The sequence below is a fragment of the Pleurodeles waltl genome, chromosome 1_2, assembly GCF_031143425.1.
Source record: "Pleurodeles waltl isolate 20211129_DDA chromosome 1_2, aPleWal1.hap1.20221129, whole genome shotgun sequence".
Classification (NCBI taxonomy): Eukaryota; Metazoa; Chordata; class Amphibia; order Caudata; family Salamandridae; genus Pleurodeles; species Pleurodeles waltl.
This window is the reverse complement of record NC_090437.1, coordinates 157,015,889-157,160,067: the sequence shown is the minus strand read 5'-3', so window position 1 is coordinate 157,160,067 and position 144,179 is coordinate 157,015,889. Positions and strand designations below refer to the sequence as shown.

At 44.4% G+C, this 144,179-nt stretch overlaps 1 protein-coding gene across 2 annotated transcripts; it reads left to right on the top strand.

Annotated features, from left to right (window-relative positions):
- The first annotated feature begins 33,144 nt into the window (after positions 1-33,144).
- On the top strand, positions 33,145-98,337 carry LOC138298125 (C-X-C motif chemokine 11-1-like). Of its 2 annotated transcripts, none has more exons than XR_011204658.1 (4): positions 33,145-33,288; positions 52,314-52,443; positions 88,417-88,503; positions 94,498-98,337. XR_011204658.1 is itself a non-coding variant. In XM_069236850.1 (4 exons), exons 1-4 carry the CDS (start codon positions 45,934-45,936, stop codon positions 94,514-94,516), a joined length of 300 nt encoding a protein of 99 aa, XP_069092951.1. In that variant the 5' UTR covers positions 45,796-45,933; the 3' UTR covers positions 94,517-98,337. The 2 variants fall into 2 exon arrangements, 1 of the variants encoding a protein (XP_069092951.1); XM_069236850.1 differs by lacking the exon at positions 33,145-33,288 and adding an exon at positions 45,796-45,997.
- Positions 98,338-144,179: the final 45,842 nt, after the last annotated feature.

Below are 144,179 nucleotides of genomic sequence, written 5' to 3'. Positions count from 1 at the left end.
ATAAAGGGGGGAGAGACAAAAGATACACTTGGTCAATGGCTGCACCAATAACACCGTTGGTGCACACATCACGCACACACACAGGGAACAGGCCTACGCAATATGGATTGCACTACCAGTGATACTGCTAGCCACCAAGGCATGGGGGGGGCACACCACCAAATGCAGCACACCTGGGACCTACGCAGCCCTGACCAGTAGTGGATACCTACGAGTTAGGTAGCAGGATTATCCCTTCAGGACCCTTGTCACTAGGGGACCTACTCTGCAATGTCAGGCCTGGCCTAGGGGCGCCTACTGACACACATCCCCCACCCAGACACCACCCTACCATGCGTACGTTGTGATGATGGGCACTGTACTCACCCCCTTGTGGCTGCTGTGATGCCCTCAAGCGCCCATCCAGCTCAGGATATGCCACCGCCAGTATGCAGGCCATCAGGGGGGGCCAGGGTTCGAAGGGCACTCCTTCCTCGTTGGGAGGCCATCCCCAGCTGAGCCTCTGCCGTCTTCCTTGCCCAGTGTGTCAGGTCCTCCCACCATTTCCGACAGTGGGTGCTCCGCCCACCGTAGACCCACAGGGTCTGCACCTCCTTGGCAATGGGATGACATATACCAGTCTTTTGATGGGCGCTGACCTGCAGAGGGAATACGCACAGGAAAATAGTAAGAGTTAGAAAGTCCTGCCTGTTACACTTATGTCCCACCATAACCCTTCACATCACCATTTACACACACATGGCCCAGCACACAACCTGTATGCTGCCCAGGGGACATCCACCCACCCCCTTACACAAGGCCTTCACACACCACTCCATGCATTCATGCCACATGCATTGTGCCCACAGTGGACTTACCTGTTGGTCTGGAGGTCCATACAGCTGTCTGTACTGGGGTAGGACACCATCCACCAGTCTCTCCAACTCTGCCGAGGGGAAGGCAGGGGCCCTTTCCCCAGTAGCACGGGCCATGGTAGGTTCCAGACACAGGTCACAGCAGCACATACAGTGTAGATCCTCTCCTGTGGAAGGTCAGCTAACAAGTGAGAAATCAGATAGAAAATGGTGGTCACGTCCGCGGCGGCGCCTACCATCACCCCGGCGTACATCACCATTGGCCACTGTACCCCATAGGGCCCAATGTTAACCAATGAGGAGTTGCACAGCGGTTCCCGACCGCCTTCCACAATGGCACACAATGTAAGTGGAATTACCTCACTTCCATCTGTCCCTCTACACAGGACAGGCAGATGCCATTTCGGGGGGGGATAAATACTGCGTCACTGTCTAAATTTAGACATATAGGACAATTCTCACTTACCCATTATAATTTGACAGCATGCATTGTACTGCTGTAGCCCCATTGTTCAGTTTGTGACCGGCTCCTCACTCTTTTGTCCCATAGATTGCTACCGCTGCGGACGAATAGAAGATGGAGACATACCCCAGTGTACAGACCCCTGGTGGACTTTACTCACAGAAAGACTTGACAGGGTCACAATCACAGAGCTGTGTGCCCAATTAGAGCCTGACCTGATATCTGCTATCCGTCACCCCACTGAGATCCCCACTCTTGTGCAAGTTCTATCAGTGCTCCATTTCCTGGCAACTGGTTCTTTCCAAGTGACAGTGGGCTTGGCAGCAGGAATGTCACAGCCAATGTTCTCAATAGTGCTGACCAGAGTGTTGTCTGCCCTGATTAAACACATGTGCAGCTACATTGCATTTCCTCAGGTGGAGGATTTGGCCACAGTGAAGGCTAACTTCTATGTAATGGGACATATTCCCAACATAATTGGGGCGACTGATGGAACACATATTGCATTTGACCCCCATCAAAGTAAACAGGTGTCCAGAATTTGTAAGATTTTCCACTCAGTGAATGTACAGATGGTGTGCTTGGCGGACCAGTACATCTCGCATGTCAATGCTAAGTATCCTGGGTCGGTGCCTGATGCCTTTATCCTGAGGAATAGCAGCATCCCAAATGTGATGGCCCAACTACAGAGGCACAGGGTGTGGCTAATACGTGAGCCCTTGCCCCCACCCAGTATATGTTGGTGTATGAGTATGGTGTGGGCCATATGGAATAGTGTGTGGCTAAATGTTGTCCGTCAATATTTGCAGGTGACTCTGGTTACCCAAGCCTATCATGGCTTTTGACTCCTGTGAGGAATGCCAGGAAAAGGGCAGAAGAATGTTTTTATGAGGCACATGGGCAACCCAGAAGAATCATAGAAAGAACCTTTGGCCTCCTGAAGGCCAGGTTTCGGTGCCTCCATCTAACAGGTGGATCCCTGTGCTACTCCCCCAAAGAAGGTCTGCCAGATTATAGTGGCATGCTGCATGTTGCACAACCTTGCCTTGAGACGCCATGTGCCTTTTCTGCTGTACGTGGAGGCTGGAGATGCCTGTGTGGTAGCAGTGGACCCTGGGGACAGTGAGGATGAGGAGGCAGAAGATGAGGATGAGGACAACAGAACAGCAGTGATCAGACAATATTTCCAATGACACACAGGTAAGACAGTGTTACTTCACATTTCATTGTCATTATTTTGAAATTCTTTGGCACTGGCATGTTGTTATTTCCCACTTCTATGCCCACTTACTGTACCTCTTGCCAATTCATTTTACAGATGTTGAAGCTTCACTATAGCTCCTGGTGTGATCACTGCAGCCAACTACAGGTCTTTCTTATGTGCGCCTCTACTGTACAGTTGAATTGCAATGTTTATACCTGTTTATATGAATACATACTTGAAAAATGTGACATACCCCATACTTGTATTTTTTCAAAGGATGTTTATTGACCTGCTAAGAAAAAGAGGGGCAAGTGCAATGGGATGAGGTGATGATGGAGGGAATTCCAGGGTATAGTTCTAGTCTGTAGCACAGGTGCATTGTCCATGGGGACATAGGAAGGGGAGCAGTGGGATTCCAAGGTGGACAGGGTGACTGAGTGGGACACAAGGGTGACAATCTGGAGAGTCTCATTTCCTGGCAGGGGTCTTGGCAATATTCTCTGGCTTCTGCCTGGATCGCAGGCAACATTTGCAGGGTGGTTCTCCTTCTGCAGGGGGAGGGGTGATGGTGGCCTGTGAGTCCTGTGGAGGGGCCTCCTGGCCACTAGGTGGAAAGCAGTTCAGATGACTGGCAAGTGGCTGTTGTATGAATACCTCCCTCATAATGTAGGCCATGTCTGCCAGCACCCTTGCTATGGAGACTAGGGTGTTGTTGATGGCCTGCAAGTCCTCCTTGATCCCCTGGTACTGTCGCTCCTGCAGCCGCCTGTTCTCCTGCACATTGTCCAGGATCTGGCCCATCATGTCCTGGGAATGTTGATATGCTCCCAGGATCTCGGAGAGCACCTCCTGGAGAGTTGGTTCCTTGGGCCTGTCCTCCTCTTGGCGCACAGCATTCCTCCCAGTTTCCCTGTTGTCCTGTGCCTCTGTCCCCTGAACTGTGTGCCTACTGCCACTGACCCCAGGTCCCTGACTGTCTTTTGTATGAGGTGTGCCCTGGGGTCCCTGAGGAGCTGGACACACTGCTGATTAACGTGTCCTGGGGACAGAGGTATGGGTACACTGGGTGGGTGTTGTGGTGGTATTTCTAGATGGGGGAGGCTCTGTGGTGTGTGTGACTGGGCTTGGGTAAACGACTGGGCCAGGTTGGTCATCCAGATCCAGGCGACCAGAGTTGCTGTCATCACTGTGGGCCTCTTCAGTTGGGAGACTGACATTGGCTGGGATACCTGTGGGGATGTAAATGATGTGTTATTGTTTCTGTTTGTGACATATTGTGCATCAGTGCATTGCCCTCTTTGATTGTATTTGCCCTGGCAGCTTTAACTTGTGTAAGTTGGTATGTGGTGGGCTAGCTGATTCTCTCTAGTCTGCATGCTTTGGTGATAGGTGTCCATGCAGGGCTGTGAGTGATGCCCATGCATTGGTAGAGCATGCAGGGCTTGGCATTGGAATGAGTGAGATGTGATAGTGGGGTGTGTGGGAGGTGGTGGAGTGATGGGAGTGAGGGTGAGGGTGAGGTTGGGGAAATGTGATGTCATGCAGGTAGGGGGTGAGAGTAGTAAAGAGTTGACTTACCAGAGTCTAGTCCTCCTCCTACTCCAGCTAGGCCCTCAGGGTGCATGATTTCCAAGACTTGCTCCTCCCATGTTGTTAGTTATGGGGGAGGAGGTAGGGGTCCACCGGCAGTCCTCTGTAGAGCGAGTTGGTGTCTTGCTGCAACGGAACGTACCTTCCCCCGTAGGTCGTTCCACCTCTTCCTGATGTTGTCCCTAGTTCTTGGGTGCTGTACCAGGGCGTTGACCCTGTCCACGATCCTCCACCATAGCTCCATCTTCCTAGTCATCAATATCTGCTGCACCTGTGCTCCAAATAGCTGAGGCTCTACCCTGGTGATTTCCTCCACCATGACCCTTAGCTCCTCCTCTGAGAATCGGGGGTGTCTTTGTGGTGCCATGGGTGTTGTGTGGGGTGTGTAGGTGAGGGTGTGTTGGGTAATGTGTTGGAGTGTGTGATGTTGGGTACGTGAGTGGTGTATAGGTGTGAGTAGTGTGTGGCTCTGGTTTTGTCTGTGGTGTCTCTCTCTGCTTTGTAGTCATAAAGGGTTGTGGGTACTGTGGGTGGGTGTTTTATAGTGGTGTGAGTGTGTGGGTTTGGTGTGTGTATGCATGTCAGGTGTGTGTTGTTTGAATTGTCCAATGTGGTGTTCTTTTGTTTGTGTGTGTGTATTTTGAGTGCTGCTGTATGTACCGCCAATGGTTTACCACCATTGAATGTCTGTCGTGGCGTTTAGTGGGTCATAATGTGATGAGTGCTGTTCTGTTGGCGTAACGGTGTGGGTTTTGATACTGCCAGTTTATCACTGACCTTTGGTGTGGCGGATTTGTGTCTGTGGCTGAATACTGACGGATTGGTGTGTGTCATAATATAGTGAATGGATATCCGTTGCGGTATGTTGGCGTAGTCATCATGGTGGTAAGTGGGATTTACCACCAATGTCATAATGAGGGCCGTAGTCTTGTACTCCTTGCCCGGTGAGCAGTATTATTGCAGGGTCTAATGTTGCAGGGACACAAGGGAAACAGGCCAGAGAGCGCTGCCTGTTGGGGAAATGCACAGTCTTGGGCACAGGGCGGTATGCGTTGGGTGGCCGCAGCCCTCAGGCAAGCATGCAGCGACCAGGCCACGGTTCTCACTGCTGCCTCTACGGGCCACATGAGAAGAATCTTCAGGGGGTGTGCTCCTGACGCCAATTGACAGGTGAATCGTGGCACTCGCTGCTCAGAGGGTGCTGATATTTGTGTCTCTTCTTCCCGGGATCGAGCAGCTGAGCTCCCTGCATCCACATGCGATGCTTCCGGCAGCAGGCAATCATGCCCCACTACCAATGATGGCTGTGGACCCAGAGCCCCTGAGCTCTTCAAACTCTTGCCACCTCCGTGAGAAACCAGAGGGGAGTCCACCTGTTGAGTTGGGGCTCTGGATGGCACAGGATAAAGTACATTGGGCCCAAAGTTTCGCAGAGTCTCAGCACAGGCATCCGATTGTGGCATCACCTTGGCCACGCCCGTGGACGAGAGTGTCATACAACAGAGTGACGTAAAGTGGTATAACATGTAGTGGCGTAGAGTTGATTATTGTAAAGTGGAGTAGCATACAGTGGAATAGAGTACAGTGGAATACTGTACAGTGGAGTGTAAAAGAGTGGAGTGATGTAGAGTGGAGTAGGGTACAGTAGATTTGTGTAGAGTGGGGTGACATACTGTAACGTGGCACAGCGTAAAGTCGAGGAAACTTATAAATTGGAGTGAGTGGCATCTCAGGCAGTAGAGCGGAGTTCTGTGTTGTACAGTGTTGGAAGCTGTTATAGAGTGAAGTAGAGTGTTGTACAATAGATTGTACAGGCATAGAATTGAGTGCATATTTGGACAGTGGAGTGTACAGGGATAGATTAGAGTAGAGTCTAATAGAGTGGCATATCATGTAGTAGGGTTTTGTGGAGTGGAGTTATATAGAGTGGAGGCAAGTACATTGGAGTGGCATAGAGTGGAGTAGCATACAGTGCGCAGTGTGGGTGCCGTGCACAGTGGGTGTTGGCCACAGGGCCTGGCCTGTGGCCAGACCCTGAAGCCAACACCCCTAACCACTCAACCTCACCCTGCACACAGCCTTTGCCCATGCCCAGCGGTAGATGACCGCAGGGCTGCATCCCCCCTCCCCGCCTGATTTTGGCCCCGGGGACAACATCCCCTAGGGCCCAGCCTTCAAATATTTTTTTTGGGGTAGGAGGGCTGTGTCCCCCCGCTACCCAGGGCTATCTCGGCCCTATGGACCTTATCCTCAAGGGGGCAGCCTAAATATTTATTGTTTTTGAGGGGAAGGAGGCCACGTGGGTCCCCTCCTCACGCCTAAATATTTAATTTGCTTTTGGCCAGTGGGCCACAGAGCCCCCTCCCCAGGCTGATCTCGGCCCTGGAGACCCCATCTGCTGGGGCCCGGCCATCAATCCTGGGTGCCCTCCAGGGAACCTAGTGTGCGTTGGGAACCGTGGGGAAATCCTTAAGGCCCCTGTGGTCCCAGCTGCCTCCCCACCTCCTGAGGGATGCAGCACTGCTTTTGCACCTGGGGAGCTGCTAAAGATGCAGCTCCCTGTCTGCAAAAGCAATTATTTCCACTGTTTCCCTGTCCATGGGCAGGGAAACACGGAAAACCTCTGCTTGTTGGAAGAGAGAGCTTTTTGAAAGCTCTCCCTCACTGCGAGCAGAGTGTTTGCTGACTTGGCAGGAGCTGTCAGCTCCCACCAAGTCACATCAAACAGCTGTGTCCCGGGGGTGGATACCCTGGGACATAGCGGGAGCTGGCCCTGGGGACAAGCGGTCCCCAAGGCCTTTAATGGCTCCTTGATGGGGGCTGTGCTGCCCCCCTCCAACAGGGAAATAGCCGTGGGAGTTGGTGGGCCTTGGGGGTCCGCAACGGATCCCCTTCATTCTCTTATTAAAGTCCCTGAGAGCAGGTGGTCCCCCTGCATTCTAACTTATTAATGCCCCAGAGAGGTGGCGGTCCCTGGAGTGGTGGGGGAGGTCATCTGGCCTCCCCCACACAAATAAAGTATTTTGCCCTCGCCCCATGGAGGTGTTGGTCCTCAGGGCTAATTTAAGCCCAAGAAGGCGGGCCTCATGCGCCCCCTCCTTTCTGAATGCTCCTTGGACCTGGCCCACTCACAGGTCACATGAAACAAAAGGGCAAGAGACCACCCTTTTTTTAAAAAAAATCTCAGAAAAATCAGTGGATCCGGATCTTCAGATTTGTCAGAGATTTGTTTTTTGAATGCTTTTACGCCCTGGTGGGGTCCCTCTTGGACCCCAGTATGAGATCCAAGATGTCAGGGTGTCCCTTTTCTTTCACTTCTTTTTCTGGGACTTGGCTGAAGCCGAGTCCCAAGATGGCTGCCAACACTTCCGGCTTGAAGTGTTGGCAGCCATTCAGATAATACCATGGGGACAGTTGGATCCCCGGAGGATCCGCATCCCTTAATATCTATAATTTTTCAACTCTAATATCTCAGAAACTACTGAATGGAGCTACATCAAATCACAAAAAGCATACTTTCTGGAACAAGAGATAGCTTTCTGCCAAATTTGGTGTAACTTCGTCCAGTGTTTCGGGCTGTAGTTGTGTTAAAAAATTTGAAAAATCCTGTTGTCTTAAAATGGGAAAGCAGTGCATTGTGATCCCCCTTTTTATCGCCCCCCCCCGACAGATCAACCCAAAATTTTCAAGACAGCAGCTGAACTGACCAAAGTATAAGTTTTTAAAATTTTGTGAAGATTCGCAAAGCGTCGTAAAGTTATTGGCAAAACAAAAAACTCTCCGTCTATGGAAAAAAAGTTCTAACTATAACTACCCAGAGGTGACGGCCACTAGTTTATATATATATATATATATATATTAGGTAGTTATAGTTAAGACCATGATTCCATAGAAAAAGCAGTTTTTGACTTGCCCATATCTTTGGCAATGTTCGACTAATCCGAATCTTTACGAAAGTTTCCACAAAAAGTGTCCCCTGGATGGGATTACACCAACTCTGGCAGAAGGCTAGCTTTCGGTATGCATAATATTTGCGGATATTCTAGAATATTCTCGAATATGCAAAATAAATTTTTAAAAAATCACAGACACATTAATATACTAATTCATTCACTCATATATGCACTCATAGACTCATACACCCACTTTCAGACACACTCAGACATTCATGCACCCACTCACAGAGGCAGGCCCTGAGATCAACCCCTGCTGCACAAGGGCAAAGGTCGTGTGCGGCAGGAAGTTGGGTGGTTATAAGGGCTTGGCTGCAGGTCCTGCGACCAACCTCACTGTGCACGGCCTTTGGCCAGGCTCGATGAAGGTCAGATTAACGTATAGTGATTAATATTAATATTACTTTATGTTAAATACCAGAGAAATTCACTGAAAAAAACAAGGGTTACAGGGACTTTATAGTTAAGTTCTGAACTTACTTGTAGAAAACCATAGAAATCCAGCAGTTAGAGTTATTTCAAGTAACTATAATTTGCGCCCTAAGGTAACTATAACTCGCGCATTCGCGATACACTGCTAATTACTCCACATTTTATGTAATTGATTACATCTTCTATGGCATCTTTGATATTATCACTGCAACATTTGCAGTAAAATTATTGATAAGAAAACTGCATGGCAAGGGCATGAGTTATAGTTACCTTAGGGCACGAGTTATAGTTACTTCAAATAACTCTAACAATAACTGCTGAATTTCTCTGGCTTTGTGCGATTCACCACCACAAAGGATTTCAGATCGTTTTACAATAAGGAATTGTGGAGTAAACTCATCTGCTTTGCCTTCTCCAAGCCCAGGAGTTACGATAATTTGTCCTTTCCAGAAGTGGAGCTTGAACTGGGGCTCCTGTTGTGTTGATATTTGTAAGTGCTTCCTGTTGAGATTTAATTTCTGTGAAGTGAGCAGCAGAATGGAAGATCACATGCTTGTTTCTCCAGCAGGAGCCATTAGTTTTGCACAACATATCTATCCAATTGTAGCACTTTCCACTGGTTAGTCAGTAAGTGCTACCTCGTTGGTTGCGGGAGGGCGGCCGTGAGGTCCCCCTACCCTGTTCTATTTCAGCCCTAGGGACCCCATCCCCCAGGGCCCACTACAATTCACTGGTGGGGGTTGTGCTCCCCACCCCCCCGGGCCGATCACGGCACGAGGGTCTCCATCCCCCAGGGCCTGGCCTTGATTAAATGGTGGGGGTGTGGCCTCCCTCCTCTGGCAATTTTGGCACTGGGAACTCCATCCCCCTGGGGCCTGGCTTTATAATTTTTTCAGGGGAGGGGAATGGGGCGGCACGGCCCCCCTCCCCAGGCAAAGTTCAGCCCCAGGGACCCCATTCCCCGGGAGTCAGCCTCAAAATATTGTTTTACATTTGGGGAGGGAGGCCGCGTGGTGCCTTCCCTGGGCTGATCTCTGCCCGGGTACCCCATCCCCTAGCCCCAGGCCATACCACCTAGGTTCCCTCTTTGTTGTCACCACACTTGTTGGGAGGTATTGTGTCGATAATGAAATATTTCAATTTGGACACATACTTGTTATTCTTCATATTAATATGTCTCGCCACTGGATAGTGTGTGTCAGCATGGGATATGGCTCTCATATCCTGAAGTATCCGACACCTAGTGGCATTGATTGCGCTGCCAATATATCTTAGTTTACAGGGGCATCCAGAACATATATTTTGTAATTACTTGATCATGTTAAATAGAAATTGATGGTCGTCAGGGTTTCTGTAAGAGCTGACCTGTAGTGTATAACAACTATGCTATTTCTACATGATAGGACATTGTTACATGGAAAGAAACCACTATTCAAGTCCTTTTTACCTTCTCTACAGATGTCACTCACACAATGCATCTCTCAATGTAGTCCCTCTTCTGAATATAATACTACGGAAGTAATCTATGATTCCACTCATTTGTAGAATGGACTAATGCTTTTGTAAGATCCCTCTGACCTCATGTGCTTTATCTGAGAAGGTAGTAATGAATCTACATTTAGCGTCGCCTTCCCTCAAACATTTAGGATTTAATAGCTCTTCCCTTCTTCTTCATTCTGCCTTATTTCTGGCCGCTTTTACAATTCTAGGTTTATAGCCCCTCTCTATAAATCTTTTTTTCATCACCTCGCACTCTTCCTGAAATAGTTGGTCAGTGCTGCAGTTTGTCACCTTAGAGAAGGCTTTCAATCAACTTTTTAGGGTGAGTTCTTGAGGCATGAAGTAGTACATTGCCCGATATCCCCTTCGTTGCCAGGCCTTTTCCCCCTCCTTTGCCGTGCCTTTTTTGGCTATTTGGGGCAGTTCGCGCTTAGGCCCTCATAACTTTTTGTTCACATAAGCTACCCACGCCAAATTTGCGTCCTTTTTTTCCAACATCCTAGGGATTCTAGAGGTACCCAGACTTTGTGGGTTCACCAGAAGGAGGCCAAGAAATTAGCCAAAATACAGTGAAAATTTCGGTTTTAAAAAAAAAAATGGGGAAAAGGGGCTGCAGAAGAAGGCTTGTGTTTTTTCCCTGAAAATGGCATCAACAAAGGGTTTGCGGTGCTAAAATCACCAGCTTCCCAGCTTTCAGGAACAGGCAGACTTGAATCAGAAAACCCAATTTTTCAACACAATTTTGGCATTTTACTGGGATATACCCCATTTTTACGTTTTATTGTGCTTTCAGCCTCCTTCCAGTCAGTGACAGAAATGGGCATGAAACCAATGCTCGATCTCAGAAACCAAAACGTGTCTGAAAAGTAGACAAAATTCTGAATTCAGCAGAGGGTAATTTGTGTAGATCCTACAAGGGTTTCCTACAGAAAATAACAACTGAAAAAAAATAATATTGAAATTGAGGTAAAAAAAACTGCAATTTTTCTCTACGTTTTACTCTGTAACTTTTTCCTGCAATGTCAGATTTTTTAAAGCAATATACCGTTACGTCTGCTGGTCTCTTCTGGTTGCTGGGATATATAGGGCTTGTAGGTTCATTAAGAACTCTAGGTATCCAGAGTCAATAAATGAGCTGCACCCTGCAGTGGGTTTTCTTTCTATACCTGGTATACAGCATTCATTTGCTGAAATATAAAGAGTAAAAAATAGCTATCAAGAAAACCTTTGTATTTCCAAAATGGGCACGAGATAAGGTGTTGACGAGCAGTGGTTATTTGCACATCTCTGAATTCCGGGATGCCCATACTAGCATGTGAATTACAGAGCATTTCTGAAACAGACGTCTTTTTTACACGCTCTCTTATATTTAGAAGGAAAAAAATGTAGAGAAAGACAAGGGGCAATAACACTTGTTTTGCTATTCTATGTTCCCTCAAGTCTCCCGAAAAATGGTACCTCACGTGTGTGGGTAGGCCTATCACCCGCGACAGGAAATGCCCCAAAACACAACGTGGACACATCCCATTTTTTGACAGAAAACAGAGGTGTTTTTTGCAAAGTGCCTACCTGTAGATTTGGGCCTCTAGCTCAGCCGGCACATAGGGAAACCTACCAAATCTGTGCATTTTTGAAAACTAGAGACCTAGGGGAATCCAAGATGGAGTGACTTGTGGGGCTCTGACCAGGTTCTATTACCCAGAATCCTTTGCAAACCTCAAAACGTGGCTAAAAAAACACATTTTCCTCACATTTCGGTGACAGAAAGTTCTGGAATCTGAGAGGAGCCACAAATTTCCTTCCACCCAGCGTTCCCCCAAGTCTCCTGATAAAAATGATACCTCCCTTGTGTGGGTAGGCCTAGCGCCCGCGACAGGAAATGCCCCAAAACACAACGTGGACACATCCCATTTTTTGACAGAAAACAGAGGTGTTTTTTGCAAAGTGCCTACCTGTAGATTTTGGCCTCTAGCTCAGCTGGCACCTAGGGAAACCTACCAAACCTGTGCATTTTTTAAAACTAGAGACCTCGGGGAATCCAAGATGGGGTGACTTGTGGGGCTCTGACCAGGTTCTGTTACCCAGAATCCTTTGCAAACCTCAAAATTTGGCTAAAAAAACAAATTTTCCTCACATTTCGGTGACAGAAAGTTCTGGAATCTGAGAGGAGCCACAAATTTCCTTCCACCCAGCGTTCCCCCAAGTCTACCGATAAAAATGATACCTCACTTGTGTGGGTGGGCCAGGTGCCTGCAACAGAATATGGCCAAAACCTTGTAGAGATAGAGGGGATAGCACAGCAAGTTGATAAGGACATATTCTTCTTTTATACATCTTTAGGCTGACTCTGCTTTGGGGATCCACACAAGTGAGGTGTCATTTTACTTGGGAGACTGAGGGGAATGCTGGGGAGTAGAAATTTTGTGCTGGAGTGGTGATCGTACAAACAAAAGTCAGGAAAATATGCTTTTTAAAGCAAATTTTGAGTTTTGCAGAGGAGTCTGGGTAAGAAAATGTTGGGGGATCCACGCAAGCCACAACTCCCTGGACTCCTTGCGGTCTCTAGTTTTAAAAAATGTCTGGGTTTAGTAGGTTTCCCTAGATGAAGGCCTCACCCAGGACCAAAAACATAGGTGCCCCCTCCCCCCCAAACACAGGTAGTTTTGTAATATATCATTTTGATGTGTCCACATACGTCTGTGTTGTGCCAAACACTAAAATTGTGAAAAGAAACGCACTTAGGTTATGTGAAAAAGACCCCTCACCCACCAACCAAGTTGGTGGCATGCTTCATCATCGGGATCCCACCCGAGGCACCTAGCGTTTCACAGGTGTGCTGCGACGCCTGATTACAGCGGAGCAGGTTTTGTCATTTTTACCACACATACTGGTTGGATTTGGCACAAGGGTGAGTGATGGTTCAGTGGATAAAATTTTATTAACAAGAGATTTCACAAAAATGAAATGCACTGTTAATAACTGAAAGACCAAAAAACTGAACCAATGACTCACAGCTCATGAGCTGTAAAGCCACGGCAAGGCACCAACCGCTTTACAGTCCATTCACACACCTTTCATACATGACATGCACAAGACCATTCACGCCGCCAGCCCCGGGCCCAGCACATTACAACACTCGCATCGACAGACAGCGCCACTCAAGGGCCCATCACTTACATACGCCCACATGCCTGATACAACAATCACACCAGCTGATGGGAGTGTGTGGACTGGTGCTTGGCTGGCAGTGTATTGCAGTAGCCAACAGCAAGTCAATATGTACACCATGTACACCCTCAGCCAAGCCCCACTCCACACACAATGGCATCACTTTTTTTTTTTAAACAAAGAAACCCCTAACTAATTAGAAATAATTACAAAACTACAAACACAAAAGCTCTAACTAAGTACATGACAGAAATGCTAACCATGAAACTGAACACATGAAAATACAAAACAGACATGAGTTTACACTCATGGTTGTTCCCAGTAATTCTTCTGGGTGTGGTAATTCTTAAAACAACCACCCACACACAGCCCAGGCTTTGAAGGACATCTGGGCAGTACATTTGAGTCTCCCTCCGGATACCTCTTCAAAAACACACTCTACATTTCTTAGCTGGAAAGTCTTTTTTGGGTGTGGGAGGAATGTGCTCAGCAAAGTGGCGATCTTTCAATCCAGCCACATCCTCCACCACTGCTTCTCTAGGCACTCTGGCCAGTCCACCACAATAAGGCTCTCTGTCACTGATAATAGATATTAGAAGCACCTACAATATGGTCTGATTTGCCTGGCACTTTGTTCAGGATTGAACAAAGATGGGTATTCAAATTGGGTACTCACTTACGGGGATTAAATTATGATATCCCCTGGGCTTCTCTTGCCTCTCAAGGCTGAATGATCCATATACATACACGTCCTTCATCTGATGATTATTACTTATTTTCCTTAGAATGAGCATATACCTCTTGATATTTATCATACATTGGAGGTTGTACATAATGTAGTCTTAACACTGGTTTATATAATCCTATACCAGTTTCTATATGGTGCAGTTATACCTTTCTCTTTTCACTTAAATATGGCACTTATTACCGTAGATGGCGTCCTGCTACTTTGCCTTGCTCTTCCCTTCTTAAGATTTGCTGATCTGGCCTTTTGGGGAAGGCTTGTTTAGAAATAAAACTCTTTTTTCTTTACCAATTCAGACCCCGACTTTCTTTCACATGGGGTGCGTCTTTTATTTTTATTATTCTCCGAGGGACCACAATCAGATAGTATCTTTTCTATTTCTATTAGTCCGAGACGCGCGCATACCGGGAAACAGAGTTCTTCCGGGTTCGCGGCTTCTCCTTTATAACTCTGACGGTGCCCGAACCAGATGGTTGTTCGGGACACCGTTCCAGAGGTTAGGTCCACAGTTTGGACCATCGACAAAACCGTGAGTTTGCTTACAAACGCGGAGACGATGCATTTGATGATTGTATAACTAACAGTATATACAAACCTTGCAGTTTTGCTTAACAAAAGAGGTTTATTTAGCCCGGTTTGTTTGTTCGTTTGCTCTAACAAGATTACTTACGTATGGGCTGTTCATTATTCATTGTATATAACCCCATTTTCTTAATCTCAATTTTAAATAAATTTTTCCCAGGGAATTGAGCACATTTAATTTAAAAACTGTTATTCTTATTTACCACATTTAGTGTCAATCTGAGTCCTAGGAACGTGCTTCCCAGGGGGCCCTTTCTCAATTTAGGGATGGTAAGCCCATTTGTACATACTTGGTTTGGACCTATCACGCTTTTTACTTTTTATTCGTTTGCACACCATTAACCACTTTCTGTTTTTTTTCTGGTGTTTGTTTATATGTTTGTATTCTAGGGTGACCTGTTGTAACCAGTGTACTTAAATGTAAGTTACCGTTTTTTTTACCCTATTAGAGGTGGTTATTTCTTTTTCTCTTGTATTTTGTGAAGAGGTGATTCATTTTTGGTCCTGATGAAGCGTCAATGGATCCGGATGGACCGATAGACGCGAAACATGTTGACCTGTTCCTAAGGGCCCTATGAAAATCTGGAGCCCTCAGTATTATGTGAAAGTTCTACGAGCATTATACTCTATATATGACTTTCATTTCTTGTTTTAATCTTGGTCTTCATCTCCATCATACTGATTAAAATGATGATGTTTATTGGAAGATGAATAACCAATTTTAACTATTTTTTTGACCTCTTTTCCGCACTGGTGCTTGAATGTAAGCATCTTTGACTGTATAACAAATTGCATAAGTCATGATTAGATGATTATGGTCTAGAGCCCCCGTTACGGGTGCCCGCCAGGCATTGCAGTGCCAGCTTGGTGTGGAGCATTTCCCGATGATGATACTAGTCATCCATTGTGATGCTTGAGGGCTCTTGCTCCTGAGACCAGTGGTCCCCTAGTACGATATGTAATAATTTTTGGAACAGTGTACTTTATATATTTCATTATAGTTTGGGAAACTGTACGCTGGACCACTCAATCTCCCGGTCTCTCCCCCTATTTGTTTTCTGAGATCTCTATCACTGACTCCTAAAATTTCACAAATGTAATCTTTGAATCTGGAGACCTATCCTTAAACACAATAAAAGCTTTAAAAGTTGCTAAGTGGAAGAGGTGAATTGCTAACTTCTTATACCAAACGTAAGACTTACGAATAGCAGTATAAGGTTCCAACCTTCGAGCAACTCTATCTACACCTCCCATGTGCTTATTATAATCTAAAATGCACACAGGTTTGCGCACTTCAGCAACCTGGCCCCAAACAGTCACGGGGGAAGTACTCTCATCATGGATGGTACTTAGCATGTAGACATCCCTCCTGTCTGAAAACTTCAAAGCTAGCAGCTCATCATTCCGCAAGGCACTGCATTGTCCCCTCTGAAGTTTTTTACAGACAAGCTCCCTTGGATAGCCTTTCCGGTTACAACGAATTGTGCCACAAGCAACAGTGTCCACTCTAAACAATTCCTTGAACAACTGCACTCCAGTGTAAAAGTTATCTACATACAAATGGTGACCTTTGTTGAACAGCCGTCTACCAAGTTTCCACACAATTTTCTCAGTAACTCCAAAAGTGGGAGGACAACCAGGGGGTCAATACTGGAATCCCTACCAGTGTAGAAATGGAAATTATACACATATCCTGTACTACTTTCAGACAGCATATACAATTTAATTCCACATCGTGCCCTCTTGCTATGAATGTACTGCCTAAAAAACAAACGAACCTTGAAGAGGACCAAAGACTCGTCCACAGCTATTTCTTTGCCTGGAACATAGACCTCTGAAAACCGATCTACAAAATGATCAAGGACAGGCCTGATCTTAAAAAGACGGTCAGAATCAGGGTGATCTTGTGGCAAGGCTAATAAATACATTGTCAATAAAATGCAGCATCCTAAGAAGAAGCAAATACCGATTACGACTCATTGTTGCAGGAAATATAGCTGTTGCCATCAAGGGACTTGTAGACCAATAAGAAGCCAGTGACGGCTTCCTTATCAACCCCATCAAAAGAGTCAAACCTAAAAACCTTTTCATCTCCTCCAAATTTGTGGGAATCCACTGGGCAGCTCTAGAGTGCGGCCTAAGTCTAGCAGCATTGTCCCTCGAATACTGATCCACATACAAATTAGTCTGCTCAACAATCTCTTCCAAAAACACATCATCCACAAATAACTCAAAGAAATTGACCGGAAAAAAGTTCTCAGTATTGACTCTACACCCCGGGAGGCCAGTAAAGGCAGGCAACTCTGGCTGCTCCATGTTTGGGGCAACCCAGAGTTCAGGTCTTCTAATGGGAAACCTTTGAGCCCCAGGTTGCTGCACTAATGGCACATCAGTGTGCTCCTCTGAAACAGGCCCTTCATTTGCACTGAGTGTGGCTTCCTCATCAGAAGATTCCTCTCCGACAAACTTCACTGCCAGAATCCCTCACTTCCCCCTCTGCCTCAGATGCAGAGTCCGTCTCATAATCATGATCAGACAAGGACTCAAAAAGCATACCAACCACCTGCTGAGCGGTCATCCTGTGGCTAGCCATGATCTTTCCTAAGAAAATTAACTGGACAAATGCAAAACCAACAACCAGCACTGTGTAAGATAAGTAATAAAGTGTAGCTTTATAAGTAAGAGTTATAAACTCAAAAACTATACTGCTCACTTGCCTGAAAATGCTTGAATTACCAGCAACTACTCTGCACAGACACAGCAATCACCAATGATATCCCACTAAAAAGAAAGAAAGAAAAGCAAATTAGAAATAAGACAACACAAATATCCTTGTGCACAAATCTAAGGACAATTTCACACAAACCTGCATTTAGTACACCACCTACAAACATGTCATTCATGCATGGCAACAATACTCCTTTGGAGTAAATTGTTTTTACTTAACTAAAACATGCAACTATGCAAACCGCAGGTCAACCACCGCCAAAACTGCAAGGAGCCACAGCAAAGAAAGCAAAAGATTTGAACTAGAACAAAAAGGAGGAAAAAAATTAACACAAATGCAAATACTTCGTCAGTTGACAAACATCCCACCATCAAGCATTTAGAAATTGGTGCCTAAGTGGATTCTGCCATAGGGGCAGATGGGCCTACTAAAAAATAGGCCTATCTGCCCCAAGGAGGGCAGAAAATACCTTTAGTAGTGTGTCCTCAGGGGGACCGACCCTTGCCCAAGGGCCCACCCCCAAACAAAAAACAAACCACACACACACACTATCCCTAGTGCCTACGTGGCTTCTGCCCCCCCTTGGAGGCAGATAGGCCTAAAAAAATAGGCCCATCTGCCCCCAAGGGGGGCAGAAATGGCCAACAGTTCAATGCCCCCCTTGGGGGGGCACCCCTTGCCCAAGGGGACGCCCCCACATAAATAAATATATTTAAAAAAATCCCTGGCGTTCTAGTGGTTTCTGCCCCACTTGGGGGCAGATCATCCTAAAAGTAATAGGCTGATCTGTCCCCAAGGGGGGCAGAAATGGCCTTGGTGCACATGACCCCAAAAGGGGGGCGAGCCTTGCCTAAGGCGCCGCCCCCCCACCACTAACAAACACACACACACACTATCCCTGGTGTCTAAATGGCTTCTGCCCCCCTCGGGGCAGATGGGCCTAAAAAAAAAAAAAAAGGCACATCTGCCCTCAAGGGGGGCAGAAATGGCCAACAGTTCAATGCCCCCCTTGGGGGGGTGCCCCTTGCCCAAGGGGACACCCCCCCACATAAAAAGACATATGAAAAAAAATCCCTGGTGTTCTAGTGGTTTCAGCCCCCCTTGGGGGCAGATGAGCCTAAAAATAATGGGCCGATCTGTCCCCAAAGGGGGCAGAAATGGCCTTGGTACACGTGCCCTCAAAGGGGGGCAACCCTTGCCAAAGGGGTTGCCCCCCCTCCACTAACACACACACACACTATCCCTGGTGTCTAAGTGGCTTCTGCCCCCCTTGGGGACAGATCAGCCTAAAAATATTAGGCCGATCTGCCCCCGAGGGGGGCAGAAATGGCCGCACAAACATGCCTCCCAAATGGGAGCAACCCTTGCCCAAGGGGCCGCTCCCAAACATGACAACATTTCATGGCACATAAAAAATAAATCCATGGCATCTAGGGGATTCTGCCCCCAAGGGGGGCAGAAATGGCCAACATAAGCATGCCCCCAAATGGGAGCGACCCTTGCCCAAGGGGCCGCTCCCAAACGCTTAAACATTTTGAAATAATGAAAAAAAAAATCCCTGGCGTCTAGTGGGCATTCCTGCTGCCCGATCGCAATGCGATCAGGCAGCAGGAATGCTCAAAGAGACACCGGGGGAAGGAAAAGCCTTTCCTTTCCCCCGGTGCCTCTTTGTCCCAAACCCCCCACCCGCCAGAGGAGAAACTCACCTGTTTCTCCTTTCCTCGCACTGGAAGCAAATGGCTTCCAGTACGACCGGCAGTGGGTAATGACGTCAGCACGCAATCGCGCGCTGACGTCATTATGGGGAGGTGGGGGGGCGGGGGTGGGGTTGGAAGGGGAAGGTCTTCCCCTTCCATCCCCGCCTTGGGGGGGTGGGGGGGAACCCCACGGAGGGAGCGGGCTCCGTGCCGAGGACATAATGGTTACGTCCTTGGCACAGGAGCACTGTGCCGCAGGACGTAACCACTACGTCCGCGGCACAGAAGGGGATATAGGTTTCCTATACAAACTGCTGGTTAGTTCATTGTTGGTCACTCTTACTGCGATCTCAAGAACTTCACCTGTGTGCCTTTCCAGATAACAAAAATAGCATTGATGTATCTCAACCACAGGACGACACTGGATTCAAATTCCTGTAACCTCTCTGACTGCTGCTCCCACCACCCCATAAAGAGGCAGGCAAAACCAGGAACGAAGCAGGTACTGATAGTTGTAGCTTTCTTCTGACGACACAACTAATCTTCAAAAAGAAAAAAATATTATTAAGACAGTATTTAATCATCCGCACGATCTTTTCTGTATGAAAGAACAGAGAAAGAGAATGTGCCCTGAAGAAGTGTTTAATGGCCAAAATACCATGCTTGATACTAGTGTACAGACTTGTCACAACCAGTGTCATTAATAGAAAATCCTCTTCCCATACAATTCCTTCAATCGTGTTTAGAAAATCCCTGCTATCCTGTACAAAAGAAGGGAGTGTTTGTACAAAAGGTCTTAAAAAGTAGTCAACATAACGTGATGTACTCGCTAGCATAGACTTAATGGATGAAACAATTGGTCTTCCGAGAGGCTTCAAAGGGTTCTAATGCATCTTTGGCAGGAGGTAGAGAACGGGAATTCTGAGATATTCACAATAAAGGAATTTGTACTCCTCCCACTCTAATAGACCTCTCTCCCTCCATTCAGCCAATGTATCATAGTACCTGGCATTAGATCTACATACAGCATTATAATCAGATAGTTCATAACAAACGCTGTCATTCAATTAGTGATATCCCTCCTTCTATTACAGGGCCCCAGACAGAATCACCACATTGCTTCCTTTATCAGACTGCCTTATTACAATCTCAGTATCCTTTTATAAATTCTTGACAGCTTCCTGTTCCCTCCTAAAAAGATTGTCACTATACCACTACGTTTAATGGGCCATTTTTTAAAAATCCTGCACCACTAAGGTTTCAAACGTATCAATGGCATCATAATTGATTTTAGGATTGGAAGTAGATTTGATTCCAAAACCGCTAGCACAGTCAAGTCTAAATCAAAGCACATATCGTTCAAATTCAGGAAGGGTCCCCAGGGTACTCATTTTCAGTATGTAAGTCATCCAAGCAAAATAAAGTATCTATATACCCTATCACAAGCTTGCTAGTCTTCACCTTTTTACTCCCTTCTGGGGTAATATTGCCTTTCAAAGCATGCCATTTGTGCAATTTCAATTTCCTAATGAATTGGAAAAGGTCAATCCTAGGCAAAGTTAAAAGCATTCGTAGGGCAGAATGAGAATCCCAGTTTCAGAACCTTTATTTCAATGTCAGTGAGGATCCTACCCGATAAATTATTCACGTTCACATTTGTTTCCATTATGATTGTACCTTCTGACCCCTTGTTGTCATTCCCAAGGGTTCTTTTTCCTCTTACATTGTCCTCTTCTCATTTTCCTGCCTTTCCGTCGCTGCCTGTGGATCTGCCTCTTCCTCGATATTTTAGTCAATTCTTTTGGTTGCGCTCCTTCCCCATTAGTTAGAACTCTTCCCATAAATCTGAAGGCTTGCTTGTTATTCCTACAGCTGCTCCTGCTGCCTCATCCACTGAAGCATCACTTTCACTATATTCACTATTGCCGCTTTCTACTGGGATACTTATATTATCTACTACCTGCAAATTGCTGGATGTCTGCATAGCCCTTCTTATTCCATCATATTTACATCTGAAAGTAAACACTCTTCACACTTCATAGACTCTTATTTCTCAAAAATGTTCTCTGTTTCTTCTTTTGTATTTCCGTTTCCACTTTAGCAATCCTGTCATTCATTTCAAGCAAGGACTTTTCCCAAACTTCTTTATTCTCAGTAGCCATCAATTCTTGTTTTAATGTATTGAGCTCTTCCAAAAAAGCCTCATGCGCTTTCTATGCATATTTGATTAAACTCCGCATCATTTCCATTGAGCAATTGGTCCTGTTCATTGCCCATTCCTGAAGCATTTCGGGTATGGGAAACTCATATAATGGAGCTGTAAAAAACATGAGCAAGCCTCTGGGAATCCTTGCACATGCAATATATTTCTCAAGGGCTATAGCTTCCAACCACTTAATGATCTCTTGTTTCAAATGTTTGAAACAATTTTGTTTACTAGTCATATTTTTAGCTTATACATTCTCTAGTTCCCCCTGTTTATTTGTGGAGGCAAACCGTGCCTCTGCCTTCCTCCTCCTCTCAGTGTCTTCCATGGTGCAATTATATTGCCAGAACAATTAGTTACCTATTACAAAGTTGTCCCAAGAACATGCTGCTGCGTGTTTCTAATTTATCACACCTATTGTGCTAGCGGTCCATCTGCTGTTAATATCCAAGCACACGCTTGTTATCCTTTAATCCCTGTGCGGAAACTCACCAGCGGAACATGAGGAAATCATTCCAAGTTCTTTCCTCTCATATCATTTAGGGTTAGCCTGTCCTTCTTCCTCTTGTGTGCGTATGTTTCAAATATCACTGAGATTGAATGGTTCAACATGCATACATTCTATGTCAGGACCGGAGGCTTCGGATTCTGCTTATCTCTTATCTTTACTGCAACACACAGCAGCCTTATAACAGTAATGAAAACATGGAAAAACTACATTTCCCATCACTACCAGCCTCGTAATGACCCTCCAATCAGGCTGCATAGTCACCTATAAAGTCCGAAGCAAACAAAGTCCGTCCTCTTTCTTTGCTGCTTCGCACCAGAGATAAGTGCCTGCAGATTATCGTTATTGAGTGTTGTGATTTTCATGCCTTTTCCTTTAATTTACGTAGCACGGCTTTTGCCCTCAAGCGCTAATCGGGTGACGACGGATCAATTCGGCGGTTTACCATGCTCTTTTCAAAAACGATCCACGATAATTTTTTCCCAATTTGTTTTGCTGGTGAGAGGCCTCAGGAAAGCGCGGCCTCAGGGGATTAGTCTTCTTTCTACCCCGACAATCGCGCATGCGCAAACCATAAAGAATTGTGGTTTTCTCTAGCGCGATCGTCGGAGGGAAGGTATTTTACGGTCTGCTGACTTCTCTGCAGGCAGGGAAATAGAGGAAACCTCTTCTTCCAGCAAGAGAGCTCTGTTTGACAGCTCTCACTTGCTGGAACCAGAGTGTTTGCTTTGACTTGGTGGGAGCTGTCAAAGCTCCCGCCACATCAGAGCAAACAGGTATGTCCCGGGGGTGGGCACCCCAGGACATAGCAGGAGCCGGCACTCGGGGTGGTGGCCCCCGGGCTATCACTGGCTCCTAATGGGGGGCTTTGTGGCCCCCCTCCAACTTATACAGCCTTGGGGAGGTTTTGGTCCCCAGGATCAGGAGTCTGAAACAGAAATCTTATTTAAATTCTGCCCTGGGGAGGTGGTGGTCCCCAGGGCTAAGGAGGGGGGTTATGTGGCCCACCACATTTTATTTCAAATTGTGCCCCAGGGAGGTGGCGGTCACCGAGGTTGCAGAGGGACCATGCGGCCCCCCCGGGCAGCCCCTACGCATTTCATTACAAATTCTGCCCTGTGGATGGAGTGTCCCTGGGACTGAGCGGGGGATGGCCCCACATTTAATTTCAAATTCTCCTGTGGGGAGGTGGCGGTCCCTGAGGCTGCAGGGAGGTCACAAGGCCCACCACTTTTAATTTCAAATTGTGCCCCAGGGAGATGATGGCCCCCGGGGCTGCGGAGGGGAAGCCAGGCAGCCCCCCACATTCAAAATTTCAATGTCTTGGGACCTGGCCCACTAGGGGCTTCACTGAAACAAGCACAGAAACTCATGCTTGTTTTAAAAAAAAACCAATTTGATGGATCCATGTACCTGCAGCGCCTCAGGACGAAAATTCACCAAAAAAATGCTTTTTTACTCTGGGGTGTCCCTCTTGGCCCCCAGCACCAGAGGTAAGGGGTCAGGGTGTCTCTACCATGGCCCATTTCCTTTTCTTTCCTTTTTCTTCTGGGACTCGGCTGAAGCCAAGTCCCAACGTGGCTGCCAACACTTTCTTGTTGAAGTGTTGGCAGACAATCAAATTTAAGCACTACATTGTGAGGGTTTGCTGAACTTTTGCGTCCCTATATATATATATATATATATATATATATATATATATATATATATATATATATATATATATAGATTTTATTTTTCTTTAATTTCTCAAAAACTACTGAACGGATTTACACCAATTAACAAAAAGGCCGCTTTCTGGACTAAGAGCTATCCTGCTGCCAAATTTGGTGTAGTTCCATCCAGTGATTTGGGCGCTATCCCTGTTCAAAATCCCTATGGAAAAATGCATGATGAAAAAGTGTTTTGGGACCCCTACTTTTTTCTTGGTGCACCCCTTGACAGATCACCCTGAAAGTTTCCGGACAGATGCTGAAGTGAGCGTCATATTTTTAAAGAAATGTTTGTGAAGATTCATCAAACGGCAGCAAAGTTATTAGCAAAACAAAAAACGCTTTTTCTATAGGTCCTAACTATAACTGACTAGTGGCAAATGGCACTTGGTAATAAATATATATATATATATATATATATATATATATATATATATATGTATGGAGAGAGAGAGATAGAACAGCTGTCTCCTCAAGCTGCGTTCTTTTAACCCCTCCTTTGTCTCCTGTTGCATGAGCGACTCCATAAAGAAAGAGGCAGCACAACCAGGTGCAGTTTTCCCATACTCGTGTGCTCCTTTGTTTTTTCACATCAAACGTGCGAGTGATGGCAGACAAGAGATTTGGCAATGCGTTTCGGCTGGAGCCTTGAACTGGCCATAAAGTGCAAACAGTGCAGGTGAGTTAAAAAGAGTCTTTACACCCCTCTCATTACTAGAAACAGAAGAAAGATCAAGCTAAACAAACGATTAGGCATTTTGTATCTGTGACCACGTGTATAAAAAACATTAGATGTTTAAAATTGTTCAATAAACAAAATATATATCATACTGCCTGTAGAGTCCAAGCTTCACTTATATGGCAGTTAGTTTTTAATCATAAAGTGGATTTCTAAAGAGACGTGCTTCTCTGAAAACAGCACGACTAATACATAATCTCTCTATAAGACGAAACGTCACCATCATTTTTTCAGCCTTAAGTTACTCAAAAAGACACTTTTCCCACTGCACATACAAACCATCAGAATGTCAGGGTTTCAGAGCGACAATGATCTTTCATTTTTCACTTGATTCAAAATGTACATCACAAGCCTATAAACCATCACTTTATTGTATCTCATGTAAAGTACACTGTCATAATTCATATTCTACTATATGCATATTCGAAACTAACAGTCAAATATATATATATATATGTATATATATATATATATATATATATATATATATATATATATATATATATATATCACTCAACAGAAGAAACATATATATGTATATATATTTACACATAATTCACATAAAAAGCGAAGGTTACAGGGACGTTATACCATGCACAGTTTTTTCTTCAATAACTTGGCTGCTAATGTTTCATTTATATTTTTAATGACCTAATAAAAGTTGTCATGAGTGCTGTAATATCTGTGGTAATTAGCAGTGCCGTGTGCGGCAGGGTTTGGCTGCCCCTGGGTGCCAACCCTACTGCATCCACCCAAACCTCCCTCATTAACGCGTTTTCATGGAGCAGTTGTAGTAATACTGTCAAATGTTTCTGATGTCTCAAGGGGAGGTGAAATGAGACTGTCCCTGAACAAATATGCTGATCAGAGTTATTCAAAAATGGAAAGCTGCAACATTCCGTCCGTTCCTCTGGCACTGGAAAAAGACATAATATCACCCGAGGCTACATGCTTGGCATGTCTGCGGGACAGCGCATGGTATCTGAGAGCACCTGGCTGTGCAAATAAACACCACAGCTCGAGATCACGGTATTCGCTTTTCCACAGTGGTTCCTGTAGCTCAGAAACACCACTGCTTCATCAAGTATCTCTGGTGCCTGATTAAGCGGAGCACAGCAGCTTTGCTGCAGCAGATAAAGACATTACAGGAACAGCAAGACTTTTCAGGTGCTACCAGCAGCGGCTCCTCGCAATGGTGGAAGACCGTTGCCCCACTAAGAGCCAGCAGCTGAAAACTAAAAATATATTTAATTTTATTTTTCAGCTGCTGGCTCAGCTGAGCCAGCATGTGCAGGGAGGGGTGGGGCTGGGCCATGGGATTGGGGGTGGAGTGCACCTAAGTGCGCATGTTTGTTTGGCTGTCTGTCTCAGGCCGGCCAAACAGACATGTGCACTTAGGTTTATCCAACCCAACTGTGTGGGAGAAACAGAAAAGGCTCCTATGCAGTGTCTGCGCGGCAAACCAAGCCGCTTAGACCAATCCTAGTACTGCTCTCATGCTAGATATAGCATGAAAGCAGCACCAGGGTTGCGTAGGGGACCATGTGCTGGTGTTCCAGGGACTGCTAGGACACCATCAGCAGCAGGAACAGGAGAAGCATGGCGGCCCGCAGCCTTAGGACAGGTGTTTTTTTTTTCCTGTCCAGCTTCCACTTACCCCCCTCTTGATGTTTGTGGCAGCCGCCACTTAGTGCTACTGTCTAATCACTGCTGTTTATAGTGTGTTGCAACATTAGGATTCTATCTGTCTTGAAGTTTACAGTCTCTGTGACTTTTACTACTGTATAATCCTTCGCTAAATATAATCTGCTGTGGACGGCCCAGGGACAGAACTCGAGGACAAAATATGAATTCTCTAGTTTAACACACGTGGGCAGCTTGGAAACAGAAAAATAACGTTTAAACTCCATCGCGCGTGGTGCAACATTGCCCTCTAATGACAAAAATGTAAGAATTATATCGAACAAAATTGACCTTTGAGTGTAATTGTTTTTCAATAAAGCTGGCTAAGCAGTTTCTAATTTGGTACGTTTGGTGTATCTTTTCAAAGGGATACATATTTTATCCTATAAAAATTAGGCCGCTTTTTAATCACGCGCTACATACGTCCCCTTGACTCCGCCCTTTTATTGTCACTATGTCGGGTGTAATTGAGAAATAAGCCGCAGCTTCGCAGAAGCAGTAATTTTATATGATACAAAGGGGGTTCTCTGCTTTGCGCCTCCCTCTCCCCCACACACTGTCCTTTTGAAAGGGTTAAGCTGTAATAGAGGCCCCAGCTGTGTTCTCTGAATGAGTGGGGTTGTTTTGGGGAAGGCCACTTCAGCACTCACTTGGAGTAGGAAATGCTTTTGTGTGTTTGGTGATGGTGTGATGTTTTTTTGCCCTTTTCCAACCATAGCTGCCCCAAATTCTGAAGTGTAGAATTAACATGTTAAATATTTGCGTGAATGATGCTGACCATTAATGACATTACCCTATAATACAACTTAATGTAGTTTTATTTGTATAGCACGTACTACTCGTGACGGGGCAATTGATTCTGTTTTATTGTTATGACATTTCCTTACTGGCAATTTCAAAACCCATACAATAGGTAAACTGTTAAAATGTTCACTCAAAACTTCCAAGTTGTCCATATCATTTGTAATATTGTAGACCAGGCTTCTATTTTCTAGCCACGAGCACTTTCCATGGTAGGGTGCGTTTTTTTAACTTAATACTTAATATGTTGAAAGCAATTCTTTAAGTCCAAGCAGAGCTTTAAGTGGGATAAAAATTCGGTGGGTGGTCTCTCAAAGGGGTGTGGCCTGTATAATTAATGATCACTTAATAGTAAAAAAAATACAGAGATACACTGAAAAAAACAAAGGTTAGAGTGAGGTTATAGTTAGGAAATAAAAGTAAAATAATCATTGGCACAGCCAATAAGTCTCGCCTTTTGGATGTGAATGCAGGTCTACTATTTTTGCCTTTTTCGTTACTGTTTAGCATTAGCAGAACAAAGTAAAAGTGCAATGATGTTCATGTGGCTGATAAAGAACTAATCCATTACTATTGTATTATTTATGTCCACAGATAAGAAGTTCAAATATTTCAAAACAATACTTCAAAAAAGCTGTGTATGTACAATGAATTATGCGTTAGAGTAATTCAGTAGGGGTGAGAACAGCATAATATGTTCAACTGTTGGAAAATATTTGGTGATTCCTTCAGAGACTGGCTGAATGTATTTAAAGAATCTTTATTGTGGTTATCATGAGTGGGATAAGCAAATGGCATATGGTGACTAATGAGTTTTATTCTGTTGTGATGACCCATTGCCCCATAACTGTTCCCTTAATCAGTTTGTAATGCATGCTACTAATTAAGCTTTACCTAAATACCGTCTAATAGCAGACCACGACTATTACACTGAGGGAAGGGTACATTTAACAGCGAAAAGTGGCATGATGTTACAGTTTTGCAAAGAAGGACCAATGTTTCCCTAAATATTACAAACGGCTGGACTATCCAATTTCTTTTAGAGGTGCCCAGTGTTAACACTGTCAATGTTACAATGAACCTCTGGCATATCCTGGAACCTTGGGGCTCAGATGTGGCTTTATTAGCCAGGGAAACAAAATGGCATATTCTATCTGTTTCTGGAATATAATGAAATCATCATTGTCATTACTTTATTTCGGTAAAAAATATACCATAAAAGCACAATACAAAACATTTAGAAAAATAAAAACAAAACATAAAAACGTTAAAATTTGAGCAAGATACAATACCTAAGGATTTGGATAAATATACAGATATAGTGAGGGCATGCAACATTAATTATACATTGTCTAAGGTGTAGTACTAACCATACATTGTGTTTCATGACTACAGACTGCGTTGCCTACTGCTAGTATCTATAGCAAAATTTTGTCTTTTAAAATTCCCAGTCTAAAATGCCAAATAGATTCAAAAGATTTTGCCAAGGAACATGCCAATGGCACAGATGGATCCGATTTGAATATTCTCAAAGCCGGTAAACAATTCCTAAAACCCATTCGTTTGCATAAAGGGATGATCCAAAGGGCCCACTGTTTGCGGTATGCAGGACATTGGAAGAGGACATGGATCATAGATTCTTAGTTCTCGCAACCCATTGGACATGACTTGGACCTATTGGTTGTGTTGGACCATTTATAGGTTAGGGTACACCAAGGAAGGGACCCTATTCTAAATTTAATATACAGAGCACGTGTAAATGGAGAAAGTAGTGTGTCCATGAAGTGCTCAAACTCGTAATGGCATTTAATTTGTAAAAAACTGCCGATCATGGTAGAGGACAAAGCTTCTACCAATTGGGAAGTTTGGACATTAAGCCAGAATGGATCCTTCAATATCTGTGTAGCATTTTTTGGAATTGAGGAAGGGTCCTTCCAGTAGTTCCCCAAACCGAGAGAGGAAAAGGTCCACTCTACATAAATACACCACTTCATTTTTGGGGTAGAGTTGGTACTCAGGAGGTTGATCAGCCCAAGTGTATATTGGATGAGAGAATCTAATGACCAAAGTCGGATCCAAAACAACAATGGCCTTAGGGCAGCGATCTGGCTAATTGAGAAAAGATTTAGATCCATTCCGACAGGCAGGAATGGGGTGCTAGAAGGAACTCTTAACAACATCTTTAAAAAAGAGTTTTCCACCCTTGCCAAATCCTCCAGGTTGCAATGGCCCCACAGCTCAGCTCCATATAGCCCCCCCCCTTGCTTGAGATTTATATATTTCTAAAGCGGGAGTCATGGCAAATCTGGGGGATCTAGCTGCAAATCTTACAATGCCGCCTGCCCTTTGTTTCAAACACATTACTGATTTCTGGAGATGAGCATTCCATTTGTGTGAATCTTCCAATTTTAGTCCTAAATAATCAAAAGCACCCACTCTTTCCAATATGGCACCCTCTAGGCGAATGGGTCTCCTCATCTTTAGCTTTTTATCCCCAAACACCATGTATTTGGTTTTTGTTGAATTGATTTCTAAACCATGGTCTTTACAAAAATCCATAAAACTCATGAGCAAATAAGAGAGACCCGTGGCCGTGTGCGATAAAAGAAAGGTGTCATCAGCAAATAGGAGACATGGGATCTTTTGCCCTCCCAATTGAGGGGCATTGCTAGAACATTCCAGAAGATAGGGGATGCATGCATTGATGAATAGAAAAAATAATGTGGGAGCAAGTACACAGCCCTGTCTCACGCCACGGATTGTGGGAAACTGTGATGTTATTTCACCTTTCGGGCCCCATCGAATTCTATCACGATTGCCAGTATAAAGATCTCTAATTATATTTAACATAGGACATGGAACCCCCACACTGCTCATAACTTCCCACAGCTTTTGGTGTGGAACAAGGTCGAAGGCGGATTTCAAATCTACAAATGGCACAAAAAGGTGGCCTAAATCCACGTCGACTATTTTCCATCTGATGGAAATGAAGCGGAGGACCTGGTCAATAGTACTAACTTTCACTCTGAAGCCCGCCTGGAGGTGGCTAAGTACTTGATTATCTGCTATCCACTTTTTCAGCCTACTTAGTAACTGGTAGCAGAATATTTTTTGTAAGTTGTCTAAGAGGCTGATAGGTCTGTAGTTCCCTGGTGTGCCCCTCTCCCCTTTCTTATTTATAGGCACAATAGTTGCCTCTTTCCATGAACCGGGATAGGATCTGTTTATCAAAACAGCATTAGAGATCCTATTTACGTACGGACTCCAGTTGTTCAAATCTGCTTTGTACATGTCCGAAGGAATGCCATCTGGCCCTGGGGCCTTCCCTGGTTTTTGGGCAGTGATGGCAAGCTCAGTTTCTTTTAATGAGAAGAGTGGCAAAACAGTCACTGGCAACTGTGAAGATGTCGTCTCCCCAGGGCTTATAGAATCACAGTCAGATGGGGAGCCATACAATTCCCTGAAGTGGGAGAGCCAAACTTCAGGGGCAATATGGCACTCTCGCTTAAATGCTTGGTTTTGATCTCTGCGAGCGACCAAAAGCCAGAAGCGTTTGGGGTCAGTGGCCCTTGCGGCCTGGGCCAATTCTCTCCATAGCACCTCTTCATGTTCAATTTTACACAACTTACATATAGAAACATAGTTTCGTCTTGCAATAATAATTTCTTCTCTGTCTTTTGATCTTAACACCTCAATCAGGGTACTTTTGGCCTCTCTACATCTCTTATCGAACCACTTGTTACTAGGGTAGGAGGAAAGATTAGCTGTTACCCTGACAGATTTCAAGAACACATTTTTAAGAGTGGCAAAAAGATCCGAATGAAGAGACATAACTTCAAGTGGAGTAAGTGTGAGATGGTCATCAAAGAGTTGGTGGCTGGAGACTATAGCACATATTTTGCCCCGTCGATTATTAGAATTCTGAAAGGAGTCACATCTAACCGGACGCTTATTAATAGACAGCTTCAGGACACCAGTGGATACAAGAACAGGGGAAGACACAGCTCTTAGTAAAAATTGTCTATCATATATGATTTGAAGAGGAGCATGGTCACTAGTATACTGATTGCTGACTTTCACGTCTTTTATGTAGTGCAAGACCCTTAAGTAAAAAAAAACCAAAGTCCAGGGTACTACTATATGACCCCCTGAAAAAAGTTGGTCTGGCAGGACTATCAGCTGGAAAGTGTCCATTACCTGGGCGGAGACCATGGAGAATCATAAGGTCTATTATCTGCAGAGCCCTAATGCCAACTTTAGATGAATTTGACTGGGGTGGATGGGGAGGGATATTCCATATGTCATCTTCAGTCTGCATGGCCTCAATGAAAGCAGAATTGGGCTCAACTGGTGCATTAAAATTCCCAGCTATTATAATATGGTACTTTGGAAGAAAATCCAAAATTATAGTATTCAGAAGCTCTATGATGGCTGACCGCTGGTTGGAAGGGCCCAGTCTATTGTAAATATTTATACACAAGACAGGGGGACCCGGGTTTGGCTGTATAACTATAGCCAAAATGTCAGGGGAATCTACATGTAGCTCCTTTACTCCACCCACCTCTGTCATTTTTACCCAGGTGCAGAGGCCCCCAGGCTCTACCAGCTGAAGACGGTGTGGCTGATGCTCAGTCAAAAGTGCAGTTCTAGAGTTATCAATGGAATCAGATTTCGATTTCCATAAAGGTGCAGCTCCTGAACTAGGTTAATCTTTGGAGAATGGTAAGGCAGGTGGACCAGAACTAATGGAGATATTGTGCAGCCCAGATGGACATAGTCAGTCAATCTCAGAAGTGGCCCCCTGGAGATCAAGTTCACATACATTGTGTCCTTTGAGGGCAGGTCCCATATCATTCATAAGGGCAGGGCCAAATACTAGACCATTAGAAGCGTGGTGTCCCGTAACGTTGCTCAATGCCGTGGAGGCCGTGGTTGGTGACAATTTCGGCCTCACATTGCCAGCAGCGAGCCAACTGTCACTAAGGAAAATAACAGTCCCCTTTCTTATGTCATTACATGCTTCCATATGCAATAGACCCTTTACCAACTGGGTGTTGATAAGATTGAGTTTTATAGCATCCCGGTCACCAGATGGACCACTTAAACGTTTGGCTGATAAGATGTCTGCATAGATAATTGAACCACAGCCTCTAACATGGCGTAGCCAATGCGAAGCCTTGTTAATAAGTGAGAATTTGTCTTCCCGCGATTTTGGAGGTAAAGAAGGGACATTGCACATGTAGATGTAATTGCCACTATTCATGTGTGAACTCCGGCCATGTGCTGATGTTGTGTCCCATTTCATATCCACACAAGGATGGGATTTCCCTATAGAGGGCGTAGTGTTTTCAGGAGTGGTCACCGAAAATCTACAGTGGTGCATTGGTTTTTTGAGGCCTGAGAAGTCCTCAGGAGTTGGCAAGGGTCCGAGAGCAAGAGGGTGATCAGTGTTCAAGGGAATTGTCTTAGTACCATGAAGGCAAAATTAATCTTTCCTCGAAGCAGTAAGTTTAAAGGAATTAAGAATTTCTGTCATTAGGATTTTCAACTCTCCTACTTCGTTCTTTAGACTGATCGCCAAAGCTAATAAATCCTCGTGGGGAGGGTCTCTTTCAGATTTAGATAAGGATAGACTAGCACAGGGCAATGGTACCGCAGGAGTTGGTTGAAGACGGGCCGAGTCTTTTATTTCCAATGGAGAAAAACGATTAGAACAAGGGATTTTGTGGATAATCACATCTGATTTTGGCACTTCAGATATAGGATAAGTTGCGTGATGTGTAGAGGGGTTAGCATTCGTGGAAGGGCTTTGGGAAACCAGCACCTGGTGAATGGCGCTGATAGGTTGTGAATCGTTAATAAAATGTGATCCAGCAGTGAAAAACGAAATAAGAGTGCCCAATCTCGGCCCTTTCTGTTGATTTCTCTCCTTTTTACTTAGAATCAGATCCACTTCTTCAATTAGATTGTCAATCTCTTTAGTTACACAGTTTGTAAGAGGTTGCATAGCTTTGGTGAGATTTAGGATCTTCGGCTTGTCAGAACCCAAAGCAGGACTGCCCTTTGCCTTGCGCTTCCCCATTAGAAATAAAAATGCTCAATACATATACAAAATAATACTTTAGCCATCACAGGTGCAAAAAGGGCCCAATGCCATACCTTGGGGCCCAGAGGGGGAGCCCAGCCTGGCCTCAGACGGTCTCTGACGGGCACGGACGGGCCCGCTCTTAGCCCGGGCTTTGCCTGGACGTGGCCCGCGCACATACCGCGCAGCGGCGATGCGCGGCGCGCTTTATAGCGCCCGCGTTAATGAAGGCAGGTAGCAGACAGCACAATGAATCCTGGGGCTTGGAGTCCCCCCAGGTGGTGAGAAGCGGAGCAAGAACTGTAGTAGCGATGCGCTTTATAGCACCCGCGTTAATGAAGGCAGGCAGCAGACAGCAAAATGAATCCTGGGGCTTGGAATAATTTGCTCTGAGGAATGAAATAACTCTTGCCTCTGTGATGGAAAATGAAAAATAAAGTGCCTCATTTCCCTGTGAACCTGAGTACGGCGGCGCTTCACTTTGTGTGGAGATATTGTTGGAATCTGTTTGCGAGGGTGCTCCGTCCCTGCGCGCTGGCCGCCCTGTGTGGATTGAAGCTCTTTAGACACGGAGTTCAGTGTTGGTGTTTATGATTACAGGAGCTGGATCTGCCCTCTTTCAACACAGGAACATAAAGGTACGGGGATAAAAGACCGACCATGGAAATAATTATAACATTGTAGTATTTATGAAATTGGGCAAGGGAAGTGAATGTTTCACTGGTTTACTGTGATTTATGAGGCACTGAAGGCACAGCGCAGAAACTCAAATATATTCACGAGACATTTTAAATATGGTCAGCTGCAATGCAAATGAAATAAAAGGATATTCAAAGACACGTTTTGTAAAAGAGGAAGATATTTATTGCTAAAAGCACTCAAAAAACGGATATAAACATTGTGTATGAAAATACAGTGATGATTTAGAGAAGCTAACATTAGAAGCAATATCTCGAGTATAATATTGTGTATAAGTGTTCTTTGACCTACGTAATCAATTAATGCACTGCAGCTGTGAAACTTTGAAAAGCGTGAAGAGAGACTCTGTGGCTTTAAAGCTATGATATAAATGGAAGGCTAAACACGTGGTTGTTTTTCTTATCAGGAGAGACCTATAATTAAAGCTGACATCAGCAGCTGAAATGCGTCTGGAAAACGGGAGATATTTTTAAAGAAAATTAAATAATTTGCTTCTGCGGAATGAAATAACTCTTGCCTCTGTGATGGAAAATGAAAAATAAAGTGCCTAATTTCCCTGTGAACCTGAGTATGGCGCTTCACTTTGGGTGGAGATATTGTTGGAATCTGTTTGCGAGGGTGCTCCGTCCCTGAGCGCCGGCCGCCCTGAGTGGATTGAAGCTCTTTAAACACGGAGTTAAGTGGTGGTATATACATATATATATGTATATGTATATATATATATATATATATATATATTTATATATATATAGACACACACACTTTCCTGTAAAATAGTAAAATATTTACATTTTCATTGTAAAGGCATGCATGGTAAAGGCATAGTTGTTGTAAAAGTTTGGGTAGTAAAGACATGCACAGTAAAGGCTCATGCATTGCAAAGACTACGTGGTAAAGGCATGCATGGTTCCGACCGAATTGTAAAGGCTGTTTCCCATATCCAAGGAATTCCTATCTTTGTGAATACTAACTTTAACTACAGAGTGGAAATCATATTTAATGTGATTTCATTCTATCTGTTGTATTTGTTATGTTTGTGTTTTTTGGTTTACATAACCATGTGATCATACATGTGTCTCTTAGTTGTTCATAGGTTATTTTGAAACTTTACATATGCAGTCTAGTTTACTTTTTCTCTTTGGGCTTCCTTGCTACATTTAGTAGGATTGTGCTACTTATAAATCCCAAAGAGAATGAAAACCAATCCTTGTTGTTATAAAAATTAAGATTATTATTTATTTTCTAAACCCCAAATATCATGACCTCCACATAGTACTTTGTGTAGCTCAGTACTAGGTCACTTTTCCATTTTTTGCACAGGAGTACATAAGGAAGATGGCTTTTGTTTGGCTTGTTGGGCACAGTTTTATTTTGTGAGCCATATAGCATGCAAAGAAAACATATGTAGATTAAAATATATTCTATTTGTTATGTATTGGTTTATAGGTTTCCATTAGCTTGTGACCATCAGTGGGTCTTTCAGTTGTTCCATAGTAAATCTGAAACTCTGCATATGGAGTTGTGTTTATTCTTTGGGCTTCCTTGCAACTTCTAGTAGGATTGTGCTACATATGAAGGCCAAAGTGAATAAAAGGAGATGTAGAACAAATGTTAGTACTGTCCCTGAAGTCACATTGATCATCTGAACATGACAACCTCTGTATTATGTTAATCAAAGTACTAATAGATGAATTGTAAAGTGGTGCACTGACAAGCCATATTAATGTGTATTCACTATAGCTCATTGGTCTAAAGGCATGTGGTATAGCCCCAGAGTGTTATATTCGATAGACTAATTTGTTTCTATGTTATAGCTTTTGATGTAAATTAACAGACTGACTGTATGAAAACGATAATACATTTCATGTAAGAAATATTTTAAAAGTGATATGCAAATGTAGACAATGCAGTTGTGCATGATAGTTACATGAAAGGGTTTTGAATCTACTGTAACATAAACACTGACAATAACTTATTAATATTGAGTTGATGGTTTAGAGGCTTCCAAGGCCCTGCTTCGTGACTGTGCAGAACATGTTTAGACATTCTTGTTTACTTGAACTTTCCTTTCAGACATTGTTCACAGGAGAATGTTAGGTTGGTAATAGGTACTCTATTGTTTTACACATAGTGAGTTTAGAACCCAACCTTGAATGAAGTACATGCTGGAACTCTGGAACTGACAATATATACAAATGTTTCAGTTCACATTGATGAGCTAAAATGGAAGCTGTTTCTCATGAAGAACTTAGGAATATTTATTGATGTTTCAGTCTGTGTCGCATGATTGTTTGCCATAGGACCATCTCACCTTTTGCGTCATATGGAGTGATAGATGGACGACTCATCTTGCCCTATGAACTTAAATATATTGTTTCTCAGACAGATTTGCAAAAGATTCCCACTCAAGACCCACAGAGCAGATCTTCTCGCCTTCCCTTTAGATGCTAAACCCCTTTGGACTCTGAGAGGTATAGTCGTAGCTACCCTTCACCCTTCTGAAAGGCTTTGCTGAGACTTAGAGATGTTTCCCCTTGAACTGAGAAAAATCTTGGTCGAGCTTCTGAAATGCTGACCCCTTTCCTTTCACCTATTTTTTGACAACTTAAGTTAGTCATTTGTTTCCTCATATTTCCAAATACTTTTTAGCCTTTTTGTGCTTCTGGCTTTTTGTTCACGTGTTTATCACAGAACATGCTAGTTGGATTTGCTCATTCGTAGGGCTCCCCTTGCTCAGATTGTTAAAATTGCAAATTTAGAATTGCTAAATGATTAACAGAGTTAGGCTAACAATTGTTTCATCCTTTTCATATTTTCCTGTTGCTGCTTTGTGTGGTGTTAATAGAAAGTTTAGTGTTTCTTATGTTAGTTTGCCTGAACTTCTTTAGGAGTTTTGGACAATCGTTTATGATTTTGTACCTTTACAGTCTTGTCTTGAGAATTGTTTATGTCACCCTAAGTCTTAACTTGTAAGAAACACCATTGGACTTTATTCCAGCTTGGAATATTCTTTGTGTGGCTAAATTAGTCATACTGTTAACTAAATTGATTGTTGAAGTTCTGATGCCTTTATCTCTACACATGTATTCTGGGTGAAAAGATCCGGTTGACCCGTTGAAGCAAAATCCTGAGAAGGACTATGATCCAACAAGGGCAATCATTGTCACTGTTACAAAAAATGAGATTATTATTTTTTCCTAGTGGCTAATTATCATGTCATCCAAATAGTAGTTTGTGTAGCTCACTGCTAGGGCAAATTTTCATTTTGTTGCACGGGGTGCAGAAGGAAGATGATTTATGTTTGGCTTGTTCGGCCCCTTTTATTTTGTGAGCCAGAGAGCATGCAAAGAAAACTTATGTAGATTAAGATGTATTCTATTCATTATGTTCATTATGTATTTGTTTATAGGTTTCCATTAGCTTGTGGCCATACAGGGTCTTTGAGTTATTCAGGTAGTAAGTGTGAAACTTTACTTTTGCAATCTAGTTTATTTTTTGGGCTTCGATGCTGCTTTTTATAGTATTTTGCTACAAGGTATCACTAAGTTGAATCTTATAACTTAACACTTACTGACTCTACTTACCTGCAGTACCCCACAGAATCGTCTGCACCCCCTAATATGTAATACTACCAAATTTCATAAAAATCCAGCTGACAGCAATTGCGCTATTCAAAATACAAAAGTCTGTGGAAAACGCATTGGATTTGAATCCTGTTTTGGGACCCCCCCACTTTTTTCTTTGCACCCCTTTGACTAAACACCATGAAACTTCCAGTCCTCACAAAATGAAATGGAAGTAGCAGGTCTGTAAATTTTCACTCACATTCATCATACAGGTGCCAAGTTTTAAATGTACAAAAATCTGAAAAATCCCTATCTCTGATCACCTTAACTAATATTCACTGAAATAACCAAAGGTTAAACCTTTGTTATGTCAAGGAAATCTTAATTTATTCTTTCTATACAAACCCCACTTAAACTACACAAACATTACAAATTCTAAATGTATAGTTTTATTTTAAATTTAGAATTTACACACCACCTTTAAATTACTATCAAATTATGTATTCTTTATAAACAAACCAAGCTTAAATTACACAAAAATGTTAAATTCTAAATGTATACTTATACCTTTAGATTACTATAATTCACACACCTATGTACACAGTATATTGAACTCAGTAGTCACACTGCATTTACTCTCCCATGCCGAATCTTGAAGTAATTCTCTGATGCCTAATTAAGTTACCACAATAAGGAGGCAAAGTTTATCCTTAGAATAGGGCTTTCCACTCCTAACTGGTAAACAACTTAATAAATAATGTTTCCAGAGGTACATCAATTATTATCAGCAAAGAGGATACCACCAGCCATTTCCTGATGGAAAATATAAATTTTTGTTACTCATTAGTGCAGAATTATGACATTTGTGATGCCATAGTACTGTGGTGCTGCAAACTCACCAGAAGCACAAAGGATTTAAGTAACCAGGTTACCTCATGTTTTTTCCGAACTTTATCTTACCACAGTGGGGTAAATGTGTCTGTGAGGTGAGGCAAATCTCCACATGATCAGCTCATCCACACTGCTGGGAATCTGTGTACAGCAATAGTCTGCCGGCCTATGCTGATCCCATTTAAAAGCCACCTCTGTAGAAGTCAAGTGAACCAATCCCTATAGCACAGCTTGAAATGAATGGAGAGATGTGCAGGTACTAATTGTCCAAAAGTACCTGCTTTCAATTGAGAAGTGCTGGTGCTCACACACTGATAGCAATGTGTCCCTGCTGAAAAGTGATGGTACTCACTCACTGGTAGTAATGCGTTTCTGCTGAGAAGTGTGGTACTCACTCACTGATAGTAATGCATTGCTGCTGAACTGTGCTGTTACTCACTGATAGAACTGCGTCCTTGCTAAAAAGTGCTGTTACTCACCCACTGATAGTAATGCTGAAAAGCTGGGGTGCAAAGCTCATTGGGCTAAAAGGGCTTCAGCCCCTTCCTTTCATGTGTCTTAGCATGGGCTGCAACTGGGCTGGGCTGCCCTGCAGATGGGGTGAACTCAACTTTCTGCAAAGAATTTTGCAGGCCAAATAGAAATTGAAATACTTTAAATATGGGAACTGTGCCCCTGAATATGGGAGTGAGGAGCTATAAGAGAACAAAATACTCTACAACTATTTTATGGGCCTTTCTCCATCAGGTAAATGATTATAAAATACAATGTACACACTTTAAATAAAAAATAAATGCAAGTTAAAATAATTGAAGTGGAATGCATTCGTTTATGCTACTGGATTTCATTTAGCACAATTATAAGAGGTCCAGTGTACTTGCACACTGATTTACACACAGATGTACTGGGTGTGGAAACAGTGAACCAGATTTTACCAGCTGGAAAACCCACCAGTTAAAATCACTATGGGAAACATTGCTTTGCTGATCGGACTCTGTCTATAATCCCTGTCAAAACCTCAAACAAGGCAGAGGAGGTGCCTTACATGTTTTCACCTGCCAGCCAGCATTCTCCACTTCCTTCACGCTGTTTATCTCTTCTCTCCAACTGCAACTTAAAACACACTTTTACCACAGCCCCTTGCACAGTTTTAATACCTACCCAGAGCAGGTGCTTAATGTGGGTGTTAAACCCTACAGAAAAGGGAATATGATGTAGAAGACCACCTGGTAAATCCTGGTCTGCACAGTAATTTCCATTTCTTTGGGATTTAACTTGAAATGGTGGGTTGCTACCACACAGTACTGGTGATTACTGGTGTGGAGCTTGTACCTCACTAGTATTATGCAAATTGTAATCAGGGCCATGATAGGCCACTTAAAGTGCCTGGGTATAGGTTAACAGGAATGAAAGGCCCAGTTATCACTTCCCTCAAAATCTACAAAACCTTGTTTTTATCCTGTGCCAATTCAAATTGTGTGTTGTTTATGCTACCATAATTTCTAGACTGAACTGTGCAATACTTGCTATATTGGTGTTTGTGAGTCAGTTATTTACAAACTTCAAGGAGTTCAGAATATGGCATCATGACTTGTCCTGAATTTCACAAAATTCCATAGGGTTTCCGGGGATCTCCTAGGCTGCACTGTTGTATAGCTATTTTAGCCATGTTTTTGAGATGTTGTTTTAAGCTAACTAGGCCTAACGATGTGCACTTTGACCCCGTTATATTTTATTCAGCATAGCTTTATTTTTCTAGTAATAGCAACATTTGTGGTGCTGTTTTCTTTTCTTTATCTCATTGTACTTTCACCTAGGAAAGCATTATATTCTTAGTAGGACATTTATTTCACTTTGTGGTTTCTCCAAGGCTACAGTCAGATGCCGACAAACGTGGTATGCTGTGTCTCCAACATTCACAGAAAACACACACTCATACGTGGGGACTATTTCTTAGAATGTCAGCTGTTTTATTATAAAAATACTCCGTTATCTCAGACACGTTAGAGGGATAGTCCAGCCAGATGACCACAACTGCATGCTGATTGCTCACTGCTTCGCTGCATTTACTTGCTTAGACGGCCGGCCCCCTGGTCCACATGGGGACGGTGTCTCTCTAGACTACAGGCTTCTTACTCCAGGTATGAGGGATAATGTACCCCCAGGGGGAAAACCTGAAGGGCAGATTAGGCTTATTATGCTGGGCTCAGACATAGGGCCTCATTATGACCCTGGCGGGCGGCGGAGGCCGCCCGCCAGGATCGCGCCCTCCAAATTACCGCGCCGCGGTCAAAAGACCGCGGCGGGTATTACGAGTTTTCCCCTGGGCTGGCGGGCGGTTCCAGTTAAACCGCCCGCCAGCCCAGGGGAAAACGACCTTCCCACGAGGATGCCGGCTCGTAATCGAGCCGGCGGAGTGGGAAGGTGCGACGGGTGCTACTGCACCCGTCGCGTATTTCACTGTCTGCAAGGCAGACAGTGAAATACATTTTGGGGCCCTCTTACGGGGGCCCCTGCCGTGCCCATGCCATTGGCATGGGCACGGCAGGGGCCCCCAGGGGCCCCGCGACCCCCCCTACCGCCATCCTGTTCATGGCGGCTTTCCCGCCATGAACTGGATGGCGGTAGGGGGGGTCAGAATCCTCATGGCTGCGGAGCGCGCTCCGCAGCCATGGAGGATTCCAATGAGCAGCGGAAAGTCAGCGGGAGACCGCTGACTTTCCGCTTCTGACCGCGGCTGAACCGCCGCGGTCAGAATGCTCATTGGAGCACCGCCAGCCTGTCGGCGGTGCTCCCGTGGTCGGTGGCCCTGGCGGCCACCGGCCGCCAGGGTCAGAATGACCCTCATAGTCTAGGTAGGAGTAATATATACATCACTCTTAGTGACAGTATGGTAGGAGTATTCTTGTGTTTTACTCTGTTAGTTACCTGCTTGGTTTTATTGTATTTTATCATCCTAGTTATTGCAATATGTGCCTTTTTATCTAAGATGCAGTTACTTCAATAAATCCTTTTTGAACTATATTCTGCCTCTGTTTTCTTTGCCTGTAAGACAATTTTTGGTAACTGAGAAAAAGGGATGGTATCTGATCGACCAGGATTCCGCTGAGGAGTCTTTCTTTTCATGATTGTGCCCGGTTGCCACAATCATCTCGGCCAGAGATGAGGCGCTGCTAGTTAGCCAGAGAACCCGGATTAGGCCGATAGGCGTCACGTGATGTGGAATTCTACTCAGTAGCCACAATCCAGGTGATCCTGTCTCCCAAATCCAGTAGCCTCATTAGCATAATGAGAACCTACACGACAGCACTGGCTGCAAGTTTCTAGAAAGATCCATTGTGAGTCAGTCAACTTTACACACAGAGACTATTATGAACAAGAACCCATGCTGCTTATGTATTTGTTTCCAGTTCTAAGCAACCCCTTCATTTGGGATCTTCTGTCCTGATATTAGTGACCTGATTTAAAAATACTTGGTGAGGGTGTAGAGAAGGATGTTCCTTCTTTTGTTACTTTCTCTATTTCAAATGCACTCATCTTTGACTGCACAAAATACAGAAGCATTCTATGTTAAAAAAGGCTCCTAAAAGGCATCTCATATGTTGCATGTATAGGTTTTCAATACATTTAGTGGATGCTCTCAAGCACTAAACACAGGGCCAATCGCAATTTTAGAAGAGCCCAGAGGGGTAGATATTCTGCATCTAGCGCCCTGCGGATGACGACCATCATCACCCTGTGTCATACTCAAGCCAAACTCAATCCATTTGTTGTATAAACATCGTAGGGAATCAGACTCTGTTTTCCCCATCATGAGAACCTCCAGAAGCATGTGTGGGCCATATGATTCTGTTATGATGTATTTTTCCCAGTTCAGGTTGTCATCTAGCAAGTGCACCAAATGCTGAAGTTGTGGCAACATGTAGTATAAAAATAGATTAGGAAGGACGAGGCTTCCATTCCACTAAGGGAGGTTAAACTTGTTGCTGGGGCATTTTCATCCTTCTCGGGAATCAATGCTCAGCGAGGTAATGGCTCTTTAGACCCTGCATGAGGATGTGTTAGAACCAAACAACAAAATGTCAATACAAACCAATTATATTACACAGTATGACCAATGTGGCCATATAAGGAAAACTCCTGTCAGAAATAAAGCTAAGGAGTTTATTACAAACTTAAGCTCAGAGACATGTAGACAGTTCTAAAGACAAAGTTATAAACATACAAAATCACAAAGGGTTGACCAAGGCGACGAAATAGGTTTAGGTGGACTAACATTAAAAGAACTAGACATTCAACAAAGACAATACAGAACATCAGTAAGATAACCTGATGTATGGAGAACAAGTGTTGCTCGGTTTCAATAAGCATTAAGGCAGTTCAAATCATCAAAGTCAAATTAGTTGGACAAGAGGAAAACTCTACAGTTTAGCCAATCAGAGAATAACGTGTGGGGCAGAACACATGCAGACAAATGATGAAAAACACGAAAATGAGAAAAGGAACTTGGAAAAAGGTAATCTCAGATAACAGGCTACTAACTAAGATGGGCCAAAAGTAGGAAAAAAGAGAAAGCGTCAATATGTCAAAAGCTCGGTCAAGAGTATTCTTTGAGGGTTATGGAGAAATCCTCTAAGTCTCAGCAAGGCGTTTCAAAGGGGCAAGGACAGAGAGGGAGGTACCTCTCCAAGGGGCTCAGCATTCAGTATGCACGGCGGAAGGATTCTTCTTGGAGCTCCAGGGATTCTGATCTAAGTGCAGCTGATCATCAATACCTTAAAGTTCATAAGGCAAGCTTATTCATCAATGCCACAGTTAATTTGACTTTGAAGGAGCAACTTCCAAAAGAAATCAATCATATGACTACAACTTGAAACATCCACATGCTTTCCTAAGTTTTTCATGAGTATGGCATCCATCCATATGGCTCCATGCAGGATTGAAGCAATTGTTTAAACTGTCAGTCCACAGTCCAGGGTAGTCCACATCCAAGGGCAGTTTGTCAGACTCTATATGTGCAGAACAATAGACACCTATTACCAAACTAGTCTTCTCATGGGAATGAAGTCTGAAAGAAAGGTACACGTTAGCAAGGTGACTTGACATTTTCTGCAGTCATGAATACATGGCCTAGCAGGCCTCACTTAGGGTAATGCAAAAGACTTAAACAGCACATTAATACATTCAAACAAAACACATTTAAATATGCAAACTATCAATTCTGCATTAATAACTATTCCTTAGCATTCAGGCTACAGTAACTTTAAACAAAATGACTCTGTTCGTACATTTCAGTCAGTGGGGAAAAGAACTTCATTTCTCTATTTTTGTAAACATATTAAAAATATTTATTATTTAAAATTCAATATCATTTCAATACAGACCATTAGTTTCGAATCTAAAATATAACATAATGACAGCTAAATTCTTCAAACATGTAATTTAATCTTGATACCACCTAGGTTGCAGTAACTAGTGCAAGACAAATGCACACTAGCATAGCTTTTCAGTGCCTCATTCTACATTCAAACTCTTGGTACTTTGATTAACATAGTGCATAAACCGTCACGTATAGATGACTTCTGTGACATGAGGGACAGTATTAAAGTTTCTGCTACATCAGTACCAAGTTTTACTTGACTCCATCTGCCAGCCTATACCACATCCCCAGCAGTTTATCCAACTGCACAAATGTGGAAGGGGGGGACTAGGCACATCACATTCTGTAACAGGTAGAGGCATTGCGGCATGAATACTATCTTTGCTACTGAGATCCACCCCCTCATGGGGAGCAGGAGCGTCGTCCAGAACTCAATAGACTGAGTCAGCCCCACCACCATCCTTCTCATGCTACGTGTTCAACAGCAATATTAGTTCTGGATTTCACACTGTATGTGCTGCAGGCTTCAGAATACATTCAGAACCAGCATTGTTGTTATACTATTAAAAGACAGAATTTCTATTGAAATTACCTCTTTGGAAGACATTGCCCATGAGCCACACATTCTGTGTGTTCTGGAGCATGCAAGGATACTTGTATTTTTTTCATGCTAGAACACCATTTGTTTCAAAGTGTTTTCAAGGCAACTACTTTTTTTGCCTTTGCTTTCAACCTGGTGGATGTAGCTCCATCATCTCATATGATACCTGCTTTACATGGGGTGCTAATAACAACTACTTTTTTTAACGTAAGAACGGCACAGTTGTCAAGCAGAGTAATTACCAGGTGTTAATATTGCCATTGGATTGGCATTTACATAGTCAATCTCAGGAGTGATGGAAGGCGCAATAGGTATCAGACCTGAGACTTTCCAGTCACAAATAAGCATGTTTTAATGCCCTAATGAGCCCTTATGAGCAGACTAAAAGCGTACCTTTGGTCAACAGTCAGACAGGAGGGTTTTCTGCACATGAAATGAAAAATGTTTCATAAACTCATTGCCATTTCACAGAAGGAATTTTTGGAGAACTGACAAAAAGAGCCATTGTCTTATAATGACTCGCAAAAACTGATTTTTCCGTGCCTTGTACTGAAATTTGTAGATGCTTCTTTTTAGTTGTCAAGTCACTCATTGCCCTCTAGAAAGATATTTGTTAGTTAACTATAAACAGTGTCACATCCACTAAAACATGCTTATTTCTATTCTGTCAGGTTTGATCAGTATGTTTAAAATCCACAATGTATCACACACTCTGTTTTCTTGCATTGTGTCTGAGGGTAACCACGCACCATTGTTTAAAGTGTTAACCCCGCCTCTGATAATTGAACTGTTAGCCACCCCCTCAAAATTCGGGTCTAGTTGCATCCCAGCTGAAAAGTGCTGGTACTGTTCCAGTCAAATAAAATTAATGTGGATACCTAGAACCTGACACTGACACCTCATTAAATGTAATGCTTTTTAGAAGAACCTCAGACTTCAGATTAGAAAAGGAATTTAGAAAGTCTTTATTCTACACCAGCATTGTTATCAGTACTTTAAAAAGGGCAACTGTACTCCTGCTGCCTTTCTCAGAATACTGTTTGGTAGCACTGAAATAATGGAGAACTAGTAAATACAATTCTGGGAATTTTCTGACTAAGGAAAGTGCTAAGTATTAGGGGGCAGAATTATAGACGTTTTCTGTTGTTCTTGCATCATGCAAGGCAACGCAAGCCTTCTAGTCAGATTTACTCTGCCACTTGTGGCAGAGTAAATCTGGAGTAACACAAGACAGTGAAAGTGGCAGACTTGTGTTCCTAACATCCCAATTTGACGCAGGGCAGCAAGGTATGTTGCTGCGCTCCATCACGCCAAATGTTGCTAAATCTGGCACTAGATGACGAGCAACAGGGCAGAACAACCATGCTGGCAAAAACCATATATAGCTAAAATATGCCAATCATTTACCTAGAACGTGATAGTTTGCTTTTGACATAGATGGACTATGTATTTGTTAAACTTTCTATAGGGCTATGGTTTGCTTTAGCTACAAACAAAACTAGCTGAGTGGCATATGCATGTGTCTTGACACACCCAGAAACCTTTGAATTGTAAACCAAAAGGGAAGGCAACACAGGCGGTGTGTATTTATTACGCTCATACCCAGATTTAAGGAACTTTGTACACGGTGGAAGGTCTGGGATTTTTCCAAACTTATTTTATATTTGTGAACAAAAACAAAACTGAGACTGTTGAGGTTTCACTTTGTGGTGCAGAGGTTGTGTGTGGCATTACTAGTTTGAAGAGCTCAGAGGTAAATGTTGGGAACAATGCGTAATATGTGCAATTATCAGGGGGATTTTGGCAAAGGAAACTCCCTACACTCCTCCTTAGATACTTTGCTTCACGACGTGAGCGCGTCGTCATAGAACATTCGCGACAGAACTGCGGGCGGGGTTGAGCGATGGTGTAAGACCGCAGCCCAATCTTCAAAGTGACATCGTGGTGCCAAAGATTGGGAAAATCCCCCGTCCTTCATTATAAATAAACTTGAGATGTTCGGTAGTCCACTTGTCAGACAGACATACAGTAGTGTTCGCCACTACGACCCATTCTGTCACAGGGTTGATTTTCAGGAAGTGACAGTACGTTTGGAAAACTGCCTGTTAGACTCTTCAGGTACTTTGCCGGAGAAGACAGAGTATCCATGATGGCTGGGACACTTGCCCAGATCCTTGCCTTTTCACTGTCTACCTGTCTGATCGTACAAGGTAGGTCATCCTTTGCCTCCACGCTCTCTCTCTGTACTCGCTGTTTTAAATCTGTTTCAAAAACTGCGTAACAGGTGTGTGCGGACGGGGTGCTGGAGGTCCCCGAGGTGCTGCAGTTGGGGAGTTTAGAGCACTGCGTACTCCGTCAACTAGAGATGTTAGCATGAATCACTTCTATCGCCTTCCAGATATTAGGGTCTAGGTGAGAGCTGGCAGGTGTAGTCCTGTTGACAATATATTAAAGTTGTATCTAGTATTTATTAAAGATATTTATAGAGCTACACCTAGCCACAAGGGCAGCAGCGAAGTGACACCAAAAGAGCGTTAAATCACCAGTACAGTAATCCTGCGGGTAAATCCATCAGCCCCACACAGCTCCTCGCAGACCAAGACTGGCGCTACTGCCCCTTGCAGTTGGTGCAGAGGTTACAAGCAGTGGCCTGCTCACCATACACCTCTCTGAGTGGACGGGCTGCAGCCGGCCTGGGGGAGACCACAAGTACCACGGACTCTATGAAGGAAATATCGAGAAAAAGAGCGTGTGTCCCTGTTCCTTGGGTTCACCTGCTTCGCCCTAAAATGAAAAGGAATCTTCTAATAAACGCAGTTTTACATGCAAAGCGCGATCGTGAAACATCTTATGATTTGTCTCAGAAGCAATAACTTAATCTATTCTTCCTGAACCAACATTGCATCACATGGGCGGAGTTACCAACATCGTGCCGGGATGAATGCAATGCGAGGGATGGGCACTAATGTGCAGGGGTGGTGGCAAGAATTAACACTATACTGCCGGGAACACCATGATGGGCACTATTGTGCAGGGGTGCCCAGTGCTTTAAATGGACCGGTACTGTCCGGTACTGAGTACCGGCACTTTTTTTAAATTTTATTTTGAGAGGGAGAGTACCTGCACTTCTTGGGAAAAACGTAATACTTTTAATTGGAGAGTACCGGCACTTCTCAGAAATAGGCAGGTACTCTGCCACAGAGTACCTGCACTTCTATTTTTCCATTTCAAGCACTGGGGGTGGCAAGAATTAACACTATACTGCCTGGAACACCATGATGCCTCGGGTGGGCACTATTGTGCTGTGGATGTGATAATATTTCAAGAATGACCACTGTTCGGCCAGGACCAGCACTACATCTGATCTGGGCATCATCGTGCCATGAAAGCCCATAATCTGCCAGAAATGACCACCATAGTTGCAGAGTCAGCATTATCTAGCAGGGTTGAATAACATGCTAGGGCTGGTCAGACGTTGCCAATAATTAGTATTATCATGGCAGGGACAGGATTTTACCAGCGGAGAGCAATAGGCACAACACTCATGCACACTCACACGTGTTTAGACGTGCACACACATACACACACTTCTGCTGGTGCTTGTGGCCCGACTCCTGCGTTCGGCGGCCTCTCCACTCCCACACTTCGGCAGACAGCGTACAGTCTAGTCTGCACGTGCTGCTGACAGATGAATCCAAGGTCCTGATTCCTGCTCTCGGGGCGAGAGAGGGGCTGAATGTGCCTCTGGCACTTGGGCGATGGGCAGACAGATGTGGTTCTGGTGACTGGGAAAAGCCTCTGGAAGTCATTGGTGCGAGAGGATGGGGTTTCTGTGTGTGTGGCTGGGTGGGTCGCGATGGAAAGTCCGACCAGTTGAACGTCTCTGAGGGGTCTCAGTATGTGGAGGCGGACGGTCATAAGCGCTGTCTGGGGGGAGGAGAGGGGAGTTTAGTTATTACCACCAGTGGGTGAAACAGCTCTGCTAGCAGCTTCCATTCTGCTAGGGGGATTCCTTTTTTCCCTGTGCTATCAACGCTAGCAGAGGGTCTTTTGTTAACTCTCGCAATGCTTGTGGACGTTTTTAGTTCTGCATCTGCTTAGCGACAGGTACTTCAATTTCCAGGACCATTTAGTTGTTATTATAATAATCTCAACATAAAATTTCATCTCGAGGTGCCCCAGAGCGGTGCCATTGAGGTAGGGTGACCAGATTTTCGGAACAAAAAAACGGGACAGAAATTGACATAGAAATAGGAGTGAATGTTGACACTGCACTGATCAGTGCCAACATTTAGCCATATTTGTATTTCAACGGCATATATGTATATATATATATATATCTACTTAAAAAAACAAAGTTTACAGTGATGTTATAGTTAGGTTCTGAACTTACTCACACAAAAACAGAGAAATTCAGCAGTTATTGTTAGAGTTATTTTCAAGTAACTACAACTCGCAGCGTAAGGTAATTATAACTCATGCCCCACCAGGCACAGTTGTTTCTTCAATTATTTAACTTTTAATCCAGGCACAGTTGCTTCTTCAATTATTTAACTTTTAATGTTTCATTGATATTCTTATTGATGTTATAATAGTTGTCATGAGTGCTGTAATATCTGGGGTAATTAGCAGTGCATGGCAAGGGTGTGAGTTATAGATTCCTTAGGCCGCGAGCTATAGTTACTTGAAATAACTCTAACTATAACTCGCGGCCTCGGCATGCACTGCTAATTACCCCACAAATTACAGCACTCATAATATCGTTGATAACATAATTGATAATATCAATATAATATTTGCAGGAAAATATTTGATGAAAAACTGGGCATGGTGGGGGGTGTGAGTTATAGTTACCTTAGGGAACAAGTTATAGTTACTTGAGATAACTCTAACCGTAACCGGTGAATTTCTATGGTTTGGTACGTTTAAAATGTGAGCCTAACTATAACGTCCCTGTAACCTTTTGTTTTTTAAGTGAATTTCTATTTTTTTTAAATTCCATTTCTTAACTGTAATGTCCCTGTAATATGTTTTTTTTCAGTGAATATATGTACCCACACAGACATATGGAACACACCACCAGCATGGCCAATGAAGTCCTTAATGTTCATGCTACAGAAACACACACCTCTGTAGCATGAAAATTAAAGACTCCCTCAGTCATGCTGTGGGGTGTGTTGAAATGGGAGCTATGTGATTCTGACCGACCTGGGATGGCCTCTGCATGGGTTCAACCCCCCCAACACCATTATTTTTGCTGTGCTGCCTGAATTAAGCCAGGAAGCACAGCAGGAGAGTCTTTTAACTAAAACTCTGTCTATGATGTCATGAGAGGGCCTGTGTGAACCTGAGCCCTCAGAGCCCATAAATGTGCATGCTCATCCAACCCTTTCTCAAAACCGGGACATTTGTTGATTTTTGGAGTAAGTGTTGGGACACAGGGACAGTCATTGAAACATTGAAAAACTGGGACTGTCTGGGCAAATGCGGGACGTCTAGTGCCCGTACATTGGAGTAAAAATGAAAAATGATTACCAGGGAATCTGATAAATCAAATGCCTTCATTCTATTACGCCATGGTGTCTTGTTCTCTGTTCTACTGAAGGGGACTCAATAATTTGTAGTATATTTCCCGTCAGTATGTCAGAACTCTGATACAACAGTCAGAGCATTTTAACACTGGTTGATGCATGTTCAGTCTCTGTTGGGGACTGTGTTAGGGACCATGGAAGCCAAAATATTGATGGGTCACAGTACTGTGATCAGAATATTGAGTGTCAAAATATCAAAGAGTTAAGTGGATTGCCTAATATAGTTGATGGTTGCCAGTTGAAGCCACTGGTACTCATTTTTGGTGACCAGCACTTATTTTTATTTGCATGAGACATTTCCAGAGAACACGAAAGGGAAAATACACAAAAGGAAAAGAAGCAGGAAGAAAAAGATGGAAACTATCTCAAAAGGAGAAACCAGGAAGCTGCACAAATAAGATGAAAGGGCAAGGAATGTCTGGCAGTGGATTAAAGAAGCATGAGGTGGATTCAAGATGCAGCCTTGGTATTCAGCACACCAATATTTAATTGTGCCAGCTGTAGGCTTCTGACCACAGATTTGGGAACTGACACGCATCCTTTTCCAAATTAAGCACTGGGTACATGCATAGAGGGCGCTATGGGTTTACTGTCCTTGACTCCACATCTATGTACCATGAAGAGATATATATATATATATATATCACAAGGTACATAAGTGTATAGTTAGGTATAGAAAATCTATACCAACTTATCTTTCAGTATTTTGTCCCTCGATATTTTGTTGACAGCATTGTATCTCTGTTAATATTCTGTCTTCTATATTGCAAGCCCGTATCTTTATTGGGAAGGTATGAGCCAAAAGTTTCGATAAACAGAAAAGACAAATTGAGAGCTTTTAGTAATGATTACCGTATGGGAACTGGAAGACCAGCCAGAGATTATTTTGGGAAACCCGAAATGCACATATTCTATCCTGCCGACGCCCACCTCTGTTTTTCTGCTTTTGTAAAGGACCAAATGTTGCCTTCACTGACTCCCGTCATCTTGTATTTATTGTTATGCGATCTAAAGCGCTCCGCTGTCCCTCAAGGCTAGGTCGGTGCAATTTAAATTCTCAAAATAAATAAAAAAAATACATCAGCAATATAGATCCACAATGATGGGAATACATAACAAGAGCTGCAGCAATGGAATGGTGCTGTCTACTAGCAAGGAGCAATTCAGAAAAGAGAAAGTCTTTGGTCAGTTTCCATTCAGTAGATCAAGGTCTCTGTTTAAAGGGAAGGACGAAATGTTTTTAACTTTGTGCTTTGTTTTGATTACATTTCAAAGATGAAGAATGAATTCTTGGAGGACTGGAACAGCCATAAATATTGTCGAATATTTAACTGATTGTAGAATTGAAAATTAGTATGTGTTCATTTTTACAACTATTTCAACATATTGTGGTGATGCTTCTTGTTTTTTAATAGAAAAATATAAATGCTTAAAAAAAATCAGAGACAATTCAATGTATCTTTAACATTGTTTGTAGAATATATTAATCAAGATAAAATACTCTACAAATGTAAGATTATGTCGTTCATGGATTAAAAAAGCTACCCATAACATTAAAGCACTTGGTAGATTTGGTCTCCTTTCTTTGTGCTTCTCCATTTATGACTCATGCTCCACATCCTAATAATGACGTATTTCCAAAGGTAACGCTGTGGACCCAGGTCTGGGTGTGGCAAGGCAAATTCTGGTGTGGATGTAGTAGATGGACTGAATCTGGAATCATGAATGAGTAACCTTTGTGCATTCTGGCCCTCTGTGGCTCCATTGCCCCACTGGCTAAGAGCCAGCAGCTGAAAAATAAAATTATATTTTACTATTGTTTTATTTTTTAGCTGCTGGTTGAGCAAGCGTGTGCAGTGAGGGGCCGGGCCATGTGTGTGTGTGTGGGCGGGGGGGGGGGGGGGGGAGGTGTAGGAGAGTGGAGTCAAAAACAACACTGAATATTAGTAAATGTGGGCCAAAATATTCAAAACTTAGAAAACTGCCACTCACTCCTTTTATGAGGTGGACTGTCCATTTTGAACTCTTTCTCAGACTTGTGAAGATTAAATAATCTGCTACTGTTCTGCAAAAAAAGCTTCTTGTCTATTGAGACCAGTGACCTCTTTTTATTGTTTTAGATTTCCTCAACTTCTTGTCATTCCTTTCTCTGTGTATGGTGCTTCCTCTGTTCTCCCCTTACTTTTACTTTCTCAACTTCTCTTTCCATAATTATCTTAATATATCTTTTGCTCCCTCTACTGTTCTTCTTCACTCAAATTAACACTTCATATCATGGCTGTCCGTTCGCTTTATGTTCTCCTATCCCCGTGCACCCTCTGCTTGATTCAGCTCGTTTGGTTTTACTTTACTTCAGCAATTTTCCCCCATTGTCTTAATCCTAATGGTTCTCATGTTTATAATCTTCAGTTCACAGTTTGGCAACTTAGTTTCTCATAGTCCTTATTTATCTACACTTTCTCTTTCTCAAAACTTAAAAAATATCATTATTTGCACAGAATTACTTTTTTTTATTTTCACCTGTTTCTTGCGTTGATGTATTACCAGTTCTCTGGAAGGGATGTTCTACGTCGCAGGTGTTTGTTCCATATACAGGGCCTGGACACACCTGATTCCCTGATAGAGGAGCACTATATACAAATGTAACAATAACACAATGGCCTTATTTGTGAGGTAAAATGTGGTACATTTGAAAAGACCACTTTTTTCATTTTCACAGTACATGGTTAGTGGCAATGTGTACAGCTTGGACAACTTCACACAGCTGATTATTATCTAAAAACAACCAATTCTCAGCAGAATTACAGTTTCAGAATACACACAAAAACCCAATGCATATTAATGTTAAACATATTTTGCCTTATTTTCATCTAGCAGTTCCCTTTCTAATTTAAATTTTGAGGAGTTCTCACAGTTCAATATTTCGTGTTTTCAGGGATGTCAATCGCAGGCCAGGGACAGAGATGTATCTGTGGCGAGAGGAAAGCTACTCGTTTTCCGGCAGGACGTTTTGTGAAACTGGAGATTTATCCGACGTCCCATAGATGCGCTCAAAAAGAAGTTGTGTGAGTATCGTATAGTGGATGATCTGCATAAATTGACAATTATTCCTCCTACACCATCATTACAGAGGCAATTGTTTCCTATCGGTCGATTCCAGCTTTATAGGAAACGCTGTCATGGTTCGGCTGAAGGCATCAAAATTTCCCCTGGGTTTGGGTGTCATTATTTTAATTTTCTTTTTGTCACTACCAGGCTTTCCCTGGTGATGATGGACAGAAAAAAAGGACATCAGACTGTCTGCCCACACTGGCTGACCAGTATAATGAACTTACTGTGACAGCCAGCACCCTTTCAGTCTGCTGAAGTAAGCTTTCCATTGACAAACACAATGGGTCAAACTGACGGAAAGTACACTCAACGTACAATAGAGTGGAACTGATGGAAAGCATACTCAACGTACAAAAGAGCGGAACTGACGGAAAGTACACTCAACGTACAGTAGAGCGGAACTCACGGAAAGTACACCCAATGCACAATAAAGCGGGTAACCTGAGAGTTTGGGAGACAATGAAGTCCATCACATTTGTGACAGAGTACCCCGATTGTCAAACTCTGACTAAAGCGAATAGTTGATATTGTGATAGTGCAGAATATTTGGCTATTTGTTTAAAGATTTTGTTCACCCATCCTCTTTGTGCGTTAGTATTTGTTATGAGAAGATTACACTAAAGATATGGTGGAAAGAATGAAACAGTCTGATTAGTCATACAAGTCATCCCGAAGGTTTGCTGAAGAAGCTGTTCTTATTGGATGAAGAAGCTTCACCCACATCTAGTGTTTTATCTTTAATGACCTCATCCCATCCTGATAAGATGATACTACCAGGGTGTACTCACCCTTACTGAGAGGGAGTCCCAAGTAAATCACACCTGGATAATAGCTGGGCTCTAGATGAACTAAACTTGCCTGGGGTAAACCTAAATGAACTGCCTTTATTAGTAGGTACCCGAGATATGGTTTAAAATGTTCGATGGATGGTATAAGGTACAATGTCCCTTACATCCTATATAGTGTCAACATCTATGCACTCGAGACACAAAGGTGACGACGTGAAAAGACACAGCAAGCAACACTTGTTAATGGTGGAGAATGGGAAAGTACATTCATAGTGTAAAATGTATTACCCTAATGGTGGTTTATTCCAGTTTTATGGCCTGGGCAGTGATTAGTAGTTCCTGCAGTCACACACTTGAGTAAAAACACAAAATGTAGGAATATAAGTGATTCAGCAAATTTAATCAAAGGGTTTCATTAAATTAGCTTCCTGCCTAAAACTACCAGTGACAGTTCAGGAGTACAGAGTAGTTAGTAATAGATGATGCACACCTAATGTATGTTGAATACAGCAGGCATCACTTATTGTATGCGATGGTATATATACTAGGACGCCATGACATGATGAGAAATGAGTAAATCACTGGTGGCAGTGGGAGATGGCCATGAAGAAACTGCCTCATCTATTCGCAATTAAATCTGCCAAGGAGCACTATTCCCCGTCGGGGACACACTTACTTCCCCGAGGAGATTGCCAGTATTCCTTGTCCCAAAGATATGGTTATCCAAATTAAGACGATGAAGTAATAATTTTGTGGAAAATAACCCCTAGAGGCAACTTGCTTGAAGCAAGCCGCCTAGGCTAGTGTGGCGAACATATAACTCTGTAAGGAGGCCGGCCCGTAGCTCTAAGTGCAGCAGGTGCAGTGGCACCAGGGCTCAGAGAGTGAAGAGCCCAGTGCACCCCTGTTGTGGTTGTCTTTCATTTGCCAGTCGGGGGCATGCAGAGCCATTTTCCTTGGGTGCACAGGGGCCCATCACACCCTTGCTGCTCCAAAGCGAATGCTAGGTTTAGGCTCAAATTACTATTAAAGCAGAACTAACTACCATTCATTTAAAGCCGGCAATTCTTTAATGGGCCTGAAAATAGGGAGTGTTTCATACCCAGATGCTTCGTCCTTAGTTCCACACAAAGATGACAATTCATACTACAATATCATCCGCCAATAATATATGCCTGCTGGTCTCGAGGCTGAGCATCTTAAAGGGGTAAACGAAGTCTGCCAAAGGCAAATTAACAAAGTTGTGATTGATGATTAAATGAGGAGTTGGAAATGATAACATAATTCTATACTTGAATAGAAACAGCATCCTCTGTCGCGAGACACACACCACACATTCTAAATGTGACAAATAACGTGTTATCATCAAAAGTCACAATGTATTTTGTTGGCTCCAGGTTTCCAAAATACTTCAGTGTTTCACCAAGTAAAGCTGCATTGAAGCCTTCATTAGAGAAATGTATAGAACAGACACGTTCATGTACAAAAATAGACTATTCACTCTTGGCATACCTAGAAAGGTGCAAGGGAGCTCAAATCTGAGTTTGAAAACGAATTCGATACTTCCTAACACCACATGTGTGTAAACAGAAACTGTCACCTGGCCCTATTTATGTCTGGAACAACAACATGACCCTTAAAAATGTCCTTTTTGGGTATTGTGTGATCACAGATATTTACTCTGGACAGAGCTTAGTTGTCTGCCAGTGGATGTAGGGACCTTGTGGTCCAATTTTCTAAGCACATTAGAGGTAATGTGTAACTAGGCCTAACTGGCAGTAATGACCCAAAGTGCATTAGGAACCAAACATTGTTTCAATACCCCTGCAGATGTCGATATTGCATTTTAATCTGATTTTTCACCTAAATGCTATTTGTATTCCTTAAAATGTTCCAAACATATACTGGTGTTGCACCAAGGATGATTTGCCCACATACTCCTGTTGATGTAGCACAATAGCGATTTTGCATGTAAATGTGATTTTGCAACTAATTGTATTTTTACACCTGAACGTTTTTGGCATCTAAAAGTAATTTCCCACTTATGCTGATGTTTCACCAAGTTATTTTGCACCGATATTTTACTTCGTCCTTAAAAGTTGATTTTGCACCTAACATGATTTTTGCTCCTACATTTATTTTCACACTCCAGCTGATGTTATGGCAAGGATGATTTATTTGTTTCTATGTGTGTTTCTGAGTCTGAATTTAATTTGCACTTCTCAAAGCGTTTCTAAACCCTGGCTGATGTTGCCCAATGTTTTGTCACCTACATGCGATTCTCAAGCTAACTGTGAAATTACTCCTAACTCACGATTCTGCTGACTGTGACCCTGGCAATAAATGTGGTTTGTCCCCCAAAAGGTTTTCCCCACTCAAGATGTTGTTGTGTCAATGGCGAGTAGATGTCAATGTGCAGACAACAAAATGTGATGTTATCTGAGGCAAAACTTTTTATTCAAATATGACATTTTAGTAGTGAATGTTCCCAACTCCGTGTGACTTTTGTTTCCAATTGTTTCTGCTGAGTGTTTCCACGCTCTTTTTGATGTGTCATCTATGGTGATTTTGCACCTAATAGCGTTTTTAGGCATAACACTTATTTTTGCTCCAGCAATAATTCACAACCCTCTTGTATTCCACTAAGGCATGAATGCGGGCCCTAAAGGTGTTTTACAACATTTATGATGTTGCACCAAGGATGATTTTGGCACTTTTTGTGATTTTGCACCTAAATCCTAATTTACTAACGGAATTTGCACCAAAAAGTGATTTGCACCTTACCATGATCATTCCACCTAAGTGTGATTTTGTAAGTGCATTTGATTTGTGCTCCTATATGTTCACCACGCTTGATCGCTCATGTTCCACCAAGCTGCTTCTCAAGATCAGGCTCCATGACACATATACTAACATTTCAGAGATCTTTCTTCCCTCGCTTATTGAGTTCTACACTCAATGCCGTAAGTACTAAGCCCTGACAGCTTATCCTGAAACTTTGATCAGTGACAAATATGGTTTCAAACTGAACTTCATTGAAACTGGCCTCCTTCTTTTTACTAGGGACCTACTCTCCTAGGCAGATCTGCTTTTTGTTCACAAATTTCTGACTGGAAATAATGTACTATCTCAGAATATCAATACCATAAATATAAGCAACACTTTAGACTGGATAGAAATGGGAAGGGTTTGATCCCAATCCCCAATATCAATCTCCACATCTTCACCACATGGTTTGAAACTTTGAGGGCCCTAAACGTCTGATTGGGTACATTAACTCTCATACAATGTCCAGCATCTCCATTGACTCAGTCACCACTAACTCATCCTACTCCAAAACCCCAGTCTATCCATTATCACAGAGACCCCTTGAGGAATGTAACCAGAAAACATAGTGGCAGCATTAATCAATGCCGCCTGTACTACAAACAAATAGAGGACCAACAAGAAAAGGGAGTGAAATCCTGTGGCCGTGTCTTCCAAAGTCAAACCTGTATGCACCCTGGGTGCCACAAAGTGACAACTTCCCCCTTAAAATACAGGCTTGTAAGGGGGAGGATTTCCTTGCAAGAGAAGGGCAGTTTGAGAGAGTGAACAAAAAAGGGAAGGGATTAGTCCTTCTCAAATATGCTGGAGTACCCAGAAAGCTATTGTGATGGCCTCCCATTTGGGCAGAAAATAAGAGATCCTACACAGTCAGAAGCTCAAGGCCGAGGTGGGGGGACGTGAATCAATGAAGTTTGGAAGAGGCAGATTAACTGGAAGATAGGGGAAGATGGAGCTGCTGCTACTGTTGGCATCCCGTAGGGCCACTGCTCCCTCAAAAGGAATGTTAGGTGTAAGAAATTGGGTTATTATTTGAGAAGGATGGAAGCCCCACTCAAAACATACACACAATCCTTTTCAGGGTGAACCATAAAATGTAACTCTGGTAGCTTGGCACAAAAGCAGTCAGGGTGAAAGGCAATGTGTGAAGTGTTTGTGCAGCACACAAACAGTAATAAAGTGAAAATACCACACAAGAAAATAAAGCAACATTTAAAAACAAATTTGACAACAAAATGAAAAAAATCCAATGAGTAAAGTTAAGTAAGTGTAAGACCAACCACGATGGAGCGTGGGTCAGATGCAAGGAGTAGATTGTGCCTGGTCTTGGCTTCCCCTCTGATATAAAAGATATTTCAGAAACGCTCCTGAGAAGGTAGAGTCTCAGTGGGGCAAGTTAACAGTCTGTATCAGAGGACGAGTCATCGACAACAGGGAGCCACTGGATGAGTCATTCACAACAGGGAGCCACTGAACAAGGCCTTGGTGATGCTGGCAATGAGGGTGAGAAAAGCTTGGAGTGGGAGAAGCTGGATTTTCAGGCCTAAGAGGTTGTCTCTGATGGGGTGATGGTCGATGTTGAGACTGGTGAAGATTTCCACCTTCGGACCTAGGAGTTTTTCTGGAGCTCAGATTCATCCAGCAGAAAAAGGTTGCAGTATGGAGCCAAACAGGGATCCACATGGCCAGACACCATTGCTGGGAGCTCCTGTTGAAGAGGAATTACTGCTACAGAGACGACAGCAGCTTGAGCTGCGACATACTCAATCTCACTGGCGATTCACCTTCTTTGGATCGACTTGCAGGAAGGTCCTGGTCTCCTGTTGCTTTTCAGAAGAGTTCTTGCTGAAAACATTTCTCAGGTTTTGAGTTTTGGTAGGAGGAGGTCACTTTATCAAAACACTGAGAGTCCAAGACATGAGGGGGCACCACTTCGGGGAAAGGGGTAGGACTCATCCCAGCAGGGACCAGCAACAGCAGGCAGGTAATGTTGGACACTGGAGATTCTTGTTTCCCGTAGCTCACGCAGGAGGGTAGCAGCTAACCTTTGGAGTCACTTTGGTGGTTATGGGTTCAAGTACAGGTCTAGACTTCCTTACTCAGAAAGCAGGATGAGACAGAAAGGGACTGGGAATCCTTTTCCTGAAAGCTGTTTGTGGGCCTTTTGAGTACTCAGCTGTTTTACTTTTGACTTCCCCATCTTTCTTCTAGTGAGAGCCCTGTCCACTCTTTGAATGATCTCCCCCACATACCTTCTTGTGAACCCTGGTGCTGAGCCAGCATTCTGTTACCTTGGAAAGCTACCGAGGGCTAGTGAAGTTGCTCTCTAACAGGTGTTGGCGTAGCTCTGGAAAACAATGACTGAACATTTGCTCTTTGGAAAACAAATTGTTCAGCTCCTCATTGTAGGAAAGTACCCTCTTTTTGCCATGGTTACCTCAATTTTCTGCCTGATGTCAGTGTGCTTGACTGTGTTCACTGGGATCCTGCTAACCAGGAACCCCGTGATAATGCTCTCTCTCCTCTAAATTTGGTTGTTGCATACTGGTAACCCAGTATTGCACCCACAATTGGCATAATGGTGCCCTCTTATAAGTCCCTAATATATGGTACCTAGGTACCCAGGGCAGTGGGGTTCCAGGGGATCCCTATGGGCTGCAGTATTTCTTTTGCCACCCATAGGGAGCCCATGCAAAGGCTCTGCAGGACTGCCAATGCAGCCTGCATAAAAAGGTGCATTCACCCTTTCACTGCCATTTACACTGCACCAGGTCACTTATAAGTCACCCCTATAGCAGCCCCCTCAGCCCTGAAAGCAGGGTGTAGAGTATCTGTGTGTGAGGGAATCCCTGCACTAGCAGAGGTGCTCCCACAGCCTCCAGGACCATTTTTCCAGACTTCGTCAGTGCGGGGATGCCATTTTACACATGTACTGGACATAGGTCGCTACCTATGTCCAGCTACATAATGGTAACTCCGAACATAGGCATGTTTGGTATCAAACATGTTGGAATCATACCCAGAGGCTTTTGCAAGCATTGGGTGTATAATTCCATGCACTCCGGGGGCTCCTTAGAAGACCTCCAGTATTGCCATTACAGCCTTCTGAGGTTTTCCTGGCTGCCCCAGCTGCTGCCACCTCTCAGACAGGTTTCTTCCTTCTTGTTGCTTGGGAAGCTCAAGCCCAGGAAGTCAGAACAATGCATTTCTCGTGGGAGAGGGGTGTTACACCCTCTCCCTTTGGAAATAGGTGTTACAGGCTTGGGAGGAGTAGCCTCCCTAAGCCACTGGAAATGCTTTGAAGGGCACAGATGGTGCCCTCCTTGCATAATTCAGTCTTCACCAGTTCAGGGACCCCCAGTGCCTGCTCTGGCGTGAACTGGACAAACGAAAGGGGAGTGACCACTCCCCTGTCCATCACCAACCCAAGGATGGTGCTTAGAGCTCCTCTAGAGGGTACCTGGGTTTTGCCATCTTGGATTCCAAGTTGGCAGGGAACTTAGGGAGCATCTGAGTGGACAGTGCCAACACGTGACGTCAGAGCACTCCCCTGAGAGGCGCTTACCTTTTTACCTGACCAATCCCCCTTTCAGGGCTACTTAGGGTCTCTCTGTTGGGTGGTTGTTCAGATTTGTATTGCAAGACTCCAGCAGGAGTCATCTTCATCCTTTACTTCACCTCCTCACCAACAAAAACTGCATCTGGAACCTCCAGGAACTCGACAAACTGCAACAAAGAAGCGAAGATAACTTCTGCAACATTGTATCTTCAGCTCCTGCCAGGAACTGCAACTGTTTCCAGGTTGTACATCCTCAGAGGATAGCCTGTTTTCAGCCTGCACCAGAAGAATGAAGGAATCTCCCTTGGAGTGATGGAGTAATTCCCCTGTTTCAGCAGGCACCCGTCTGCAGGGACGTGGGTCCTCTCTCTTGACGAGTTACGTGGATCCAGCATCATGGGTGGTGCACTGAGGTTGTCCTGATGGTCCTGACATCCTACAGTCCCAACTTTGGTGGAGGTAAGAGCTTACCTCCCCACAGAAGACAGTACCACCGTGCACCGCATGTTTTGCAGTTGTCAAGGCTTGTTGGAATCCTTCCATGAAGTTCTTCATGCACTGTGCACTCTATCCTGTGATGCACAGATTCCTCAGTGGTTCTCTGACAGCGTGGGACCCTTTGTTGTAGTGCTGCATGGGCCTCCTTTTGCACCTCGTTTGTCCCCATGTTGTGGGACTCCTGTACACGCTACCTGGTCTTCTGAGGGCTTTCTGAGTTGCTGAGAGCCCCCTCTGACTCACCCTCCTGGGTAGAGTCCACCAGGTCCCTCCTGGCCCCGGGCAGCGCCATTTTCTGCTAACTGCAAGCTTTGCGTGTGCCAAGGCTTGTTGGTGGAATCCAGCAATGCAAACCAGACTGCAATATTCCATCCGGCGTGGGACATTATCTGCACCAACCAGGAACCCGCATCCCTCTTCTTGGGTGCAGTAGTGAATGTTGTTCTTCACCAGTGGTTCCTCTTTTGCACCTTCATACGGGTTAGCAGGGGCTCCTATTCTCCCTGGACTCTTCTGCACTTCTTGGACTTGGTCCCCTTCTTCCACAGGTCTTCAGGTCCAGGAATCCTCTGTTGGTGTCTTGCAGTCTCTTCTGGTTCTTGCATAATGGTCTTTCTCGTGTTCTTGTGTGTCCTTGGAAAGTTACTGTGATTTACTTCTGCTTTCCTGGATTCTGGGGTGGGTTCTATTACTTACCTTTGGTGTTTTCTAATACTCCCAGTGCCCCTCTACACACTAAACTTGCCTAGGTGGGAAAATGACATTCGCATTCAGTTTCTTAGTATACGGTTTTGTTCCCCCAGGCCCATTTTGAACTATGGTGATTTTCACTATTTTCTAACTGTTTTTACAGCCATTTCTGCATACTAGTGTATTTAATATGTGTATCACTTATCTCCTAAGGGAGTTTAGTTTGTATGGTATTTTTTGCATTTGTGTCACCAAAATAAAGTACCTTTTTTTTTGTAACACTGAGTATTTTCTTTCACATGTGTGAGTACTGTGTGACTACAGTGGTGTTACATGAGTTTTGCATGTCTCCTCGTTAGTCCGTGGCTGCTTATCCACACTACCTCTAGAGCCTGGCTTCTAGACACTGCCTACATTTCACTAATAAGGGATAACTGGACCTGGTATAAGGTGTAAGTACCTTAGGTGCCCACTATAAAGCAGGCCAGCCTCCTACACTCATAAGTATTTACTTCACTACCCTTCACCCAACCATACTATGCCTTACTAAACTACTCAACAACATCCACCCAAGACTGGTGGGGCAGCTTTTGGCTGCCCCGATCTTCAGCCTATACTTCTTAGGGTGAGTCCATATTTCCTGATAAGGGCTGCCTTCATCAGGTGGCATTTCATTCTGTCATCCTACCCTAAGGCCAACAAAGAATCATTCCCTTCTGTGGGTATGTGTCTCCAAAGACTGGCTTCCCAATGTCACTAAGGGACCCTGTAAATTTGTAAGACTACCTCGTAGGCCTCAAACCACGTATGTATGCCATCCTCCGCCATAAAGCTAGGCACCAGGTTTTTAGGTATGTAGACTTACTTTCTTCATAGAACACTGGGAGGTCACTGAAATTGTTGCATGACCCCATGGGTTGTTTAGCTTTGAAGTCTAGCTCTTCAACACTCACTTCATGCACTAACAGAAGTTTATTTTCTTTCAAGGTCCTGTCAGTTTCTTTCTCTGCTGAAGCCTTTTTTCTCCTCCAGCGCCAATTTCCTTTCTTCTGGTTATAACCTGCACTCCCTCTCAGCAGGAGGCAGGTCATAGGAGGACAATTTGCTCCCTGCCCTTTTGGGGGACTTAACTCCTGTGGTCAAGTGGCCCTCCTTCTGAGTTTGCTGCAGCTCCTTCAAGATCACTGCCTTCTCCTAAGAGCAGTGCTTAATTTGTGATTGTTGTTTCCAGTGCTGAGCACCAGCACCTATTTTTTAGGACCAGCGCTTAGTCTTCTGCCTCAAGCATTTGCTGTGAGAAAAAGACACAGATGAGAAAGATGGAGGAAGAGAAAAATGAAAAAGCGTCACAGAGGTAGAAAGCAGAAAGCTGCAAGAGTGAGCTGAAGGGGCAGGGATTGGCATTACAAGGACCGAAGAGGCCCGAGATGGCTTCAGGGTTCTGCTGCTTCAGGATTCCGCACTTGCACATTTAAATGCAGCAGCCATGTATTTAAGAGGAGAGCTTTGGGCACCGGCACTTTTTTTATTCACAAATTAAGCACTGTCTCGGAGGTATCCATATGCTTCTTTGTTGTAGCCTGCATCCTCCTGACCTCCTCAAAGGCTCTCACCACTATTTGAAGATCCACATTGATGGCTTTCTTTCCCACATTCAGCCATCTCTTTGCAGGGGCTCTTCAGGTCTGACATCTTGAGTGTGTCAGTGTTGCTCAGCTCCAATGCCATTGCAGCATCAAAGATGTGAGGAAAGGCTTAAATTTAGAAAAATGAAAACATGGCCCCAAAGCTAAGAAGAGTTTTAAAAAAGGGAATTTAATGTCAGATTATTTGCATGGGATTTTATTTTTTCACAGATCACTGAGTGGCACTGCACAAAAACAAGTTTTGGATCCACTGAACACCAATGTAAGAAAATAGGTAATTAGCTGAGAGGTATGGAACCCCACTCAAATAATAAACACAACCATTTCAGGGTGAACCACAAAAAGTCACTAAACTAATCTGTGCTTAACTATCTTGTAGCTTGGTACAAAAGCAGTCAGACTTAACTTAGATTCAATGTGTACATAACGTATGCAGCACACACACAATAATAAAGTGAAGACACAACACAAGAAACACCCAATTCAGAAAAGCAGAGTTAACCCCTTAACTGCTGCCAATGCACCCACCCACCCCCCACATCCCTTTTTTGGATATTTGGGGTAGTTTGCGCGTGGGCCTCCATAACTGTTTGTCTACATAAAGTATCCACACCAAATTTGCATTCTTTGGCCCCACACCCTGGGAATTCTAGAGGCACCAGGGTTTAAGGATTTCCTGTAAGGGCACAGAGAAAATAGGCAAAATATTGCTACATTTTTACTTTTTTGTGAAAAATGGGAAAAAAGTGCTTATTACATATGGCATCCACAAACGATTTGCTGCGCTAAAGTCACCATCTTCCCAACTTTCAGGAACATATACAGATGAATCAAAAAGCCTAATTTGTTACCAAGGATTTGGCATCTTTCAATGAGGTAGCCTATTTTCCTATTTTTGTGCTTTCAACATACTTCCAGTTTGTGGTGGAAACCAGTGTGAAACTCATGGGTGAGCCAGGAAAGCTACAGATTTCTGAAAAAGTAGACAACATTCCAAGTTCAGCAAGGGGTCAAATATGTAAATCCCTCAGGGTTTTCACCCCCAAACAATGTTTGCAATAAAGAAATGTTGAAAAGGAGTAGGAAAAAACAGGCATTTGTGACAGCGTTTCCAACATTAACTTTTTGTCATGATGGACGATTTACAAAAGCAGTATAACATTTTGGCGGTCATTCTGACCCTGGCGGTCAAAGACCGCCAGGGCGGAGGACCGCGGGAGCACCGCCGACAGGCCGGCGGTGCTCCAATGGGGATTCCGACCGCGGCGGTAAAGCCGCGGTCGGACCGGCAGCACTGGCGGGCTCCCGCCAGTGTACCGCCGCCCCATAGAATCCTCCAAGGCGGCGCAGCTTGCTGCGCCGCGAGGGGATTCCGACCCCCCCTACCGCCATCCAGATCCCCGCGGTCCGACCGCCGGGATCCGGATGGCGGTAGGGGGGGTCGCGGGGCCCCTGGGGGCCCCTGCAGTGCCCATGCCACTGGCATGGGCATTGCAGGGGCCCCCGTAAGAGGGCCCCTAAATGTATTTCACTGTCTGCTGCGCAGACAGTGAAATACGCGACGGGTGCAACTGCACCCGTCGCACAGCTTCCACTCCGCCGGCTCGATTCCGAGCCGGCTTCATCGTGGAAGCCTCTTTCCCGCTGGGCTGGCGGGCGGCCTGAAGGCGACCGCCCGCCAGCCCAGCGGGAAAGTCAGAATTACCGCCGCGGTCTTTCGACCGCGGAACGGTAACCTGACGGCGGGACTTTGGCGGGCGGCCTCCGCCGCCCGCCAAGGTCAGAATGAGGGCCTATGTCTGCTAGACCCTTCTGGTTGCAGTGCTGCATATTGTTTGTGGGCTCTCCAAGAATCCCTACGTACCCAGAGCCAACAATTGAGCTGCACCGTACAATGTGTTTTAATTGTCTACCTAGTATAGACCTATTCATGTGGTGAGATATAAAGCGTGAAAAATGGGTATCAAGATAACCTATGCATTTTCAAACTGTAGATTTTAGGAGCCGATTTGTGAATTTGTGGGTACCTGTTCCAGCATGTGATTCAGAGGGCAGGACAATCCAATTGGTAATAACAAATGGGCTACTGTTCTATGTTTCAACAGGTCTTCTAATAAAAATGATACCTCACTTATGTGGGTAGGCATACTGGGTGAGACAGGAAATGGGCCAAAACACAATATGGACCCATCACATGTTTCCACTGAAATTTGACCTCTTTTTAGCAAAGTCAGTAGCCATACATTTTGGGCCCTAGCTCAGCATGGACCTATGGCAACCCAGCAAACATGTACATTTGTGCAAAATAGACACCTAGGGGATTGCAGGGTGGGGTGATTTGCATGGCTCCACCAGATATGTTTCCCTAGAATCCCCTGCAAACCTCAATCTTTAACTGAAACCATTTACATTTCTATGATGGAAAGTTCTGTAATCTGCAGGAAGCTACACATTTCCTTATACCTAGCATTCCCCCAAATCTCCTAATAAAAATGGTACCTCACTTGAGTTGTTAGTCCTAGTACCCACAACAGAAAATGGGTGAAAGCCCATCATGGACCCATCACTTTTTTCCACTGAAAAATTACAGTTTTTTTGCAATGTGGGTAGGTGTGGATTTTAGGCCATAGCACATCTGACACCTGGGGAAACCTAGCAAACCTGTATATTTTTAGAAACTTCACACCTAGGGAAATCCAGGGTTGGGTGACTTGTGTGGCTCCCACCAGATGTTTTTATCCAGAACCCCATGCAAACCTCAAACATTCACTAAAAACCCATTTCCCTCAACAGTCTGTGATGGTAAGTTCTGGAATCTGTGGGGGGGCCACAAAATTCCTACCACCTAGCATTCCCACAAGTCTCCATATAAAAATGGTTCCCCACTTTTGTGAGTAGGACTAGTGCCCGTGACAGGAAAGGGCCCAAAATAAAACATGGACACATCACATTTTTATACTAAAAATGCATCCTTTTTTGCAATGTGTGTAGCTGTGGATTTTGCGCTCTAGGTTAACCAGCACCTATGGAAAACTAGCAAACCTGAACATTTTTGAAAATTAGACAACCAGGGTACTCTAGGCGTGCATAACTTATGTGGCTTTCACCAGGTAATTTTACCCAGACACCTTTGAAATCCTCAAGTTTTGACTCAAAATACACATTTCCCACACTTCTGGAGTCTGTTGGGAGCCACACATTTCCTATCACCCTGTATTCCTACAAGCTTCCTGATCAAAATGCTACCTTACTTGTGTGGGTAGAACTTGTGACGAAAGAGCAAAAGACCCAAAACGCAACATAGACACATCACATTTTTACCTTGAAAACACATCCTATTTTTACAATTTCAGCAGGTGTGGATTTTGCACCCTAGCTCAGCTGGCACCTAGGGAAATCTAGCAAAACCATACCTTTTTCAAAACTAGACACTTAAACAGAATCCAGAGTGGGGTGACTTGCCTGCTCCTACAACTTCAAACTTTGACTAAAACACATTTTCCTCACATTTCTATGACGGAAAGTTCTGGAATCTGCGGGAAGCCATAACATTTCTTCCACCGATCACTCCCCCAAGTCTCCCAATCAAATCATACCTCACTTGGGTGGGTAGTCCTAGTGCCCACAACAAAAAATGGGCCCAAGATGCAACACGGACACATCACATTTTTCCACTGAAAAATTACCCTTTTTTGCTATGTGCGTAGCTGTGGATTTTGGGCCCTAGCCCAGCTGGCACCTGGGGAAACCTAGCAAATCTATAAATGTTTTTAAACTAGGCACTTAGGGAAATCCAGGGTGGGGTGACTTGTGTGGCTCCTACCAGATTGCTTTTTACCCAGAATTCCTAGCAAACCTCAAACTTTGACTAAACAGCACATTTTCCTCACCTTTGCTGTGATGGCAAGTTCCAGAATCTGTGGGAAGTCACAAACATCCTATCACCTAGCATTCCCCCAAGCCTTCAGATAAAAATGGTACCTCATTTGAAAGGGCTCAAAACACAACATAGACATGTCACATTTTTAGACTGAAAGCACACCCGATTTTTGCAGTGTGGATAGCTGTAGATTATGGGCGCTAGCTCAGCTGACACCTAGGGAAACCTAGCAAACCTGTACATTTTTGAAACGCGATAACCAGGGGAGTCCAGAGGAGTATGACATGTGTGGCTCTCACTAGGTAATTTTACCCAGAAACCCTTGCCAAAGGCACACTTGTGTAAGAAACACACATTCGTCTCACATTTCTTTTTGATGTGGCAAGAATGTGGTTGACTAACTGATCCTGGCGAAGTCTTGCCACGTCTTCCAGAGTATATGAAGTGGAGATTACTGCTTCTCTAGTAGTAAGACTTTCAGTGACGGTCAGCTAAATGTCAAGGAAAGACTCAAATCTTCCTGTGGCGTTTTGGCAATAAACAACAAACACATTGTATGTTGCCACTTGTTTCAGGTGGATAAAAAGCTTCTTATACCAAGTGCCCATGTACTTGTAGTAATCAACTAAATAGATGGGTGCATGAATTGCGTTCATTATGAATTGTAGTGAACATGTACACATCACGTCTGTTAGAGAACTTCAAGCAGTTTGTTGAAATGCAACACAGTGCTCTGGGATTTTTGGTGCTTCTTACAAACAAGCTCCTGCAGAAATCTTTTGCTGAAACAGTGAAATGTGCCACATGCCACTGTGCCACCTTTGCACAGCTCACTGGACAGCTCTACTCCTGTATAGACATTGTCCAATTAAAGATTATAACCTTTGTGAAGAAGTTGCTGGACAAGCTCTCATAGAATCTTTCCAATGACTCATAGTATGGGAGGGCAACCTACAGGGTTCAGAGTGGAGTACTTCTCTGTATAGACTCTCAAGCTTTATAAATAACCAGTAGACCTCTCACACAGCATGTACAACTTAATGCCATCACAAGCACTTTTGCTCACAGTCTACTGCCTGAACAGCAGCTGCCCTTTGTTCAGGATAAAGGACTCATCAATGTCTATATTCTTTCCTGGACTATAAATTTCTGTAAACTTAGTAGACAACTGTTCCAAGACAGGCTGAACTTTGAACAACGTATCATGTTCTTGATTGTCCCAGGGCAATGCAGCAGAATTATCATTGAAATTCAGCATACACAGCAATATTAAAAACTGATCCCTGCTCATGTATGGTTAAAGGCTGGTGTTACCTAAACTGTGTGAGTAGACCAGTATGAGTGCAAGCTTGCTTTGTACACAAACCCCATTTTGAGCATGAGGCCCAAAAATGTCTTCAACTCTTCAAGTGAAGTGGGAGTCCATTGGTGTGCCCTAGAATGAGACCCTACAATGCCTCCATGCTCCCTCAGAAATTGTTCAGCACACACATTTGTTTGCTGCACAATTTGCTCAAGGCAGTCAACATCCAAAAAGAACGAATATAGTCAATCAGCAAAGAATTGGCTGCATCGAATTTACCTCCTGCGTTGCCAGTAAATGGCGGAATTTGGGGATGCCAGGAGAGCATTCTGTGTATGCTTGGGAGGCACATGCCTGATCTCTGTGTTAGTCTACCCTGCTACGGTCGCTCCGCTTCACAGACTGCACTTACAAAGGGACAGCAAGCCTACCATCATCATGTCCCTCAAAACTCCTGGAAGACGAGTCGTTGGATGGAACTCTGCCGACTGAAAAATTGCCGCCAGATTCTGCTCTATTTTTCTCCCCCTCAAATGCTGTTTCAGTATTTGATTCTGCCTCAGAGTTGATCTCCATTACTCGAGCTAGTGTCTGGGCAGCAGTCATCCACAGAGACACCATCTCTGCTAACTGTTCTTCTTTCTAAAACACTGTTCCCTGTAGAAGAAATAAGTTTTGTTCTAAATCAGGCTGTGTGTGTGTGTGTGTTTAAAAATGTGTGCAACAGAAAATAAACCTAAAATGAATTATCCTGTTCGCTGAATCTCTAGGTTCTCCAAAGACACTAAAAAAAGATTTATTACTTCAGCTTGCCACATACCCAATACCACAGCATACTTTTATTATGGCTTATGCAAAATGTTATTGTTGGGAGAGATACTAAGGGCCGTATTTATACTTTTTGGCGCACAACTGCGCCAACGCAGTTGTGCGTAAAAAAATTTAACGCCGGCTTACGCCATTCCAAAGCGCCATGCGGGCGCCTTATTTATGGAATGACGTTAGCCGGCGGAGCTGACTGGTGTGCGTCAAAAAAAATGACCCACACCAGGCAGCGCCGGCGTAGGGGAAAATGGAGCTTGGGCGTCAAAAAATGGGGCAAGTCGGTCTGAGGCAAAAAATCTGCTTCAACCCGATTAGCGCCATTTTTTTTGACTCCCACCCTCCATTGACAAGACTCCTGTCTTAGCAAAGACAGGAGTCATGCCCCTTGCCCAATGGCCATGCCCAGGGGACTTCTGTCCCCTGGGCATGGTCATTGGGCATAGTGGCATGTAGGGGGGCACAAATCAGGCCCCCCTATGCCACAAAAAAATAAATAAAATACTTACCTGAACTTACCTTAAGTTCCCTGGGATGGGTCCCTCCATCCTTGGGCGTCCTCCTGGGGTGGGCAAGGGTGGCAGGGGGTGTCCCTGGGGGCATGGGAGGGCACCTCTGGGCTCCTTCCGAGCCCACAGGTCCCTTAACGCCTGCCCTGACCAGGCGCTAAAAAATTACGCTAAAGCGGCTGGACGTCATTTTTTTTGACCCGCCCACTCCCGGGCGTCATTTTTGCCCGGGAGTATAAATACGGCGCACATGGCTCGGAGTCATTTTTTAGACGGGAACGCCTACCTTGCATATCATTAACGCAAGGAAGGTGTCCACGCAAAAAAATGACGCAAACTCCAAAATCTTTGGCGCTGGACGGGTCTAACGTCAAAGTATAAATATGGAGTTAGTTTTGCGTCGGATTTGCGGAAAAAAAAATGACGCAAATCCGGCGCAAACAGAGTATAAATATGCCCCTAAGCCTTTGACAGTATAAAACCAATTGTCTAAAGCCAAAAATAAACCTTTGATCTCAAGAAGCACACATTCACATAGTAGCCCGTGTAACTCTGTGAACAGGCGTGCTCCTTGTGAAAACACACAGAGCTATTACCAAAATCACTGGAATTATAATTATGCGGTGGGACAGTACCCAACTATGTGACAGCGTTGTCTAAATTATGCAGCAATAAAAGGCAAATTTTGTGGCATAAAGCGGCACTTCTTTCATAGTATTTGTAAAGAAATGGCTCCCTGTTGCAGTTACCCCCCACTTTTTGCCTGATACTGATGCTGACTTGACTGAGAAGTGTGCTGGGACCCTGCTAACCAGGCCCCAGCACCAGTGTTCTTTCACCTAAAATGTACCATTGTCTCCACAATTGGCACAACCCTGGCACCCAGGTAAGTCCCTTGTAAGTGGTACCCCTGGTACCAAGGGCCCTGATGCCAGGGAAGGTCTCTAAGGGCTGCAGCATGTCTTATGCCACCCTAGGGACCCCTCACCCAGCACAGACACACTGCTTGCCAGCTTGTGTGTGCTGGTGGGGAGAAAAAGACTAAGTCGACATGGCACTCCCCTCAGGGTGCCATGCCAACCTCACACTGCCTATGGCATAGGTAAGTCACCCCTCTAGCAGGCCTTAAAGCCCTAAGGCAGGGTGCACTATACCACAGGTGAGGGCATAGGTGCATGAGCACTATGCCCCTACAGTGTCTAAGCAAAACCTTAGACATTGTAAGTGCAGGGTAGCCATAAGAGTATATGGGCTGGGAGTCTGTCAAAAACGAACTCCACAGCTCCATAATGGCTACACTGAATACTGGGAAGTTTAGTATCAAACTTCTCAGAATAATAAACTCACACTGATGCCAGTGTTGGATTTATTAAAAAATGCACACAGAGGGCATCTTAGAGATGCCCCCTGTATTTTACCCAATTGGTCAGTGCAGGACTGACTGGTCTGTGCCAGCCTGCTGCTGAGAGACGAGTGTCTGACCTCATGCGGTGAGAGCCTTTGTGCTCTCTGAGGACAGAAACAAAGCCTGCTCTGGGTGGAGGTGCTTCACACCTCCCCCCGGCAGGAACTGTAACACCTAGCAGTGAGCTTCAAAGGCTCAGGCTTCGTGTTACAATGCCCCAGGGCACTCCAGCTAGTGGAGATGCCCGCCCCCTGGACACAGCCCCCACTTTTGGCGGCAAGTCCAGGAGAGATAATGAGAAAAACAAGGAGGAGTCACTGGCCAGTCAGGACAGCCCCTAAGGTGTCCTGAGCTGAGGTGACTCTGACTTTTAGAAATCCTCCATCTTGTAGAAGGAGAATTCCCCCAATAGGGATAGGAATGTGACCCCCTTCCCTTGGGAGGAGGCACAAAGAGGGTGTACCCACCCTCAGGGCTAGTAGCCATTGGCTACTAACCCCCCAGACCTAAACACGCCCTTAAATTTAGTATTTAAGGGCTCCCATGAACCTAAGAATTTAGATTCCTGCAACTTACCTGAAGAAGAAGATTGCTGAGCTGAAAAACCCCTGCAGAGGAAGAACAGAAGACACCAACTGCTTTGGCCCCAGTCCTACCGGCCTGTCTCCTGCCTTCCAAAAGAAACCTGCTCCAGCGATGCTTTCCAAGGGACCAGCAAACTCTGAATCCTCTGGGGACTGCCCTGCTTCAAGAAAGACTAGAAACTCCCGAGGACAGCGGCACTGCTCCAAAAGAACTGCAACTTTGTTTCAAGTAGCAGATTTAAAGACCCCTGCAACTCCCCGCAAGAAGCGTGAGACTTGCAACACTGCACCCGGCGACCCCGACTCGACTGGTGGAGAAACAACGCTTCAGGGAGGACCCTCCGGCGACTCTACGACTGTGAGTAACCAAAGTTGTCCCCCCTGAGCCCCCACAGCGACGCCTGCAGAGGGAATCCCCAGGCTCCCCCTGACCGCGACTGTCTGAACTCCATTTCCCGACGGCTGGAAAAGACCCTGCACCCGCAGCCCCCAGCACCTGAAGGACCGGAACTTCTGTGCAGGAGTGACCCCCAGGAGGCCCTCTCCCTTGCCCAGGTGGTGGCTACCCCGAGGAGCCCCCCTCTTGCCTGCCTGCGACGCTGAGGAGATCCCTTGATCTTTCATTGAAAACCATTACAAACCCGACACGTGTTTGCACACTGCACCCGGCCGCCCCCGCGCTGCTGAGGGTGTACTTTTTGTGCTGACTTGTGTCCCCCCCCCGGTGCCCTACAAAACGCCCCTGGTCTGCCCTCCGAAGACGCGGGTACTTACCTGCTGGCAGACTGGAACCGGGGCACCCCCTTCTCTCCATTGAAGCCTATGTGTTTTGGGCACCTCTTTGACCTTTGCACCTGACCGGCCCTGAGCTGCTGGTGTGATAACTTTGGGGTTGCTCTGAACCCCCAACGGTGGGCTACCTTGGACCAAAAACTGAAACCTGTAAGTGACTTACTTACCTGTTAAAACTAACATTACTTTACCTCCCCCAGGAACTGTGAAAATTGCACTGTGTCCACTTTTAAAACAGCTTATTGTGTTTTATGTAAAAAGTATACATGCTAATGAAATGATTCAAAGTTCCTAAAGTACTTACCTGCAATACCTTTCAAATGAGATATTACATGTAAAATTTGAACCTGTGGTTCTTAAAATAAACGAAGAAAATATATTTTTCTATAACAAAACCTATTGGCTGGATTTGTCTCTGAGTGTGTGTTCCTCATTTATTGCCTGTGTGTATGTACAACTAATGCTTAATACTACTCCTTTGATAAGCCTACTGCTCGACCACACTACCACAAAATAGAGCATTAGTATTATCTCTTTTTGCCACTATCTTACCTCTAAGGGGAACCCTTTGACTCTGTGCATGCTATTCTTTACTTTGAAATAGCACATACAGAGCCAACTTCCTACAGTATTACTTCATTATTTTGTGATTCCAGAACATGATAATACTGCATGGTCAAAGATTTCACTTTATTTTAGCACCAGTATAGCAAACAAATACAGAATTTAGCAACCAAAAGATGACCAGCCAACTTTGTGCAGGTACTACCACCCTGTGGCAATAAAATGTCACATGCATACAGTGTGGCTTTTTTTTATATACGTGTATGTTTTCCCATGATGGGGGCAACAAAAGAGCCCTAAAAGAGCCAGGTTCGGAGGTCTGACCCCCCCAGGTTTCTTTTATATTGTTTTTGAAATGTGTGTTTCCCATGGGCTGTGATCAGCTCTGCAGGGAAAACACACATTTCCAAAAACAAATGTGTACCATGTAGGGGGGTGACAATGTTACTTTTTATTTAAAAAAGTAGTTTTTTTAACCTTCGCCTGCGGTGCAATCATGGCCCCAGGGGAAAAACACTTTTTTTTTTTTTTTTAACTGAGCTTCGAATAGAGAGTCACCCATTCACTATGAGGGCAATTCTTTGTAAACAATTTCTCTTTAAAAAAAAACCAAACATTTTTTACTTCCCCTGGGAGTCTAATCACCCCCGCTTTCTTTTTACTTTTTGTGCCGCCAAAGGGAGTCTGACTGTTCACCATGAGGGCCGCCCCCTTCATCCCCAATTACTGGCCCTTAGTGGGTTTCCTGGATGTTGATCGCAGCATAACTGTGATCCACAGCCAGGAAACTGTTTCAGAAAGGCCTCACTGGAATGCAGAGACTCTCCCATTTCCACTGAGGCCTCCCTGAAATGTGTGAGGCCTTTTTTTTGAGGAGCAGTCATCTGCTCCTTTTGGCCACTCTGGTTGGGAATCAGTGAAGTCAGTGAGCCTTTCGGCATGCTGATGTCACAGATAGGCGGGAGGCAGGGACTGACACAGAAGCGATTGCACATCTTCCCCGCCCTTTGTATTAAAAAAAGGGAATCCTCTGTTGCAAGCACAGGAGATTAATTTCAGTCCTCCCTGTGTTGGCTAATGGCTAAGAGACACAGTGAAGAGAGGGTGTGGGTGGCGGCTGACACCCGCACCAAACGGGTAAATAAATAAAATGACACCAAAATAAACAGCAGCAAACATGCACAGCAAACATGAAAAATAAAATGATACAACATGATTTTATTACCATTTTGTTTTTCATTGCGTTCAGCCCACTCTCACTGTCAGGGTGGGAAAGGGCCATTGCTGCTGATTGGCTGATTAGGAGTAGTGGTGGCTTCTCTGGTTTCAAGTATGCATGCCACTTTGGCCAGCAGTCTTGCGAATACAGCCTCACATGTGCACTTTGAACCTAACCCAAGCTATCTAAGGTGGAGAGCAGGCATGGACCTCAAGTGTCTGTATGGGTGCAGAGTCAGTCCACTTCTCATGCTGTTTAATACTATCAGCAGCATGAGAGCAGTGTCTGAATTGGTTAGGGGTGTTGGCTCTGAGACCTCTTGCTGCCTTGGAGCCACAGACCGGGGAGGCGAGCGAAGAGTAGGCAAGTACGCTTTTTTTGTTCTTTTTCAACCACTTATAGGCAGTGAGAGAAACTTGCTCTGCCTTCAGCCTCAATTCTAAAGCTCTTATTCGTGGCCCATTACAAACACTGGTTAAGAGCTTTGTAGTTACGCCTAAGGGCATTACTAGTTTCTCACAGTGCCTGTAAGTGGGTGAAAATATTTGTCCCACCATTTTCAAATATAAGCAGCTACAGCTGGCTGCAGGCAGTAGCCGAAGAGGGCTCCACAGCCATATATCATCATCCGGAGGTTGCCCTGAGGAGGATTTGCAGTGGAGAAGAATGTATTTGGAGCTGCGGCGAAGTTGAGTGCACTGGAAATGCACCTTCATTGGATCAGCTTGCAGCAGGACCAGGTTCTCAGAGCAGCTTTTTCTGAAAAAATATTTAAGTCCCAGGTTTTGGATTCTGGTAAAATGATGCCAATTTTGTACCACACCAAGGGTCCAGGATCTGGTGGGCCACCACTTGGGGGCTAGGAGTTACTCCAGCAAGAGCCAGCAGCAGCAGTCGGGTAGTTTGCAGGGTCTTTAGAGTTGCAGTTCACACAGGAGGCCAGTCCTTGAAAGAGCTTTGGTGGGCCTGGGTTCAAGGAGCAGGTTGAGACATCCTTCCTCATGTGGCAGGGCAGTGCTTCCAACAGCAGGGAAGCTGGGCAGTCCTTCTTCTGAGTCTTCCACAGGTCTAGAAGTGATATGATTTGGGGTCTGAGAGTACCACTTTTTTATCCTCAGGGCTAGCCTTTGTGAGCTGGGGGGAGCAACACCTGGCCTACTCCTGTGCTCTTCCTGGGTTTGGCTCCCACATGTTTGGGTGACAAAAGGCTAGTGGCATACTTAGTGTGAGCAGGAGGCAAAGCTCTTTAAAGTGTAAATGGGGTTAGGTGCAGCTCCGTCCCAGCTATCCTTGGAAGGATAGCCCATCCTGTCTACACCTAGTTCCCCTTTGTCACTGTCTAGGAAAAATATACAACCCACAACAGCAGAGTCATGTGACGTAAGCTACTCGTGGAAAAGCAATGTAGGTTTAGGCACAGAAATGCCAACTTTCTAAAATTGGCATTTCTAGAATTGTGACTTAAAGTCCAACTTTACCATTAAAGGGTTTTAAGATTATAATTCAAGTGAGTCCAAAGTTTATTTTCTTACCTGCTCCCAATCTGAAGTTACATTTTGTTCATGCTGATAAGGTAACTCAGTGTTAGTCAATGGGAGAGATGGCCTGAGAACAGTGAAAATGGTTTTAGGAGGATTAGGACATATAAAACGTAAACACACATGTCCTACTTTTTAAATACCATGCACCTTGCCCTAGGAGCTGTTAGGGCCTACCTTATGAGTGACATACGTTTTAAAAGAGCAGGTCTAGGCCTGACAAAAGGCTTATTTTGCCAGAAATAAATTACAGTTTAAAACTGCATTACAGGCAGCAGTGGCAGGCCTGGGATATGTTTTAAAGTGCTACTTTAGTGAGTTGCACAATAAATGCTGCAGGCTCACTAGAAGAAATGTATTTACAGGCTCTGGGTACCAGTGGTTGCATTTACTAGGGATTTACCAGTAAATTAAATGTGCCCACTAAGTGTAGGCCAATTTTGCTATGTTTTAAGGGGTCAGCACATGCACTTTAGCACTGGTTAGCAGTAGTAAAGTCCTACAGCTTACAAACAAAAATGAATCCAGCAAAATAAGAGTGGTGAATGCAAAGGGTTTGGGGAATTACCACCCAAGGATGCTAAGTCTAATAGTAGAACTCACACAGGGTCTTGAACAGTTGGGAAGATTACAGTTGCAGTGAGTGATGGCCTGCTGAAAAGCCACAAAAGCAGCATTATTGTAGGCGGAACTGCTTTGCTGGGAGGCAAGTCACATTGAGTGTGATGTAGAGCAGATATTTTTAAAACATTCCAAGGAGGAGTCAACTTTCTCACCTTATAGTCTCTCGCCAATGAAGGGCATCTACATTAAGGCAGCCTGGACATCCCACAAAGTGCCTCCAGGAGTGACTACCGTGGCCATGGATTGGTCACTGTGTCCACTTAATTAAGGCCACATTTAAGAATGTGTTTGGAAGCATCCAAATGGTCACTTACAAAAGCAGAGAAAGGCTCCTTCAGGCTGCCAGAACTGGGTTCAGCAATGTCTCATTGAATGGCAATAGAAATTCCATGGACAAAGAAGATGGCTGCAGGATTTCTGTTACAGTGTTGGACTTAGGTTCCTCAGAGGGCAGTGGCAATGCACGTGCCTCCACTGCCTTGCAAACAAATTACTATGAAGGAACAGACCTTCCTTAGAGTGGGAAGCAAAGGATATGGAATATCTTGTCCCAACATATATCAAGACCACTAGCATCGTGGAGATCTAGGCAGGGTCTGGCATCAGTGTGATGAGAAGAGAGGACATTATCAGCCTCCAAGTCATCCTCTTCTATGCAACGTTAATCTTGGTGAGGCATGTGAAGGGCATTAACATCGGAAAGAAAGACATCTTCCTTTCAAAAACATCTCTAGGCTCTAGTGAGAGGCTCCATAAGGGGTTGGTCCTCAAAGGAAGCTCTGACTATTTTCCTAGCCACTCAAATAATTTTTGCATACTTTCAGGACTCAGTTGCAGCTGAAAAGTGGCGTTGAGGACATCTCTGCAAGGGTGAATGAGTCAGTACCTTCATGGGTAAAGGCTTCTTCCAAAGTGGTGCTAAGTTGTAACTTGTGGAAGCTCAGAGTTAGGTGAGATCAGGGTTAGAGCCGCTCAGGTAGCCAAACCTGCAGAATCTGATCCTACATTGGGGATAAGCACAGAAGCATGCAAGGTAGCCCTGAAGATATCCAGCATAGCCTGCTGAAAGGACGCGACCTGGGAAGGGTTGGTAGATGGAGTTGGAAGCTCAGACTTAAGCTTCTTGAGACTTGAAATGAGTTGTGAAGAAGTGGAGGAAGGCATCAGTGTTGGGGGATAGTGCAATTGAATCTCAGAATAGACCCAATAGTAGAACTATTTGCTCGAGGAATAAGAGACTACTTCTCCTTCTTATGGTGTTAATTGTGTGTTTGACTGTACTGCTCACTGTCTCAAAGGGCTTATTTGAAGGAAGAAGAGGAAAAGTTTAGATGTGCCTTTATGGGCCTGAGCCAAGAACAACTTGGCCTCCTGTTCTGCAGCACCCCCAAAATGACCATGCTGGAGTTCAGGTGGAGAATGAACAATAAAGATGCCTTTAAATTTTGTTTTTATTTTGACACATTTGGGATGCATTCAAAGACAGGAGTGAAATGTCAGGCTATGTCTTAAGACAAACTGCTGGCTATTCTTTTAACATGGAGATTGGTGTTTACTTTTCTTTCTTTAACTGCAAAGTTCGACCATTTTGTAAAGTGAATTATCTGACAATCTTTCTCGGGTACAGGGAATGTGAAAGGAAAGGCTGTAAGATATTAGCTTTTATCTAACACAGAGTAAAGTATACCTGTAAAAGGAACCTGAAAACGTATTTCAAAATACATCAGAATTAGGAGAGAACAAATGAAGCACATTTTTGTAATTCTGAAGTGTAATGAAAATAAAGATTTTAATAGGCTCAAATCAAAACTAGCCATTTTACCTGATGATGTGAAAATGATGAATATTTGTTGAAACCTGAGTTTCACACATTATTGTTCGTTTGCTGTGGTATTAACAGTAAAAGTGTATCTGAATGCAAATTTTGTGGGCATTTCAGTTAAAAATGTGCTATCTACAAATGACAGTAACTACCATACCATACTTTAGCAATATATTTGCGACAATATGCTCCATAATACACCACTGGCTCATACAACACCCATACCACTCGCCTGCTGAATGGGCATGCCTCATTTTCTACACTTGTATTTTGTGTGATACTTCTACTTTTCATAATCCTTATGACTTCAATCAAGTGACATTGATGGTAGCTCCCCCACTCAGAAAGTTGTTCCAGCACCATGGAGTGCACAGATGTACAGGTGGTGTAGGCCAAGGTATCATGATAGTGCCCTATATACCACATACAAATGTCATTGAGGTCCAGCAAATAAGTTTTATTTGAACATTTCACCTAGTAGCTGACAAATAATTTGAGATCAAAGCCAGTTCACTGAAGAAGTGTCTCAGGTCTATGTCAGTAAGGCGTGGATAGGCAAGAAGTGCACTAGTGTGCCAGATATCACTTTATGCAAGCTGATGTTGACAAATCCTGGGTGGGCACTTGTTTTCACACGCCACCCACTGCTGCAGACTTGGTGTTACTAGCATTGTAAGCAGCGATCTTCTGGGCATATATCTACACAAAAGGAGAGCAATGGGAGTGTAGCTATCCCACACGCCTCCCTATAGAAATTATATCATCACTAATGGTGTGGGGTAGTAGAAACTGAAGGTAAGACTATGTCAGTCTTCTTTCCAGTGGTGTTAATAAGGTCACTATAGATCCTCAGGTCGGGAAGTCATAGTTGGAAAATGTCCAAGCTAGGGGGTGCTGTGTTGTCCTACAGGGGGATAGGGGGTTGACCAGAGCGGCCTGGCTCCGGCATGTAGGTACCCCCCTTGGTATTCCCTTTGGAGTGAGTGTGACTACAAGGGAAACCCCCCCCCCCGGCACTAGCCAGACCAGAGGCAGATTATAGGTATAAGTAGTCAGGATTTGGTGTATCCACCGAAAGAGAATGTAGATAGAGTTTAAAAGTGAGATGATTGCAAGAATTAACAGCTGCTTTGCACAAGAATACACCTGTGGTTCGAGTGGGGGCAGGAGGTGGACGAGGATTTCAACATAGGTTTCCTGGTTTTGTAGCATTTAGCTTAGACAATTTTACTTCTCTCCACTCTTCTTCCTCTTTGATGGCGTTCACCTTCTTACTTTCCTGCCCTTCTTCTCTTTCTTGCTCTCAAAGCCTTGCCTGTGTGCCTGCTGCAGTTAACCTGGTGAGCTGGGGAAAATGTCAGGGTCATCAGGAGAGGCCCTGAGCTTTCAAAACTGATTTCCAGGGGCCAGACGGGGGTCTTCCGCTATGGCGGAGGAGCGTCACCCACTGGCTCAGAGCCAGCAGCTGAAAAAGAAAACAATATTTCAATATCATTTTATTTCTCAGCTGCTGGCTCTGAGTCAGCGTGTTCAGGGAGTGGTGGGGCTGGGTCATGGGAGTGGGGAGGAGGAGTGGAGTGAGTGTACATGTCTGATTGGACGGGGTCTCAGGCCGGCCATACAGACATGCCCACCTAGGTTACTCCAACCCCACAGTATTTGAAAGCCGGGTTAGAGAAACAGCACAGACTCCCTGTGCCTGCACAAGCAAAAAACCAGCCTGCTCAGGCCAATTTCCGTGCTGGTCTCATGCTTGGTAATAGCATGAGAGCAGTGTGGGGACTGCACAGGGAATCTCTGAAGCTGCTGGGACTAGGAAGAGGAGCGCGAGGCAGCACCAGGTAAGTTTATTTTATTATTAAATTCTCCACGTGCCACCCCACGCACTCCCCCCAATGTGCTCCCCCCTGCACCCGCCACCCAACCCACTATTTTTCAGTTGAGTCGGCCGCTACTGCCAGGGGCTCCTGTCCATAGGGAAATGCTGGGTGAAGTAAAAGGTCTGTCCGGTCCAGTGCAAAGAAGGAAGTAGGTTGTCTTGTTGCACATCACGTGAAAAAATATTTGCGGAAAAGGGATGCTCTCAAGCTAGGAAGAAACTGCAAGGGCAAACATCAGATGTGGTTAGTTTGTTCTTTGGTAGGGAGGCTGCTAAAAATATAGTTACACTAATGGTATTGTTTTTTCCACTTGTGAATATAGTAACATAAATACAAAATATTTGGCTGACTGACAATAAACCTATGTACAAAGTACACCAAACACATAATAGGACAACCTAAGGCTCTTTAACTTTGGGAGCAACAAGGTCAGAGACATGGTAGTAGTTTAAATGCCAAAATATTCCCCAAACAGTCAGAAATTCAGCAGGTCAAAAGTGGAAAATAAACGCATTTAAAGGGCAGTCTTTGAGCCGGAGCCCAAATGTGCCAGCAGCTTCCATGCTGAAGCCTCGAAGACATGGAAGGCCATTGATGATTGTATATCAGAATAATGTTGGAAATAATTTATGACTAAATATTGTGTCCCACATCTCACTTACAACATTTGGTCCCATTGGGTGTAGATTTTATCTCATTAACTGCAATGGGATGATTTTTTGTAAACTACATTTAGGCCCCAATATTTTTGTGAAGGTGAAGTGATATTTAGTGCACAATAGTCTTGAACTAAACCCATTGACAACCCTGAAGATGTTGTTATGGTTAATTGCTTATTTTGCGTATTTCTAGTAATTGCCCTAGGTGGAAAATACAAAGTAATTTCTGTTCTAATTCTGAATTAGCTTCTGATGAGGTTGGCACATCATTTATTACATATGCCATTCACTTATACGAGACTAAATTATTTTGTTTTTTTCTTGATGCTTTTAAAGAATTTGTCTGAAGATTCAAGCAAGATGGTAGGGTGAGGGGTGAGCAGAGCTTTGTGTAACCAATCCAGAGGCAGTAGCTCAGCCAATGTTTAAAACAACTCTAAGATGAGTAAAATACATGGATGGAAGTCTGTGATCACTGCCTGAAAGCCTGTCTCTAATTTCCTTATTATTAGCAAGTTTTGACCTTCCTAGACACTGTAATATATGGGAAAAGGTATCTCCCGTCGTACATCATAAGCATATTGCAAGTCACCATTGAGTTCAGTGACTATATAGAGGAACGATTCTGGGGGCGATATCCTTTATACCTCATGGAACTCTAAGGTGACTAGCAAAATTATTTTATTATAAGTCAGAGGGTATTTTATTCCTTATAATACGTGGTTACAACATCACCCTTCCCTCAACCGCTTAAATCCTAATGAAAATTGAGAATTTTCACAGACCATGACCAAAGAAAAGTGCATTTAAATTAATTTATTTGCATTATATTAATTCTAAGTGTTTGATCCATAGTTTTAATATTGATTTATGGGAAATCTACCCAAAAAACAAATGGATTGATTGTCTCTGCTCATATCCGCCTTGCAACACTGATACCTTAAACTGCCAAATCTGAACAAATGATTTATGACTTAAGTAATTCAATAACCAGTGCCCTTTGAAAGTACCTGTGGCCAGGTTTACTATCCATTGAAATTGTAGCCATACTAAATAAATCAAAACCACTTATGATGTTAGACACACAGTGATATTTTTGGAAAACAGCAAGGGGGTAGTAAACACACTCTTCTGGTCACATTTTCTACAATAACGTTTGGTGCTATAAATCAATCTCATGTCCTATTTACTGATACACAGCCTATTTTTTTTCAGTTACAGTATAATGTATGTTATGGTCATGTATTTACAAAGCATGCATATGCAATGAGCCTTCCAGATAGCACACTTATACAATGTTACATGAGGATTGTAGTGGACACTGCTACAATGAGACCTCTTAGTTTCTTCGACTCAAATAACATCAAGAGAGAAAGAAAGTGATAGAAAAGGGACTTCCTGCTCGGTTGTGAGGAGCTTCAACAGCTGAGGCAAGGGGGAGGAGCCCCCAACGCGCTTATAGTGTAAACACTCTCCCCGCTGCGTGGGACTTGCTGCTTGTTTATAAGGACTCCACATCCCAAAATCCATTGCTCCAGGAGGCACTTCAGTTGGGGCAAGGGGTAGGAGCTCTCAAACATGCTTATAGCACCAATATCATCCCCGCTGTGTGGGACGCACGCAGGACACGCCTGGGCAAAGCCCGGGCCAACAGCAGGCCATTCCGCTCCCGTCAGAGCCTGGAGAAGGCTGGGCGATCCCTCTTTGGCTTTCGTTTTTGGAGGTACCCATCATTTCTTTATCCTTTTAACATTCTCTTGCTATGTGATTGGCTGCAATAATGAGCAAAAAGGAAAACTGTAGGAGGTCCCCCACTCCTTCTCCCCCTGTGTAAATCCCTTTAATTAAGAGGATGCTACAGATGGCTATCAGGGTTATAGGTACCAAAACTGAATTAATGGAAAGGAGACTTTCTCTCAATTCTGGTGTGAACTCGGGTACAAAAGCAGCCTCCTCAACAATTGATATTCCAGGATTATCACCAACTACTTCTTCTTTTGTAAGCAGCAAGTCCGCATCGGTTACTGTGCCTATCGTAATTGAAAGCCCTCAGCCATCTGTGATTGCCAAATGGCCTATGCAGGCAGCCCAAACTAAATCTGTAGAGGTTGCCTGTCAAATCTCCCCTTCTTTCACTCCTAGTCAGGTGCAGCTGCCATTGTTGCCTTTGGCGGACACGGAGGGCATACTTGTGCTCAAACCTCCTGGATATCACAACTAATGGAGGATTGCATTACTAAAGTCAATTAACTTTCTTTATCAGAGTTTACACCCTTTATTGCCCGCTTGAAAGCCATGGAGTATGATCTGACTATTATCCAGCAGCTACAGGCCCGACTGCACCAGCTCTACATTTGGCTTCCGAGGCAACTCAGGGCCAGGAGAATGGCCAGGTTAATTCCTCAAGCACACTAGGGTCCATGACATCTATGGGGCCCTTACCAAACAGTCAATGTCCTGTCTACTATCCAGAATCCCGTGCTGAACCGTTATGACTTGCCTTCTTTTCCTCCCCTTCTCCCACCAGGTGAAACTTTGTGCTACCGAGAGGGCTCAAACTCCCTTGTGGATCCTCTCGAAATCTCAGCCAACCTGTGATGAATCTCTCTCCAGCCTCCTACCCTTACATGGCGATTTTAGCTGGAGTTCCTCTCTTATGCATGGATCAGAGGGAAGCACATGAATAACTTTTCAATAAAATTCTGGGATGGCTCGCACGGCACAGGGATTTTCCCTTTGCTTCTACAAGAAATATTCTATGGACTCTTAGGGATGTAAATTGGGTTTGACCTGTGGATCGACATGGTGATTGTGTCATTGTCAACTTTAAATCTCCCTTGCTGGTGCAGAGCTTGCTCTTTGGACATCTGAGCAAACTGGCAGCCAGGAGTAATATTGCTTTATTGCCTCTAGGTTATTTCTACAAACCATGCCTCCAGTCCCATCTGGCCCTAAAACGGCAGCCACTAAGGATTTCTGATCTACCAGTGCTTGACTGTGTAAACCCCATTACTTTATGCAATGCTGATTTTAAAGTTCCAACCTCAAATCGTTTGACATTCTAGCAGGTGTAGACCGACTTTCTAATGTCAACTAAGCTGCTTCCTCAAATATCAGTATAATTGGGATTGACACTATTGATGCTAAACTAAGGGCTGCAGGGGAGGGGGGAACAACAGGCCAACTCTTCCCACTGTGACTATAGAATATTGTATGGCCATACTAACTGGTTTCAGTTACCTATGAGCAGGGGTGAAGTGGCCATCACTCAAGGATTAACCAAACTAGGGGCCCCTAACATTAACCTCCCACCAACTTTGCCCAAAAGGCCATTAGTTCAATTCCTTTTGGGGTGGGTCAACAAGTCCAATGTGAACCATTCAACCGAGTGTTACCAGTAAGGTCTAGTGTTGGTTCTGATAATACCACAGTTCCTAAAAATAACAGGAATGGTTTTCATCCTGCCCTTGTCACCTGAAGCAATAGAGAATAGTGTTTCATCCCCCCTCCAGTTAATTATGGGGTATCTGTAAGTAGTAATGCAGGCTCCACCACTAAGTTATGATCATGGAGCATAGCTGAGTTATACTCTAAACTAACCCGCCCAGAATGGTGTCAGTTTATTGATAAACATGACCTTTGTCTCTTTTAAGAGACATGGGGCCAGATGTATGAATCTGGCCCATTGCGATTCGGTAATTGCGATTTTTAAGAAATCGCTATTACCGACTCGCAAAGGGCCATGTATCACATTTGCGAATCGGTAATAGTGATTTCTTAAAAATCGCAAATGCAATTACCGAATCGCAAATTGCAATACTGGCCCCATTTGCAGCTATGGGCCAGAAATCGCAATTTTGGAAATGCAAAAGGGCAGGGTGCTGGGGGCCTAAGGCCCCCTCTTCTGCACCCCAATTCTTTTTTTTTAACATGTAAAGTACAAAAGGGCATGTGTGCTTTACATGTTACATTTAAAAATGCAGTTTTACTGCATTTTTAAATTTTGCACCAGGTTACCACCTGGTTGCAGACCATGGTATTTTGCATGTGCAAAATACCATTCTGCGAAAAATCGCAATTTGCGATTTTTTGCAGAATTGCCCTCCAGGTAGCAACACAAAAAATCGCTTTTGCGATTTCTATTTTGTGGTCTGCAAATGCCTTTGATGCATTGCAGACCACTATTTTGCACTCGCAAACGGCCGATTTTGCCGTTTGTGAGTGCACATTTTTCTGATACATCTGGCCCATGGTCACTAAAGCCCTTCTATTATACAGGCTTTGTTAATTCCAGCTAGGAAACTGTAACCATTGGGAAGGACAAAACCACTGTTTCTTGTGTAATTAAAGAGATCAAGATGGGCTCCCCCGATATAATGTGTATTACCCTGACCTTTCCACCAAATGTAGTCCACTACATATATAATGTGCATTGTAGACCAGAGGGACACAATGTGAAAAAAGGACTCCAAATATGTCTAACCCTCACTTGTTGAAAGTTAGGTGCAAAGTTACTTAGTGTGTGGGCACCCTGGCACTAGCCAAGGTGCCCCCACATTGTTCAGGGCAAATTCCCCAGACTTTGTTAGTGCGGGGGCACCATTACACGCGGGCACTACATATAGGTCAACACCTATATGTAGCGTCACAATGGTAACTCCAAACATGGCCATGCAACATGTCTAGGATCATGGAATTGTCACCCCAATACCATTCTGGCAGCATCAGCACCTCCCAGGATATCTGAGGTTGCTTCCCACCCTACACAAGTGTAACAAGGATGGATTTTAGGAGGCTAGAGAAGGCTCTTGGCACTGGCCGAGGTATGTTCACAAAAAGGCAGTACACTCATCCAGCCATTGAAACGGGCAGTCCTGACCAATGCAAGACCCTGTCCTCCATCCAGACAATATCCCAGTAGTAGTTATCCCGCCAGATGTCCACAGCATCCCTACTGACCCAGATTCCCAGATATCGGATTGCAGAATCCACCCACGATAGAGGAAAATCTACAGCGAACCTAGGAGTGACAGAAATCAAAGGAAAAATCACAGACTTAGTCCAGTCTATCATTACTCCAGTTAGGCCGCCAAACTGAACAACCTTCTGCAGAACTGAGGTGAGATTATGGGCAGGATCACAGATACAAACCATGACGTCATCTGTCTACATGGAGGCAATGAGCCACTGAAAGGTACAGGCTAATCCGCACTCCCCTTGGTGTTGGCGGAGTCAGGCAGCCAGTGACTCCTTGGCAATCATGAAAAGCACATGAGATAAAGGGCAGCTGTGACGCATGCCCCTGTATATACTGAAAGCAGGTGAAACCAGACCATTAACTTGAACCCTTGAAGTAGGGTATGTAAATAGCAAAGTGAATCATTTCAAAAAAGCTTGGACGGATTACTAGGCACTGCGGGAGAAGAATCAAATGCACTTGTGGCATTTAAAAAAGTAGTGACTGCAGGTTCAGGGTGTGGAGCACGGAGAACGGAGCACAGAGCACGGAGAACAACATATGCAGGTTGTGCACAGTCAACTGGCCTGGGACAAACCCAGACTGGTCAAGGCGCACAATATGCGGAAGAGAAGTCAGCAGACATTCAGACATGATGTTAGCCAGTATTTTACTGTCAACATTAATCAACGAAAGGGGACGGTATGAGTCGCACCGGCTTATTCGGTTTAAGAACCGTAACCAGTACAGCCTCCTGAACTGTGGGAGGTAGGTCTTCAGTGTCCATGGCATCCTCAAGCATGGCCAGATGGTGCACGGATATGCTGGACAATATGTGTTGCACCTGTCTGGAGCCTTATCTGGTTTAAGAACCATAACCAGTAGAGCCTCCCAAACTGTGGGAGGTAGGACTCCAGCATCCCTGGCATCCCTGGCGCCTTCAAACATGGCCAGAAGGTGGATCAGCTCAGCATATTCTTTATGAAACAGAATGGTTAGCCCATCCAGTCCAGGGGCCCGGCTACTAGGCATACTGTGAATAACATGGATAACATCCACAACGTCACGGGAGACATGTAAATATTGCCTATGTGCATCATCAAGCTAGAGAAACTGAGCGGTATCAAAATAGTCTTGCTTAGCTTTCTGGTCCGCTGAGGATTAGTACATATCAGCGTAGTATTCCACAACCACGTGCAGCACCTTCCCAGTAGAATAACAATGTTCGCCATGGGCATCTACAATGTCAGAGAAATATATGGACTGGTGAGAGATGCACATAGCAAAAACACAAGAGTTTTCCCAGCCCTAAGGTGTGCCGGGCCCATCTTAGAGAACTTAATGGCCCTTGACCATATTGGGGGCAGCACTTATATCCTTGTTACCTCCTTGTTCCTTTGCCCACCCTGGAACCCTCTATCAAATTAATAATTTAATTTATGTATTAGATAGCACAGGACAATCCAGCTTTCATAAGGAGTTTCTTGGCAGCTAGAAATTCATGGCGCGTATTCTAGACAGCCTGTGTGAAATCAGTGTAGATGGAAAGCCTGTTTCCTTGGTATAGGAGCTCCAGTGACTTCCTTGCGCGCTGCATAATAATATACCGATAATGTAGAAGATGACTGATGATTGGGCACACCTGGGCTCCCAGCGGGGTTTCGCAGACAAGTGACTGGTCGGCTTCTCCCTGAACAAGGACCACAGCATCTCTTAAATATTGAGCTCAATGTTTCCCATAGCAGTTTACTCAGGTAGGCATAATATCCGTAGATTATTCCACCGAGAGTGGGCTTCAAGGTCCTTGCTCTTGGTCCTAATCACCTCCAGAACCTTCTCCCTCCGCAGCCATTGTTCGTTGCACGTTGCACCAGCATCCTTCACCTCTGACACTCACTGCTCATGGTGATCCACATTATCATAATTTTTCTCCAATCAAGTCTAGCAGTGAGCATGAATCGCATGCAGACTATGATGCATCTCAGACATCAAGGTTTTTGCATCAGGATCTGGGTCTGCACCAAAAGGGTCCATCCCCGGAGGGGGTCCCCATGCGCTCCCTGGCAGGCATCTTCTTAAAAGTGTGCTTACACTGACTGCAATCATGCTTGCCCATGGCGACCACATCCTTTGCAATTCCAAAAGGACTAGAAGCACCAGGTAAGCAGAGTCAGGGAACAACTTCAGTGCAGAGACATGCAGACTGGGAGGACCTCAGCCATCATTGATAAAGGGTGCCAGGGTGAGAGAAGGAATAAGGAGGTAACAAGGATGTAAGTGGTCCCCCTGATATGGCCAAGGGCCATCAAGTCCTCAAAGATTGACCCGCCAGACCCTGAGACTCGGGGGAAGGTGCAGGATAAAGGCCACAGAGTGCAGGCTGCAGGTGAGGCCGAAAAGGAGGAGCTGCAAAGCCCGAGCCAAGGGGAGGGACAGGATCCCCAGGAGGCCACACTAGCAGCAGCTCCAAAGTCCAGGCCCAGCACAGTATCTACCAGGGGGCGGGTACCACCCTAAGCAGCGTAGGTAGCACCAGCACCTGACACTCCAGTGGAGGAGCAGCAGTACAGGGGGTCTGCCCTTTACACAGCACCACTGCCAAACCTGATGATCACTGCTTCTTCAGGAACTGGATGGCGGGATACTCCCCACAGCAAACAACTCACCTACACTGTGGCCCACACCACCGCACCTACCCTCGATAGGTGGCCAGGCCACTGAAGCAGAAAAGCGGGCTTTCCCCATGGACAACTGGAGCTCCCTGCCCATCGGCGATCACCCCTCGCCTCCAGGTAACTCTTGGCAACTCAAACATGGGTTGAGATCCCGGCTCCACCGACACTGCCATCCCACAGCATGCAGGCCATGAATGACAGGTTCCCGGGGTTGGTGGTATTAGATATCAAGCCCCCCCAAACCATCCCACTCTCCAAAAATGGCTCCAGTCTCGAGACCCCAGCAGCCACCGCAGGACAGGCAGATAAATGCCGGATTGCAATCCTAGCCAGCAGAGCCTCCCCCGTAGGAGGCCATCTTGTGGCGCAGCTCCTTAGCACCCCCTGCTTTGCAATACTTCATTGTTTCCATAGTATGTGCTGCAAAATTATTCAGTAGGGCAGGGCACATGCAATCTAACAATATGGTGTACCAATATTTTTCTAGCAAAATCAAGGTGCATTTTCACTTTTTGAACTAAAAATATAAATACCTTCACGTACATATGTCTAGCTCCGTGCTTATTCAGTGCCCCCGATAGAAAATTCTTAGCAGCAACTGATGTATTAATAACACATTTACTGCTATTGTAGTGGCCTGTGCGCACCGCACAAATTGCTAAAATGAATGGTCTTTTTTTTTCACAGAATCACCTTAAAGAATGGGACTAGAGTATGCCTGAATTATTATTCGAAAGCAATCCGCTCAGCAATTGATGGGATTCTGAGACGAAGGTATGTTTCCCATTGATTTGTAACGCTGGTGAGCATTATAGATCGTCGGTGTCTTATTTTTTTATTGCTTCTCGTTCATTGCAATGCTTAGATTGATTTTTAAAGTGTCCAATCAAAGATTTGACGGTTTGAAGATTTTAGTCACGTCTGTAGGCCTGGCCACATCTTTAATAAAAGTGTACTTTATATAGACATTGCAAACACACAGACAACATGGAAGACACGATTTTTATTTGTTAACAAGTTGCCATTTCGAAGACCTTGTGCACATGGGAGTCGCTGAGGCTACCAACTGTTTAGGGCTGGGGCAGCCAAAGATCTTATGAAATGAACATGCAAGGGAGAGTGTCTTTGGGCCTGCTTCCTTCAGCCATTGCCTGCCTGTATTGAAGTTTCCATATTCTATCAGACCAACGAGTATTGCGCTGGTTTACATTTCGGTGATTGTTGATTGGTAAAGACGTAGTCCATCCCTGAGACCATCTTCAGCACCCACTTCAGCACATTGCACAATGGCCCTACAGTGAGCAGCGGAAATGGTGAGGCCGGAGTCAGATGGACTGCATGGCCCATGCACCAGAAAAGTGACTGCAGCTCTAAGAAGGGAACTTAGTGCCACACCTGCATGAGATTCTCCAGCACTGATTGCCAGCCATAAACTAACAATCCTTGGCAGGTTGTGCACTTTATATGTATTATGGTGACAGGGTCTGGCATAATGGTGGTCTTCCGGAGCATATCATTGGCATCACTCATACAACAGAGGCTTGGCATGAAGTGACAATCATTGGCATGTCCTGGTAATCAGAGGCATTATTGTGGTAATCTCTCGCTCTTTAGCGGCCCTGACGTAAGGTAACCCTCTTTGACATGTAGTGGCCATTAAGAGAATTAATCTTGTCACTCCTGGCAAAATGATGCATCTGACATACTGGCGGACAAGCATGGGCTATGAAGGCATTCTTCCCATTGTGGAGCCCTCGTATGGCATGCATTTCTATCAATATATTAATTGGATTTTACTCATAGACAACAAATTCAGTTATTACAACTTCCAGCCCAGCCTCACATCATATAACATAGCTTTGCTATTTGGGGCACCTTCCACCATGGCATCTCAATGCAGGAAAAAACTAAAACTCAAGAACAGTGGAACACAAATACCATAGCCATAATGGGCAGTGGTCCAACAATAGTACATATGAATTCAAATGTATGCAGGTTTAATAGCATACGGCTTAGGTGTGCTAAAAACGGTGTCAGACCATCATTCATTCAGCCTTCAGTCATATTCATGGTGAGGCCCTCTCAGATCCCCTTCAGTCAATGAGAGTAAAAGTTTGCTTAGGGCCACTCTTCGTAGTGCTCCATTTCAGAGTACGTCTAAGAACAGCTTCAGCAAGTGAAACATGCTCACAGGATGTACCAGCCCCAAACTTGTGAAGTAGTACAGAAATCCGGGCACCAGATAATGGGAGACACCCCTAGAACAAACACAGCCCCTCAGTGCTAATATTATGCTCAGCAACCTGCCTTCATATTTGTCCAGGTCAGTGTAATAGATATTTATACCAAGATACCTGAATGTAACCTGTGCCCATCATAGTTGTGCAATTGGGGGCTTGCAAAGGTGTGACTGACCTTCTTTATTTAGAGAAAACAAACAGGATTTGGACCAATCAACTAATGGTTCTGGCAGTTCAGTGAGCTTCCCCAATAAAGCAACCATCCACCACAGTCAAGGAGTAAAGGTGGACATTGTCCATGTAGAGGGATGCAATGTGCATAGTCCCGACGATCTGCACCCTGTTGGGCACACTCCCCGGCCTCACATGACAGCCGAACATTTCTATTGCAAAGAAAAACAAAAAGGGGTGACAGAGACCATCCTTGTTTGTGCATGCTACACTTGCCAGGTGTTGGATATTATCCTCGTAGTAAAGACCAAGGAATTAGGGTCAATACATAGAAATGTCATCCACCTTATAAAAACCGTACCAAATCACATTGCTCGGAGGACACTGTAAAGGTACTTTATTCCATCATATCAAAAGCTATCTTAACGTCATGCAAGGCCACCACTGTAGCCAAGCACCCCTGTGAATGTTCACTAATAACATCGACTAGCCTCCTCAGTCTCATGCTATGTCAAGGAACAAATCTTTTCTTGTCTGAGTGGACAAGAGATGTCAGTCTCTGTAAGTGAGTACTGTGAGGAGCCTATTCACTATTATCTGAGCTAGAACCTTGTAATCAGTGCCCAACAATAATGGTCAATAAGAAGCTGGGTCCAAGGGGATCCTTTTAAGTTTCAGAATTTCTGCTGTTACAGGTAGGCAAGATTTCACCCTGCTCCGGTGTATTATTATAGACCTCCAGCAGACAGACATCCAGCAACTGCTCCTATGTCTTGTAAAACTCAGACGGAAGTCCGTCTGTGCCAAAAATCTTTAATGTATATCATGTGGAATGGACCAAATAGTCTGAAAACCACTATATCAAATTCTATATGTTCCATAGGTTTGAAAAGTAATGAATCGGGACACCTTGCACACATTTTTGCCATGCTTCATCATTGGTTTATTCTTCTGCCCTGGTTGGTAGATACCACCAGGATGGACTCAAACTTAGCTCGAAGGAGTTCAGCATAAGACTGAAATGATTAGATGGAGGGATTCAGGTATACTAAAAATACCTCGTCGTAAACCCAAAAGATATCTTTTTAATAGGTTGGCACCACGGATAAGAAAAAAATGAAATCATGTGGAATGTCTTTGAAATCAATGGTTCATATATTTGCTGTCTAGTGCCAACATGCTTCAACCGATGTTCAGAACCCATTTGAGTCAATGGTCTTCATCAGGTCTGGTAGATCCCTACCTTGAAAGGATACAGAATCGTGCAGCCATAACCTAAATGGGCACAAGGCTGTCATACCTCCATTGATAATGAGCAGTTTTAGCCCAATCTTGGGATCAGATATGCTTCATTGTTGTGAAGTGGGAGCACTCTGTGTAGTCAAACATTCATCAAGAGAATGTGGCGGCATAGCCACCTATTTTTCCCTTCTTAAAAGGTTGGTAAAGTAAAAATGTGGGTGAGGTGCCCTTATCCATCATGTTTGAAACCTAAGGATAACTAAAGGTTGCATATATTCATTTTTGACTATCTGTTTTACCACTTAGCAATGAACCAATCATTTCAGCATTCTCTGTTAGTGCGCTCAGAGTGTCAAGCTCCTCTCAATCCCCCGGGTAGGAACAACTCAAGAGCTGCAGTAGCCACAATATGATTCAATGAGTGTAGAAATCCATGAAGATACCATTTACTTTGTCTTGCACAAATCTGTCTATTTCATTCAAACAAAGGTCAGCCATTAGCGTCTGCATCCGCTACTCTGTCTTGATCAATTAGGCTAGCAGTTTGCCAGATCTATCTTCCTACGTATTCACTCTCACATTGTATTCCCTGGAATCCAGACACAACCATCTCTCCAGTAGTGCACCGTATTTATCTTGTTACTCTGTGAGGACAGTCCTTAAAGAACGATCTTGCACTATTCTTATCTCAAGGTCTCTCTCAGAGCTGTCTTCGGGTCCACAATCTTCTCTATTGCCTACTCATCACGGAAACTGTTTTGATACACACCTCTCTGATCATATATTTGGCACCTCCCACTTCACACCAGCATTTTCTGTCAAACCTGCTTTTTCTGCAAATTGATTTGTGACGCCATCATGCATTATGTTCCTAAATGTTGGCTACTCTAAGGCTTCTGTCTGAAACGTCTGTGACAGTAAGCAAGTGAGGAGCCCACCCCAACAACAAGGAACAGTGATCAACCAATGTCCTGCCTAGTTATTCTACGAAAGAGCTCTTCACAGTCATGTCTGTCATAGTGAAAATATAATCAGTCCTGGTGCGTGACTTGTGCACTGGGGAATAACAGGAGCACCACCTGTCATCAGGGTGTGTATCTCACTAGACATCATGCAAATCCCATCTGTCTGCCAATTCCCTGAAATCTCAGGCTCATTTAGCCACAGAGGACCCTGGAAGTGGGGTGGAAGGACCTATCCAGCTCTGTGTCAAACACACAGTTTAAATCACTTCAACATAATATTGGGACTGATGGATTTAAGACTAATCTTCCGTCAGATTAGTCAGAAAAGTATAGGTGCTGCGTTTGGTGAGTAATGCTGAGCAGCAGAAGTCAACTACCATTCAATCTACCTGCAAGTAGGACATACCTGCCGTAATGGTCAAACAACTGAAGATGTGCAGGAATACGTGCACACTTGAGAGGCCCACTGGCATAAGATGAGTACTGTGTGACACATACCTGACGCCTCCTTCTTTTCTGTAGCTGATGTGTTTTTCTCTCCCCATATGTTTCTCATGCAGCAGGGCGAAATGTATGCCTTAGATAAGCGTGTATCCTATGCTGCCTGGGCAGTCCCCCATACTCCTTGTTCCAAATAAGCAATTTATGGTGGTTTAATTTCAGAATAGTCGGCTTATGTGTAATGGAATATATGTATATCAAGCATGTTCCATATGCACCAGGTGCAAATATAAAATAATGTGACCGTCTGTGGCACCACAGTGGAGTCTCTAATGTTTTGCCTCAAACTCAGCATGCACCCCCACCACCCTCCCCCCGACAGCATCACTGATGCCAACAGAACAACCATAGAACCATCCCTGTGTGGACATACTGACAGCACTATATATCCTCCCAGGGCACCATTACGCAGAGCTTCACCCAACTTACCCCGCAAACTAGTAACCATACAGAAAAGGGTAATAATAAGGAAAGAAGAAACAAAACAGCTACCAGTAGGGAGTCAGCATCAGCAATATCAGAAGATAAGACAGGTAAGCAGTACTTAGAGTGATACGTGAACCCATCTTCCCACCTTGCCAAAACTTTAAAAACAATAAGGTTGTTATAGCCAGTGGCTATTCTTCTATTCAGAGCCCGAATCCACAACCCACCAATGGCTTAAGGATGGCCTTGCCATACTGCTTCTCAAACATGGCCTGTTGTGGACACCGTTGTCTTAACAGTTGTAATCTCAGACATTATGGTGGCTACCTCTGGCCTACAATCAGTATAAATCACACTCATGTTATAGTGATGCATTTGCATGTTTACCTGTAGGACATATTATGCCCATGTGGGAGGAGTACAACAGAGTACCAGATGTCAAAATATATTTGATATTTAGGAACCGAATTAGTATTTACTACAAATTAAAATCTGACATTGCAGTATCAAATAGTGTTTTATCATGACAAAGGCATACTTCTGTTTGGTGAAACTGATATTTTTTACCCTAAATGAAAGGTTTGTATTTTATAGCAAAATATACATTTTTTAAAATGTAAACATAATTCCCAGGCTCAAAATAATTCCATTAATAATATATGTAAAGCTGATATTTGGATAGTAAACCATGCTAAGTTTGCGAAACTCAATCCTGATGTTGTTTGCCTGGTGCCAGATAGCACTTGCTGCAAAGGACATTACTTTCTAAGTCACATACATGCAGTTCATCATCTATTCAGTTAAAGCGTTTGATATGGTTTCCAACCTCAGCGTTAGCTCAGTAGTCTCAGTCTGAAAGTCCTTTCTAGATCTGCTATGCATGGCCTCGCATTGTGAAAGCTGTGTGAGGTTGAATTTTCTCACTTTGCCTCTTCCAAGTTGATTATCAGGCACAAGGCTAATGCACGGGGCCCAGATTCCTCTCCCATACTGGAAAGAGAACATCACCTAGAGATCTTTATTATTAAAATTCTAAAAGATGAGCATCACCAATTGTGAGAAACAGATGTGGTTCATTTAAGTCTTATGCAATACAGTATGGACTAAGGCATCTTGAAGTGTAAATGACACATGCAATGTGGTGAAATATTCGCTCGTTCTTTTAAAAGTATTCTGTTCATCTAATGATATCCCACTGTTCTATCATTTTTCTTATTTTGCAGGCTCTTGCGGAATCACTGACTTGCAAACGTGCAGAAGGACATTACAGAGCAAGGCGCACCTGAATATTATATGCATTCTGTCATGTTGTCCTGTAAACAATGTACAGTTGTACTCTTTTAAAGACGTTGTAATTCGGTATCTTTTTAATGTGATTTGGTTATTCATTAAAAATATAAAGTATAATGCCAATTTCTAAATTAGAGGTGGACAAGACACTGAAAGCTTAAGGCTGATGCCTGGGACTGCCTCAGCCTGAAGTCCTCTTATAACCTCGACCCAATACCGTGTGGGCTTGGTGGCTACAGCTGCCAACCATGCAACACTGGCCACCAGGTTTGAATCCTAGCCTTGGCTCTGCCTCCTGTAAATACTGGCAAATCTCTCTGTGCTAAAAATCCTGTGTTCTGTAGGCTGTGTCTATTGTGAAGTTCTGTTAAATCCTTGGCCAAGATTTGAACTATGTGGCATTGCCAAAAATGAAAAGTGAATTATGCCTGTCACACTCTAATCTCGTTCTCCAATAATGAAGGACAAAGTATTAGTTTTGATGTCACACACAGACACCGTGGACGTCAATTCACCAAAATGCCAGTGGTAGAGGAAGTGACATCAAGCACCCTTTGACCTCCACTTACACGCACAGACACATATCTACACATACACACAGATTCACACTTACACACACACACTCTTACATAAAAACATTCTCACCAGCAAGCACGTACACAACATACATTTAAAATCATTTTTACTTATCTCAGCTGCCATGGAGAGGCATGTTCACATTTTTATTATACTAATAATGAATAATATTTTATCATTCACTATTAGTGTAATAAAAAATTGACAGAAAACAAAGAGAGCGGAGACCCAACTGACGTCCATAAGGACGAGCTGACACTGTGTTCCTGGCACTGACTTTACCACCTCTCTGTCCAGCAGTCGCAAAGACAGTGCCAGTGGACGAAAAGGGCAAGCCAGGGGTCGTAGCTGCGACCCCTAAATGCCGTCCATGACAGATACCCATCTAGTGGCAGATTTGCATAATGTGAAATTGAAAAATCCGAGCTTCCCTGGTTGACCAACTTTTGTGAATCTTGGCAAATATTCTAGTTCACCAAGACCCCATTTTTCCATTATCACTTATGAGAGCACCTTCAAATAAATGAGAACAAGAGTGTGCTGTACAAAAACCTCTCTCATGTGATTGAGTTAATAGTCTATAATGTTCCTCCATCTACATTAAGAGTATAGGCCACATCTAAGGTAACCATGAACCCTAACATGCCTCCTAGGCCCATATTTATATTTGGTTTGTGCTGAATTCGCATAATTATTTTTTAATGCCAATTCACCGAAAACCTAACTCCATACTTATACTTTGGCGCTAGACACGTCTAGCGCCAAAGTTATAGAGTTTCCGTCTTTTTCTGGACGTGAAAACCTACCTTGCATCAATGAGTTGCAAGGTAGGCGTTCCCATCCAGAAAACGACGATGTGGCCTTAGCGCCATATTTATCCACCGTGCTAAAATCTAGCACAGGGTTGGGGGCCTTAAATAATGGCGATAAGCTTGCTTGGCGCCATTATTTAACACTTGGGTTTGGGCAGGCGTTAGGGGACCTTTGGGCATATTTCCATGGTCAGAGACCATGGAAAGAGCACACAGGTGCCCTTCCCTGGCCCAAGGGACACCCCACCCACACCAGAGAGACACCACAGGTTGGGGGACCCATCCCAGGTAAGTATTTTTTTTTCCTGCTCGGGGCCGTGACTTGAGGTCCCCTGCATGGTGCTGCCACCAATGGCCATGCCCAGGGGACATTTGCCCCCTGGGAATGGCCATTGGGGTGGTGGGTACGGCTCCTGTCTTTACTAAGACAGGAGCCATGTCCATCGGGGTTCTGCGCCAGGAAATGGTGTTAAACTGCTTAGAGGCATTTTTTGCCTTTAAACAGTGCAGCTCCATAATTCGACGTACAACCTCCGGTTCCCCCTACGCCTCCCCCATCCGGTAAGCGTCATTTACAATGACACTAACCCGTCATTAGCGCTGGCTAGCGCCATTCCATAAATATGGTGCCCAGCCGGCGTCCAGGAATGGCGCTACCTGGCGCTATACTTTTACACGCAAAACTGCGCTAACGCAGTTTTACGTGTAAAAGTATAATTATGGGCCTTAGTTCGCTAGTGACATTGTCCTAAGGGCATGGGAAGGAATATTTCTCAGCTCATGTTTAAAAACTCTCACTTTTAATAAATACTTTTCATATAATCTGATGTACTAAAGTAAAAATAAACTTCTGCATGTAAAAGCAATACAATATTTTGAATAGATCTTTAATATTCTAACATGGTCTTCACTGTATGATTGACATGCAAAGTATGTTCAAGAATGTGCTCCTGCGTGAACTCTTCGAGCCAGAGGAGACCCCTGCCTGACTCTGACTCAGCGCTTGTTGTTAACTTGTTAATCATCCACCTCTATTCTAAATATACAAATCTGTTGTGCTGGAATTAAAACAGCAGTTCATGGATGCGTAAAAACGTTCTGTTTCTCTTACACACCTGCACGCCCTAAAACACGTTCTGAGGCGCGTATAAAAACTTGGATACACAATGGCACACACACAAACACAGTTAAACGCATAGGGCAGTCTGAGAAATGTATACATGTTTAAACAACAGAACCAACTTGTCTTTAAGTACCTAGGGAATATATGTGCTGACCTTGGTATATGGGGAACAGGTTCAAATCTCGGCCTTAGCTCAACATCCTGTGATTTTGGCAAATCACGTAATCTCCATGTGTCTAAAAAGGCAAAAAATGTGTAGCTCTGTTGTAAATCTTTCTATTGTCCATGGCCAGGTTTATCCTATTGAAACAATAAATCCTTTGCTGAGGATGCATCTGTTATCCCAAACTATCCAGTTGTCTGTTATTAACCTTTCCAAATTGAATTCCCTCCCTTGCTAACCTGGGTGATGGAAATCCCACTATGCAGGACACCCACCTGAGTGTTCTCCTCATGCTAGGCCCTGGATGTAGGTTACCCCTGCATGGATCCGTATCTCAGATTATACACAATTTGTGCAGAACTTTGTTCTATGGGATTATCGTGCTAACATCCAAAAAAGGCTTCAACGCCTCGACTGGGGTTGCAAGCACTATATACATAAAATTACGATACAAAACAATACTCTCGTAGCAAAACAATGAAAAAGTCATAGGCAGGGTCAGAATGGGACAAGGAATAGGCTAGCAAAGCATAGAGCTAAAAAATTCGTAAGATTTGGTAAATAAACGGTAAAATCTGGTTCGCCTGGCCGTAAAACAAGGGTCAAAACTGTTAAAACAAGCATTTGCAATTCAATGGGTCTTGGGTTTACTAGAGTTAAAGCTATTAGCGTTGTAAACTCCTAACCAGACTTTTCTTGCCACATAAACTGAAAAGTAAAACAGTTTTACATAAGCGAGCCTATGGCCACCATAAGCACAAAGCAAACACACAAAAGGAAACAGAAGTTCGATTGCAGTAAAATGTATTGACAAAAGTGCAATTATTCATGTAACTGGCAAAAGTGCAAATATCCATGTAACAGTTTCGATGTCATGCAAAGTTCTCTACTACTGCCTACAAAATAAAGAGAAAAAATAGTGCAGAAACCATACGGAAAACATGGAGCCTTGTATGTTATCAGTATTTGGCTGGTGCGTTTGAGGCGGGCTAAACACTGGAAAAGGCATGACAAGTGCATGCCTTCCACTAATGAAATCAAGCTAATTTTAAAAGGCAAGCCCACAAACCAACCAAACTGATGGGCTTGACATGGGTGTGGTTAAAAGCCCATAGAGAGATTACACCAGGGACGGATCGCGAGTTTATATATTTGCGCTATTGAAACATTCTAATAATTTTATGTTGTGTGCTAAGCATGACTATCCCTCCCAAGAGGTCTTTAAAATATAGTGGCAACACAGCAGGTTAGCAGTGAAATGTCCATAAAAATTCACTAAAGGACAATATATTGTTCAGACGGATAATAACATAATGTCATTATGCAGTTTCACATGGCGGATTGTTTATCAAATGTATGTATACATTTCATTTTCCATCCTTCCCATTCATGCAAATTCCAAGAGTCACTGTATGTTGTTGTGCCCCTGCCCCTCAGTTTTTCCCATACAGGAGCCGCCCCTGGCTGGCATAGATTGTTAAAATACATCATAAGACAAGCAGATCGCATGAGAGTGGCTTAAGTGGCAGTGGAAAGAGAGAGCAGTGCAGATTGGTATAATTAATAAGTGAGAGGAACATAATATTTTGTAAAATCATGAACATTTTTTGGGCTTTCAAAACAGAGCTGAGAGAGAGTGTGTGTGCCTTGTCAATGTGTGTGTGCATAAATCCGAGGTGAAACCCGACAGACAACTCACCATACCCAACTGAAAGCACCTGTATCCAACAATTCATCAGAATATACATTTATTAGTGGGGGTGTAGCACCCCAAATACCCCCCCTCAAGCTACGCCCCTGAGTGGGACTCAGGATGAGTAAGTGAGAGATTGTGAGTTAGAGTGAGTGAGGGAGGTACCCGGCAATTTAGAACTGCAGAGAGACAGGAAGTGAAGAAGTAAGCACAGCTGCCTTTTCCCAAACACCCTTTATGAAGCAGAAGCAGGTCTAAAACATGCGGAACACATTTTTAGTGTTCTACCAAACAAAAGGCAAAGAGTGAAGCAAAGCAGCATCTACTAAAATATCAAAGGGACTGGTCCACCTAAAATTGATAGCATACTTGTGTACATGGACAAAGAACAGGGAAATACTCAATACAAATCCTGAAATGCTGGACTTGTTACAGGGTAGAAAATATTATTTTAGAAAGTGAAAGTGTGTTTTTGCCTGGGCACAGAATGGTTTAACATAAGAATGGATGTAGGAAAATGAAGCACTTGTTGTCCCTGCCACTGGAGAATGCTACAGTCATGTCTATGCCTGGGCCTGGGTTGGACTAATGGACAGGACAGGTCCATGCATTGTAAAGACCAATAGGACCACCATGGGACAGAGTGAAAGAGTTCTGGGCCTCCAAAATATGTACTGGTGGGCCCCTTGGCACTCCTCGCGCAATGTAACCAGTGGGTTAAGGAGAGGGCTCTGTATGGCCATAAAGACAGTGTGGTGGGTAGTTATAAAGTAAGGTTTCATTTTAAGGTGTAGGTTAGGATAGGGTCAGTACACTTACTCTTGAATCTATTTTACTCAATGTAATCTCCGAAGTGGTAATCTCAACAATGGTAATCGCAGCGGTAGTAATCACAGTAGTGTTAATCAGAGTATTGCTAATCTCAGCAGTGGTATCCCTGCAGTGGTAATATCAGAGGTCATAATCACAGAAGTGGTAATATCAGTAGTGGTAATCTCAGTGGTAGTAATCACATCAGTGGTAATCTCAGCAGTGATAATCCCTGCAGTGGTAATCTCGGAGGTAGTAATCACAGTAATGGTAATATCAGTAGTGGTAATCTCAGTGGTAGTAATCACATCAGTGGTAATCCCTGCAGTGGTAATCTCAGAGGTGGTAATCACAATAGAGATCATTTTAGCAGTGGTAATCTTGCAGGGGTACTTTCAGAGGTAGTAATCACAGCAGTGGTAATCCCTACAGTGGTACTTTCAGAGGTAGTTATAACAGAAGTGGTAATTCAGCAGTGGTAGTCCCTGCAATGGTAATCAGAGATAGTAATCACTATAGTGGTAATCTCAGCACTGGTAATCGCTGTAGTGGTACTTTCAGAGGTAGTAATCACAATAGTGGTAATTCAGCAGTGGTAATCCCTGCAGTGGTAATCTCAGAGATAATAATCGCAGTAGTGGTAATCTCAGCAGTGGTAATCTGTGCAGTGGTACTCTCAGATGTAGTATTCACATGTGTGATAACCTCAGCAGTGGTAATCTGTGCAGTAGTAATCTCAGAGGTAGTAATCACAGTAGTGGTAATATCAGTAGTGGTAATCTAAGTGGTAGTAATCACATCAGTGGTAGTCTCAGCAGTGGTAATCCCTGCAGGGGTGATCTCAGAGGTAGTAATCCCAGCAGTGGTAATCTCAGGAGTGCTAATCCCTGCAGTGCTAATTTCAACAGTGGTAATCTCAGCAGAGGTAATCCGTGCACTGGTAATCTTGGAGGTAGTAATCACAGTAGTGGTAACCTCAGCAATGGTACCCCCTGCAGGGGTAATCTCAGAGGTAGTAATCACAGTAGTGGTAATATCAGCAGTGGTAATTTCAGAGTTAGCAATCACAGTAGTGGTAACCTCTGCATTGGTAATCCCTGCAGTAGTACTCTCGGCGGTAGTAATCACAGTAGTCATAGTTCAGCAGTGGTAATCCCTGCAGTGGCCAACTCAGAGGTAGCAATCACAGTAGAGGTAATCTCAACAGTGGTAATCCCTGCAGTGGTAATATTAGAAGTAGTAATCACAGCAGTGGTAATCACAGCAGTGGTAATCCCTGCAGTGGTACTCTCAGAGGTAGTAATCACAGTAGTGGTAATTCAGCAGTGGTGATCCCTGCAGTGGTAATCCCTGCAGTGGTAATCTCAGAGGTAGTAATCACAGTAGAAGTCATCTCAGCAGTGGTAATCCCTTCTGGGGTAATCTCAAAGGTAGTAATCACAATAGTGGTAATTCAGCAGTGGTAATCCCTGCAGTGGTAGCCTCAGAGATAGTAATCACAGTGTGGTAATCTCAGCAGTGGTATTCGCTGAAGTGGTAATCTCAGCAAAGGTAATCTTTGCACTGGTAATCTCAGAGGTAGTAATCACAGTGGTGGTAACCTCAAGAGTGATAATCCCTGCAGTGGTAATCTCAGAGGGGCTCATTTCAATGTAGTAGATTCTATGTAGCAGTATACAGACTCCGTTGTATTTTAGGTGGTGACATACAACCCTTCCTGTTTGGTCGTTGGTCTGATATGTTTGTTGCATTTGCGTGTGAATAATGCTCAAACATATTCTGTTTATAAGGCGCTTCCCTGAAGAACATGTTTTAAACCACTTCCTCCTCAGCGAGAAAAAGGACCTCTGAATTGGGTATAGCACAGCGCCTTCCTGAGGGGCACCACACTCATCTAAAGTGCTTTCCTGAGGGGCACATCCTCATCTAAAGGTTAACATCTTCCGTTTGGTTTTTACTCAGCATACTAGGGCCTTATAAAACAATGGGAATTAATTAGCATCTACTTCACAAGCATTTACAATGGAATGGATTCCACGTTTACTGGAGTTAAAGCTATTAGCTTGTGAACTCCTAACCCAACTTTTCTTACTACATACACTGAAAAGTAAAACAGTTTCAGGTAAGTGAGCCGAGGGCCACCATGAGCACAAAGCAAACACACAAAAGGAAACAGAAGTCTGCTCACAGTGAAATTTATCGGCAAAAGTGCAAAATATCCATGTAACAGGGTTGATGTCATGCAAAGCGCTCTACTACTGCCTGCTTTGCGCTGCACCCTAAACACAGGCACACACATTGACTTGTCAGACCAGCCCATCAGGTACTGCTGGATCGCCCTATGGGACAGTCCGACCCTGGTCATAGTCTCAGTTCGTCACTCACACAGCGTTTCAGGGTGCTTGACTGAACCTTGCACTGCTCTTAACTGTGATTCTGTTTTCCATGGCCCTCTGCTTTACTACACAACGCTGTTTTATTATGTCTGAATTATGGTTTGTTACTTTCACACCCTTTCGCACAGTCCTATCATGATGATTAAAAACCGTTAAGTATACCTCGGCGTCTGTTTGATTTCTAAATTTGGAAGTAATAATCTATGGTGTTCTCTTGTTTTTTGTTCATTCATGTTTAAGTACAGTGAATAATGTGTAAACACAGAAATAGTCTTAACGTAGTGAATGTCGTGAGCTCTTCACAGGGCTCCGGGCTATGCCAGAACCCTGAAGGAATCTGCCCAACAAAGAGCTAGTTCTACCCATTAATCATAAAGCCCAAGATAATTTTTGGAGCCTTTATTGTATGTTTCTCCTCTGTTACTGGGTTTGCATGTCACTCTGTCTAGTTTTACCAGTCTGGCGAAGCCCCACACTCGCTCCCTTCACATAAATGCAGGAGCGAGGTTGTGAAAAGCACGGGCTTGGTGCATAATGCTCCCTTTAGTACTCCAAACCCCAATCGCACACTTCCTGTGTGATGCACCTACCCAATCCTCCCATACAAGGTCTCCCCTGAAATTTATCTTATCATACACTGTTACGCATGCTAATAGATAGGAGTTAAATTTCTGCGAGGATTATTTGTTTTTTCAGCTTTTATTTTAAACTGTCTCTTGAGCATTTATCTACTCACAAAGGCAGCAAAGTCCTATGCATGCATTCGAACAGAAGAAACACATTTCACAATAGTGAAATGAAAAATAAGTGACTTGTCAGCCTAAAATGCACTTAAAAAACCGTTCGCATCTCTTGCGGTTGTGACAGAAAAGCTACGAATGCGGGTCTATAATGCCTTGGTTTTGGAGATCTCAAGGCCTAGTTAGGGACGCTGTTAAGGCATATATTTGGGACAGCACTCTTCAGTATGTTCCTTGCAGACCAGTTCGGAGGGGGAGACTGTCAACTCCAGATGCATCCAATGCATTGAGCCAGAGTAAGTCATTTGATTATATTTTTTAAATCAGTCGTGCAGGCTTGTAAAGCTTTTCGTTGAACAGAAGTGAGGTAGTCATAGGAAGACTACATCTTCTTTTCGCTCAGACATACGCAGTAGTTGCAGTCCGGACCTAAAAGCAGCCTTGCTAAATTTTGATGTATCAACGCCCCGACCCCAACTCTCTTCAACATCCTCCTTCCCCCGTATTGTGCAATAAGTGAGCGAAACTACTGGTTTGTGGACTTCCCTCTCCAAGACATTTTTTAAAACAATGCAGAATAATGGAGCATTTTACAACACATTTTCATCAAATATCTCTTCCCCCTTCTCCCCCCCCCCCCCCCCGGATAACTTATTTCTGCTCCCATTCTTTCTCTTGATCCCTCTCTGTCTTTCTCTCACTATAACAATTACTAGGACTGCCTCCTCACCCTCCGTTTTGGTACTCCCCTTTATACTATTGCTCTATCCTTCTTCCCCACTCATTTTTACTTCTGTTTTCTTTCTTCCCCCTTCATTTTCTCTCGCTCCATCTCCGTTTCATTGCTCTCTAAAACGTTCTTGCTTCAGTTTTCAGCCTTTGTACCCTGAGTAATTGCAGCTTCTCCTGGCCAATTAGTGAAGGAGAGTCCTGATTTCATTAAAGGCAAAGGTGGTGACTAAGTGAGGGAGAAATTGGGTTGCTGGTTTACTGGGGTGGTGCAGCTGAGATTTGGCTGTTAAATTTTGTGTCACAATGACGATCTATATGTGAACATATTTTCATTATATTGTGTATATTGCTGACAAGGTAACTGTAAAGTGGTGCACTGAAAGCCTATATTAAAGTGCATTCACTGTAGACTAGTGTTTTAATGTATTGTATTCTAAGTATAATAAGTTATTCAGATTTGATGTGTTTTCTTATGATGTTCAGAAAAAGGTTTCATTGAAATGATATTGAATTTCTTCATGAAAATGTCTTAAATGCTAATGTTGAACATTGTAGTTCCCATTAAATTTACTATCATGTACTAGCAAGTTACTTTACTTTTGCAATTTACTGTAACATGAATATTGACAAGAGTTGTTATTTCCAAGTTTAGAATTATGTTTATATGTGTTTCACTTAACAAGAATAAAGCCTACATTTTTAATTCAATTTGATTTAGTTTAGCCATATTGATTTGTTGGTCCTCGGACTTACAGAACTTGAGAAAGCTGTTTTCTTTTGCTAACATGATATTTCTTTCCATATGTTGCTCCCATAAAATGTTAGTTTGAAAATAGATGTGCTATAGTCTTAGTCATAGAGAGCCTGAGAAAGTAACCTTGAGAATGGTACATCGAGGAACACAGAATGTGAAGCTGAACCGAATTCATTAGTTGTTGCAAAGTTGTACAGGAAAGCAAAGATGGAAACCTTCCCATGACAGACTTGGGAACTCTTCCTGATGTTGCAGATGGATGTCGCATGATGTGCTATGATTGGACAATGAACTCTTTCGATCCTTATGGCGTTAGTAATGGACATATCATCATTCACTTTGAACTTTAATGTACCGCCTCAAGTTAGTCCCAGGGGAGAGATCTTTTGGACTTTAGGGAGAATGAGATGGACTTAAAGTAGAAGAGATTCCTTGGACTTTGAGAGGTACAGCCTTCCTTGCCCATCATCTTTTGTGCTTGCCGAGAGAACAGTTAGCTTTTTTCTTTGACCTATGAGAAGACTCTTGACTCAGCTTCTGAGATGCTGACACCTTCCCTTTTAAACTTACTTTTTACTTTAATTAGCTTAGTTTTGCCCCAGATATCATTTTTCAAAATTCGTTTTGCCCTTTATTTCCTAAATTCTTTTCCATGTTTTATAGCCCAGAACATGTCAATTTGTGACTTATGATTTTTAGGGATTTTCCCTTACTTAATTAACTATCTTAGATGATATTTAGATTGTCTTCATGTTTAGGAGAGTTGATCAGCGTTTGATCTGTGAACATATAGTTTTTCTACTGGTATTCTGTACCTCCCTTATTGAATGTTTAATTTGCTTGAGGTTAGTGCATCTAAAAGTCTATCGTGGTTTGTGCCACTCTGTGGTAATATTGTATCTTTATAGTTTGTTATTGAGAATTATCTATATTTACCTGAGTATAAGTGTATAATAAAACTTTTAAGTTAATTCACAACTGGGTTTTCCTTGTGTAGCCAAATAGATCACACTGTAAATTGAAATGTTGATTGATTTGTGATGTTTATTTTTATCCTACCTCTTTGCTAGGGTGAAAATACCTATCAACCTTGCTTAAAGCATACCTGAAAGGCTTTACCAGGGGTGTGAGACCTGGTCAAGCAACAGCCACCAACCCTTACAGGGTGAACCACAAATTGTCACTAAATTATCATGTGCTTAACCCTGGGTGGCTTGGCACAAAAAGCAATTAGGCTTAACTTAGAGGCAATGTGTAAAGTATTTATGCAGCACACAAACAGTAATAAAGGAAAAACACAACTCAAGAACAATTCCAAACCAATTTAGAAAAAAAGAGTAAACTTTAATACATTATTTGACACCAAAATGACAAAAATCCAACCAGTAAAACTGGTGTTATGATGTTTTAAAGTTTTGAGTGAAATCTAGCGCCTAAAGGATCAAAGCACCAACCACTGACATCTAGTTGAACAAGACCAGGTCAAAGTCAAAAGTTAAGGTCGACCGCAATGGAGCATGCTTCAGATACAAGAAGGGGATTGGGCCCCGGTCAGCACTTACCTTCGTACTGAGAAACATTTCTAAATGAAAATGTCTGAGAAGGTAGAGGTTTGGTGGGGCAAGACTGCAGGAATGTCTGCAGAGGGAGCTTTGTCATCAAATGGCTGCGAAGCGAAGACGCGGTGAAAATTTTCAGCTTTTTTAGCTTTGGACTTAGTCTCCAAAATGGAAGTCAAAACTCTCCAGCAGGATGAAGCAGAGGGCTGTAGCCGAAGACAGCTCCATGAGGTTGGATACCCCGGTGGCACAGGACAGAAATGGATTTGATGTTGCACAGAAGAACATTGCGGTAGAAGCCACAAAGAACTGCTGATGCACCTCTGGCAGATAGATGAGCAAGTTGGTCCTAGTCTCCTCCTAGTTCTTAGAGCACTTTTTGGCCAAATTTTAAGTCTACAGTTTTGAAAATTGGCAATCTGGACACTTTTATCACCACAACCAAGTGTCCAGGATGGATGGGGCACCTCTTAAGGATTCAGAATGCACTCAGACTGGGTCCATGTGCAGGTTTAAGATTGTGGAGCCTGTAATGTGCCTGTGGCTCTGAACAAGAGGCCAGCAAACTAGCCCTGGGAGTCACTTCTTGTAGTTCTGGGTGAAGGTGTAGATGCAGGGCAGCAAAGTAGTCCTACCAGGTACAGCAGCAGTCTGGCAGAGTGTGCAGCAGATTGCAGCATGCAGTCCTCTGATAGTCCTTCCATGGGTCCAGTAGTGACTTGGGAAGTGAGTCTGAAGGTCATATATGTGTACCCTGGTGTCCTTCTTCTGGAAGGTGGGAGAAGTTTCTGGAAAGGTTCTTTGAAGTGCTTGGAATTTCCTGACTTCCTTGCCTTGACTCCAAGCTGGCTGCAGTGACAATACATGGTTGTTAGGCCTTTTGTGTGGAGACAGGCCACAGCCTATTCAGATGTGAGATGGGTTGTATTCAGCTCTGTCCCCCCATCCTAGCAGTTCATGGCCCATTGAGACAAACCTAAACCATCTATTGTGTGACTGTCTGGGAGGTATTCAGAAAGTCTAACTGTTAGCTACACCCAGTCATGTGGCCCTAGACAGGCAGCGGGCTCAAGGGCCTAATGGCAGGAAAATGTTACCTTTCTAAAAGTGGTATTTTCAAAATTGTAATGAAAAATCCAACTTTCTCATTAAAGAGCGTTTTCCATTACAATTCTATAGGTGCCAAACATGATATATCCACCGCCTGTCAATTAGGAATGACAGCTTATTAAAGGTAATAAGTAATCTCCAATGTTATCCTATGGAAGGGGTGGCTTCACAGAGGTGAAAAACAAATCTGTGGGTTTTTCACTACTAGGACATGTAAAACTTAAAAGTACATGCCCAACCTTTTAATTACATAGCACCCTGTCCCATGGGCTGCCTAAGGCCTACTTTAGGGGTGACTAATATGTAACAAAAGGAGAGTTTAAGGCTAGCAAAGGGGTTTAAATGCCAAGTCTACATGTCAGTGTGACACTGCATTCAGGCTGTGATGTCAGGCCAGGAACATGTTTTAAGGTGCACAATAAGTACTGCAACCCCACTGATAATATTTCATTTGCAGGCCCTGGATATATGGTATACCACACTACAAGGGATATACAAGGAAATGTTGTCAATCAGTAATAGGCCAATATAACCATGTTTTAGGGGGAGAGCACAAGCACTTTAGAACTGGTGAGATGTGGTAAAGTGCAGAGTCCTAAGACTAACAATAAAGAATTCAGCAAAAAGTGGAGGGTAAAAGGCAAAAACCTTGCTTTGATCCTGCATAGAGAGCTAGGTCCAACATTATGCAACCTCTTTCCTTGGTGTTTATTGAACAGCACATTTAAAGCACTACATTTCCCATAATCCTGTCCTCCTGGGCAGGTAGTAACAGCTTAGTAACAACATAAAGAAAATACTTCAATCCACGAGCAATAGGGGAAATTCAACCAAACCTTTCTTGATGATTGAGGTTCAAAGTCCATGAAAAAATATGATCAGTACAAGCGAAACAGCAGTCCCATAAAAAGTCAAATGACTTCTTCTTTGCCTTGATGAACTTCCATGTGGAAGGTCTTCTCCATTTAAAATGAGTGCTTTGACTTTTCCAGATAATTTCTTGCCTTCCCAGCCATTTGTAGTATTCTTGGCCTTGCCAGAGATTGAACTTAGTGAGGTCCTGTTTGCATTGGACAGTTGTCCGGCTGGGAAAGCCCAGGCCCTGATGGGATCCCCTCTGATATGTTTTAGGCCAACTTCTAACTGTGGGCTCCACTCTTGGCGAATGTCCTAAATGTCCTTTTAGCCACAGACCTACCTAAGTCTTGGTCCCATGCTACTATAGTTCCCATTTTCAAAAAGGGCTCTAAAGGTGATCCACACTGTTATCGCCCCCATCTCGTTGATCAATTCTACTGCCAAAGTCATGGGGAGAATATTGTTGGAACACCTACAGACATGGACCGGTAACGTAATGTGCTGTCAGAGCTGCAATTTGGTTTTCGGTCTGGTTTGGGAACGTTGGAGCAGGCCATTAATTTGTACCTCCTAATTGGCAAGTACAGAATGGCAAAAAAGGGCAAGATGTATCGGCATTCATAGACCTGAGCTCTGCCTTTGACTCTGTCAACAGAGGCAAAATGTGGGGCATTATATCAGAGATTGGGGTGGATCAGTATGTAGTTATTTTTTTAAGGCAACTTCACAATGAAGTAACTGCTCGTGTAACGTGTGACCCAGGGGTGGGAGCGGAGGATCGGGACCACAGCAGCTTTTATTCTTGCTAGGGCTGTGCGCCAGGGCAGTGTGATGGCCCTGTTTGTTTCTTATTACATATAAATGACCTGGAGGAGCAACATGTTGAGCTTGGGGCAGATTGTCTTCGCATAGGCGCTTGTGGAGCCCCTGCATTAATTTATGCTGGTGACACAATTTTAATAACCAGGTCAGCTAACTTTCTGCAGTGTCTACTGGACTATTTCTGCAACTACGCCAAGTCTTGACTTGAGGATAAATCAGCCCAAAACTCATGTCATGGTGTTTGGCGCAGGAAAGAAAGAGAACCCTGTTTTTGTACATTCACTTATCAAGGAATCTTTTTTGATAAACATCTTATGTGGGGACCATTGAAGGGCAGTAGAGCTGCCACCTTTTCAAAAGCTGTTGAGGCTTTTTAAAATTTTGACAATAGACTAGGGGCCTGATTTAGATCTTGGTGGTAGCATCTCCAAGCCGCGTCGTCCATGGTGACAGAATGCTGATGGAGGGAGATGGCAGAGGGACTCAATGGACCTCGTACAATGGCAGGTGCCACGGAAGAGAGGTAAGTGACACACACACACACTGGCCCTTAGCCATAGGTGTACCCCGGCACTATACACTACACATCACAAAACATTACCACAACAACCCATTACCATTTGGACCCAAGACATACAGTAAATACTAAGAGCACATATTGACATACATCCATGACAGAACATACACACACCATTGACAATGCACCCAAACACTACACAACTACAACAACCTGCACAACTACACACTCAGCTACATAAACACATTCACACACACATGCACAATGCATACATCACAACAACGTCCGCCACACAACAACCACACTCACCTAAATATGTCACATGGCAACACAACATACATAACAACATCTGTCTCACATGCAAGTGACACACATACAGACACAACCACATCACCCACTCCCACTCCCTCCACCTCAACCAGCAAATGCACACACACAAATGCACAGGTACTGACTCACACACACAACTCACAGCACAACATGGCAGATACAGGTCCCCTTTCAATGTGCACACATTGACACAGTTGACAGGTATGAACGTACCATCATTGTCATGCTAGCATTCATTTGCTAATGAATACTGACTTCAAAATGACAGTTGTGCATGTGTGCAATACCTGTTGTGTACCTGTGTGTCCCCATCTGTGTATAACCCACTTGTGTCCAAAACATATGTATGGCACAGGGATTAAAAAAATTAGGTTGACATGTATATATCTGCAGTGGCCCGACCTCCTGTGCAATGCCCACCCAACGTACCCTGGCAATGTGACATCCATACCTTGGAGTCCAGCAACAGGGGGAGGGGGAGAATGTGTTTCCTCCATAAGTTCGTGGCAGCAGTGATGGCAGGTATTGTCCAGTCATGTCCAGTCAAAGACGGGGGTGGAATGGGGAAAAAAGGTGAGTTTTCATCCCCTTTTCCCAAAATCTGCCAACTCAAACATGGGTCGGACTGACACTTTTTTCTTGGCAATAAGGCACATCCAAATCTGCATGGTGGAAAGGTTGTCTTGGGTTCTGTCATCAGGCCCCTTTTCCTATTGCGCCCTCAATGCGGGTGGTGTTTCTTGGCAGAGACAGCTGTTCATATGAGGGCTTTCGTCTATGGGTCCGTCAACATCTAAATACAGCTGGTGGACCGTTGGAGTTCCAGAAGGGTTTTCAGCCAAAAAGTCAACAGCGGGACAATTACTGCCAACATCTAAATCAGGCCCTAGGTCAGAAGCTGGTCAAGGAACTTACAGCTATCTAAAGGGACAAGTGCTGTGCAGTCGCTTCCTATAAGGCAAGGGGGTGGGGGGGCAGTGAGCAAGGGGGAAAGGAAACAGTGGAGAATGGTTTTCACAATAGGCTATTGTCTGTTCAAACAAGTACTAGTTCTTTTAAATGTCATTCAGAGGTTTGCCTGGGGTATAATAATGATGTCATAATAATGCTACTCCTTCTCCTGCGGCTTAGAATTTGGGCACGGAACCAGATCTCTTTTAATCAGACTATATTGACTGATTGCCTGCAACTTGATCATTGCCTTGACATCCCTTGGATAAGGTATATTTGCAACAACTGTCGCATCCTGGGATGCAGAGATTGCTTCATCTCCCCTGGTAGTCTGAAGGCAACCTTTGCATCCTTGCTGAAGAATACATTTTCAGCTCATTCTTGAGTTGGTAGATTGTGGAGAGAGGCTGGCAAACAAACCGTCCGAGTTCACACCAACATCTCTACTAATTCTGGCTGAACCATATTTAACCTGGAGGGAACTAGTATCACATGTTTTTTTTCTGATTAGGCTTAGGCTGAGCAAAGTGCACTTTCTTGTTGTCTTTCCCACCCAGGGCTCTTACTTAAAGAATCTACCCTTTTGCCCTTGTGATGACCGTTCTGCACAAAGCACTCTGCACTTCATGTTTTTTTGGAAAATGTTATACGCCATTGAGGAAGTGCTACTGTTAGACTTTTCATCCTTGGTTGGTCTCCCTTAACTTTTTGCCTCTGTTCCCCAGGTTATTGATGTGTGCTGGACTCTGATTTTGCTATTTTGATTACTCTGGGCACCTTACAACTGCTAACCAGTGCTAAAGTGCAAGTGCTCCTGTTTAAAATGTGTATGCAATTGGTTTACCATGATTGGCATATTTGTTTTACTGTTAAGTCCCTAGTAAAGTGCACTAGAGGTGCCCAGGGCCTGTAAATCAAATGTTACTAGTGGGCCTGCAGCACTGGTTGTGCCACCCACACAAGTAACCCTGTAATAATGTCTCAGACCTGTCACTGCAGTGTCTGTGTGTGTATTTTTACACTGTAAATTCGACTTGACAAGTGTACCCACTTGCCAGGCCTAAACCTTCTCTTTTCCTACATGTAAGGCACCCCTAAGGTAGGCCCTAGGTAGCCCCAAGGGCAGGGTGCAGTGTATGGATAAGGTAGGACATATAGTAATGTGGTTTATATGTCCTGACAGTGAAATACTGCCAACTTCGTTTTTCACTGTTGCAAGGTCTGTCTCTCTCATAGGATAATATGGGGGCTACCTTTAAAAATGATTAAAGTGTAGATTCCCCTAGAGATTAGATGGACATGTGGAGTTTGGGGTCCCTGAACTCACAATTTAAAAATACATCTTTTAGTAAAGTTGATTTTGAGATTGTGCGTTTGAAAATGCCACTTTTAGGAAGTGAGCATTTTCTTGCTTAAACCATTCTGTGACTCTGCCTTGTTTGTGGATTCCCTGTCTGGGTCAGTTTGACAGTTGGGTTGTTTTTCACCTCACACTAGACAGTGACACAAAGGGAGCTGGGGTGTAACCTGCATTTCCTGATTAGCCATCTCTGCTAGGAGGGAGGGGTGGAGTGGTCACTCTCATCTGAATGGACTGTGCCTGCCTCTGACAATGCAGACTCCACCCCCTGGTGTGTGTCTGACTCATTGCCTGGGCAAGGCAGGATTTCAAAAGTAGGTGTGAGTCCCCTTTGAAGAAAGGTGACTTCAAAGACTAAAATGGGTATAAGAAGGGCACCCAAATCTACAGACTTTAGAAATACTTCTGGAACCAAGAGGAACCTCTGCCTGGAGAAGAGCTGAATAGCTGAGGAAGAAGTGCTGCCCTGCCTGTGACTGTGCTTTGTGGAGCTTTCCTGCAGCGCTGCTTCTGCCAGAGTAAGAGTGCAAAGACTGGACTTTGTGTGCCTTCCATCTTGTGAAGAAATCTCCAAGGGCTTGAGTTAGAGCTTGCCTCCTGTTGTTTGAAGTCTCAGGGACAGCAAAGACTTCTCTCTGCCAGCACCTGGAGTCTCTGGAGAGACTTCTGCTCTGACAAGTGGTGCCCTATCCAGTCCCTGGGCCCTTGAAAGGAAAGCTGGTGGAAATCCAAAGAAATCGCCTTCGGACGACTCCGGACCGACGCTGCTGCTGAATCCGGTGACGCCGCCTGCACCCGACGCCGTAACCTTCGCTGGAACGCGACGCTCTTCGCAGGCCCGACACCGCTGCAGCCCCGCTGAAGTCCGCAACTCCGTGGAAGTCGCCGCACCATGTTGTGACCGACGCCACTTTAAGTGCACGGATTCAACGTTTCGCACAGACGCCGCGATCCCCGACTTCGCGCATCGGCTTGCTTTCACTCTTCACCAAAGGCACTGTACTTGGTGGTCTACAGTACTCCATGTCCGAGCCGCTGTTGTCGGCTTGTTCGGAGATTAACATCTCATCGAAGCATTTTTGTTTCTAAACGCTATTTTTGAGTTTAATCTTTAAAAATTCATAACTTGACTTGTGTATGTCGGATTTTTGTTGTTTTGGTCTTGTTTTGTTTAGATAAATATTTCCTATGTTTCTAAACCTGTGTTGTGTCATTTTGAAGTGTTTTCATTAAGTTACTGTGTGTGTTGGTACAAATACTTTACACCTAGCACTCTGAAGTTAAGCCTACTGCTCTGCCAAACTACCAAGGGGATAAGCAGGGGTTAGCTGAGGGTGATTCTCTTTTACCCTGACTAGAGTGAGGGTCCTTGCTTGAACAGGGAGTAACCTGACTGTCAACCAAAGACCCCATTTCTAACAGCTACCATTTACCATTTTAAATCTGGCCAATATATGACTCAACAGAGAAGCTTTCATCTATCTACACACATTGCCAAAGCTGAAGATTCCTTACTTAACCGCAGTTTACATTTAACAGGCCATAAACTTGAGGGCTACAATGACCATGCAAGAAGTATGAATGTGTGTTTTCCTTAAACCTGTTGTGTTCTGCAGTCTAAGGTAACTTTTTTATCTACTGAGAATAGCTCTTATTCCATTTTATATGTATACGTCTAATGATTATTTATGAGTCTTTTATGATCATGATTTTGGTTGAAGAAAGATTGACTTGAATTGAGTGTCTTCCTTCACCTACATTGGCATTTGGAATCTCAGTCCGTTGTTTGGTTAGTTGCTATTGGCACTAGAAATATAGAAATAACCATTTATAACAAATTTCATCAATGTCACATTTAGCAGTGGGATAAAATTCACCTCCTTTGTATTTCAATAAAATCACGACTCTCTAGAAGAATCTGCAATTGTATTACAAAACATGACACTCAAATTACGTAAGTTTAAAGCACGTTAACAACTGTCATTGCTGTATGTTGTACTGGCTTACATAAAAAGTTTTAAACATTGATACTGTAGACCAATCAGTTGATTTAGGAAGGTCCTCTGTTGGAGCAAATTTGTACCATGCAAAGTTCTGATGCAAACTCAAGTACAAGCTGCACTCAAGCGGATGGAACTTTAGTTCCCGACTGAGGTGTGACAAACCATTTCAATTCATTTAAATATTATGAAGCACATTTAGCCCCACAAAAAGAGCAGAGAGTGGTAGATGTGCAAACCATGAAGGTTTAATATCAAATTAGCAACTTAAATTATTCAAATCAGTCATAAATCAGTAATCAGTACATAAATGCATTAGTCAATTTGGTTCAAAGCAATTCAAAATTGCAAATACAAAGGGCCTGATTTAGAATTCAGTAGATGGGTTACTCTGGCACAAAGGTGATGGATATCTTAAACACCGAAATATAAATCCCATAGGAAATAATGAGATTTATATTTCGGCAGACGGGATATCTGTCACCATTGTGACAGAATAACCCATCCACCAAAATTTAAATCAGGCCCAAACTGTTAAAGTTGTCATAAAGTAAATCAAAATATGGTTGGGTTCCAATGAAGGGAAGATCCCTAACTAGCTATGCTGGTAAGGATGAGAAGGTTGGGGAGATGTCAGTAAGATGGTGTCAGCAGGTAAAGCCTCAAACGGCATAATCAAATGAAGATTCAGTCAGGTAAGTAAGAAGGGATTTGCCTAGAAGTCTAATGCTTTTAGGCAGGATCAAGGAAAGCACATACTCTAAGAGAAGTAGAAAGGGCATCAGATCTAACTAACTCAAAAATGCATGCCTTAAAACATTTATTCTACAAAAAGTTACTACTTCCTTCAATTCCCATAAAGTAAACAAATCAGGATTGTATATATTGCAATCACAAACTCAAATTATTTTTCATGACTGGCATATAATGATTCGTCGTTGCCTGACCTTCAGCTGGATATCTTTTAGTGTGGTGATACAGTTCGGTCAGGATATTCCCACTCGCAGGTGCAGACTCAATATTTCACTCTCCAAGGAACATACACAGATACAAATTCACACAGAAAGTAAACAATAAATACAGTTTAATTAACGTTGACTGGAACAGGTTGGCTCCTAAAACAAGAAAGAGGAAAAGTACACGACAGGCAGAGAAATATGGCTTGACAACTAAACGTGATCCATTTTAAATTGAGGCCTACATTAACTATTGTCAACTTAAAGTGAATACCACACAATATGTATATACACCTGCCACAGATTATTGTAAATAAATGTGTGCAAAAGCATTTAGATATAAAATCGAATCAATCTCCCCTCTGATGACTCCGAGAGTCATTATACATCACATTTATAAATCCCCTTAAGACCATATTTCATATACCAATTGTTGACTTGTGCTGCTTAAGTCTAGAAACTTCTGAATCCCTCAACTCATCATATATGTAACTCTACAACTCCCGTAGGCCCACCTCTTTCTTGTTTCTCTTTTTCCCATTCGCTTTCATCAACTGCTTTCCTCATTTACATTTTGACTTATTACTCACAGTTGTTAGTTTCATTCCTCTCATGAAGAGTAATCACAGCTCACAGAAATTGCAATGGTTAGTAGTGGAGTTAATATAGTTCCCAAAAACCCACTGCCAATGCCACTAGGCCACCTACCAACTGCAGAAAGTAATTTCTGTATTGCCTCCCAGACCCCTGTCTCCTCCAACTCCATCAGAGCCTGTGGCGTAACAAAAAGTGAGGGGACCCCCTGAAAAGTACTTGGAGGGACCCCCTCTTGTCTTACTCAGGTGCTCTCATGCCCAGGTACTGGGGTGAGTGGGGCACCTTGGATCTCGGCCCCCCCGCACCACAGGGGCTGCGGAGGCCTTTGTTATGCAACTGCTTAGAACACTCTGAAATGTTAGTGACAAACATTCATTTCACTACTCTTGTTAGGCACATAGGTGCAGCACTGCTGGACACCTAAGGTGCCACAGACTCCACTCTCTTTCTTGTTTAAGATATCGAGAACAAGTCTGTTTTGTAAAACCATTGCCCTAATTGCCACAAGCTCCGTTTGAATAGCAGTTAACGCCCCAGTGGTATTGGTTGCAAGATGGTTAACCAATTGCACATAACTTTCTCTTCTTAAGATAAATTAGTCCTTCAGAAAAAATATTAGCACCAAACATGTCACCAACGACTTTTTTTTCTAAACAAACTTTATTGGCCTTTTCCATATAGAATGTGCAGTAAGAGCAAGGAACATTGAGACCTGATAGCAATTCGAGTGCTTGTGGTGGTAATCAACCACCACATAGTAACATGGCACAGTGAGCAAACAATGTACCTTAGAGCTATAGGTTCGTCAAGCAGTTTAGTGGTCATATCCCACCAGTCATCTACATAGGGGGTGTGAAAGAATCACGCTAGTCAATTGTACTGTGCAAGCAAGAGAAAGGGAAAGCAAAAGTCGCTGAGTGACTGGGGTATAGTTGTTGTTTCAAGAAGATGGGCAGTCGTGTGGGCGTGAACTCTAGTATGGTGGAGTGCAGGAAGTGGAGACCTGTGGGTCCCTAACTTGATCATCAGAGAGCAGTGCTTGACATAAAAAGGTCAAGGAGGTCCCAGAATGGGCGGTTGGCATCTCGGTCCTCATCAGAGGGGTCTATGTTTGAGGCAGGAAGTGAGTGGCCATCTGGGATCAATAGTGGACAATCCCTTAATATCTGGCCCCATGCCTGTGTGTGGTCGGGGCTGCAGAGGCCCCTCTCTACTTCCAGTTTCATTCTGATACCCTCACATTGCGCCCACTTGGATAATTCTCAGCTCCATCCCAGTTAAGATTTCCAAACTATAGAGATATAATGATAGGCCAGAATCAGGGCAAGGTCTGCAAACTTAGAGGTGATGTTTCTTGCAGTTGGTTTGGGAAACAGCCCTAAGAGGCAGGTAGCCGGATTCTATCATGATTATGGCCCATGGGAGTCTTAACAAGTGTTGTCACTGAGTCACAGTACAGGATTAGGGTTGGGCAAACCCTTACAATGTGGTAAAAGTCATCTTCCTCTAGGTGGAATTTGGGATAGGCAAACGGGCCTCAGGAACATTCTATTAAGCTATTTAGGCTCTGTGAAGATAATATTAAATCAGGTTAAAGGGGCATTGCAGGAGAAACCGGGGAAATGGGTGTGTAGTTGAACACTTTGGCCCAGTCTTTGTCTGACAGCAACCGACCCAGGTCTGCACTCCAGTGGGCCCATAGTGGTGTGAGGTTGTATTTAGTTTGGGAGAGTAGAGAGTGAAAGAGGAATGTGATTGTCCTAATCCGACCAGTCATGGTACAAATAGTCTGAAGGCTCCTCATATCCGCCTAATAGCTGTCACTACTGCACCATTTAGGAGTAACTGATGAAGAGAAAAGTAAACTCAGCTACCAGTTCCTGGAAGTCACAAAGTTGTCTATTCAAGAACCAGTCCCCCATGCTTGTCATGCTCCTGTGTTCCCAGTTATGCAGTCCTTTCCAGTCTCCTGCACGCAGCAGGTGCAAGAGTACTGGTAAGGGGAGATCCTTAGCATAGTTTCATCCTGGTCCATTGTAGCCCCCCGGGCCTAAGCAAATAGAAGAGTGGCCGTTATGGGTCCCTCCACTGTAGCTCAGGATTGTAGTTGCCCTATAGGAAGTAAAGCCGCTTGGGAGGTCCATGAGGGGACAAACTGCCAGCCCTGGCACCACCAGTCAAGCGCATATCATGCCTCAGATTTGGCCATCTCAATTGTACAGCAAGGTAATAGAGCTCCATACCAGACACCGTGAATCTACCCTCATCTGCAGGGAAGCACATTTTACCCAGTGCCACGTAATGGTGTACCCCAGCTAATCAGAGTAAGTCATCTGCCTATTTCAATGAACAGAGACCTGGGCAGGTGGACAGAGAAAGTGGCAAAGAAGTAGAGTAGTCAGGGAAGTATTGTCATCTTTGATATGGCAATTCTACCAATCACAGAGAGAGGGAGGGTAAGCCAAAACTGTACAGAGCTACGTAAGGATGCTGCTCTCAATGAGCTCTGTTTTGGTATGGTAAACCTGTTTTCCGAAGTATTGAAATGTAATCAGTTCCCAGCAAGGGGTTTCCCGTGTAAGGGTAATATATATTGGGAAGGCGATTGACTAGTCCCAGTTAATTCTTAGGCCGGGGTGGTATCCAGAGTCTGCAAGTGCAGTGATCAACGTCAGATCGCTCATCTTGGATGTAAAGAAGGAGGTCATCCTTGTAGAGGGAGATGTAGAATGAGCAACCTTTCACATGTAATCTATGATAATGATGATCAGAGTGGCGCATAAAGGTGAGTGCTTCCATCGCAAAGGCAAATAGGAGCAGGGAGAGCGCTAGCCTTGGTGAATGCCCCTCTCAATTGCATGTGATGAGGAGATAACGGAAGCAGTCCTCACCAGGGCAACTAGAGTTGTGTAAGGAAGGCATGTCCAGCTGAGAAAACCACTACCTAATCCATGCTGGTCATAGTACCATACAGGTAATCTCAGCCCAGGGAATCAAATGCCTTCTTGATGTCAATAGCTGTAACAAGAGTTTTTGGGTGCATTCTTGGAGCACGGTACATGACTTGTATTTGCTGGCCGATGTTATATGTAGTGCTCCGACTAGAGATTAATCCCAACTGGTCTTTGTGAATGAGTTCTTGTATGTGGCGAAGTAGTGTATTTAGTAATATATTATAAAATATTTATAGTCTATGTTTATACAGTGGTCTCTAGGAAGTAATCAGCTCTTCCAGTCTACCTTTCTTAAGGAAGGGAACTAGCAGGGGTTACGGGAGTGTCAGAGGGAGAGAACCAGTGTCTTTGGCTGTATTAAACAGTTTGGTTAGCACCAGGGTGAGGGCATTGATGTTGTTTGTGTAAAAATTCTATGGGGAGGCAGTCTGTGCCTGGAGTATTACTTTAGGCTAGAGCTTTGATGGCCCCTCTGACCTCTTGAGCCACTATCTCCCCTGCAAGTGGTGTTGTCAAAGTGGTGGGGAGTCTATGTTACTCTGCTACTAGAATATAATTGTGCATGAGCAGGGGGATTTCCATCTTGCAGAGTGTATGGCTGAGCATAGTTCTTGGCAAAGACCTCATTCGTTCTACCATATGATGTGTGTATATGAAGGATCTGAGAGCCATTATTCTTCCTGATGTGTCTCATTTGTTGTGGGCTCTGGCGGTGTGGGCTGGGTAGTCATAGGTTCAGAGGTGTTCAGCTAATGCCCGGAGGGTTTGGTGTTCTGTGTGTAACCGGTCATGGAGGAAAGGCTGCCAAAATGTGAAAACCTCAGCTCTGTTAAGAGATTCTCTTGTAACTTGATGTCTTTGTGCAAGTGAGAGTGAATCTCAACCGTATTGGTTATACAGTGTCCCTGAATTACCAGTGTGAATGCTCTTCACTTCGCAAGGGGAGAGGAGGATGTGCCCTCATTTTCCACAATGTAGTCATGGATTGCATTGTCCAAGCCTGTCCAAAAAGTGGTAGTGGCCAGAGCGTTTAGTCTGGGTTGGGATTGGGGGCATGGTATGTCACCCAGGGGCAGGTCAGTAGCAATGGGCTGTGATCAGAGTGTGTTTTTTCAAGGTATTCATCCTGTGCTACCCTATTACGTGAAGAGTCAGAGCACAGGAATACATCCAGGAAAACAGACAGGCCGTACAATGTCACCAACTACTTGTGAAGGTTAATGCTTCACTATTCCCTACACTTTAGGACACACTAAAGCTAGATAGCAGCCACCTATTCAATTTGCAGGAAGTTGAAAATAAGCATTTTTCCTGCACACATAATAAACTCCAGGTACAACAGGATGCTTTCCAACAAATATCTCCCCCAGCACTTCAAATCTTTGTGCACATTCACTCCAACCCAACATCTGAGAATTTCTAACCTTTTCTTTTGTCCTCATAAAATAGAGCTTTCCTTTCTTTTTACCAACCTAAATTTAACTTTGGATATACTTCAGTAATTTCCAAGCTTTTTTCTTCCTCTTCCCAATCTCCCTTAGTTCCTCTCCTGCGTTCAACTCAATATGTTCTCTTCTTTCTTACAGTTCTTCAATAAAATCCTTCTTGAATCTAGCCAACTTGTATTTTATTCTTTCCTGAAGAAAGCGGGAATCATCGGTTTCTGTGACAGACTTAAAATAGCTTTTCACTTTCTTTATATAGCTAGCATTGTAATGTGGATTCAAATGTTTATACATATGCTTCTCATCGAAGATGGTGTCATATGTCACAAAATAATACTCAAAGTGTCCTTTCTGATAAAGAAAGTTAAGAATTATGTTATGATTGGGGGGGCGTGGCCACGCAAGATGACCGATGGGATGCACGCCTGAGAGGCTCCTGGTCGGCCTCGCAATATCCTGCACAGTCCTGAAGAACAAAGGCACCACCGACACAGAAATGCAATTGCATGTCTGGCAATAATGTCGAGCATATATTGGCTGGTCGCGGAAATGCTGTGATGGCTCCAGGCAATCGAAATGGTGAGGCGGTCGAAATGAGGTCTGTGTTAAAGCTGGGGCGGGTGGGCTTGAGATTGAGACCTGGTAGAGAAGAATCCCCGTGGCACCAGAGGCCCGAATAAAGGCAGAGGAGGCTTGTGCTTTTGACCGGGCCTGCTGGGAATCGACTGGGGTGGGCCGCTGTGGGACCGGCTGTGGCCTCACTGCGCGGCTGGATGCTGGGCCTGGCATGGCCGGTGTGTGTGGTTCGACCGAGCAGGGAGGCAACCAATTGGAGGCCTGACGTGGCTGAGCAGAAACGGGACCGAGGGAAGCATTGGTGATCTGGCTAGCACCTGGTTGCTGGTGGGGGAACTGCATCAGCAGACGATCGGCCTGCTGGCAGAAGGTGAGTGGCTGCTGGCCAAACCTGGGTTCGGGGTGGTTGAATACGGAACGTGTGTCAGCCCTGCTGCCGCTGGATGCGATAGGGACAGTGACTGGTGTCACGCTGATCTACAGGTGCACAGGAGGAGCAGTGAGTGGTGGTGGAGGCCCGGTGGGGTGACAAAAGGGACCACATAGGCAAAAATAAGCAGCAAGGGACCCCCCCAGGGCAACACAATGGATCACTATGCACTGCCGGCCCCAGTGTCGCAGGCGTGCCTCAGGTCATGCCTCTGGCCGATGGTGTCAAAACAAAGAAATTCACAGGCTGAATTGCTGCAGGCCATCCAGGGATCACGGCAGGTGCTAGAAAGCAAGATTGAAACAGTGGCCATTGAGGTCAATCTCTTGCGCACTGACCTTCGCAAGGTATCTGACAAAGTTTGAGTAGCGGAGGGTTCTATCTAGCAACTGCAGGCAGAGGTGGCCACCTTAAAAAAGCAAGTAACAGTGACAGACCTGTTCTGGGGCATTGGAGGCTAGAGTGGAAGACTCAGAGGGGCGCGCCAGACGCAGTAACATTTGATTGCTGGGATTCCCTGAGTGGGTGGGGGGGACCCGTCCCGAGCATTTTGTGGAAACTTGGATCTGAGACATTCTGAAACCGGTTGGTCTCACACCCATGTTTGCAATCAAAAGGGCGCATTGGGTGTTGGTGGGGCATGCGCGGCCTGGTGTTCTGCCGCAGGCCGGCCAACATTGCTTGCATCTTTAATTATAAGGACAGAGACAGCGTGCTAAGAGCAACAAGGGACATGGATACTGCCAAATTTGAGAACCACAAGATCTCGATTTACCCTGATTATACCATCAAAGTGGAAACAGCTCATAAAACCTTCTTAGAGGTTAAGACCAAGCTTAGGCATATTGGTATATGATATATGCTGCTATATCCGGCCCATGTGAAGGTCATTGCGGCTGGTACAACACGCTTTTTTAAGATGCCTGAAGATGTGTGGCAGTGGCTGAAAATGTGGGACAAAAGGACAGAAGGAATGTTTTTCAGTGGGAAGAACTGGGGTGCACGGATGGGCTCTACGAGGGAGCCATGACATAGGTGGCTCTCCTATGACACTCACACAACGGTCACCTGCGGGACCTATGATGGCAGAGTGGAGATCCAGGCAGACAGAACTATGGCATTGGCGGACTCGGACCAGAGTGATGCCACCCATGCCACCACATCGATGAACCAAGAAATGATGATCCAGAGGGAAACCAGAGTGGCAGACAATATGTGTTTATGACTTTGGTCATATAACAGCTGCACAATATTTCTGGGTTTTGTTTTTGCCCCTCAGGTGATGGGACTGAATATTCAGCGTGTGCATTGAGCGCAAGCAATAGCTTTGCACACAGGCAGTAGCAGACATGCTTAAAGTTGAAGAATCTGAAGTGGTGATCCTGGTGAGTAATGCATTACCTAAATAAGGCTGCTAATGTTGAGACACATTGTAAGGTGCCGGCCAGGGGAGAGTCTCCTCTATTTGATAGGCTCTGTTCAGGAGGGGTGGGTAGGCTGTAAGTCCTGACAGCAAGAATTCATCGCATTTGCAGTAGAAATGTTGTTATTATACTGTATGTCCGGGGAGGGGGGGTTGTTTGAAGTTACCAAAAGTGTTAGAGGTTTTGCTCGTTTGTGTTGCAGTGCACATCATGAAACAGAGGAATACCTTGTTGTCGGAGTCAGCAGCAGGGATCGCAGAGGAAGCGGAAGACAAGTAACATCAGATTCATGTCAGAAACATATAACATAATAATAGGAACATCAGAGGGCTCCGGGGCTATACTAAACGGTATAGAGTTCACGCTTTTCTAAAAAAACACGAGAGCCAAATTGCCTGCCCACCGGAGGCGCATCTGGGAATAGAGGAGGCACATAAATTGAAAAAGAAATGGAGGGGATAGCTTTATGCTGCCTCGTATTCCTCATATGCCAGAGGAGTGATTATCTGGGTCGGTCCTGGGGTCCTATTCAGACTCACATATATTGAATCAGATGTGGAAGGGAGGAAAGTCCTTTTGCAGCGTATGTTTAACGTGGAAGAGATTACACTTCTGAATTCATATGCCCCAAACATCGCTGAAAGAGGGTTCTTTGTAAGACTAGTCGATCTATTGATGGATAGTGTGGGGACACCCATAAAATGGGCTGGGGATTTTAATTGTGTGTTAAATGGGGACCGGGATTGTCATCCACCCAGGACTGACACCAAACCCCAAATGACAGGAACTTTACAGAGTGCAATGGACAATCTGGGACTGTTAGACAGGTGCACCCGAATGGCAGGGAGTACACGTGCAGGTCAGATACACACAGCACATTTAGCCGATTGGACCGTTTCCTACTGGAGGGTTTGGACAATGTTCAAATAGAGGAATTAAAGCACATGGCACGATTCCTGTCCGACCATGCCCCGGTCTTGCTGACTCTGGCGTGGAGTGAGAGGACATATGGAGTGAAGCCCTGGCATATGCCATCAGACCTGCTCAGCGACACAGCCTGAAGGTCAGGATTGGGAGATGCTATAGCGCACTACATGACCACAAACTGGGGAATGATGAATACTAAAGCGGTCGAGTAAGAGGCCCTTAAAACGGTTGTAAGAGGGGAATGCATTGTCACGATTAGTGGAGTCAGTCAGTCAGTCAAAATAACTTTATTCGGCGGTTAGCCACAAAAGTAAACATGCATACATAAAGATCATCATAAAATACAGTACTTATGACATTCATTAAAAATAAGTCTATTAAATCTAAATTTACCACCCAAGCTTACTAAAACAGTAAAAAATAAGTACTTATAAAAACATATATAACAATGAGACAATATAGTAAAAGGACAATACCTAATTTCTCTTAATAAATGATCACATTACCAATTCATATCGATTTCTAATAGTGATAGCGGATTTAATAAAACTAAGAATAGAAATACAAATTTGTTTGGTTGAGTAGTGGAGTACGCAAAACACTCATGGCAGACCTGAAAACAAAAGAGGACCAGAACTCTAGGTCTAGTACAGGTGAACAATGCAATAAAAGCACTCAGTCCTTCCAAAGCGCCAGGCAACAATGGCCTCCCAGCAGAGTTCTACAAAGCTTTTGCAGTCACATTGGGGGACAAACTGCTGGAAGTCTACCGAGAGGCAAGGCAGATCAGGGTCCTCTCGCAGACCATGAGAGAAAGAGTGGTATGCCTAATGCTGTAGCCAGGGTGAGACTTATGTGACCCTGCTGCATATAGGCCTCTCACCATGCTGAACACTGATCTTAAAATACTCTATAAAATATTAGCAACAAGACTGACCGGGGTGATTCGGAGATTAGTGTATGAGGACTAGTGTGGTTTTATACTAGCATGCAGCACCACACACAATCTCCATAGACTGACACAAATACTTAATGAGACGATAGAAAGGGGTGGAGAGTATGCGCTGGTCTCACTGGATCTTGAAAAGGCATTTGATGCAGTAGAGTGGGCCTTCTTGAAGGCAGTGCTATGGAGCATGGGGTTTGGCCATACTTTCTGCTCATGGATACGCCTCTTATACATAGACCCTTTGGTCCCTATTAAGGTGGGGGGAGAGACCTCAGATGCCTGGCTGGTGGAGCGCGGCACTAGACCGGGATGTCCTCTGTCACCCCTGTTTGTTTGCCTTAGCAATTGAGCCACTTACATTGCTACTAAGGGCAGAACTGGCACTGTGGGATATTGGAATAGGAGACACAACCCATATCATCTTGCTATATGCTGATGACACACTGATCTATCTACGTACACCCGAGGTGTTGGTGTCCATCCTGAATCAGTCGTTGGAAGACTTTGGTGAGGTCTTGGGCCTCCGAATTAACAAACACAAGTCGCTGCTATTTCCCTTCGGAGACCTAGTGGGGAAACTAAGAACACAATTGAAGAGTGTGGACCTTCGATAGGAACTAGAAAGCTTTGGATATTTGGGAATTAGGATAACACAGACTGAGGAACAGCATAGCCATCAAAATGTAGACAGGGTGTTACAGGAACTAGAAAACTCAGTTAAATTCTGGAACAATCTTCCACTTTCGGTGATGGGAAGGGTGGCAGTAGCTAGGATGGTTTTTCTCCCCTGTTGCCTATCTTTGGTTCAGAACTCTTTATTTCTCCTGTAAGACTGGGTATTCCACAAATTGAACAGTATATTAATCTCTTTGATTTGGGCGGGCACACATAGCCACGTAGCACTAACAGACTTGCAGAGGGACATGGAAGAGGGGGGGTCTAGCAGTCCCGGATATACTCTTCTACTATTATGCAGCGCACTTGCAGCATGCTGCTAGATGCCTGGCCCCATCGGATAACTGGAAGAAGCGCTTATTGGAAGATGGGCTAGGTGACAATACTCTACCCCAGTTGCTGATGCAGGGGGGTAGTTCGGAAACCCCTGTATCATACTTGGTTACCCACACACACCCAGTATATGGAGGAAAGTGGTACGTAGGGTCATACGGGTAGCTCCCTTTAGCAGGAAACTGAATATATGGGATTTTAAGTTTTTTCAAGACATAGGCCCTCATTACAACCCTGGTGGTCGGTGGTAAAGCGGCGGTAAAACCGCCAACAGGCCGGCAGTAAAAAAAATGGAATTATGACCATGGCGGAAACCCCCAACATAGACAGCCACTTTAACACTCCGACCGCCACGGCGGTACAAACAAACAGCATGGCGGTCACCGCCAACAGACAGGTGGAAGACAATGTACCGCCCACACTATTATGACAGGCCAATCCGCCACCTTTTCCGGGGCGGATTCAAAGCGAACAAAAACACAGTGGAAACAGGACTTGGAAGGGAAAACACTCACCTCTACACATTCCACGAGGAACCAGGATGCCATGGAGCCTGAACTCCAAATCCTCCCTGCGATAGTCTTCCTGCTCCTCTACCAGGAGCACGAACGATGGCGGCGACGACCACGGTGACTACTGCACCTACAACACAGGGGAGGGGGGAGGGAAAAGAGAGTGACACACACACGCAACACCCCAACCCCCACCCTCACCCACAACAACATACACACAAATACATGCTGTAACATTACATATACACCCCCCAAGTCCCCCTGGAAGAACGCAATGACAAAAGGAAATGACTGTAACCATTTTAATCAAGAATAATCCATTAGTCGAAAATTTATATACACTATAAACAATTATGTACACCAAGAATTCAAGTCAAGGTACTGCACATATATAGTCTGTGGACCACTGGGGCCAAAATGCATGGGCGAGGCCCACAATCAATACCCGATCGAAACGGAGAGAACGTTGCAGGGGCATCAGATCGTAATAAAACAGGCACCTCAGGGGAAAGGGAAGGGGGGGCACCTCAGCCGGATGAGTGCACGACCCAGCTCCTTGAGGGGGCTCCATGCCCATTGATGTATCCTGGGGAGTGCAAAGCCACAGTCTCTCAAGTCTCTCCAGTGGGTGGTTTGTCCACTGCTGCATCCTGGGGAATCCAAAGCCACAGTCTTTCAAGTCTCTCCAGTGGGTGGGTTGCCCACTGCTTTATCCTGGGGAGTGCAAAGCCACAGTCTCTCAAGTCTCTCCAGTGGGTGGGTTGCTCATTGCTTTATCCTGGGGAGTGCAAAGCCACAGTCTCTCAAGTCTCTCAAGTCTCTCCAGTGGGTGGTTTGCCCACTGCTTTATCCTGGGGCGTGCAAAGCCACAGTCTCTCAAGTATCTCCAGTGGGTGGTTTGCCCAACTGCTTTATCCTGGGGAGTGCAAAGCCACAGTCTCTCAAGTGGATAACAGTCTCCACTGGTTCTGGAGGGGGCTTTGTGCCCAGAGTGCTTCATCCTGCCAGGGACAGAGGTAGCGGATGCCTTTCTCCACTGGTTCTGGAGGGGGATTGTGCCCAGAGTGCTTCATCCTGCCAAGGACAGAGGTAGTGGATGTCTTTCTCCACTGGTTCTGGAGGGGGCTTCGTGCCCAGAGTGCTTCATCCTGCCAAGGACAGAGGTAGTGGATGCCTTTCTCCACTGATTCTGGAGGGGGCTTGGTGCCCGGAGTGCTTCATCCTGCCAAGGACCGAGGTAGTGGATGTGACACTCCACTGATGGTGGTGCAACATGCAAGCTGCCCAGGCCCCTGGAACTGACCACCAGCCTCGTAAGAATGTCCACTGGGGATGGCAGCCATGTCTGTGGTTGTGCCACTGGCTCAGGATGTCGCGGGGCCGCTGGCGGTGCTGGCGGCAGGGTCAGTAGCGGCAGTGCTTGCGGCGGTCATTGTGGCGGCGGTGCTGGTGGTGGCCTCACTGACTGCGGTGCAGGTGGCAGGCTCACTGACTGCCGTGTTGGTGGCTGGCTCACTGACTGCCGTGCTGGCGGCGGTGTCAGTAGCGGCGGTGCTGGTGGTGGGCTCGCTGACCGCGGTACTGGCGGCAGTGTCAGTAGCGGCAGTGCTGGTGGCGGGCTCTCTGACTGCAGTGCTGGTGGCGGTGTCAGTAGCAGCGGTGGTGGTGGCGGGCTCACTGACTACGGTGCTGGTGAAGGGCACAGTGTCTGCGGTGATGGTGAAGGGCTCAGCATCTGGGTGCTGGCGGCGATGCATGTGGCGGTGCCGGTGGTGGTCTTGTCTGCCATGCAGGTTGGCGGTTACGTTGACTTGCCTTTCATTTTCAGGCCCTTCCCCACCTTGGATGGTGGTGCAGCTGTCTTGCCACTTCCAACAATTGTCTTGCTTGAGCCCTTGGAGGCAGGTGTTTTGGCTTTCTCCCTTCGGGGTGTGGGCAACTTTTTCTATTTTGGAGGTGGGGGAATGTCCTCCGCCACGCACCATGGGACACTGGCAGCCCTGTTGCTTGGCGCACTCCAAAATCCGGCTATTGCTGGCACCACTGTGCCCGGTGATGTGGTGGCTGAGGTGCTGGGTAGGGACCTGGAAAGGCGGGCCCAAGGGGACGGACGGGGTGGGGGAAGTGTAGGGAAGAAGTCAACATTTGATAGGAAAAGCTTTTTAGACACACTGGGACGGGTAGATGGAGGGGGTTTGGGAGTGGAGGAAAAGGTAGTGGTTGTAGGAGGTGTTTGTTTGCTAACTTTGGGTGAAGGTGCATGGGCTGGAGGCTGTTGTGAGATGGATGGCTGTTGGGTGGGTGTGTGACTGCGTTTGTGTACTTTGGGAGGAGGGCTCACAGACACACTGGGAGAGGACACAGGGGATGTGTGAATGGTAGTGGGGTGGTGAGTGCACGTGAGCAGTGTGTGGTGATGGGCGTGCTGGTGATGGAGGTAGTGGCTGAAGATGTAGTGCATGCAGGTGTGAGTGGAGACATGACAGGGAGGGAGGAGGGAGACGTGGAGGGGGGGGACACAGTGGAGGCAGTGGATGTTGGTATGTGTGCATGGGTATGATGCTTGTGTGAGGGCCTGTGGGATGTGTGGTGCTTACGTTTGCCAGAGCTACCCTTGTGTGTTGAGGTGTGTGCATGCTGGTCTGATGGTGTGCTTGGGATAGGCTGAGGTACTGGGGATTGGGTCTGGGTGGAGGAAGTTGGAGGGGGGAGGCTGGACACAGGGACAATGGCTGCCATCAGTGCAGAGGCCAGAGCCTGAAATGCTCTCTGTTGGGCTGCCTGGCGAAATGAATGCCCTCCAGGTATGCATTTGTCTGTTGCAACTGCCTCTATACACCCTGGATGGCATTCAGAATGGTAGACTGCCCAACAGTGAGGGATCTCAGGAGGTCAATGGCCTCCTCACTGAGGGCAGCAGTGCTGACTGGGGCAGGGCATGAGGTGCCTGGGGTGAAGGAGATGCCCACCCTCCTGGGTGAGCGGCCACGGGACACATGCTGAGGGGCTGCTGGAAAGGCAGTGCTGATAGGGGAGTGGCCGCTGTACCTGTAGGCGCGGTGGGCACAGAGGGGCTGGCCACCACAAGGGAGCTCCCATCAGAGGAGGAGTCGGTGTCACTGGTCTCTGCTCCAGTCCCCGCCGTGGAGCTCCCCTCCCCCTCCGTCCCACTGGTGACTTCAGACTCCTTTGTCTCGCCCTCCAGGGCCATGTGGGATGCAGCTCCCTCCTGCTCCGGTGGCACAGCTCCTCTGCCTGATGATGCTAATGCACACAAGAACAGGGAGACCACAAAAAGGGGGGGGGGTAAGAAAGACATGTTCAGTGCATGCAATACTGCTACTGTTGACGGACACTACAGACACAGCAGCCCTCTGCACTACGCCATGCATTTAGAGTTCCCTAATTAATCACAGGGACATGGGGTACATGGCCTATGCCCGATTGCTGCACACGTGGAAGTCACAGGAGCCTGACTAGGTGTGGATGGCTCTTACCACTGGTGGGGTTGGGGTGCCACTTAGCCTGCCTCACAAAGGGTCATTGCCTACAAAGCTCGCCCTAGCCTAGGGGAACCCACTGCCCACTTCCCCCACCCAGACACCTCCAATGCGCGCAGAGTCAGATGGATGTGACAGTACTCACCCCCTTGTGGCTGCTGTGATGCCCTCAAGCGCCCATCCAACTCTGGATACGCCACCGCCAGGATCCGGAACATCAGGGGGGTCATGGTGCAACAGGCACCCCTCCCACGTTGGGAGGCCATCCCCAGCTGGGCCTCCGCCATCTTCTTGCTCCAGCGGCGAATGTCCTCCCATCTTTTATGGCAGTGGGTGCTCCATCTGTGGTGGACCCCCAGGGTCTGGACGTCCTTGGCAATGGCACGCCAAATATCCTTCTTCTGGTGGGTGCTGACCTACAGGAATAGTACAGGGGAAAAGGACAAACTTTAACCGTCCGGACCGTCACAGTCATTGTCCCATGTTCCTACCCTTGCCCTGATGCACATACACTCACCGTCCGATCATGCAGGCCTCATCCCCCCTCGTATCTTCCATCCACACCACTCCAAACAGGCATTGCCCATACAGTATGCTCACAGTGTACTCACCTGTTTGTCTGGAGGACCGTAGAGTAGCGTGTTCTGCGGGAGGACCCCATCCACTAGTTTATCCAACTCCTCTGATGTGAAGGCAGGGGCCCTTTCCCCAGACACATGAGCCATCGTCGCTTCCAGACTGAGGTCACAGAAGCAATTGCAGTGTAGGTCCTCTCCTGTTGAAGATCAGGTATCAAGTGAGTGAACAGACAGAAAATGGCGGCGTACATCGTCATTGGCTCCTGGGACCCGTAGGGCCCAATTTAAACCAATGCAGGATTGCGCCATGGTCTTCGACCGCCTACCGCGACGGTGTACAACGCCAGTGCAGTTACCTCATATCCCCTTGTCCCACATTACAGGTCAGGCAGCTGCAATTTCAGTGGGCCATATGGCATTACTTTTAAATGTGTCACACATATCTAGGCCTTGCATACACACAAAGACAGGCACATAGCGGATTGACAAATGTGTGCAATAAAATTGTTTTTTTACTACCTCAGTGTTGGCTGACTCTGTGCTCGCTGTTCTCATCCATAGAGTACGTCCGCTGGGGCAGGTGAGAAGATGGCGGCATCCTCCGGTGTACAGACCACTGGTGGACCTGTCAACAATGGAAGAGAGACATGTAATAGTCACCTACAGACTTGATCGTGCCACAATCCTGGAACTGTGTGCCCAGTTGGAACCAGACCTGATGTTAGCTATCCGCCATCCCACAGGAATCCCCCCTCTAATGCAGGTCCTGTTAGTACTCCATTTCCTGGCAAGTGGGTCTTTTCAAACAACAGTGGCCATTGCATCAGGGATGTCACAGCCTATGTTCTCAAACGTGTTGTCCAGAGTGTTCTCTGCCCTGCTGAAACACATGCGCAGCTACATCATGTTCCCTCAGGTGGAGGATTTGCCTACAGTGAAAGGTGACTTCTATGCCCTAGGACATATCCCCAAATTCATAGGTGCCATTGATGGGCCACATGTGGCCTTGGTCCCCCCCACAGGAGTGAACAAGTGTACAGAAACCGGAAGAGCTACCATTCAATGAATGTGCAGATGGTGTGTTTGGCCGACCAGTACATCTCCCATGTGAACGCCAAGTTTCCTGGCTCAGTGCATGACACTTACATTCTGAGGAATAGCAGCATCCCTTATGTGATGGGCCAAGTCCAGAGGCACTGTGTGTGGCTAATAGATGAGGACAAGGACCCTATACCCTGTGAATAGTTGTCTCGGGTTGTCCATAAGGGTTGGTGTGTGTCTAACAGTTGTCCCTCGACATTTGCAGGTGACTCTGGTTACCCAAACCTGTCATGGCTACTGACCCCAGTGAGAAATCCCAGGACAAGGGCAGAGGAACGCTACAACGAGGCACATGGGCGAACTAGGAGAGTGATAGGAAGGACCATTAGCCTCCTGAAGGCCAGGTTCCGGTGCCTCCATATGAGAGGTGGTTCTCTGTGCTACTCACCAAAGAAGGTGTACCAGACCATCGTGGCCTGCTGTATGCTGCACAACTTGGCTTTGCGACGACAGGTGCCTTTTCTGCAGGAGGATGGTCCAGAAGGAGGTCCTCTGGCAGCTGTGGAGCCTGTGGACAGTGAAGAAGAGGAGGCAGAAGAAGAGGATATCGACAACAGAAACAACATGATCCAACAATACTTCCAGTGAGACACAGGTAAGGAGACATCACTGCCTCCTACATCTGATAAAATTTTAGACCTATCATATGTCTGTCACTTTCACCCGATGTATGGACCCTGACCTGTCACTTTGCCTTTCCATTTCACAGATGTGGGTCCCACTGTGTGACCTCTGCTATGTTACCACATGGACTATGTGACATAGGTATGTTGACAATACAATGGACATTGCTATTTTCCTCAGTTATTGCAAATACACATTTGTGAAAGCACAGACTGACTCCAGATTGTTTTGCGATTCAAGGGTGTTTATTTAAGTGAAAAATAGTGGAGGGGGTTGTAAAATGGTCAGGGGTGATGGTGGAGGAATGTCCATGGCAGAGTCCAGTTATTTGTCTCACAGGTGCATTGTCCAAAGGGGCATAGGAAGTGGAGCTAGGGCAGTTTAAGGATGGACAGGGTGACAAAGTGGGGCAGAAGGATGACATTGGGGGTGGTCTCATTTCTTGGCGGGGTCTTGGCATTGTTTTCTGTCTTTGTCCTGGATCTCAGGGACCGTTTGCGGGATGGTTCTCCATCTGCCAGGGGTGGGGTGCTGGTGTCGTGGTCCTGTGGCGGTGCCTCCTGTCCACTAGCGCCGGCGGAGGTGGTGGGGAGTTCATCGTCCAGGCTAGTGTCAGGGGCCCCTTGTTGTGCCACAGTGTCCCTCCTGGTGTTCACAAGGTCCTTCAGCACCCCTACAATGGTGACCAGGGTGGTGTTGATGGACTTGAGTTCCTCCCTGAACCCCAAATACTGTTCCTCCTGCAGCCGCTGGGTCTCCTGAAACTTGGCCAGTACCGTTGCCATCATCTCCTGGGAATGATGGAACGCTCCCATGATGTTGGAGAGGGCTTCGTGGAGAGTGGGTTCTCTGGGCCTGTCCTCCCCCTGTCGCACAGCAGACCTCCGAGTTCCCCGGTTTTCCTGTGCCTCTGTCCCCTGAACCATGTGCCCACTTCCACAGCCCCCAGGTCCCTGCTGTTCTTGGGTTGGTGGGTTTGCCTGGGTTCCCTGTAGCGGTGGACACACTGCTGCTTGCCGTGTCCTGGGGAAAGAGGTATGGGCCCGCTGGGTGGGTGCTGTGCTGGTGTTTCCTGAGGGGGGAGGCTCTGTGGTGGCTTGTGACTGTGTCAGGGGAACCAACTGTCCTGAGGTCCCAGATGGGCCGGGTTGTCATCTAGATCCAGTTGGACAGAGCTGCTACCATCACTGTGGGCCTCTTCTGTGGGGGGGCGGACATGTCTGGAACATCCTGTCCGGTGACGTTGAGTAGGGGTCCTGCAGGGGGGTGTAAAGGCATGATTATTGTTTCTGTGTGTGCCATTGTGTGCAATGGGTGGGTGACCCTGTACCCCAGTGCTTACATTCTTGTCTAGGACCTTGCGTGATAATTGTTTTGGGGTCTGTGTGGGTATCTGTAGTGGACATGCTTTGGTGATGGGTGTCCATGTTTTGTTGTTGCATGCAGGGCTTGGTGTTGGGATGGGTGGTTTGTGATAGTGGGACATATGTGAGGTGATGGAGTGATGGGGGTGAGGGTGAGGGTGGGGGTATGTGATAGCATGCAGGTAGGGTGGGGGATATGATAGTTAAGATTTGACTTACCAGAGTCCATCCCTCCAGCTACTCCAGCGAGCCCCTCGGGATGCAGTATAGCCAAGACCTGCTCCTCCCATGTTGTTAGTTGTGGGGGAGGAGGTTGGGGTCTGCCACCAGTCCTCTGAACTGCAATCTGGTGTCTTGAGACCACGGAGCGCACCTTCCCCTGTAGGTCGTTCCACCTCTTCCTGATGTCATCCCGTGTTCTTGGATGCTCTCCCACTGCATTGACCCTGTCCACGATTCTGCGCCATAGCTCCATCTTCCTAGCTATGGAGGTGTGCTGCACCTGTGATCCGAATAGCTGTAGCTCTACCCGGATGATTTCCTCCACCATGACCCTGAGCTCCTCCTCAGAAAACCTGGGGTATCTTTGCGGTGCCGTGGGGTGGTGTGGGTGATTTGTGAGGTGGTGTGTGTTGTGATGTGTGAGGGGATGTGTTTGTGTGTGCTGTGTGAGGTGCGTGGATGTTGTGTGAGTGATGGTGTTGAGTGCCTGTGGATGCTAGTTTGTTGATAGTGGTGTCTCTCTCTGGCCTTCTGTCGCAATTCTGGTCGTAAGGGGTTTGTGGGTGATGTGGGTGTGTGCTTTATATTGTATTGGGTGTGTGGGAGTGGTGTGTGTATGTGTATCAGGTGTGTGTATTTTGAATTTTCCAATGTGGTTGTATTTTGTAAGTGTGTGTATTTTGAGCGAGGCGGTGTGTACTTCCAATGGAATACCGCAGTTGAAAGACTGCCGCATGGATTCGTGGGTCATGATAGTGTGGGCGGATTCCTGTTGGCGTGACGGTGGAGGTTTTGTTATCGCCAGTTCATCACTGACCTTTGGTGTGGCGGACTTGTGTGGGTGTCTGGATTTTGGCGGATTCCGAGCTGTGAGTCGTGATAGCTGTAGCAGAATTCCACGGCTGCAGCGGTGTGTTGGCGGTCTTCTGCACGGCGGTAAGCGCCATTTACCGCCAGTGTTGTAATGATGGCCATAGGCTCTATCATGTCCATGGCACAGTTGCAGATGGGAGGATGTATGGAGGCCGGATCCCTATAGTAGAAACCTAAGAGGGTCCCTGACTCAGTGAGGAGAAAACCCAGGGAGTAGCACTCTAAATAAAACACATGTATCTCTCCTGTTGTAGTCACAATTTATCACATAAATAGCCGCTATACATATTTTTAGAAAAATGTATATTTATTCAACATATATATATTTCATTATACAAGTTCCAAACAAAAATTGAGCAAAAAATTCCCTAAACTCACTGAAGATAAAAATGAAACATATCAAAATACAGAACACAAGCCAATAAAGAACAAGCAAACAGAGACTAGGATTAAAACCACAATGACAACAGACTAACATACACAAAAAAACAATATCACATAACAATAACCACACATATATATAAAGCAAAACGTTCATTATTTATAACATATCACAGATATTAAAGAATCCACATTCATATTCAAAATACAGTTGTTGTTTTTTTAGTCCAGCTGCTTATAAACACAAATTCAGTGCCAGTGGATGAATACCAAATTCGAACATTGTAGCCCTTCTTTTATGGGCCACTTAGTGATCCTCAGAGTTCAAGATAAACAACTTAAACCTCTTCCTGCTACTCAGTATGCTTACACCACAAAGTTGGCAATTGGTTATGTGGCTTGACCTCAGTACAATACATACCAATGCTAAAATATTGTATGTTGCTGACGGGCACTGTATGTATAAGGTTTCTATACCAAAAACTAATAAAATATAGAATTATGTTATGATACATGAAGTGAGATACTCACAGAAATATGTAATCCCTCGCTGTAGATGCAGGTAGGTATGTGTAAATGTAGGTGTATGCATGACTCATGAGTATTCATGCAAAAGATTAAAAAGCCATTATTAGTAAAATGCCCCTTACGTGCATTCCTATGTAAAATCTTCATATTAAATATACTCTGTTCTTCTATACAAGTCGACTCAGGTTTAATTTTAGTGAACAGAAGAGTTTAACCCCACTGATACATTAATCATCAATATAAATAAAGCAACAACTACTATCGTTATTATCACTTTACACTTATTTGGTGAAATAGACATCATGGTTTCTCTCAAGTCAGATCAAAAAGAGCTCAAAAAATCAAAAGCAAACAGCAAATTCTTTATCTTCTAGTTGTGCAAATCAGCAAAATGTTGATTGGTTACAAATGAATATGTCAATTCAGCTAGTTTCAGATGTTCTCCCTAGTCCTACATCCGCTTGCTCTAATAATGAAAACCCAACTCTTCTCCTGGAGCCTGGCCCTGAGAAGTTTTACACATTTTCAGCAAATGTATTTAGTCATTCGAACAGTTCATCTGAATCAAGTCAGTCAAAATCAGGAATCAGTCAATCTTTACTTCAGTAGCCCTCTTCATCGAGGTTTTTCAAACACTTTCTGTTGAATCTCAGTTTCATATTTTCTCAAGTCAGGTCCACTCTCAGCAAAGTATGTCCATCCGGGAACTGAATACCTACGACTAGGCACGTGTGGTGTCTTTGATCTCCAGGCTACTGGTTGTTCACCATCATTGTCACTTTGCTCACTTGTCTCTGTTTCTTCATTGACTGTCTCTCTGACATGTTGCTCCAACATAACAGCTCTCAGTTCTCCACCTTTCCATGGCCACCTTTATCTCCTCAACCCCCTCTGGTCAAACTGCTTAGCTCTTCCTCAGGCTCAGAGGTATCACTTATAGGTTCTTCGGGTTGGTTCATTGTGGCTACTCTTGGCTCATTCACCAAAGGCTCAGCATTTGCCTTGAGTTGACTTTGAGACACTTGTGCACAATCTTCTCCCCTCTCTGAGTGGTCGGTTTGCACTGTAATTTGACTTTGCAAATCAGTGGTGGCTATCACAATTAATTAACCAGCTTATCTCACGCTCTTGGTTTGGGAGACCAGTACACTTCACAGCACTGTTTATTACAAGTATGACTTGAAAGGGGCATTGGAAGCATGGCTCCAAGTACGTCTTTCTCACATGCTTCTTCACCAGAACCCAGTCTTCCAGACTAAGGTCATGGTCCTAATCTTGCCTTGGACGGAAGTCGCCAACCCAACCTGGTGGGAGACAGTACGCACCAAGTCAGCAAATCCTTTGCAGACTCAGGAGCCATATCTTGTGTAACATAATGCAAAAAGGAACCAGTATCCCCATGTAGGGGAATAGATAAAAATGCTTGACACAGAACTAGAATACAAAAAGGAACCAGTATCCCCATGTAGAGGAATATATAAGAATGCTTGACACAAGTCGATAATTGTGAACCACTCAACATCAAAGGGTATTTGAAAAAGTATCACATCAGGATTCAGTACCACTGGACAACACGAGACAACAATATTATTGACCTTTTGCAGGTCCTTCATGTCTCTCCACTTTTTATTTGGTTACTGCAAACCCGGTATAGGGAATTGCAGGTACTCACTAATATCTCTCTTAAAATGCCTTAATCTATCATAGATTAAGCTACAAGAGTTACCTACAGCTTATACCTTCACAGTTCTAACAGTAGAGCGGGTAATGCCAGTGTCTATCAGAAATGACACGGGGTGCCATTCACGTCTCCATCCACATATGTCCCAAGCTGGTCTACTTCAAAGACTGTACCAAGCATGCATTCTTCCTCCCTTCTCAGGCACCGTCATTGTGATTGATCAGATCCTGAATCTCTGAAACTATAGAAAAATGGGAACTGTTAGAAACTGTTGCGACTCTTAAAAGGGTTCTGTTGAGCCTTTGGGTTCGGATTTAAATCAGACCTCTGGGAATTAAACCTCCATCATTGGGTCTTGGGGCATATTAGCATTCTGGGGTCTTTGTATTTGCATATTTGCACTGGCATCCCACTCATGTTTGACATTTGGCCATCATTTTTCATTCAGTTGGTATTCAGCCTACATTCTTGCTTCCAGCGGCTCACCTTGTTATAATAATGACACATAGTAGTCTTTTTCAGTCTGGCTATGCCCATGCCCATCCCTAACTTCTGGTCAACTGACATTCCTCACACTGTATTCTGTGGAACACTCTTACCATTCTGCAGCATATGACCACCACTTTGAAAGCAATTCGCTGGATTCCTGCACTAACACCGTGACCATAACCTGAATTTGGCATATCCAGGCCATTCTGAATTCCTTTTTGTACTAACTTCATTTGGACTAACATGAATTTCTCTATGATTTTTCTCTCTTTTGCTTCCAAATCATCACTGCAATAGTTGGTGGACTGCAGGATTTCCTTGAGATGCTTTGACTTTCAACAAATTACATTCTGCTGACTATGAGAGCTAATCTCCAAGAGCAAACCAAGGATGAACTGAGACCTAAAACTACTGAGATTTCCACTCTGGATTTTCTATACCACTATGCTGCCTGAAAACTTACATTAGTCTCTTGTAATAAACATGTGCAGACCCTTTAGAATCTTGGGTAGTCTTTAATATTTTTAAGCAAACAATCTCTTTCTGTAGAGCTTTATTTTTGAAAAAGGCAATCACCCGTTCATACGTTTCCATACCAATTTGAGAAGGTGCATTAGTCTGAGCAACTCTTGGTGGATTAGCACTCAGCCACTATACTTATACTATGCACTCTGCTCACAGGCCTAGGGGCTGCAATATCAAAGAAGATATTCAAATCTTCCCAAAGTACCTTTGAAATTTTCACAGACCTCTCAATTTGAGTGTATCATAGGTCAGGATTTCCTCTGAGGTTTGGAAACTGACTTTTAAATATGAAAACATCACCACGACTCCAAAGTACATGCACATTTCCACTCCTTTGTACCTCTCTCTTGGGTAAGCCGTCTTAATGGTATCCTCACCTGTGAACATCCTGAAATTCTTCTTTAGATTTTGACTTTTAGACAAATCAACTCCTAACTCTGTAGCTTAGCCCTCCAGTTTCTAATGGGTTTCAAAGGCATATCTAGTAGTTTCCTTGCTCAAAACAAAATTTCCTCCTAGTTGTACCCACCTATAAATCCAAACCCAAGTTTCCCTTTGATAGGGTCTTTGAATTCCTCTTCAGTCTCAAAAAATCCAATCACCTTGAAGGGCCCTCATCTCTAGGGCTTGTGGTATGAGACTTTCCTCAACCTCTGTGACAGGCATGCTCACAATGGGGTTCCTCTTTTTCTAGAGTAATACTTGCACCTGATGTATCTGTGGTCATAGTGACTGTGGACATGACTGGGGCAGTAAAAATAACAGTAGTACTTGGAGTTTCTAATAGTGAACCTGGAGTGACAAGCGGTGAGCTTCCCTCCGGGAGATTTGGGCCAACCAGTGCACTCACATCCATGTCTATGGGCTGTGAGTTCCTTCCAGTTTGGGGCACAGTGTTATATGTAGGTGGTTGGAAAGTCAATATATCTTAAACAAATTTATCACTGAAGACACTATCACTAGTTTCATCTCTATTCTCTTCTTTTCCACCCCTCTTGAAATATCTTTCTTTCTGCTAATCCTCTTGCTATCAAAGGGTATTTCCCTATACCCTCAATCATGTTCTCTCTCCATTCCTGTTGTTCTATATCTAACTTTTCCTCCATCAATCTACAGTACATATTCTTTGCTCAGGTCTGATATTTCTCTTTCACTTTTGCATGTGCTGCACCTATTCACTCAAAGCCTCATATTGAGCAGGTCTTGTTGGGGGTTTCATTTTATACAGTACTCACCTTAGATTTTCAGTTATTCTTAAATTAAACGCTCCATGTGGGGGAACCTGTGGGACCCTTCATTCACACTCATCTTATTGCAATGTTTGACTGTTTGACCCAGATACACATGTGTAACCTGACCTTAGTTGTCATGTAATGTGGAGGCTTACCCTCTAGATGGGTACCCTCACCTTCATGGCCAGGTATTCTTACATCATTGATAAAAAAGAGCTCTCAATTTATTGAAAAATGTCACCTTTGCCCTTCTAGTGGCCCAACACAAAATCAGTAAACCACAATTTAAAAAACAGCAGTTCTCAGCAAATCACAAGTTGCAACACCAGAATCCAATAGTAGCACAATACTACTGAATCGACCACTCACAGCGTGGGACCCAATCAAGTAATGACCAAACTCAGAAATGCACCAACAGTCCAACACCAGTGCGGCACATTATGACATAGGTCACAGCACCTCACAGCTGCTGTCACTCAACAGGGAGTGATCAGCTTTGCGTATCGCAAAACAAAAACAAAACATTAACTATTGCCTGTTCTGCTAAACAAAATCCAAAGTCAGCAATTACTGAGAGGAAATAGGGAAAAACGCCCTCCTGGTGCTATCACACATGCAAAGTGAATTCTTGACCAGCAAGAAACCACCCTGACTAATGTGGTCTACTCCTGCGCACAAAGGATAAACCGAACACCAATCTCAGTTAGTACATCCTCACAACAGAAGTTTAATAAGTACCTATCTTGGTGTGGTTCAAGACCTGACACCTCAAACTTAACAGACAAGTCAAAAACTTAATATAACTCAATATCTTGCCAGTAAACTTGGATTACAACGAATCCCATAACCAACTTCAACTATTTGCAGCAAACGTAAGTACAAGCAAAATGCACAAAAAAGTATTTAAAATTTCAAGTTCAACAAGGAGCAATTCTGGACCCTATTTAGCACAACAACACAAAAGACACTGTTAGAAATTGGGGTGTGAGCCCTGCTGAAGCAGCAACCACAATCCCAGTCAGGGTAAGGCACAAACAAACCCCAAATTAACCTCTGCCCATCCTCTAGTAGCTAGCAGGCAGGCTTAACTTCCCGTGAAGAGAAGTTCCCCAACTTTCTAAGTTACGAAAGTAGGGAAGGTTGGGGGAAAGTCACAGGGAAGGTATTAGCAGGTAAAGCTTCTAAAGACAGAATTAAATGAAGATTCAGACAGGTAAGTGAGAATGGATTTGCCAAGGAGTCTAACTCTTTTTGGGGGAGCAAGGAAAGTGTCAGCTCTAAGGAAAGCAGCAAGGGCATCTGATCTAAATAACTCAACAATGCACTACTTGAAGCATTTCTTCTGTGGAAAGTTACTACTCATCCCATGACGAGAACCAATCAGGATTTAACCTGTTACGATGATAAACTCTAATTCTTTTTCCCGGCTGGCATACAATGGCATCTCTACTCTACGGCCTTCAGCTAAATATCTTGCAATAGGATGATAAAATTAGCTCAGGATATTCCCACTTGCAGTCATCAACTTATCATTTCACTCTCCAAGGGACACACACAACTAAACATTCACATGGGAACTAAACAAAAAATACATTTTAATCAATGTTGATTGGTACAGCTTAACTCTTCAATGAAAAAAATGGAAACTACGTCAGGTTTGACAACTAAACATGAGCCATTCTAAACTGAGGCCTAAATTAACCATGGTCAACTTAAATTGAACATCAGACAATATATATGTATATGTGCTGCAGATTATTGTAAATAAATGTGCAGCAGACCATTTAGAAATTAAATTGCCATCACCACTAACATAACAGCTGCCCCAAATGCTTTTGATGCCATAGCACTGCGGGCTGAATGAACCCTACAAGAATGTAAGTGCCATCAACCCTGTAACTCATCTACTTAGGATAGATACAGATGCTGGAATTAATGATTTGCGTAATTAAATCAATAACTGCTGGTTAGAGTTTATAGGGCCTCCATTGCCTTCACATAGCGTTTAAGGCACCTCAACACACAACATAGGGTGTGAGGAGAATGCAGGAAACTCTATAGAGGTAGAGGTATTCTTGGTAAGTGTTGTAATGGTAAAAGGGACTACCCAACAGCAATAAATACATTGTAGAAACTACTAAAGGTCTAACATCAGAAAACTTTCTAAATGATACTAGGCACAGTAGCATTATCAACTTGCCAACTAACAACTTCAAAAACGGTTAACATTGTCTCTCTGTAACTAGACATTTTGCAAACCATGTTCACATCCCATGAACAATAGTACCTTGGTTTAGGAGGGTTTGAACTGGTCTACCATCAACTTTCTGATGTCCTGTTAATATTGCTGGTGTGTGCTAATTAGCCCATCTAGGACTTCTGACCTGTCACCAACGGGACCAAGACAATTACAATTGCGGTGCCAAGAGATGAAATGGGATCCATGCACCAGTCATAGCAAAACTCCCAAGCTGACTTATATGCTTAAGTGTACCTTGTACCCACGAGGCTTTGATGTACCCTGAATCAGACTTTGAAAGTCCTGGCATGGCTCTGAGCAACATGAGAGGTTCTATGCCACTAGCAGTGGATTGCCCTCAGAGCAAGCTTGTGATATTGTCAATGAAATCCCCTCAACAATTGATGGAACACTTGCAGCAATTTGGGTAATCCACCACAAACTCCAACAGGGATGGATACCAAAACCGTGCCTCCAGAAAGGTGGGCATGATAAAAAGTGGAAAAGTACAGTGATTTCCATTAGACCAGTCCTGAAGACAAGCATCAGCTGCTAATGCTTCCAGATCTGGTTTCCAGCTGAAATATCTCTGAAGCTGTACTGTGGACCTGGAAACAAATATGTCTATGTTGATTCTACCCCAATCCATGCTTGAGCCTTGAAAATCTGCCAATCCAGATGTCAGTCACTGGCATTGTAGAGGTTCCTTGAATACCAGTCTTCCACCCAACTGTGCTGACCTAGATGATGTCTGCTTTTAGGGGTGAACTTTATGCCCCCTCCCAGTCTGTTTATGTACCTGATTGCTGTCAGATTGTCCATACACACCATGACTGAACACTTTTCCTTTCATCGACTCTGAATGGCAAAGAGGCCTGCAAGAAGCTCTAAACAACTTTTTTGCACTGACAACTCCTTCCTGGACCATCTTCCTTCAATCAAAAATGTGGCACACCTAGTGTCCCAACCCCAGAGACTAGAATCTGATTCCAATAGTAGATCTGGGGATGTTGGGAAGATGGCCCTTCCATTCCATGCATTTATATGGCATCGCAACCAGATCATTTCTTCATTTGCTTCCAAGGCTAACCGAACCAACACTGTATATGTTTTATGTGTAGTCTTTGGAGAGCCTCACATTAAAGAGGTCATGTAAATATCCCCTGAATTAAGCATTAAAGAAAGCCCAAGAGTCTTGCAAACTGCAAGAGAGAAATGTGCTGTTAGAACAAGTCATGCTCAATTCCTCCTTTATTAGCTTTGACTTTGCCTCTGGAAGCAGGACTACCTCTTTGTTTGAGTCCACTAAGAACCCCAAAAACTCTATCCATTGTGTGGGTTGCTGGTCCGAATTCTCTACCTTTATGATAAACCCCATACACTGGATTAATTATATGGCTGACTATACCTGCTTCTGTGCTATATTCTTTTCCTAACCTAAGAATGTCCTATCATGCAAGTATGCCACCATCCACAGCCCAAAGGCCCTGAGAGGTGGTGCAACAGGTTTTTTCAGCTTGATAAAACAGCATGGAACAGAGGATAGACAGAGTAGAAGGGACTTGAACCTGTATGCCTGCCCTAACCAAAGGAACTGTAGTTACTTCTTGTGACAAAATGGTACTATCAAATAAGCATCCTTCCAATCTACACTTATCATTGAGTCCGCTGGAAAGAGAATATCTCTGAGACTGACTTCCATCTCCTGTTTGAAATGGCAGTGAAGGACAAACTGACTGAGATCTATCTGATTTTCTACAGGACTTGTACTGAAGTCAAAATGTCCTCCTCCTTTTCTCTTGGGGTGGGGATGGAGGGGGACAGTGGGAGAAAAGGAGTCTGGTGTACCAATATTGTTGGCATTTGAAGTAGTGCCTGGAAAAGTAGAAAGGACTAATGAATCAGGTCCTATATTCGCCGGCCTTTGGAGGGGACCCGACCATGCATTCTCACTAGTTGGGAGTGAACCTTATCCGGAGAGGCCAAAGTCTGCACATACCATCAATCTCCTTAATAAAGTTGTCATCAAATAAGTTCCCTTCATTGTTTATCCCTGCCTCAGAATTGGATAATTCTCCCAACTTATGGATCAGTTCTAAGCAAATGTCCTTTGTGTTTCACATAAGAAACCAACACTTACATTACCCAGAAACCATACTCCTCTTTGGGCCTATCTCAATATTACTTCTGGGTCCAGAACCTTACCCGTATTTTTAGCTTCCTCGGCTAAACACAAAATCTTTGTCAAAGGACCCAAATTGACCAACACCTTATCCAGTCTCTCTCCAAACCTTTTAAGGTCTTTATCACATCTATTTAAAAAATGGAAAATTTTAGTGTCACAAACCAGAGTCTAAGCTGCAATCACCAGTCTAGGGAATTCTACCATCATTTTAGACCTTATGCTTGCGTCAATTGGAAGTCTAACGCAAGTTGAAATTTTTTATTTTATATTCTCATCCACAAAAGGTGGAGGAAAACAGTCAGCTGAATTCTGGTGTTGTACAAATCTTTAGTCCAACATGGAGTTACCTTCCTCATCCAAAACCACTATTTGCATTTTATCTACCATTTGTATTTTCTTTGGGAGCTGGCAGTATCATCATTAGCATATTAGGTATCATCATCCTACCAATCATCTGTAAAGTGATTGTTTACTACCTCATAAGGCCTTTTATATGGCCTACCAAATGCACCCAAATTAGAGTCCTGCCAAAGGGACAGTAATGGCCAGATGTAGGAAACTTTTGCGAGTCGCAAATGGCCCGAATCGCAATTTGCGACCCTGCAAAATCGGAAATGGGATGCAAAAATCCAATTTCCGACTCGCAAAATGCGACGCAAGCCATTACCGACTCGCAAAATTTGCGACCCGCAAATAGGAAGTCGCAATTTGAGAGTCGCAACCCAAATGCAATAGCCACTCGCAAATTGCGACTAGTCGCAAAAAGCCCATTTTGCACTTCCAATTTACCACTAACTCAGAGCAGGTGGTAACCATTACCAAAGTATAAAAGGAGACCCAGAAGGCATCTGGGTTACTCAAGATGGCGGAGATATATGTGATAGGAATGAGGAGGAGAGCCCACACCGCACAGCAGAGGAGGAGGAGGAGCCAGAGACAGGAGAAGATATACAGAACCAGGCAGACACTTTTCCAACAAACAGAGGAGGAGATTTATGATAAATATAGA

Excerpts from the sequence above, each read along its gene's own strand:
- LOC138298125 (XM_069236850.1), top strand. The coding sequence starts at position 45,934 with ATGATGGCTGGGACACTTGCCCAGATCCTTGCCTTTTCACTGTCTACC. Across the intron at positions 45,998-52,313 it reads TACCTGTCTGATCGTACAAG|GGATGTCAATCGCAGGCCAG; the intron begins GTAGGTCATCCT and ends TCGTGTTTTCAG. Across the intron at positions 52,444-88,416 it reads TGCGCTCAAAAAGAAGTTGT|AATCACCTTAAAGAATGGGA; the intron begins GTGAGTATCGTA and ends TTTTTTTCACAG.